General features: G+C 45.0%; 2 protein-coding genes across 3 annotated transcripts; one reads left to right on the forward strand and one right to left on the reverse strand.

Moving 5' to 3' along the window:
• Nucleotides 1–9,967: 9,967 nt before the first annotated feature.
• Nucleotides 9,968–95,969, reverse strand: LOC309889557 (ubiquitin-associated protein 1-like). 2 transcript variants are annotated; one of them, XM_082782419.1, is made up of 8 exons: nt 95,849–95,969; nt 69,891–69,931; nt 43,736–43,860; nt 31,543–32,472; nt 15,313–15,348; nt 14,659–14,856; nt 13,772–13,873; nt 9,968–12,045 (listed from the first exon to the last, which is right to left on the reverse strand). In XM_082782419.1, exons 2-8 carry the CDS (start codon nt 69,922–69,924, stop codon nt 11,905–11,907), a joined length of 1,566 nt encoding a protein of 521 aa, XP_082638545.1. In that variant the 5' UTR covers nt 69,925–69,931; nt 95,849–95,969; the 3' UTR covers nt 9,968–11,904. The 2 variants fall into 2 exon arrangements, with proteins under 2 accessions (XP_082638545.1, XP_082638546.1); XM_082782420.1 differs by lacking the exon at nt 95,849–95,969 and adding an exon at nt 72,784–72,853.
• A 30,994-nt stretch (nt 95,970–126,963) lies between these two features.
• Nucleotides 126,964–131,861, forward strand: LOC309889559 (ubiquitin-associated protein 1-like). The gene is made up of 4 exons (XM_082782423.1): nt 126,964–126,980; nt 127,437–127,634; nt 128,420–128,521; nt 130,248–131,861. Exons 1-4 carry the CDS (start codon nt 126,972–126,974, stop codon nt 130,386–130,388), a joined length of 450 nt encoding a protein of 149 aa, XP_082638549.1. The 5' UTR covers nt 126,964–126,971; the 3' UTR covers nt 130,389–131,861.
• The last annotated feature ends 12,318 nt before the right edge of the window (nt 131,862–144,179 follow it).

Below are 144,179 nucleotides of genomic sequence, written 5' to 3' on the forward strand. Positions count from 1 at the left end.
TTATGTCATCAGTAAAGAAGCAGGAAAAAAAAAAAAGTGAAGAGGAACAGGCTGGTAAAACGTAGACCAGGACAGGAACAGGCATTTTGATTGCCTCATGAAGATAGGTTCAGCCAGACTCAGCAAACTGCTCAGAGAAGCTCGTACAGAAAGTCGCTGGAAATAGGCGCACTGGAGCTGGAGAGAAGCTTGAGCTGAGAGAAGCGGACCCGTGCACACAACTGCCTCTCGCTGGTAAGCAGTTGCGCATTATGGGGAATCATACGTCCTTAGGAACAAAGACTGTCCTGGTAGCCTTACAGCTTATTCTCCTTATTAACAATCAGTTTATGATCCTGAAATATGGGACCAAATTGAGGTCAAGGTGTGGGACTCTGCAACTAAAAATGACAAGGTTGCAGCGGGATTGGTCGGCACCTGGCGAGCAGTCTCTGAGGCCTTAAAGAGCCATGTGGAGCCACAATCACAAATGTGTGGTTTGCCAGATAGTGAGGGAGCTGTGGGCTCCTTTACTGATCCGACTGCTACGCCATCGGCCCCTCTGCTGCTACAGCCATTGAAGGCTTTTGCTGTTACGCCCCCTGGTGACCTGGACGTGCCTTTTGACCCAGGCCTATTGGCCTTGAAAAGGAGATGGTATCCTGGTTTCAGTTAGAACAGAGTTAATTTTCTTCCTAGTAGCTGGTAGAATGCTATGTTTTGGCTTAGGATGAGAAGAGTGCTGATAACACCCCGATGTTTTAATTGTTGCAGAGCAGTGCTTATACCAAGCCAAGGACATAGCTTCTCGCTCTGTCCTGCCAACGGGCAGGCTGGGGGTGCAGTAAGAGCTGGGAGGGGACAGACCCAGGACAGGTGACCCAAACTAGCCAAAGGAGTATTCCATACCATCTGACGTCATGCTAAACAATATATATGGGTGGCTAGCCAGAGGAGGGGGCCGGACTGCTCGGGGTTAGGCTGGGCATCGGTCAGCGGGTGGTGAGCAATTGCATTGTGCATCACTTGTTTGTACATATTATTAGTAGTATTACTATTATAATCATTGTATTATTATTATTATTATTGTTATTATTGTTATTATTGTTATTATTATTTTCCTGTCTTATTAAACTGTCTTTATCTCAGCTCACGGGCTTCACTTTCCATTTCTCTCCCCCGTCCCAGAGAGGGAGGGGGAGGGTGAGCGAACGGCTGCGTGGTGTGTAGCTGCCGGCCGGGTTAAACCACGACAGATGGATATGCTTTTCTTCGATCTGGGAAGAACGGGATACATAAGGCCTGAAGGCCGAGTTGCTTGACAACTTTAAGCAAGACATATTGTTCACAGGAAATGGAAAATGGAGACTGTTAAGTCATGGAACTTAAAGGATTGTTTGTTACCATTTCTGATTGTGAATATGTATAGGCGTACTCAATTTTAGTAAGTTATGGAACTTAAAGGATTATTTGTTACCTTTCCTGATTGTACGTATATATAGGCATGCTTGCGTTTCGTATGTAAAGCAATGTTCTGTATATTTAGAATGTTTGATGTTCGTGCGTGCTTGTTGGTGGAGTATAGACTCCCCGCACACCCAGCGCTGTTTACTTGCCTTTTATACCTTTTATAGCTTTTATACCTTTTAGAAATACTTGTTTTATAAATATTACAAAATTCAGATTGAGTTGAGACCTCATTTATAACATTACCCACCAGAACAGTGGCTCAAACCCTGCAGCAATTTGATTTCTGGCTTTATGTTCATCAGGAACTCCTCTAGGTACCCCAATAGAACCTATGTATACGCTATCATCAAATCATATTCCTAAGCCTCTTCTACTTCTTCTGGGTATTTGTGATGTTTCTCTTTCAAATGCCAGGGTGAAGGATAAAGCTAATTGAACAAGTGCACAAGTGCCTCCCCAATTAGATGGTAGGGTGGACTGTAAGGTCTTCCCTCCACAGTACCAGCAGAGATCTGCGCTGGGGATCTCAAGCCTTGAGTAATTTCCCATCAAGTCCTTGGTGGCATTCAAGGTTATCATGCACAAGGCAAATTCTCCCAGGTGACGGGTAGCACTCACACCCTGCCGTGAGAGGCAAGCTGTATGGTTACCTATAGCTGTAGAGAATGCAGGGGGAACCGTGATAATGTTATCATGCAAGAAACAGCAAAGAGAGACTTACAGGCCTCATTTCCCCAGGCAGTCTTCTCTTGGTACAATGCAATCATACATCGCATCCCTTGGGAGTCTTTGGTCCACCCCCATGGGAAGGGCACTATCTGGGCAATCGGTCATCCCGAGTCACAAGCATGGCAGTAGCTACGGTTGAGATTCTGGACGGTATATTTGACCCATTCTATCCAGGCATTCACATCCCCATACCCTGTTTGAATCTCAAATGTTTGAACTGCCACATTTCAAAGGGGGCCTCCTGTTTTCTCTCCTGTTTTCTCCTTGAGTTTCTCCCTTTCTCTGATGGCAAGAGAGGATTGTTTCCATACAGCTATTCTCAAACTGGCTCTTAGGTCTCTCCCAGTTATTTGTTCTCTCTGCTCGATTGTCATTGGGCATTTAAATCTCCCCAAGCTAACACCTCACAAGCATCAAACGTGACGGCTTGTGGTACATAACCCTCTGTCACAGTCACCCATATTTTGATGGGGTATCCCATTTTTGCTATTATCTGGTCATGCCTTTTCCAGGTTGCCAATTGACCGAGGCCTTCTCTGAGGCCTCGGTCAATTGAATCACTAAAAACAAAATTAGTAATCAGTTTTTCACTATCATTATTTTTAACCCTTAGTTTTCCAAATAATTATCAATACAAAGAATAAGATATACACTACTACTATAACAACCCCCCCCCCTTGGGAGCACTGCAATTCGCTATAGGTCTGTCCTTTCTCTCAATCACAAGTCACACTCGTTAGTTACCTGTGAAAATAAAAGGTTAGTTTACAGTTGTAAGCTTTTATCCCACTCAGAATCCACTATGAGATTTTTCTCTTTGATTTCAACTTCCAACAAGTCTTCTGTAGGAACAGCTTCCCAGGTACTAGGGTGGATGGATGCCTTCACTCAAGTATAGTGAGTCCAACCTTTTTCCGCAGTTCTTACAGCTGTTTCAGTGGTTAGTAATGGTCCTTCCCATTCAGGACAGAGTTAACTCTTTCCAGCTGTGAATGAGACCCAATTTCCTGGGTGTTGGTGGTAAATGGGGAATTCCAAAGGTGGGGTTTGAGCCAACAACCCACAGGTCCTGAGAGATGACAAAGAAGAGGACAACCCCAGAATACAGTTCGTAAGAAAACTCTCTCGATTTGAATTGTGGTATCTCATCCCTTCTGCCCAGATAGGGCAATCTGAACAGCGTCTCATATGCTGAAATTCCTATATCCTTTCTTGGTGCTGTTTAAACCTGTAGGAGTAAGCATTTTACCCAAGGAAGTTGGGTTTCTAACACTAATTTAGTTAATTGCTTCTTTAATGTCTGATTCATTCGCTCCACCTTCCCAGAAGGGGAGGGGTGTCAGGGGCTGTGAAAATCCCACTCAGTCTCTAAGGCCTGCTTTAATCCTTGCAGTAAAGCTTTACACCCATCCAGTCACGTGGTCAATTAGGACAAACAAGTAACTCAGTAAAGTCTACCTGTATACTTTGGAAAGGTCAAATCCCTGGCTCCTGCCCCCCTCTAGATGGGCTACAGAAGACCTTTTTATTTACGTTTTGACAGGTATATCCTGGTACATCCTCTGCATATGTGCTTCGCTAAAGTGTATATTCCTACACAGACATACTTTCTTAGCACAACATCACACATTGCTTACACCTTCTAATGACTCTTTTGATGTAAAACAATTAATATTTGCCTCATTATCACTTTATTCAGCATTTCTCTCCCATCAGGGAGTATCCATTTTCCTTCAGACTTTGTGGCTCCTGATTCCTTAAAAAAATATTTCTTTTAAAACTTTTTAGTTCTTTCTTAATTTTCAACAATTCCCTGAATCCTCTCTGCATTTATTCTTTGTTTTCCTTCAGACATTAGATGCCTTAAATACCTGACTTCTCTTTCTCCATATTGTAATTTGTTTTTCAATACTCCCAAGCCCTGCTTTCCCAGAAAGTTGGATAGCTTGTTAGTAGCTTCCTTCACAACTGTTTTCTCCTGTCCTGACAATAAAAGATCATCCACATATTTGTAACAGTAATACCTCCTCAGGAGCGTGGAATTGCTCCAAAATCTGTTTTAGAACTTGCCCAAATAAATAGGTGGCCCTGTAAACCCCTGAGGTAAAACCGTCCATCTGTATTGTTGCTTCCGCCCCCATTTCAGGGTCTTTCCAGTTAGAGGTGAGTATATGTTTGCTCTCAGGGCCTGAGAGCACTCCATTAATAATTACTCCATTAACTGTTATTCCAGTCTAACAATTTCTAGTTGAATGCCCAATTTCATCATCAAATCCCTTCCCAACAAGTTAGTCCCTGCCTCGGGTGCATACAATAATTGCCCAGTGATCATTTTATCCCCTAGTCTCAGCTTGGTATCCCCCAAAAGCGCCACTGTTATCCCAGGCCCGTCTACCCCTCATCACTTTTTAGGGTTTCATTAGTTAATTTAATCCCTGATATCTTGCCAGGCTTTAATCACACAATGAACTTTCAAGAGCCCTTGGGATACTGGGTCCTCAGGTCTGTGAGGAATGTTTTAACAATTCGTGTCCATAAAGAACAGTCCTGTCTGCCTCTGGGTCCTGCACTGGCAATTCAATTCTTGAACCACAGATGCAGTGTGTCCCAGTCTCCCCCTCATTCTAGTCAATTTATCAAGTCTTCAGAAAATACTCCTCAAATTTATGAACCTGTTTGCTTTTGTTATTCCGGACTTCTATTTCTAACAGTTACAGGCTTTTTTTTTGTCTTCTTTGAGATTAACTTAACACTGCTATAGGTGTGACTGTCCCTGTGAATGGCTGGTGAGGAATGTTTTAATTACTCGTGAAGTGTCAATAAGAAAGCTATTTGTGTTTGATGTCTGGGAGTTTCAGAACAACTGATAACAACTAGTGACTGTTATGGGATACTATGCAGGCCTCTGATATCTGGCCAGGTGGCCAAGAGATTAAGAAGAAAAAAAAAAAGAAGCTGCAGGAAGGCTAGGAGACAAGACCTGCAGGGGATGCTGTGTAAACTTGACACGCTGACAAGGAGTACAAAGGGGAAGGACAAGAAAAAAACTTGGAGAGGAAGACTACGAGCCTTCAGCATGAAAGACCCCTAGAGACCTCCAGAGGGACCACCGGAGACTGATGTGCATGCTCCAGTAGGAGGGACTGGACCCCGAAAGCTAATTATAATAACCATTTTTTTTTTTATAAGTAGTAATGAATATGTATTAGTCTAGGAGTATAAAAATCAGCTACTTGATGTGGCTGGTGTGCATCCTGGTGGAGTGGAGACTCCCAGTGCACCCAGCGCTGTTTGTTTACCTCTATTCTTTTAATAAATCCTATTTTTTTTTATTTAATACTATTTTGAAGACTGAGCCATTTATAACAGGTCTCATCCCCGAGTACTTTCTCATTCTGACCCCAAGTCTCTCATATGATTTCTGTGTTGCACACTATTATTATTCCAGCCAGGATTGGCAAGTGGGTATTTCTGCCCTGCCGGTATTACCCCTGGTCCTGGAAGATGAGCTCTTTCCCATTCTTGTATAGCAGCTCTCCTCCTGATCATTCCCATTTCTTTCCCTGTAAACAACATACTTATAGACATAATTCCCTCCCCCAAGAGTATAAATCAGGTCGTAGGAACTGGTCTAATTGTTCAACTAGGCTGTTGGGGTCCTCGAATAAAGACTTCCTCTCCTTCTTAAAAAGTCCTAACCTCTCTGCTGGTAAGGAGGGGGGGTAGTTCACCTAAGAGGATACACAGTTAGTGTTAGTACTGTTAGTATCAGGGAAGGCAAAATTCTCAATATATCTTCTACCTTGTTCTAATTCTTGCCAGAGCCTAGAGTACGATCCTTCTTTAGGGACAGTGTTAATTACAGTCCCTGTCTCCCTTCCTGGAGTGACTGCTGCTGCCACGGGTACAATATTAGGATTATAGGGAGCATAATTTGGCTCCTTCTCTGAAAAAGGAATCTTATTGTTTACACATAAATTTAAAGCCTGAATTTTCATCAGACCCGTATTTTGGCCAAAATACTGCTGTTTCCTTAATTGGTTCTTTTGTCCAGACTGATACACAATATTTAACCTTTTTTTAATTATTTTTCTTTAACAATCCCTCTAATTTTGGGATTATGTTTCCAATTTCTTATCATTCTTCAGGAAGAACTCTTGGTAGGCACTCCCCCAAGGGATATCTCCCTGTCCCCTGGAACTCATATTTCCCATTTTTTCTAGCCCTCGTCAGTATGTTGCTACAGAAATTTCCCTTCTGCAGTGTACCACACACTAATGTTCCGATTCTGGAAAATGGGGGTGTACTTCCAAGCACTTCCCCGTGCAAGGATTACCGTACACCAGATTCCCCTGGTGTAGTGCCAGCACTTCCCCGTGCGAGGGCTTACCATACACCAAAATTCCTGCGACTCTTCCTTTCTTTCCTTTATCTCACGCTTTGTCTGTCTCCAGCCACACCCCTCGCGGAGCTACGGAACCGTGGATCAGGACTCCACACTCGCTTCGTACAGAAGTACGTCTCACTCACACATCACACAGAGTCTCACCCAACACCCAAGGCAATACTTAATATTTCTTACCTTGGTCTGTGCACAGAGTTACCGGATCGATTCTTAAAAACCTGGAGTGCCTACCTTCTTCCCTTCCCCACTACTTCACGGATCCTGCCTCTTTAACCAGTCTTGGGCCCTTTGTCAGCTTTCCACAGAACCGCCACCGTCGATGCACAGGACCGCTGAAATCAGAGGGGCATGCCTTCCTGCTGCTGCGGCGGCGGGGCTCCCCAGTAGGTGACTGGATCCCGGACGAGCCCCCAAATTGTGAGAAACACTCCGTAGCCAATAACTTAGGCTCAGGCGAGGATCTCAGTGAAGTAGTAATTTATTCGCGATTGCAATGGCGGGCGCCCCACAAGCAGGAGAGAGTGCATCTACTAGTTCCAAAACACAGTTTATATACCTTTTGATGGCAGGACCCTCCCCTGTTTCCCCACTGAGTGGGTAATCCAGGTTCACAATCTATCTGATGCTTCACAAACAATGCATGGCCTTCAGTTGCCGGCCTGTTAAATTTCAAATTTCTTTTGTCATTTTTACTTCTTGCAGTGGTAATGCTTCTTCACTTATCTGACTTGACTTGACACCGTGATTTTCACCTAATTGTCCTAAGGAGTCTGATTGTCTGCATTTTACATGGTCGCCTGCTAAGCTTTCTTATCACTGTAAGCATATCTCAGTACCACATTCCTTCCTTCTAAACAATGTAACACTGCAAAAACAATATTTATATTCCCACACTTGGAAGTCCTGATCCATCCATTCCGAACAGGAGATTGGGATCTGATGGAGAGAATTGAAACTGCAACCTGAGTGGGACAGACTGTTCCAAGTGCTCCTGACTACTGAGACGGCAGTAAGAACGGCTGAGAGAGGGTGAACTCATTCCTGGGTAAAAGCATCAGTTAACCCCGATACCTGAGAGACTGCATTAACAAAGACTTTTAAGGTTAAAACTGTTGAAAGTATCTATTGTAAACCTTTAACTTCTCCTTAGAAGAATTCTTAATGAATTAATGAGTAAAAGGGATTGAATTACACAGAATTGGAGTGTTTCCAGGGAACACTCCCTGGAAGTGGGAGAAAAAGAAAGGGGGATATTCGATCCCCACCAGAAGAATCCTTATCAGTTTGTGATTTTTATTGTTTCTTAATTATTATTTCTTAATTATTATAGGGGTGTATATATACATATAGAAATGATGTATTTTAAGTTCATCTTAGTAATACCTGTTCTCAGTGGATTAGTGATAGGATGGAGGGAAAGTTCGGCATTTCCAATTAATCCAGAACATCTCTCAAGTGAAATAATTGTTGGATTTGTACCCAGATGCCTAGAAAGACTGAAAACGCCTTGTCCCTGATTGCTATTTCCAGCAGCAACTCTGTCTGGATTCTCTAGATTTCTAAAAATGACAGATCTTACTCAGTCCCGGGAAGGAATAGATTTTGAAGTTGAGCTCCCTACGCATAGTCCTGGCTACAACATACTGTGTTATCAAAGGTGCCTTTTAAACAATGATAGAAAACTCAGGAGGCAATATTACTGACCCTGGGTGTGGAAATATCCATGAAGTAGGGAATAATCTATACTGTATACCGAATATGGCAGCTACGGGAACGCTAATATACATAATGCACACCAGATACAACATGAGAATCCTGTAACCAGATGGTCTGTCCCAAATGGCAAGGGGTGGTACTGGCTATGTGGCAATAAATCCAGGAAGGTGTTGCCCCTAGGATGGAAGGGAGATTGCACCCTGGAGGCAATCATTCCAAATGTATCTATTATTGAACACCCACAAAGCCGAAGCCCCCTTGAGACCACACGTGGAATTAAGCGGATTCCAGATAATCCTTTAGTAAAATTCTCTAGCATTTCACAGTTTTGCAAAGTGTTTTTTATCTTGTTTAGGGGTGAGTGAATTAGAAAAAGACGTTGTAAATATCTCCAAATACAAAAGTATTGTAAATATATTGAAGAACTAGAAAATAAGTTTGATAAGTTTGCAAAAATAGTACTCTAGAATCAAATAGCATTAGATTTATTAATAACCTCATAAGGAGGAGTGTGCACTGTAATTAATACTAGTTGCTGTATATATGTAGATCAAATGGGACAGATTTGACTGATCTCAAAAATATTCGGGGGGAAAAAAAGCAAAACAAGATCCTACGTAGAGTGGCTCAAGATGACACTTTCTGGGGATTTAGAAACATTTGGGAGAAACTAACATCGTGGTTATCTGAACAGAATTGGCTCAGACAACTATTTGTTGGTATTGTAATAATAATGGCATTGTATATCTATCATCTCCCGTGACATCCGAAGAAGAATATTGCACCTCAATGTTGGAAAAGCTCAAGAGTGCGGTATGTGAAGAGGTACAAAAACAACAAGAGGAGTAAGAAAAGAAGAGGGGGGAATTGTGAGAAACTAAGTTGGTTTTTTTTGCAGTAGAACATGTTTTTGAAGTAGAGTGTGTTTTTGCAGTAGAAAAATAACCTTCTGTATTCAAAGGTAGTTGTGTAGTCATAACAAGGAGAAATGTAGAAAAGTAGATAAGTGGACAGCAGGAGGCCTCACTGTTCCAAAATAAGGCAGAAGCTTGAGAAAAACAGGATGAGCAGTTTGAGAACAGTAAAACAAAGATCACAAGTTCTCAAAGCATAAGAAAGGAGAAATTAAAGGGAAAAAGGAGAAATTAAAGGGTTGAGCAAAAATATTGTGCATATATGGTATAGAGGAGCGTCGAGTAGCTTGTGAACCTGTAGTACTCAGCCAATGAGGAAACAGGGGACGTGATCAGGTGTCGGGTAGTATGGAATAAAAGGTTATGATTTGTTTACTAAAATGCGCTCCTAATTGCCAGGACGCCCACCATTGCAATCGCGAATAAAATAGCTTCACAGAAGATCCTGTCTGAAGAAAATTATTGAGATTTTTCTTACACAGCTGCATGCGCTGTATTACCAGATAACACACAAGTTCATAAAGCAGCATAAGAGCCATAAGCTGTAGTAGTTTTGTGGCAGAGAATGCAATGATACAAAGCAACCTTTATTATTATTATTATTATTATTATTATTATTATTATTATTATTATTATTATTTTATTGTATTTGAGATTTTTTCTTGCTAATTGTTGGTCACACCCTGCCATTATTTGCCCCTTGTAGCAGGCAATCATTTTCTGGCTAGCAGAATTCTGACAATCATGGCAGGCCTCCCAGCGGTGGGTGAATAACTTAACACTACGGAGTATATTTCACAGCATGACCTTGCTTAGAGCAATGCAATTAGCTTGGACTTCCCATATCAGTTTCTCTCCTACTTTCAGACGGTTGCAACTTCTCCAGACATGAAACTGTGGCTGCAGGAGAGATTCCTGCCAAGCCACACACTGAACCACACAGTGTTTAAAGCGCTTAAGAAACATAAGCTAGGGCAGCTGAGCTAATCTTCATTAGTGCTGATGTCCGTGCAGGACAAAGATACAATGCACAAGATAGCTGGAGTTCTGCCAAATTAGCTTGTGAATGATTCGTTTTTCTGTGGTAGTAGTTGTAGCCCCTAGCCCCAAGGATACCGACACTTCCCAACTTCTTAGATACTGACCTGGGAATAAATGCAGCAAGCTCTGCTCTCAGGTGGAGAACAATTATTAATACAAGAAGGTGAGGTTCCACTTGGCCTGGGCTACACACTGCTGCTGTTTCTCATGTACAACCTGGCAGACTTGTAGCCAGGCAGAAGTTGGACAAGCCCTATGACCTGATGTGAAATAATCCCTTCCCTCTCGTTTCTCTGTAAAATGGGCTATTATGTCTGATCAATGAGGTGCCCAGCTCACTATTTATCTTCATGACTGTTAAATGCAACACAAGAAGTGTCTGGAACACAGCTCAGTACATTGTAAAACTGTACATCAGATCACCAGTCTCTATACCTAACCCTTAAAAAGCTAACCTGTGTAGAAAGGTGATAGCAGGAATCTTATACATTTTTATTTTCTGAAACCAGGAGATAGCAGCACCTGGGCTTGCAGGATCTAGCAAGTTCTTCATCTGCTGAAGCCAAAGAGCATGAGAGATGGGAACCATGCCATTGGGAGCTACATTTGAGTGTTTTATTAGTTGTTCTTCTGCAGAATCAAAATATTTAGCAAATTACTTTAAAGATTCCTCAAGACTGATGATATTTTATGTATTTAGAACTTGAACAATGTATAACATAATACTCGGTACTATCAAAAACAACTCAAAACCTGATTTCTAGTACTAGATGTTATTATGTAATTCTACAGCAATGTGGAAAATGGAACTAATGCAGTGAGTATATTTGTTTTAAAGAAAGTGCTTGAAAGAAACCTCCTGCATCACACTGAGTATTATTTAAAACAAAAGATGATTGATTTCCTAGCAGAACATTTTCTTAAATATTCTACAAGCCTGGGGGATTAAGAATACTGAGCCCCAGCTCTCTGCCTTCGGGTTCAAGAACCAACAGCAGTTGCAGGGCCAGGCCGAGTTCATGGTTTACCTGTTCCAAGTGAACGTATACACCGCTCAGCATTGGACACTCATGTCTGGCAGAAGTGTTGGATGCATGGGTTAAAAACAATCACAAGAGGAACAGCTTCTCTTTATGCATAGTGACAGTTTCTGAACCAGTGTTTTTACTAAGTTATAGGCTAACTTTCAACCAAAAAATTAAATTCCATTGCACTGAAGGTCAAATTTAACCAGTTAATTTGGACTGTGACACAGTCAAGTAATTCAGTACAAGCAGACACCATGAAAGCAGCTTCAAAGAACCAAAGCATCCTAGGTTTCAGAACCAACTTCATATTCTTCTGTCCAACTCCACTGCAACAGTGGGAGGAACCACTCCAGTCTCTGCCTATGTACAATTCCAGTAGAGGCTGGGCAGTTTAAACTCTCCATGGCCAAGCTGGAAAAAAAGGAAACTTAGGAAAGGACACTTTAAAAATTTAAAGTAAGAAAGAAAGTTGTCTCCCAGTGGAAAGAGAAATGCTGGAGTGATGCACGCAGGTAGGCTTGCCCAGTAACGCTCCCATGTGTGTGAAAAGCTGGACTCCTTCCTGCCGAGACCAAGTCACATTGGATGTGAAGTTGGCATGCGAGATCCCAGGAATGTGTTTTCAGCTGGCTCCTGCACGGGCCATTAGATCTTCCAAAGCATTGTGTTGGTCACTGTTATGTAATAATAAGACCTCCTTAATGTCTTTTAGTTCAAAGCCCATTTCTTTAAATTGACTCATTAGTTGGAGAAGTTCTGTGATCTGAAAGAGACAGACGATTATTTGCAAGAGAAAAGATCAGGGCTCAGTCTTACTCAGAGCTGGGGTTTAGCACAGAGATGGTCTTCAGCGACTGGGCACCCCATGGGGACAATCCCACTCCCATGCACAGCCCATACACGCTCAGTTTGAAGCAAATCCACTCCAACAAGAGTTGGCAGGGCTCTGCATGCAGCAGCCCTCTGGGCCTCACTTTCAGTTCCCAGCATTTGCAGTCCTGCATCTCCCAAACCCTCTTCAGTAAACACACCAAAGCCTAGTCTGGGGTAGTCTCTCTCAGTAGAAATTAATCAGCCTGTCCCAATTCAGACTCCCAGAAAGGTTGATTAATATCACTTTGCTCCCCCATCCAGCAGCTCCAGCTGCATACGAAGTTTTTTCAAGTTACTTTGACTTTGAGAAGAACAGTACAACAGCCCTCACTATAAAATGACTCTTCAGATCTAGGGCAAAATGGGGCTATTATGAAAAATCCTACTGGACACTTGTACTTGGTCTGTCTGGGATGGAGTTAACTTTCCCTGCAGCAGCCCATACAGTGCTGTGCTCTGCACTTGTAGCTAGAACAGCACTGGTATCACACCAGTGTTGTGTCTATTGCTGCACAATACTGGCACTGCATCAGGACTTCCTCCAAGGCCCCCAGAGCCAGCAAGCTGGGGGTGGGCAAGAGGTGGGGAGGGGACATCACATAGCTGATCTAAACCAAACAAAGGGATGTTCTATAGCATGTGATGTCACACAGCAATAAGAGCTGGGAAAGGGGAAGGATACTTTCTTCTCCCCCTCTTCTTTTGAGGAGGGCGAGTAAGAGTGCTGTTGTGATGGAGTTCAGCTGCCCAGCGGGGTAAAGCCACCACAACACCATGTGCTATACTACCAACACCAAACAAATCCTTCCCAAGCTCTTAAAACAGTGACAACTAGTAAATCAACTCAAATGTTTATGAACCCTCTGCTACTTACAGTGCCTCCACTCCAGAGGGGAAAACCAGGTTAAAACAGACAACCAGGAGAGCAGTCATTTCCAATTTGGGGGTTAAGCCACTAGCAAATGTGTTTCCGAAACACTGTCACTTCCCTTATCTTCACACTGTTGCTTCTCTGTTTGCAAGCTCATCACTAGCTGTATGTATATGTCGGGGGGAAGGTGGGTGAATTGCACCTCCAAAGAATTCCCATTATAACTCAGCACACAACAGGCACTAAAAAGCAGTTCTGCTGTCCTCTGTACCTTTGGTGCTGGCAAAGCAGCCACACCATAAACCACAAAAACTGTTTTTTTCCAGCTTCTTTCAGACAGAGTCCTAACCCAATTTGTACAGTGGAGAACATTTACAGCCAGGGTAAGCTGGAAGGGTTTTGATGATAATTTGCTGCTTCTGAAGTTAACTCTCTCTGTACCGAGCACCTTGCTCAAAAGACAACACTGTGTTTGGAACATTGCCATCAAAATAAGCGGGGTCTTTAAAAAGAGCTTGTCCTCATAAAAATGCATGTGAGTAAGGGTAATAAACCAATAAACCAATGCAGAAGAAATCTAATGTTTTAACATATTCCCTTCATCACCACAAGAATGTTCTTTGGCAGCCAGTTTTGACAACAAGGCAACATTACCATGGAGATAGAATTACACCAACCACTTCATAGTGCTGGAATTTCCCTTTGTGGTGCATTCTCACTATTGCAGAGCACACGGCACTCTCACCTTCTCCTCTGAACACTGATGCATTTCCAAAGCTGCTTCAACAAGAAGTGGATCAAAGCCCTTCTCACAAAGCTGTCCGTGTACAAACAGGTAATCCAAAACCTGCAGGGAACAAAACAAAGAAGTTTGCAGAGCTGCATTCACAGCACAGAGTCGTACACCTTGGTACGTGCAGAGGAACTGAGCACAACTCTATCCCAGACCAGGGGGACCAGCACAACTCTATCACCGGGAACCGAGACAAAGCTCTTCTTACTCTATCTTGAGACGCTCTTTGTGCAAGAGCTTGTTCAAAAAAACAGCAAACAAGTCCTTCTGTCTTTGTGCTCTCCCATCAACTTCATCTTTCACTCCAGTCAAACAGCCTTCCTTCTCTAGCCTTCCATTCTGAATCACTCAGAGCAGAAAAGCTCCGTGACATGGTTTTAGCAAGCGTTTGAGGCAACACATGGCAAGAAACACCACAGTCAGAGCACACAAAAAGTCAGTCACTGGTGCCTCACGAGGCTTTCATGGCTGTAGTAAGCCTGCAGGGGCCCGTCTCTCTACAGGGAGAGGCATCATCAGAGTAACCCCTTGTGCTCCAAAAAGGGAAGGTGCTTTGCTTTTTGGTCACGCAGCACTAAAGGCATGGATCCATACCGAGCTTCCCAAGGATTGTTCTGTGACTCGAGGAAGACTGTGCTGACTGAAGCAGATTAACAGAAACTTATGCAGATGTTCTTTGGTTTGGGAAGCCTTTTCTGCCAGGTGAAAACTTCTGGGGCAGTTCTGCAATCCACTGTTAGAATAAAGTGCCCTCCCTCTCCATTTTGCAAAGCTAAGGCTGTTTCTCAGCAGAATCAGCACCCACTCAAAGGTTTCTCTCTTCCTGCAAAAACTCTTACCTGGTCTATGTTCTGTCCCTTCTTCTTCATGGCTTTCAGGACGTTCTCAGGCGAGTACCCCATGTTGACGATGGTCTCTATGCACTGCCTCTCGCTAGCGGAGAGGGCCTGCTGTATGTCAGGAGCAGGGCCACCTGACCGCTTTGCGCAGCTGGTGTTATTGGGCACTTGAGACACTGGGAAGTTTTGGTGCATTACCTACAAGGGAAAACCCAGAGGCTTAGGTGATGGTCATCTTTTGCATCCATGTCCCCATTCCTGGCTACTTCAGGACTAGGACACCCCACAAAATTAGGTAACCAAGGCTGTGCTGGGGAAGTTGCTCATTGGTAGGATGAAACCAAGCATTTTATGTAGTCTGACTCCTACCACACCCTTTTTACCCTCAAAAAGACATTTGATTACCTAGATTTCTTGTTACATACATACTGCCAGGACTGAAACTTTCTCACACCCAACCTTTCCAACAGTAAAGGTCCTTATGATATGGGAAAGCCCTTTACCCTGGAAGAAGCAAGGGATTGCTTCCCTCACCCTGCAGTTCACTCATCACCTATGATTTTCTGTACTCAGAGGAATGTTACCTCTGGAAACGCCCCAGCAGCATTTTACAAATACCACGCAATGCAAGCACACAGGAAGGTGGGAACTTACCATAGGCATTTCTGTTTCCTTGTTGTCTGGGTGTACCTGTTGGACAACACATGAACAAGGTGATGAACATTACACACAAGCAGAGTTTGCTACAGCTGGAGAAAAAGGTTTCAGGGAAGAGACTGCGGACTGTGTCTACCGTACTGGAGAGACCTGTGGCCTGATCAGTAATCCACAGAGGCTATGCAGTAGTGGTTATGCAGTAGAGGTTATGCAGTTGTGTGTAGTTATAAGATAATCATAAGGATTGTTTGTTCTGCTCTCAAAGCAATGCACTTTGCATGCTGTATATGAGCAAAATGGCACAATGGCTAAACACACGTGGTTTCTCACCAGCATCCAATACTGTCCCATGCCCAGCACTGGGCTAACAACACCTATCTCTGACAGTAAAAATTGGTCATGGTTTCAGCTGGGATAGAGTTAGGATAGAGTTAGGATAGAGTTAATTTTTCAGGTTCAGGGTCCTGACAGACCAGTGAAGACTGAGACAAAGCACTTATTGAGTACCTCAGCTTTTTCCATGTCTGAGGAAGCCAGTTCTCCCGTCTCGTTTATCAGAGGGGGAACACTCTCCTTGGCCTGTCTCCTCCTGCCTATGTATCTGTAGAACCCCTTCTTGTCATTCTTCACATCCCTTGCCAAGTTCAGCTCCATATTGACAAGTTCAGCTCCATCTGTGCCTTGGCTTTCCTGATCCTATCTCTACACATCCGGATGACACCCCTGTGTTCCTCCCAGGCTACACAACCCTGCTTCCACTTCCTGTACATTTCCCTCTTTTCCCTCAGTTAAAGCTGCAGGTCCTTGCTAAGCCACACCGGTAGCCCGTCTCTCACCGGGTGGTGAGCAATTGCATTGTGCATCACTTGTTTTGCACACATTATTAGTAGTCTCTATCTCAACCCATAGGCTCCATTTTCCTGATTCTCTCCCCCATCCCAGAGAGGGAGGGGGGAGGGTGTACTAATGGCTGTGTGGTGCTTAGCTACCGGCCGGGTTAAACCACAACAGTCCTTTTGGCACCTAACGTGGGGCATGAGGGATTGAGATAACAACAGATCTGACTAGAGCGTGTTAAAACAAGATTCTTATAAGCATTACATCAGTTTAATAGTTGCTAATCACAATGCCGATTTTTGTGATCTCAAGTCTGCCGTGCCTGCTTTCCAAACTGAGTTATATAGCACATTACTTAGTGTATGTGTTCCCTGTTGTGTTGCTTATCACTTCTGGGGGTTGGTATAGGGTTATTATTTTGATGTGCTGTGTAACACTGGCTTACGATATGATAAAATTACCGGCCATGAGACTAATCCGGTATTTATACTCAGCATTGCCGTCAACTCCATACTTTGGGAACCCTACCTCAGAAACTATTACTAATTACACCTTTCACGCTTTTTCTTCAGGGAGCCAATCATAGAATCATAGAATGGCCTGGGTTGAAAAGGACCTTAAAGATCATCTAGCTTCAACCCCCCTGCTCTGGGCAGGGTTGCCAACCACTAGAGTAGGCTGCCCAGAGCTGCATCCATCCTGGCCTTGAATGCCTCCAGGGATGGGGCATCCACAACCTCTCTGGGCAACCTGTTCCAGTGCCTCACCACCCTCTGAGTGAAAAACTTCCTAATATCTAACCTAGATCTCCCCTGTCTTAATTTAAAACCATTCCCCTTGTCCTATCACTACCAACACATGTAAACAGGCGTTCCCCCTCCTGTTTATACGCTCCCTTCAAGTACTGGAAGGCCGCAATGAGGTCTCCCTGGAGCCTTCTCTTCTCCAAGCTAAACAAGCCCAGTTCCCTCAACCTTTCTGCATGGGAGAGGTGCTCCAGCCCTCTGATCATTTTAGTGGCCCTCCTCTGGACTGTTCCAAGAGCTCCACATCCTTCTTGTGCTGGGGGCCCCAGGCCTGCACGCAGTATTCCAGGTGGGGTCTCACAAGAGCAGAGTAGAGGGGGACAATCACCTCCCTCTCCCTGCTGGCCACCCCTTTTTTGATGCAGCCCAGGACATAGTTGGCCTTCTGGGCTGCAAGCACGCACTGCCGGCTCATGTCCAGCTTCTCGTCCATCGGGACCCCCAAGTCCTTCTCCACAGGGCTGCTCTCAAGTTCTTCTTCGCCCAGTCTATATAAATACCTGGGATTGCCCCAGCCCAAGTGCAACACCTTGCACTTGGCCTTGTTGAACCTCATTAGGTTCTCATGGGCCCACCTCTCCAGCCTGTCCAGGTCCCTCTGGATGGCAACCCTTCCCTCTACTGTATCGACTGCACTGCTCAGCTTGGTGTCATCTGCAAAGTTGCTGAGGGTGCACTTGATTCCATCTATGTCATTGATAAAAATGTTGAAGAGCACTGGTCCCAAGACTGACCCCTGAGGGACAGACACCACTTGTGACCGGCCTCCACCCAGACATAGAACTGTTGACCACAACCCTTTGGCTGCGACCAGCCAACCAATTCTTTATCCACCTAACAGTCCATCCTTCAAATCCATACCTCTCCAATTTAGAGAGAAGATTGTGGTGAGGGACAATATCAAAGTCTTTGCTCAAGTCCAGGTAGATGATATCCATCGCCCTTCCTTTGTCCACCGATGCTGTCACTCCATCATAGAAGGCCACCAGATTGGTTAGGCAAGATCTGCCTTTGGTGAAGCTGTGCTGGCTGTCTCGGATCACCTCTTTAGCTCGTGCATGCCTTAACATGTCTTCCAGGAGGATCTGCTCCATGATCTTCCCAGGCACAGAGGTGAGGCTCACCGGCCTGTAGTTCCCCGTGTCTTCCTTTCTCCCTTTCTTAAAAACGAGAGTAATGTTTCCCTTTTTCCAGTCACCAGGGACTTCACCCGACAGCCATGATTTTTCAAATATGATGGAGAGCGGCTCGGCAACCACATCAGCCATCTCTCTCAGCACCCTGGGATGTATACCATCTGGACCCACGGACTTATACGCATCCAATTTCCTTATGTGGTCCCGGACTTGTTCCACTGTCACAGTAGGATGGAATCTGCTCCTCTCAACCTCTCCTTGAGGTTCAGGGTCCTGACAGACCAGTGAAGACTGAGACAAAGCACTTATTGAGTACCTCAGCTTTTTCCATGTCTGAGGAAGCCAGTTCTCCCGTCTCGTTTATCAGAGAGGGAACACTCTCCTTGGCCTGTCTCCTCCTGCCTATGTATCTGTAGAACCCCTTCTTGTCATTCTTCACATCCCTTGCCAAGTTCAGCTCCATCTGTGCCTTGGCTTTCCTGATCCTATCTCTACACATCCGGATGACACCCCTGTGTTCCTCCCAGGCTACACAACCCTGCTTCCACTTCCTGTACATTTCCCTCTTTTCCCTCAGTTAAAGCTGCAGGTCCTTGCTAAGCCACACCGGTAGCCCGTCTCCTCTGCTCGATTTCTTCTGCTGGGGGATGGAGAGCTCTTGCGCTCTCAGAAGGGTGTCCTGAAACTCTGTTCCATTCCTATGCCCTCAAGGACAGTTTCCCAGGGGATCCCAGCCAGTAATTCCTTGAGCAGCCAGAAGTTTGCTCTCCTCAAGTTCAGGGTCCTGACTCTGCTTTTTTGCCAGACCCATATTCCTCAAGATCACAAACTCCACCAGGGCACGGTCGCTACAGCCCAGGCAGCCTCCAATCTTAACCTCTCTAATGCTCTCTTCCACATTGGTGAGCACCAGGTCTAGTAAGGCTTCACCTCGGGTCGGTCCGTCTATTACCTGGACCAGGAAGTTATCCTCAACAGACTCCAGGAATCTCTTGGATTGCCTGGAACCCACAGTGCCACTACCCCAGCAGATACCCGGATGGTTGAAATCCCCCATCAGGACAAGAGCTTGTGAGTGCAACAGTTCTTGCAGCTGAAGCAAGAAGGCCTCGTCAACAGACTCCCCCTGATCAGGTGGCCTGTAGCAGACCCCAACCACTAGATGTCCTCTACTGGACCGATCCTTGATTTTCACCCACAAGCTCTCAACCTGGTCATGGCTGTTTCTCAGGCACAGCTCTTCACAATCTATCCACTTCCTAACATAGAGGGCAACTCCTCTTCCCCTCATTCCTCCCCTATCCCTTTGTGGTGTAATTGCCTGAAGTAACTAGGAAAATAAGACTAACATTCACATTTTTTAAGGAAAATGTACAGCATTGAAGAGGCTTTCAGGGTAGGGCATAGCTGCATTACCTGAGTGTTCCCTAGGCTCCCAACCTTAGATGCTATCGCGCTGGGGAAACTTGGTGTGCTAGCCCTAAGGACTCTATTGTTCTTGTGCACACCGAGACCGATAAGCTGTACTTTTTGCCACCCTGAGCCAAGGACCTGTCATGTTTTGACAAATGCTGTACCCTAGTGTACTTTTTGCTCATTATATTATTATCATTATAATACCAAAACACACCTCCATCCCAAAAGCTACCTGCCTCCAAGGTGCGACCACCCCTCACTGAGCATGCACTCTGAATTTCTCGGAGCCTATTACTTTAAACGGAGACAGGAAAACTTTTCACCAATCATAACTAAGATATGCTTGACTAGAGTCACTCAAGCTCCACCTAAAAGATAGAAAATAATATAAATTGGCCCGAGAGAGGGGATGTTAGGGAAGATACCACCATCAGGGGAGATACCATCCCGAGGAAATACAACATACTTAGGACCTCCTGACTCCTGGGATCAGTCGACGGGCTGAGCCTCTCTTCCCCCTCCATTGGGACGCCTTTGGGTGAGATCTGAATACTTGCTTATAAATCTCTCTAGAGTCTTTGATCTTTTTAACGTGTTTATTTCTAGGCTGTGCACCTGTAACACCTGTAACACCTGTGTATTTCATGCATGCTAGCTTGCTTTTGCAGACAGTCACTATCGACGGCAATCCAAAAGAACCTGGTTATCTGTTGCTGTAATAAACCATACTTGATTGCATTGTGATAGCTCTCATTAAATGCAACTAGGGTAAGGGTGGTTATCCGTGATAGTTCAGGGTCCTGAATCCAACCAGACCCCCAGACGGTTAATGCATTGTTGGTGAATGTCTGAACGGACCCCCAGACGGTTAACGCGTTGTTGGTGAATGTCCGACTGGTTCAGTACCCTGAATCCGACCGGGCCCGTAACGGTTAATCAGCTACACCCCTTAACGCGACACCCTTCTGAACAGTTTGTAGCCATCAACGGCCACACTCCAGTCGTGGGAATCATCCCACCAGGTTTCCATGATAGCAACTACATCATAGTTTCCTACTAGCACGGTGGCCTCTAGCTCCTTCTGTTTGTTACCTATACTGCATGCATTAGTGTCAATGCACCTCAGCTGGGTCACCTTTTGGGAGGGAGAAGCCCTAATACCCTCTTGACCATACTCAGGTGTTTCCATAGTTACGAACCTCTCACCAACCCTTGTGTCCTTCCTGAAAAATGTTCTGTCATCCTCATCCTTCACAAAGGCACAAGACTGAGAGGTCTTGCTAGCACATTCCTCACCCAGAAGAACTGGCATGTCACATTCAGGCTCCTTTCTAGTGTCCCCGGTTCCGCCCCCACCCCCCTTCATAAATCAGTCTATGGAGGGGTCAGGGGAAGATGTTTTTTTCCCACGTGTTCACGATCTCTTTCTCCTCTACCCCTTTCTTCTCCTCCAGGCAAGTTATGGTAGCTTTCCAAAACTTCAAATATCCTTGGGATATTCTGACCAGCATGTTCTTTATTGTTATGCCTCCTGAATGCACTTCAGGTTTTGTCTAAGGTTAAATAAATACTTAAGAGTGTCATCCAGAGATCTGCCCTGAGGCAGGATAGTTATGAGTGGCAGGGAGAGTGGGAGGATATGGTCAGGCATCTAGAGCAGTGGGCACCTTCAAGTGCTTTGGAAATGTATCCCCGAACAACTGCAAAATCCTAAAAAACTGGTAGAGTGCTTGAAAAAGGTGTGTCATCGCCCTGGCAGTACCAGACACACACAAATCACTGTAATGTGCTGGGGCTTGGCCTATGCTTACCGAGCTGCATTCAATACCAATATAACCCCAGTGACAGACCCTGCGGCCACTTCAACCCCTGAGACAAGCCCAGCAGCCACTCCAAGCCCTACAATGGGCCCCAATGCTGAGCCAGGGAAACAAACTGTACCAGTGTCAGGGCATGAAGATGAAGATGTCACAAAAACAACAGTAACTACCTGAAACCTATACCAACGTGAGCTACAAGATGTGCGAAAAGATTTTGGTTGCTGTATAGGTGAGCAGGTTGTCACCTGGCTGCTCCGGTACTAGGACACCAGAGCCAATAGTCTGGAATTAGAGGGCAGGGAAGCCAGGCAGAAGGGATCCCTTGCTAGAGGTGCAGGCATTGACAAAGCAATTGGAGATGGAGCACCAGGCTACAGCCTCTGGAGGTGTCTCCTGTCAGCTGTGAAGGAAAGGTATCCCTTCAAGGAAGAACTTGAATGACTACCAGGCAAGTGGGCCACTATGGAGAAGGGAATCCAGTACCTGAGGGAATTAGCCATACGGGAGGTGATTTATGAGGACCCAGACCTCAGACAAACATCCAAAGATCCAGATGAAGTCAGGTGTACACGACCCACGTGGCGGAAGTTTGTACGGAGTACACCATCATCATATGCCAGCTCATTGGCAATAATGGCCTGGAAAGAGGATGAGGAACCCACAGTGGATGAAGTGGCTAAACAACTCCGGCAGTGTGAAGGAAGTCTCTCCTCTTCCCTACATGCCTGCATGTCAGCTGTGGAGAAACATTCTGAAGCGGTCTACCATCTTTAAGAGAATTTATCTTCCTCCCCACCTGTACAAACTGGTGTCTCAGCTATCAGGGGTTAAGTGTCGTTCCGTGCGAGGAAGACGATATGGTGGGTACTCACCCCATGCCACCCTGTGGTTTTACCTACGTGACGACGGAGAGGACATGAGAAAATGGGATGGAAAATCTACCTTGACCCTAGAGGCACAGGTGTGTGAGTTGCAAAAGAAAACATTTGGAAAAAAGGGGTTCTCTGAAAAGTTTGCTGCTCCAACTTCCAGCAGACAGTCCTTCAAACACAGAAGCGAAGAAGGTTCTGGCCAGGACTAGAGGGGCCCTGCCTCCAGCCAGGGGGAGGAAAGGCACAATCGAGTTTATTGGACTGTGTGGATTCGATGGCCTGGCACGTCAGACACACAGAAGTATAAGGCTTTAGTAGACACTGGTGCACAATGTACTCACTCTAATGCCATCAAGCTATAAAGGGCCAGAGCCCATCTGTATTTATGGAGTGACGGGGGGATCCCAGCAGTTGACTGTATTGGAGGCTGAAGTGAGTCTAACCGGGACTGAGTGGCAAAAGCACCGCATTGTGACTGGCCCGGATGCTCTGTGCATCTTTGGCATAGACTATCTTAGAAGAGGATATTTCAAGGACCCAAAAGGGTTCCGGTGGGCTTTTGGCATAGCTGCCTTAGAGACAGAGGACATTAAACACTGACTGCCACCCCAACGACACCCCGACTGCCAGTACTAGGCTGGATGTTCAAAGGAAGTGTCTCCTCTACACACCATGCAACTGATGCGACATGGAGCAAGTGTGTTGCACTGATTACTCAGTGGGCTCTAATATGAAAACCCAGTCACCCAGGAATACTGGAAGTGATTGTAGACTGGCCAGAAGGCAAATATTTTGGGATATCACCAGAGGAGGAGGTGGGTCGTGCTGAAGAAGCCCCACTGTACAACAAGCTACCAGAAAATGAGAATAATCCCTGTTCACTGATGGGTCCTGTCCTATTGTGGGGAAGCATCGGAGATGGAAGGCTGCTGTATGGAGTCCTACACGACGAGTTGCAGAAGCTGCTGAGGGAGAAGGTGAATCGAGTCAGTTTGCAGAAGTGAAAGCCATGCAGCTGGCTTAAGATATTGCTGAACGAGAAAAATGGCCAGTTCTCTACCTCTACATGGATTCATGGATGGTAACAAATGCCCTGTGGGGGTGGTTACAGCAATGGAAGCAGAACAACTGGCAGCACAGGGGCAAAGCCATCTGGGCTGCTGCACTGTGGCAAGATATTGCTGCCCGGGTAGAGAACCTGGTTGTAAAGGTACACCACATAGATGCTCATGTGCCCAAGAATCAGGCTACTGAAGAACATGAAAACAACCAGCAGGTGGATCAGGCTGCTAAGATTGAAGTGGCTTAGGTGGACCTGGACTGGCAACATAAAGGTGAATTATTAATAGCCCGATGGGCCCATGACTCCTCGGGCCATCAAGGTAGAGATGCAACATACAGATGGGCTCGTGATCGAGGGGTGGACCTGACCATGGACGCTATAGCACAGGTTATTCATGATTGTGAAACATGTGCTGCAACCAAGCAAGCCAAACAGTCAAAGCCTCTTTGGTATGGAGGACGATGGCTGAAATATAAATATGGAGAGGCCTGGCAGATTGATTGCATCACGCTCCCTCAAACCCGCAACGGCAAGCGCCACATACTTACAGTGGTGGAAGCAACCACCGGATGGCTGGAAACATAGCCTGTGCCCCATGCCACCGCCCGGAACACTATCCTGGGCCTTGAAAAGCAAGTCCTATGGCTACATGGCACCCCAGAAAGAATAGAGTCAGACAATGGGACTCATTTCCAAAACAACCTTATAGACACTTGGGCCAAAGAACATGGTATTGAGTGGGTGTATCACATCCCCTATCATGCACCAGCCTCTGGGAAAGTGGAGCAATACAATGGACTGTTAAAGACTACACTGAAGGCAATGGATGCTGGGACATTCAAAAATTGGGATACGCATTTGGCAAAGGCCACCTGGTTAGTCAACACTAGGGGATCTGCCAACCGAGCAGGACCTGCCTAATCAAACCTGCTACGTACTCTAGAAGGGGATAAAGTTCCTGTACTGCACATCAGAAACATGCTGGGGAAAACAGTCTGGGCTACTCCTGCCTCAGGAAAAGGCAAACCCATTTGTGGGATTGCTTTTGCCCAGGGACCTGGATGCACTTGGTGGGTAATGCAAAAGAATGGGGAGGTCCGGTGTGTACCTCAAGGGGATTTAATACTGGGTGAGAATAGCCCATGAGTTGAATTGTATTATGTTAATTATTATATAATACTGCATGCCATCACCGTTGTGATTGCTATATGTCAATGTCCCGTTAATGGTATCACAGTAACAGGCACGCAGGCAATGATGAATGAATTTTGATAGAATTGGACAAGCACAGTGGTGTGATGGATCGAGAACGGGCTTCAGTGTGCAACAATCCAACATCACACACCATCTCTTCTGCTCTAAAAAGACTGCTGTGACAGATGGAGCCCGAAGTCAGTCATGGGCTACACAAACTGAGTTGGACATTGTATATACATATCATTATTATTTTCCTTTCTTTTCCGTCCTAATAAACTGTCTCTATCTCAACTCACAGGCTTCATTTTCCTGATTCTCTCTCCCATCCCAGAGAGGGAGGGGGGAGGGTGAGTGAACAGCTGTGTGGTGCTTAGCTGCTGGCCGGGTTAAACCACAACATTTCCCTTAGTAAACTTTTTGCTGGGTTGAAAAGGAGCTAAATGCTCTTACTTCAAGAGGAACCTTAAAGTAGCCACCTTGAAGTGCTGTTTCACATCACTCATATCAAACTTCTCATATCCAACTTGGGCTGTTAATTGCTAATTAAACAGCTGGCAGAAGAAAAGTAAGCAATGGGGAGCAGGCCCTTCTTTGAGAAGTTCCAGCCAGCCAGCACAGAAATTACCCATTTTCAGTAGCACATCTAGTTCAGAGAAGCCTCCTCTGTCCTGCCTGTTCAGTTTCCAAATCAGCCTGGCAAGGAAACCCACCTGTGTCAGGGCTGTACACCTGCTCCATTTCTGCAGAACTGGTCTGCCAAGGGGGACAACCAACCAACAGCTCTATTTTACTTTGCCCAAGGTCTGCACATTTAAAATGCAGGAAGACTTAAATAGAATCAAATAAATAGAATTAGAAGAAGCTGCAATAAATCACTTTGCCAAAACCCTCAGTATATGGCCTTTCTTAATATTTTTCAGCCAACATCAATTGCTTGAAAACTTGCCCACTTCTTTCAAAGTCCTTCTTTGGGCCCCAAGAAGGACTGGGGGAGGCAAGGGGGTTTGTTCTACATTGTCACTCAATTTCTCTTCCAGGAGACAAAGCACAAGAAATCACATGCAGTCTGATAGACTGGTTTACCTAAGAACCTGGTCCTGATGGTCATAAGAGGGGTTTGAAAGCTCTTCAAATTACACCCTTCTCCAGACTCTTTTGGCAGAGCATAAAGCACTAGAATATGGGATACAGTGAAAAAGGAGTCTGGAATAGCCCTAAAATCAGCTGGTTATCAAATACTCCAAATGAACGATGTTCTGTTATTAATGCAACAGCGAGAAGAACCCAAACTGTTTCTGACACCAGGGATTCAAGTCGCAGAAAAGCAGCTCCTTGATCTACTTGAGCTTGATAACCTGTGCTCATGATCAAAGGACTTCCAGTGGAGGACAGAATCACCTAAAGGAACTGCAGGAGACAAAGCCAGAGCTGGCCACTCAGAAGCTGTGCTCCCTTAAGACTCAAGCCTGCATTTCAGTGCCTTTCAAGAAGGCATGCAGTGCTTTCAGCCCATGCTTGCACACTGTTCCTACTTTTAGGGACTTTGTACATGTAGTGGGTTTACGTGGCAAGGTATCTGGAAAACAATGGGGCCCTTCCCAAACATGGGGCAGCTTCTAGATCTTTCTCACAGAAACCACCCCTATAGCCCCCTGCTACCAAAACCTTGCCACGTAAACCCACTACAGTACACCATCTGGGAGCATGTCCATTCTGAATCGGGAGTGTCCATAACCAAATATTTCCACAAATAAGACATTCCATACAAATTCAGGTCTCTAAACAATTGTTTAATTTCAACTGGTTGTCTTCTCTAGTCATTTCTTCCTCTGCCAAAGTTGCAAAAAGTAAACCTGTGAGCTTCAAGAAATACTGTGAGGAAAAAGGGAACCACCCAGGCCAGAATCAGTGCAGCAGAGAAATCACAAGTTTATTTGCATCCAAAAAAACCTTAGATCCAATTTACTGGTAAAACATGCTCCAGTGGTAACTCCAAATCCAAAGTTATGATTTCTGAACTTGTGAGGGAAAATGTGTATGTAAACAGCACTGTGCAACACACTGGGACAGAAGTGTATTGAAGCTTTATAAAATCACCAGGCTTCTTCTCATGCAATCTTGCAGTAGGAGGATTGTGTCCTCCTTCTGTCGGCCACATGGGTTACTCTGATTTCCTTCTCTATCCTTTTCATACTCTGAGGATTTTTGTTACGGTCCTTGCCTATACTTCAACTTCTTGCAACTCTGCTGTCCTTTTCCAGCCACTGGGACCTTTATTGTGGAAATAGGAAACAAGCATATTCAAAAGCCTTGGAAATTCAATAGAAAGAACTAGTTCTGTCAACATACCCATTTCTTGGCTTGCTACTTCCAAAACACACAGTTTCAAGTGATGATTTTTATTACGTCTCCTAGTAAGTCTATTTATTAATTTACAGAATCACAGAATTGAAGGGATTGGAAGGGACCTCGAAAGATCATCGGGTCCAACCCCCCTGCCAAAGCAGGTTCCTTAGAGCAGGTTGCCCAGGAAGGCATACAGACAGGCCTTAAATATCTCCAGAGAAGGAGACTCCACAGCCTCCTTGGGCAGCCTGTTCCAATGCTCCGTCACCCTCACTGTGAAGAAGGTCTCTCGCATGTTGATGCGGAACTTCCTGTGCTCTATCTCGTGACCATTACTCCTTGTCCTGGCCCCACAAACCACTGAGAAGAGGTTGGCCAAATCCCTCTGTCTCCCACACCTCAGGTATTTATACACATTGATGAGATCCCCTCTCAGTCTTCTTTTCTCCAGGCTGAACAGACCCAGGTCTCTCAGCCTTTCCTCATAAGGAAGATGCTCCAGGCCCCGTATCATCTTTGTGGCCCTCCGCTGGACTCTTTCCAGGAGATCCCTGTCTTTCTTGTACCGGGGAGCCCAGAACTGGACACAGTACCCCAGGTGAGGCCTGCCCAGGGCAGAGTAGAGGGGGAGGATCACCTCCCTTGACCTGCTGGCCACACTCCTTTTAATGCATGCCAGGATCCCATTGGCCCTCTTGGCCATGAGGGCACACTGCTGGCTCATGGTCAACCTGTCGTCCACCAGGACCCCCAGGTCCTTCTCCTCAGAGTTCCTCTCCAGCAGGTTGTCCCCCAGCCTGTACTGATAGATGCGGTTGTTCCTTCCCAGGTGCAGGACTCTACACTTGCTCTTGTTAAACCTCATTTGGTTTCTTCCTGACCAGCTCTCCAGCCTGTCCAGGTCTTGCTGAATGGCAGCACAGCCTTCTGGCGTGTCAGCCACTCCTCCCAGCTTTGTGTCATCGGCGTACTTGCTGAGGGCGGACGCTATTCCCTCATCAAGGTCGTCGATGAAGATGTTGAACAAGACTGGACCCAGCACCGACCCCTGGGGAAAACTGCTAGTCACAGGCCTCCAGCCGGACTCCACGCTATCGATCACCACCCTCTGAGCTCGGCCAGTCAGCCAGTTCTCAACCCACCTCACTGTCCACTCCTCTATCCCACACTTTCTCAGCTTTGCTAGCAGGATGTCATGGGAGACAGTATCAAAAGCCTTGCTAAAGTCAAGGTACATCCACTGCTCTCCCCCCATCTACCCAGCTGGTGATGCCACCATAGAAGGCAACGAGGTTGGTTGAGCACAACTTCCCCTTGGTGAATCCATGCTGACTATGCCTCATAACCTTCTTCTCTTCCAATTGCTTGGAGATGGCATCCAGAACAAGCTGTTCCAACACCTTTCCAGGAACAGAGGTGAGACTGACTGGCCTGTAGTTTCCCGGATCCTCCTTCTTGCCCTTCTGGAAGACCGGAGTGACATTGGCTATCCGCCAGTCTTCAGGCACCTCTCCTGTTCTCCAGGACCTTTCAAAGATGATAGAGAGCGATTCGGCAATCACCTCTCCCAACTCCCTCAGCACACGTGGATGCATCCCATCGGGACCCATGGATTTGTGTGCTTTGAGCCCACTCAGACGCTCCCGAACCACTCCCTTGTCAACAAGGGGGGAGATCTCCACTTCCCAGACTCTTTCTCCTCCCTCCAGGGTCGAGGAGTCCCGGGGGAGAGTCCTTGAAGCAAAGACTGAAGCAAAGAAAGCACTCAGTATCTCTCTGCCTTCTCAGTGTCTCCCATTACCAGGACACCCCCCTTGTTCAGCAAGGGACCCACATTATCCCTAGTCTTCCTTTTACTGTTTACGTACTTAAAAAAAAAAACCTTCTTATTATCCTTTATCTCTTTTGTAAGCCTCATCTCTAGGTGGGCTTTAGCCTTCCTCGTTGCGTCCCTGCAGGCCCTGACAACACTTCTGTACTCCTCCCAAGAGGACAGGTGCTTTTTCCACATTTCATAGACCTTCCTCTTCCTTTTGATCCTGATTCCTTTGGATCCTTTTGAGCTCCTTGCTCATCCATGCAGTTTTCCTGCCCTCCTTCCCCGATTTCCTACTCTTAGGGATGCACTGATCCTGAGCTTGGAAGAAGTGCTGTTTAAATGTTGCCCAGCTCTCACATGCACCCTTGCCTTCTAGCAACCTAGCCCATGAGATACTCCCAAGCAGGTCCCAGAAGAGGTCGAAGTTGGCTCTCCGAAGCTCCAGGGTAGCAAACCTGCTTTTAGCCTTCTTCCACCAAGTTCCATCTTGAACTCCACCATCTCATGGTCGCTGCATCCCAAGCTTCCCCCAACCTTCACATCCCTAACAAGCCCATCCCTGTTGGTAAGGACAAGGTCCAGAAGCACCCCCCTCCTCATCGGCTCCTCCACCACCTGTGTCAGAAAATTGTCTTCAACGCATTGTAGGAACCGTTTGGACTGCGCGTGCCTGGCCAAGTTGCTTACCCAACAGATGTCTGGATAATTGAAGTCCCCCATGAGAACCAGTGCCCAGGATCGTGAGGCTACTACCAGCTGCTTGTAGAAGGCCTCGTCGACATCCTCCTCCTGATCTGGTGACCTGTAGTATACCCCCACAACAGTGTCCCCCATACCATCCCACCCCTTAATTCTCACCCACAAGCTCTCCACTTGTTCTTCACCCTCCCCCAGGTGGAGCTGGGTACTCTCTAATCCTGAGCTTGGAAGAAGTGCTGTTTAAATGTAGCCCAGCTCTCACATGCACCCTTGCCTTCTAGCAACCTAGCCCATGAAATTCCTTTTTTAGTTTTTAAAACCTTTTGTACCTTCCCTTACAGCATTGTCGAGAACACACCTCCTCTATCAGTCTTCACTAGGATTTAATCTAGCACAGAGATTTAAGTACTTGCAGTGAGAATTTGGTTATCTTAAGGCCTATCTACCTAGTGGTAAGTGATCTTTCACGTTAATCCCTAGAGACATCATGCTTCAAGGCTTCACCTCTGAGCCTCATACAATGAGGCAATCTCCCCTCAAACCTGTGATTTGTAGCAGCAAGCACTTGCTCAGCACACCGCTGCTCCTGACAAAGCTTACAGCATTGAATTTGCTCTAGTGATCCATAAGCACCTATTCTGAGGGATACACTAGTTGCCAGAATACTGCATTTCTCAAATAATACTGCATTTACTTAAGCCTTAAGAGAGATGAAAGAACAGTGGGAAGAGAAGGACTGTCACCAGTTTTAGAGCACATGGTGTCACAAAAACCTACAGTACACCAGCAAGAACGCAGAACCACCGTGCACAGGACAGAAGCCGCCTTCCAAATCTCACATTTTAGAGCTAATTAGAAGATTTGGCTATACAGTTTCCATTAGAATTCATAAGTATTGGTGTCCAGATCTTAGGTTCTTTGGAAAAAAGTGCCCAAGTTCACTCAAATCTGAACTCCCACTCATAAAGCCACAACAGATGGCATCAAGTTAGGTGTCCCTTGTACTGGGTCTGGCTGGAATGTTAACTTTCCCTGCAGCAGCCCATACAGTGCCGTACTCTGTACTTGTAGCTGGAACAGCAGTGTAATCACACCAGTGTTGTGTCTACTGCTGAGCAGCAGTGGCACAGCGTTGGGCCTTTCTCTAACCCTCCTAGGGGGTGGGCAAAAAGTGAGGAGAGAAACATCACTAGGGCAGCTGACCTAAACCAATCAAAGGGATATTCCATACCATGTGATGTCACACTCAGCAATAAAAGGTGGAAACAGGAAGAAGAGGGGAGGGGTGGGCTCTCGTTGGGAAAACATCAGTCCTCCTCTCGAACACCGGCTGTGTGCGTTGAGGCCTTGCTTCAAGGACGTGGTCAATCATCGCTCATTTGTGGGAAGTAGAGAGTAATTTCTTTCCTCTGCACTTCCACATAGCCTTCATTTATTTTGTTTGTTTGTTTTCCTCCCTTCTTTTTATTTTTTTCCTTTTCCCCTCCCTTTTCCCCTTTCCCTTTTTATTTCCCCTTAGTTAAATTGTTTAGTTCATGGTAGTCTTTATTTAATTATTATAATTATTTCCCTTTAATTAAATTATCCTTATCTCAACCCGTGAGTTGTTCTTTGCTTTACTTCTCCCCCTCCTCATCTAAAGGAGGGGGAGTGAGAGAGCGGTTGTGGGGTTTAGCTGCCCAGCACGGTAAAACCACCACACCCTGAAGTACTCTCAGAACTTGCTATAAGTTAGAAGCAACAAAGCTTCAAACTCCTGTCTCAGAGCTGTACAGCAACCAAAATCTGTAAATCTGAGATGGTCTTCAAAACTGCTTTTGGTATCCAAAAAGCAATCCTCCCACCCTCACAGGTAAGAAACCACGGAAGAAATCTTACAGTTACCTCAAAAGGCATGCAGCTATGTATAACTATGAACAACAAGAGCTGAGAAGCTGAAAAAAGTCACCAGAATTGGTTTCAAATTCAGAGATGGGAGGGGAGCAGGGAGAAGAAGCCTGTGAGCAGTAGTCTGAGGTTCACAACTGTCAGCATGAAGACCTGTTGAGCTGATGATTTTGCCACATAAAAGAATTACTGTACATGATCTGTCCTATCTACACACCACACATTAAATGAAACTAAATACAAAGCCACGGGACATTTTAGAATCAACATTTGCCTCCACACCTCCACATCTCCCCCACGAACTCAATTTTAATCCACCGTGTGTTTACCGTGGTCACTGTGCTTTGAGACAATTCTTCTTCCGTACAAACTGTTGACACAGCCAGGGAAGGCAGCCTGGTTGGAGAGGATAACGTTGATGTCTCCATGCCACTGTCCTCATTTAAAGCAGACAGACCAACCACATGGTGTCCGTTCAGTTCGCTAGCTTTAGCCTGAGCACAGGCCTGCAAAGAGCTGAGAAAAGTGCTGTTGTGGAGACAGGTAGTGCTGTGAAAAGTGCTCATGAGCTTTGGTGATTTTTGATCACTCTCATCGGAGTCAAGTTTAGGAAAGGATAGGGATTTGATATTGCTCACTGAAGTGATAGGGGACAGGGACACTTTGGAAGACAAGGACATCTTTTCACAGTTTCCCAACTGCGGTAAAGTGATAAAGCCATTGGGTTTGTGAAGGGGCTTGAAGTCCAACGTGGCCCTTTCTATGGATGCCAGAACCTCCTGATCTTGCAACACAGACTCAGACCCTCCTTTGGGCAAACTGCTATCTAACAGCTGGGCAACAATCGGCCCAGTAGTACCGACATGGATTTCCAGAATGTTTTTTAACTCCTCCTTATCATCGATAGTTTTTAATTCCAGTTTGTCAAATGGGTCTTCTTCACTTTCAAAATCAGCTGGGTTGAAGTCTGCTTTGGGGCGAGGTGGACTAAGAACTTTTTGCTTCACAGCACTGCTGTCGGCTGGCATGGGAGTAAGAATGTTATTGTGCTGCAGACCAGCGAGGATGGGGTTAATAGGAGGAGGCATGGCCTCAGGGCAAGGTCCCTCTGAGAACCCCAGTCTGTTGCTGTCCTCTGGGGCTGCTTTTGAGTTTCCTATTGCTTCTTCTGCCTTTCGTTCAGCTCCTTTCTGGGCAGCTTGAATTTTTTTGATATCTTCAGCCCACTCGATTGTTTTCTTTTCCAGGGAGAAGTCATACTGACCAGTGGTAGAGAGGGAAAGAGGGAAAAAATAAAGACAAGTTATAAGAATCACAGCTACTACTTTACAGCAGAAGTAACACAAGTAACACAGAGCAAGAACTACATGAATCATCACAGACAGACAATTTTTCCCCAGCATCTCTTACAACCTATAGAATGGCAAAACCAGGAGACACCAGCAGTAGTTCGTTTTACCTCTTGCAGCAAAACCTGGCTATAGTCTGGATCAGAATCTCGTATTTTGTGTCCATCCTACACTTAGTTTTGTTTAGAGCTACTGATGATCACAAGATCAGTTTCACAACTCTCTCCCCCTCTTCCAACAAGAAAATAGATGCAGTCAGAGTGTGAGAAACAAAGTTGTGTTTTTGCAGTAGAAAACTAATTTTCTGTATTCCAAGGTAGATGTGTAGTCATAATAAGGAGAAATGCTAAGTAGATAAGTGGACAGTAGGAGGCCTCACTGTTCCAAAATAAGACAGAAGCTTGAGAAAAACAGGATGAGCAGTGTGAGAACAGTAAAAAAAAAAAAAAAAAAAAAAAAAAAGATCACAAGTTCTCAAAGCATAAGAAAGGAGAAATTAAAGGGTTGAAAAACAGAAAAAATGTACATATATGGTATAGAGGAGCATCGAGTAGGTTTTCAACCTGTAGTACTCAGCCAATGAGGAAACAGGGGACGTGATCAGGTGTCGGGTAGTATGGAATAAAAGGTTATGATTTGTTTACTAAAATGCACTCCTAATTGGCAGGACGCCCGCCATTGCAATCGCGAATAAAATAGCTTCACAGAAGATCCTGTCTGAAGAAAATTATTGAGATTTTTCTCACAATTAGGGGGCTCGTCCGGGATCTTGTCGCCTACCGAAGAGTTCTTGCTACCACAGACAGGAAGGTGCACCCCGCTGATTTCAGCGGTCCCGTTGGGGGTGGTGGGTTGTCTCGGTATGGCCAGCAAAGGACCGAGACTGTTAGTCTGAAGACAGGCTCTGCGAAGCTCTGGGGAGAAGGGAGGCAAGCACAAACATACACAGACACAGCCCAGAGATAGTCCAGCCCAGATCGGGAACAGGCACAGGGATTACTACTGCTGATAACCTGGACCAGGAAGCCGTGCATGGACCGAGATAAGGGAAACTTTACCGTATCTTGCCTCGAGTTGGGTTTGGAGAGACTCTGGTATGAATGAGTGTGAGTGTGAATGAGACATACTTTTAGTGTGGAGCGAACGTGAAGTCCCGATCCGTGAGGCTCGGTGGTCCTGCAAGGGGACGAACGAAGTCCCCTCGGCTGGAGAGGGACAAAGCGAAAGAGAGAGGAGAGGAGTGAAAGAGAGTCTCGGGGGTTTGGGCCCTTAGGTGTACGGTACCTCGAGCACGGTGAAGTGAGGTGCTTGGTAGTACACCCCACCTCTGTCCTAATCCTAGGTGAAGGCGTGTGGTACCCTGTGGGTGGTAAAGTCCACAGCAGCACGTCAGGAAGAGCTGGGGATTAAGGGTTCCAAGAGTCAGCAGGGTGGGGTTGGAGACCCTGGGATTGTGCCTAAAGACAGTCCTTTGGAGAGAATGATAAAGATTTGGAAAAACAACCCAAAAACTAAGGAAAAAGATTTAAAAATATATATATAATTTAAAAATGGTTTGATATTGCGTAATTGTCTGGCCTAAAAAGCCAATAAAAGGAACTTCAGTATTTTGGCCAAAATACAGGTCTGATGAAAATTCAGGCTTGAAAATTATATATAAACAATAAGGTTCTGTTTTCAGAGGAGGAATCAAGTTATGCTCTCTATAATCCTAATATTGCACCAGAGGCAGTGGCAGCTGCTCCAGGAGGGGACACAAGGACTGCAATTGACGCTGTCCCTGGAAAAGGAGCGCACTCTAGTCTCTGGCAAGAATTAGAACAAGGTAGAAGATATACTGAGAGTTTTGCCTTCCCTGATACTAACAGTACTAACACTAACTGTGTATCCTCTTAGGGAGGTTCCAGTGGGACAAGGACAAATACATTATGTGAACTCCCCCTGCTGTGGTTTAACCCAGTCTGCAGCTAAGCAGCAGGGACTGCAATTGATGCTGTGCCTGGAGAAGTCGCACCAGGGAGTGCCGATGCGGGGCCAGTGCCACTCCTCCCTTACCAGGAGAGAGGTTAGGAGTTTTAAGAAGGAAATGAAGTCTTTAACTGAGGGCCTAGCAGAACAGTCAAATCCGTTTATAAGGCCTAGGCTTACACCAAGCCAAGGACGTCTCAGCTTCTTGCTCTGTCCTGCCAGCAGGCAGGCTATGGGTGCAGCAGGAGCTGGGAGGGGACAGACCTAGGACAGATGACCCAAACTGGCCAAAGGGATATTCCATACCATCTGACGTCATGCTGAACAATATATAGGGGTAGCTGGCCAGGGCTGGGGGGGCCGGGCTGCTCGGGGATAGGCTGGGCATCGGTCAGCGGGTGGTGAGCAACTGCACTGTGCATCACTTGTTTCGTACACATTATTAGTAGTAGTACTATTATTATTATTGTTGTTATTATTATTTTTTCTATCTTAATAAACTGTCTTTATCTCAACTCACAGACTTCACTTTCCTGTTTCTCTCCCCCATCCCAGAGAGGGAGGGGGGAGGGTGAGCGAACAGCTGTGTGGTGTTTAGCTGCTGGCCAGGTTAAACCACAACAGATAATAACAACCCACAACACAGAAATCATATGAGAGACTCGGGGTCAGAATGAGAAAGTACTTGGAGATGAATCTTGAGGACCCAGTAGCCCAAAGGCTCTTGAAAGTTTGTTTTGTGATTAAAGCCTGGCCAGATATACAGAAAAAGCTCTAGAAGATGGGAGGATGGAGTAAACAGCGTAGGTAGTATGAAGGTGTATGCCAGGAGGGGAGATGAGAAGGAAAAGCAGAGAGCGAACACAGCATACCGGGTAGTGAGGCAGAGTTGGAGATAGAGGGACTTTTGGGAGAAATCAGGCTCAGGATGGAAAGGAGAGGAAGAGAGAAGAAGGAATGGCAGATGAGGAAAGCTACCTGTGTTGCAGCCTTAATCCTAGCAAGGACAGGCTTTTTGAGAAGATGTTTTAAGTGTGGCCAGGCCGGTGTGGTGGTTTTACCATGCTAGGCAGCTAAACACCACAACCACTCTCTCATTCCCCCCTCCTTAGATGAGGAGGGGAAGAAGTAAATTAAAGAACAACTCACGGGTTGAGATAAGGATAATTTAATTAAAGGGAAAAAATTATTAAGGAAATATTATTATTAACTAAACAATTTAACTAAAGGGGAAAAAAAAGGAAAAGTGGAAAATGGAGGGCAAAAGGGAAAAAAAAATAAATAAAGGCTATATGGAAGAGCAGAGGAAAGAAATTACTCTCTACTTCCCACAAATGAGCGATGCTTGACCACGTCCTTGAATCAGGGCCTCAACGCACGTAGCTGGTGTTCAGGAGGAGGACCGACGATTTCACAACGAGAGCCCACCCCTCCCCTCTTCTTCCTGTTTCCACCTTTTATTGCTGAGTGTGACATCACATGGTATGGAATATCCCTTTGGTTGGTTTAGGTCAGCTGCCCTGGAGATGTTTCTCTTCTCACTTTTTTGTCCACCCCCTAGAAGGGTTAGAGAGAGTCCTGATGTGCCAGCACTGCTCAGCAGCAGACACAACCCTGGTGTGATACCACTGCTGTTCTAGCTACAAGTGCAGAGCACAGCACTGTATGGGCTGCTGCAGGGAAAGTTAACATCCCAGCCAGACCCAGTACAGCCGGCAACTTCAAGTAGGAGTATCTGGAGTGGAAGAAGGAGGAAAGACTGCTGTTCTAAATTCAGAATAGGGGAGTCGGGGCTTCTCAGAAAGCTAGTTCCCTGATAAAGGAAAAAGTATACCTCAAGGGTTCCTCAAAGTGTACCTCAATGGGGATTACTCTACAATTATCATTGTGGGCAAAACAGACTTAGCATAGGAAGATAAATAAAATTTATTACCTATTGCTGATGGGCTGGAGCGGTAAGAAACAGAAACAAGCTGGGGGCACCTTCCCCCCATCCACTCTCTTCCACCTCTTCCTTGCCCTGAGTGGCACAGGGGGCCAGGAGTGGGGGCTGCAGTCGGCCCATGGTGCTTCGTTTCCACCACTCCGTCCCCCTTGCTCTGGTGTGGGGTTCCTCTCGTGGTGTGCTGACCTTCCTGGGCTGGTCCTGCGTGAGTTTCTCCATGGGCAGCGAGAAATGGGCTCTTTGGGAGCTGCTCCAGGTGTGGGTCTGTGCCGTGGGGTCTATTTGTCAGGAGTGAGTAGGTCCACCTTGGGACCCCCTGGGGTCCACCCCCCCACCCCACCCCCATCACCTGCTCCTGGATGGGCTCCTTTCCACAGGCTGCTGCATGGACATCTGCTCTGCCGTGGTACACCATGGGCTGTGGGAGGGGGTCATCCTTCCCCACTAGGGGCCTCTCTGTGGGCCGCGGTGGGGGCTTCGGCTCTGGCACCTGGAGCACCTTTGCACTGCACTCCCCCCTCCTCTGCACTGACCTTGGTGTCTGCTGGGAGGTTCCTCACTCTCCCAGCTGCTGTTGTGCAGCAGTTTTCTTTTCCTTTACTTTGATGTGCTCTCATAGAGATTTAAACTGCATTGCTCATGGCTTGGCTCTGGGCAGCGGTGGGCCTCTTTGGAGCCAGCTGAAACTGGCCCTTATCTAACCTGGGGCAGCTGCTGGATTCTTCTCACAGGGGCTACCACTGCAGCCCCCCCAGTACCAGAACCTTGTCATGCAAACCCAATACACTGGGGCAGCTAGGTCATTATTGGCCTGTAAAGTATCAAGGGTTAAATTAACTAATGAAACCCTAAATGTGATAGGGGTAGACGGGACTGGGATAACAGTGCCACTTTTTGGGGACACCAAGCTGGAGAAGTCGTGCCAGGGAGTGCGGAGCAGCGGGAGCAGAGGGGGGGGGGTGTCCCGGTGGGGCCTCTGGCCATGCAGGGCCAGTGCCACTCCTCCCTTACCAGCAGAGAGGTTAGGAGTTTTATGAAGGAAATTAAGTCTTTAATTGAGGGCCTAGCAGAACAGTCAAATGCGTCTATAAGGCCTAGTTTGTATTCCTGGGGGGAAAAATGTCAATCTTGAGTATGTTATTCACTGGAGAAGAATGTTTAGGAGGGGAATGATTTGCCAGGCAGCTATGGAAGAATGGGAAAGAACTAACACCACCCCCACTCCCCCACCCCCTCTGACCAAGAGTAATTCCAATAGAGCAGAAATATCCGCTTACCCATCTGAAATAATAACAATGCATGACATAGAAATCATATGAGAGACTCTGGGACAGAATTAGAAAGTACTCGGGGATGAAACCTGAGGACCCAGTAGCCTAAGGACTCTTGAAAGTTCATTTTGTCATTAAAGCCTGGCCAGATACACAGAAAAAGCTCCAGAAGGTGGGAGGATGGAGTGAACAGTGCAGGTAGTATGAAGGTGTACACCAAGAGGGGAGAAGAGAAGGAAAAGCCGAGAGCGAAACTAATGGTATTCACAGCGTACTGGGTAGTGAGGCAGAGGGCTAGAGATAGAGGGCCAGGATGGAAAGGAGAGGAAGAGAGACGAAGGAATGGCAGACAAGGAAAGCTACCTGTGTTGCAGCCTGAATCCTAGCAAGGACAGGCTTTGAGAAGATGTTTTAACTGCGGCCAGGCTAGCCACTTCAAATAGGTGTATCTGGAGTGGAAGAAGGAGGCCGCGGTGGGGGCTTCGGCTCTGGCACCTGGAGCACCTCTGCACTGCACTCCCCCCTCCTCTGCACTGACCTTGGTGTCTGCTGGGAGGTTTCTCACTCCTCACTCTCCCAGCTGCTGTTGTGCAGCAGTTCTCCTTTTCTTGGATGCGCTCTCACAGAGGCACAAACTGCATTGCTCATGGCTTGGCTCTGGGCAGTGGTGGGCCCCTTTGGAGCCAGCTGAAACTGGCCCTTATCTAACCTGGGGCAGCTGCTGGATTCTTCCCACTGCAGCCCCCCCACTACCAGAACCTTGCCATGCAAACCCAATACACTGGGGCAGCTAGGTCATTACTGGCCTGTAAAGTATCAAGGGTTAAATTAACTAATGAAACCCTAAATGTGATAGGGGTAGAAGGGGCTGGAATAACAGTGCCACTTTTTGGGGACACCAAGCTGAGACTAGGGGATAAAAAGATCATTGGGCAATTATTGTATGCACCCGAGGCAGGGACTAACTTGTTGGGAAAGGATTTAATAATGAAAATGGGCATTCAAATAGCAAATTGTCAGGCTGGAATAACGGTGTTATTAATGGGGTGCTCTCAGACCCTGGGAGCAAAGATATATTTGCCTTTGAGTGGAAAGACCCTGAAATGGGGCGGAAGCAGCAATGCAGATGGACAATTTCACCTCAGGGCTTTACAGGGCCACCAATTTATTTGGGCACGTTCTAGAAGAAATTTTGGAGCAATTCCAACCTCCAAAGGAAGTGTTAATGTTACAATATGTGGATGATCTTTTATTGTCAGGACAAGAGAAAACAATCATGAAAGACGACACTAACAAACTATTCAACTTTCTGGGAAAACAAGGCTTGGGAGTATTGGAAAAAAAATTACAATATATAGAAGGAGAAGTCAAGTACTTAGGGCATCTACTGTCTGGGGGGGAATGAAGAGAAAATCCAGAGAAGATTGAGGGAATTGTTGAGCTACCCCTACCCAAAACTAAAAAGAAGTAAAAAGTTTTAAGAGAAAGAGGTTTTTAAGGAATTAGGAGTCACAAAATCTGAACTAAAATAGATACTCCCTGAGGGGAGAAAAATGATGAATAAAGTGCTAATGAGGCAAATATTAACAGTTTTACATCAAGAGGGTCATTGGGGAACTCAAGCAATATGTGACGCTGTGCTATGGAAATATGTATGCGTAGGAATATATATATACTGTGGCTGAACAAGTATGCAGCAGTTACATAATATGTCAAAAGGTAAATAGGAAAATTATCCACAGTCAGCCCAAGGGGGGGGGGGGGGGGGGGAGAATCATGAATTCAATGCTTCCAAAATGTACAGGTAGATTTTACAGAGCTCCTTAGAGTAGGTAGATGTAAATACTTATTAGTCTTGGTCGATCATTTGTCAGGGTGAGTGGAAGCTTTCCCTTCAGTATCTGCTACTGTGAACATAGTAACTAAAGTAATTCTAAGAACTCCCAGGTATGGAATTGTTGAAAATATTGACTCTGATCAAGGAAATCACTTTATGTCAGAAATATTGCAAGGGCTCTAGGAATGAAGTGGAAATTTCATACTCCTTGGCATCCTTCCTCTTCTGGAAGGGTGGAGCAGACAGAAAAGAAGCAATTGACTAAGTTCTGGAAACTCAGCTTCCCCAAACAAAGTGCTTACCTTTGGCACTTCTCCGAATTCAAACTGCACCAAGAAAAGATGTGGGAGTTTCACCATATGAAATACTATTTGGATTGCTGTACCTGGACAAAGGGAATGGATTACCTCAAATTGAGACAAAAGATGCTTTTCTTAAGAACTATATACTCGGGCTGTCATCCTTTTTGTCATCTCTCAGGACCCGTGGAGACTGGGATCTGATGCAAACTGCAGAATCGAAGCTGCAACCTGAGTGGAACGGACTGTTCCAAGTGCTCCTGACTACTGAGACAACAGTAAGAACAGCTGAGAAAGGGTGGACTCATTCCTAGATAAAAGCATCAGTTAACCCTGATACCTGAGAGACTGCATTAACAAAGACTTTTAAGGTTAAAACTGTTGAAAGTATCTATTGTAAACCTTTAACTTCTCCTTAGAAGAATTCTTAATGAATTATTGAGCAAAAGGGATTGAATTACACAGAATTGGAGTGTTTCCAGGGAACACTCCCTGGAAGTGGGAGAAAAAGAAAGGGGGATATTCGATCCCCACCAGAAGAATCCTTATCAGTTTGTGATTTTTATTGTTTCTTAATTATTATTTCTTAATTATTATAGGGGTGTATATATACATATAGAAATGATGTATTTTAAGTTCATCTTAGTAATACCTGTTCTCAGTGGATTAGTGATAGGATGGAGGGAAAGTTCGGCATTTCCAATTAATCCAGAACATCTCTCAAGTGAAATAATTGTTGGATTTGTACCCAGATGCCTAGAAAGACTGAAAACGCCTTGCCCCTGATTGCTATTTCCAGCAGCAACTCTGTCTGGATTCTCTAGATTTCTAAAAATGACAGATCTTACTCAGTCCCGGGAAGGAATAGATTTTGAAGTTGAGCTCCCTACGCATAGTCCTGGCTACAACATACTGTGTTATCAAAGGTGCCTTTTAAACAATGATAGAAAACTCAGGAGGCAATATTACTGACCCTGGGTGTGGAAATATCCATGAAGTAGGGAATAATCTATACTGTATACCGAATATGGCAGCTACGGGAACGCTAATATACATAGTGCACACCAGATACAACATGAGAATCCTGTAACCAGAAGGCCTGTTCCAAATATCAAGGGGTGGTACTGGCTATGTGGCAATAAATCCAGGAAGGTGTTGCCCCTAGGATGGAAGGGAGATTGCACCCTGGAGGCAATAATTCCAAATGTAACTATTATTGAACACCCACAAAGCCGAAGCCCCCTTGAGACCACACGTGGAATTAAGCGGATTCCAGATAATCCTTTAGTAAAATTCTCTAGCATTTCACAGTTTTGCAAAGTGTTTTTTATCTTGTTTAGGGGTGATTGAATTAGAAAAAAACATTGTAAATATCTCCAAATACAAAAATATTGTAAATATATTGAAGAACTAGAAAATAAGTTTGATAAGTTTGCAAAAATAGTACTCTAGAATCAAATAGCATTAGATTTATTAATAACCTCAAAAGGAGGAGTGTGCACTATAATTAATACTAGTTGCTGTATATATGTAGATCAAATGGGACGGATTTGACTGATCTCAAAAATATTCGGGGGGAAAAAAAGCAAAACAAGATCCTACGTAGAGTGGCTCAAGATGACACTTTCTGGGGATTTAGAAACATTTGGGAGAAGCTAATTTCGCAGTTACCTGAATAGAATTGGATCAAACAACTGTTTGTTTGTATTGTAATAATAATGGCATTGTATATCTATCATCTCCCGTGACATCCGAAGAAGAATATTGCACCTCAATGTTGGAAAAACTCAAGAGTGCGGTATGTGAAGAGGTACAAAAACAACAAGAGGAGTAAGAAAAGAAGAGGGGGGAATTGTGAGGAACAAAGTTGTGTTTTTGCAGTAGAAAACTAACCTTCTGTATTCAAAGGTAGTTGTGTAGTCATAATAAGGAGAAATGTAGAAAAGTAGATAAGTGGACAGCAGGAGGCCTCACTGTTCCAAAATAAGGCAGAAGCTTGAGAAAAACAGGATGAGCAGTTTGAGAACAGTAAAACAAAGATCACAAGTTCTCAAAGCATAAGAAAGGAGAAATTAAAGGGTTGAAAAAAAGAAAAATTGTACATATATGGTATAGAGGAGCGTCGAGTAGCTTGTGAACCTGTAGTACTCAGCCAATGAGGAAACATCGGAGGTGATCAGGTGTTGGATAATGGGGAATAAAAGGTTATGATTTGTTTACTAAAATGCACTCCTGATTGACAGGACGCCAACCATTGCAATCACAAATGAAATAGCTTCACAGAAGATCCTGTCTGAAGAAAATTATTTGAGATGTTTCTCATAAGTGGAAGCCTGAAGTGTTAGTGACAGCGATGTCATGCGTGATAGACAGTCACACCCAGATCTGGCGCCACTGAACAAGGCATTCAATACTACAGCAGAGTAACTTTTGCCTCCAAAGAGCATTAATGTATTTATCAGTTCCCCCTAAAAGATTCCTAAGGGACCTGACACTAACTTTAGACCCACTGGTTGGAGAGGTATCAGCATTCTCATACCTGTGCTAAGGACTCACCAGCCAAAGGGGATGTGCTGGCTACTCTGAGAACAACTTTCAATAGTAGCAGATTTTGCCACTGTTCTTGGCATGACTGGATCCCACAAGCTTTTCTCATTTGACATCAGCTCCTTCAGAGTTGGGTTAGCACATAAGACATTTAGATAAGCTACTCACTACCAGCGCACAGGCCATTCTGGTAGCCTGACTGAGAGGACAAAATTCTGAACACACTAAATATATGTGAAGCTTTAATATCTTACAGAGACCAAACACCCTTAGTGCCCTCCATATCATGACAAAACATTCAGAGAACACAGCCTACAAAGCTAAGTCCAGGGTGTAACCTACCTGTGACTCACAAGAATTACAGCCTGCTTGCCAGGATGATGTCACATAACCGAAGGGGTAATAAGACATCCTATCCTAGCTCTGAAGAGCAACAAGTCGGAAGGTTTGCTACGCCTCTGCTGGGCTTTTCTGGGACTCACACTGTGCTATCCATCCCATAGCAGGCTCCAGAGAGAACCTGGAGACCTATCTCAACTCTATACTAAGTAGTTTTCCCTTCCCTTAGCTCTAAGAGATGGGACATGCAATTTATCAACAAGGTGATTTTGAAACACAACTCACTGGCAGAAGTGCTGGGCACTATTCATTCCACACTTTGCCATCTGAGCAGAGCTATCATAGCTGTATACTTACAAACACACATGTTTAGACGCATGAAATACTAGGTACATGGCTTTGGTCAATTTAGCCTCCATGCACTTTTACTATTTTGAATAGCTCCCACCAGAACTGTAAAAAAAGCCAAGTAGTTCTGTGCAAGGCATAGCCTACATGATCACATCATTTTATTTGAGGCATTGCAATCCAACCAGGCGTACTGTATTTGAACCCCAGCTTGGCTGGAAAACAGAGATAGCACAGAATATGTTCATACTTGTAGAACCCTGTTTGAGGGTATGCCATAGCATTGGTGTTTCAATTCTTACCATCTTTCCTCTTAAAAATACAACTTAGTTTAGCAATGTCAGGGTAGCATTTAAACCTTTATCTGTTACACAAGAACACTGTGTTTTTTTTTGGAGTAGATACATTAAAATAAATGCCATCAGACTTTTTATAGTGATAAGTAGTACAAACTTTTTGCATGGCTTACAATATTATCTTCCTCTACATTCTAGCAGACTATGAAATAACAGTATAGCACGGTGAAGACTAACACCTGAACAAAATATAGTTCACAGCATCACATGTTGAAGACCTAGGGTCACAGAGGAAAGAGCAGAAGTGCACAAACCATCCTTACCTGGGCTTCTCTGACAAGCTGAGAAGAATCAGGCAGGCAGAAACCAATGGGTAATCCAACCTTCGAAGAGGTTTTAAATTTGTCTCCTATCTTAAATGGGACGTCGTCGAGATAACTGAAAGGCCCTAAGATCACAAGAAGAAATTGTATCAAGAACCTTACAAATTTGATGCATTCAGTTAAATCTCATGTTTCTGTATGTGGCAGCTACTCTTTCTCTGCTACCCCAACCACACAATTTGACTCAATACAAAGGAAGTTGCGTGATAAGAAACACACTGAATATGCCTAGACTTCATTGCTTCAGTTTTATTATTTTTAAAAGAATATTCTAGTCCATAACTATATTTTAAAACATTCCAATTGCTAAGCAGATCTTGAAGTTAATATTCCAGCATCTTAGCTTCCCTCATGACAACACTGCCTACACAACCAGAAATTGAAGCTCTCCTGAATGTTGCGTTCTGTTATGCCTCTATAGAAGGAGCCATCAGTTTTTGTTATATTCAAAGCAAGTTTTAAAATGACCCAGCTCTAGAGCAGCTAAGAAACAAAAAAAGTTTTGACATACAAGTGAAAAGTAACATTTGGACAGAAGTGGTCACAAGGACAAAGCGGTCCAGGTGATCCGCTTTAAACAAAACACAGTGAAATAGCTCAAGAATATTGAGTGTAGCAATTCTGACTTTTCAAACAAGGCAATCTAACTGGATCCAGTCTGATTTGTGATCACTCCAGTGAGGGGCCACAAACTTATTCCATGGTCCTCCATCTGTACTTTACATCTGTCACTTACGTGTAGCATTTATAGTGTTTTAGGACAAAAACTTTTCAAGCACCCTGCAAGCTCACTAGGCAGAATCACCAACAACTCAAGCTCCTCCAAGAAGCCAGACTAAAGTTGTTGTTTTTTCCATGAGCTGCTGTGAAGAAGTGTGAGAAAACCCATAACGTAAATTGTAGCCAGTTTCTAGATTAACTGGTCTAACCTTTTGGAATTATAGGCAAGGTTTTTGACTGTATATTACTAGACAAAAACTTCAAATTGTTGTTATCATTTGGAACTTCGCTCTGAATGCTACAGATCCGACAAGACATTAGTGACAACGTGAGATGTTTAGTGACTAACCTCTTGCTAAGTGAGCTGTGACTTGCCATTTTTATCTGACCCATTTTCATACTTGGATGACAGTTTAAGTACTATTTGTGCTCCTTCACTGTTGACTAATTTACAATAACACAGCCACAAGCTCCAAGAGGACAAGCAGCTTTTGAGAACAGGAATATCCTGTTAATTTGGAATCAAATGTTTATGTGCTGTCATCAGTTGACCTCTCATGCTATAAACTGCATTGGCTGGTCCCAGAGCCCTGTTGGGACACAGAGGGCATTTCCCCTAGCCCTGACACCCTCAGGCTGAACAACCTACATGGCACCCATACTACTGTGAGATATGTTCATCTGATTTGTGTCAGTATGGAACAGTGCTAGGGCAACATGGTATGATGAATGTGACCTTCTGTCTTACATACCCTTGTATAACCACAAGTCTAAGAAAAACAGAGTGGTTAATGTATATAGTTCTTGTATCTTGCAAAGGAATGTTTTAGCAATTCGTGTCAATAGAGAGCTTGAAGGGAAATGTATTTGTAGGTTTTTCCTTGAAGTCTCTGATATCTGGGGAGTCAGCACGAGAGACCCCCAGAGGGACCACCGGAGACTGATACGCATGCTCCAGTAGGAGGGTTTGGATTCCGGAAACTAATTATAATAACCCTGGTTTTTTTTTAGAAGTAGTAATGAATATGTATCAGCCTAGGAGCATAAAAAACAGCTGCTTGATATAACTGGTGTGCATCTTGGTGGAGCAGAGACTCCCGGCGCACCCAGCACTGTTTGCTTACCTCTATTCCTTTAATAAATTGTAAACTTTGATTATAGTCCTATTTTGAAGACTGAGCCATTTATTACAAATGGGGGATCGTCCGGGATGGCTTTGGTTCCTGTATTCTGATTTGATCTAGGAGAGGCACCCCACCATTTAGTGGCTCCTGTTTGAGTCAGGTCGGGACTAATGCCATCTTGAACCTGAATAAAGGTAAGCAAATAATTTGATTTTTTTATGAGCTCCCTTGCTGGCTGCAGCACTGTATTTTGCCCGTAATTCTGCGCGCAAAGATCCGAACGAAGACGACGGAGTCATAAGTGTTTAAGGAGTATACCGTTTGGTTGGGTGGGATTCGGTTGCCTGTGTGTAAGAGTGTAACTTAGACTTCCGAAGTCAGTGTGGAGGTCTTCTAACCGCGGTTCCAATCTCCCGTGAGGGACTTGGCCAGTGAAGGAAGTGATTCCTATAGGATTCGTGGATGGGTGATAGGTCCTAAACCCCCTGCAAGACACTCTTACTAAGGTAACCAAGGGCTGTGGGAATTGCCATAGTAAAATTCCTAGATGGGTCAGACAGAATTGAAGACCAAGGACCAGAGAAAGGGAGCAAATTACCAGAAAGTCCATTAGGAATAATGATTAGAAATTGGAACAATAGGGGCCCCAGAAAATGAAAGAGTAAATTAAAAATGGTCCAGTATTATATGATAGAAACACCAAAAGAACCTTTAAGACCCCATGTATTTTGGTTGATATTTGGGTCCATGGTGGACAGGGTCTGTCAGGCTTTGAACATTAATGTTAATAGTAGAATACCCGTGGATCCGGAAGAGAGCAAGTATGCTGCAGCTGAAACATTGGAATTAGAAATTAGAGAGCAATTGATTAAGAATGAGTATGTGCTACATTTGTGATGTACTGTGCCTGTGCTGCGCTTAGACCTCCAAATAACAGGAGCCTCTTGGACCCCGAGAACCAGATCAAAACAACCTCATGGTTTGGACTTTAACCAAGGGGTCTGAGATAAGGAGGACTGTTCACAAAGGGACAGGTTATGCATATGTATAGGAGTGTTGGGAAACTTCATGTATATGTAACTCTTTACTAGATATAACCAAAGCAAGTTGTCACATTAGGCGTGCACAACTTTGGCAGGACTACCCCCACGTGCCGCCCAGAACTGAGTAAACATACCTACTTTACAATCTTACTGATTGTGGAGTCAGTTTTCTGTGAGTCATTTTGGTGAGCCAGGCAGGAGACACTCTGCTCAGCTGCAGGATCGGCTGCAGAGCAGATGCCCCTAGGTGCACCCTGAGCGTTTTGCTTGGAGGGGACTCCACTCTCAGCCGCTCACCGCAGGAGCAGACAAAGATCTCCTGAGGCTGCGGACAAACGGTATGTTTTCAGCTGCTGGAGGGATACTAACTGGAGTGTTAATAATTGTATGTCTTATTCTTAAATGTCCAGGTATTTTGTGTTGAAAGTATTTGTGTAAGTGGAAGGGTTTGAAACAAAGTGGAATAAGTCACTCCATGAAGAACACAGTCAGAGACAATACTTGTTTGGTTGGTTATCATTCTAAATTATATTCTTGTGGTATGTGATTAAGGAGGCATTGGGGAGGCATTGGGGAGGCAAGGACAATCCCCAGACATGGACTGTATATCTCGAAACAAGACACTGAAACTCATGATAAGGAAGCGGCAGACGGACAGAGAAACAAATGTAAGGACTATAAATCTCAAAACTGGACATTGGAATTCATTATAAAGATACAACAAACGGAAGAATTGGCAACAACCAGCTCTCGCAATTAAGAAACCTGCCAATTCAGCAGATTCCTGACCAAAGGTGAAAAGTACACTGTGAGGAAGACTCGGGGTCTTCCTCCCAAAGACCCCTGCCCACGTCCCAAAGACCCCTGCCCACAATTCTTGGAAGGCTCTGCGCAGGCGCAAGGTGCCAAAAGACTAATTAGCATGAGAAGCGAGGGAAGGCGGGGATAGGTAATGCATATGTATAGGTGCTTGTAGAATATTGATAGATTGATTGTATAAATTCAAGACTGCTTTCTGCTTTGAGTATGCACGATAGGTGGAGAGATCCCCCGTGCATCCAGCGCTGCAATAAAGAATATACCACTTAAAGGAATTTCGGCTTCGATCTTTGAATCAATCTGGCACCCCAGATGGGACGACCTCTCTGCCGGACCGCAGGACCCGCTGGGGACAGGACTCCCTAGGGTACCCCCGGGATTTCCCGGAGGGACTCCTCGACTCACCGGATCACTGCGGAGGCAGACAAGGACCCCATCATTGTAAGTGAGTATATTCTTTATTCTGGTTTGGTTTTCTGGTAGACCGGTCATCTGGGACTGTCCAGTAAGTCGGAAGGTGACTTCTGCAGGACAGTATTTGGTATATACTTTGTGGTTAGTACCACAAGTATATCTGGGGACCTTGGGGTCCATCTGTATCTGGAACTGTCTGTAAGTCAGAAGGTGATCTTCTGCGAGGCAGTGTTTGGTATATACTTTGTGGTAAGCACCATAAGTATATTTGGGGACCTTAAGGAAAGAGCTCGCTTTAAGGTCCATCTGGAATTGTGTTGTCTATTTCGGTTTTCTGACTCATGGAGTATGGTATTTAACTTTGGTTATTGTTACTGTGATTTTGGCTATTTTTCTGGTGGTAATAGTAGGTTCGTGGCATTGTTATAAGAGAGATATCGTTACGGTGTTACACAGTTCGGTTTTCTGACTTATCGCATGTGGAATTTGACTCTGACTATTGTTATTGTGATTTTAGCAATATTGCTGGTAATAAGTAGTTTTGTGACATTGCTACTGAAAGATAATGCGTGCCTGTATTTTGTGAGTGATACGTTTTGTGATATGCTTTTGCAAGTAACATGTGTATTCTGAAAGTGTAAACTGGAAAATGGGGGGGCAAACAAGCAGTGAAATTTTAAAGAAAAGTGTGTTAGGATGTGTTTTAAGTCACTGGAAGGATATTGGAGGATCTGCCGGTGGAAGTGTGAACAGGAAAACATTGATAAAATATCGTAATCAGTGGTGGCCGCTTTATAAGCTGGAATGTGGAGAAAAGTGGCCCCTAAATGGAACTTTAAACTATAATATTTTGCTACAGTTAATGTTGTTTTTTGAGAAGCAGAACAGGATGAAATGTTGTATACTGATGTTTCAGCATCTTGGTGGGAAAAGGTACTGAATTAAGTTGGCCCCTGACTGAGCCTTTGATGATGGCATTAGAGAAGTACAGGCTGGAGAAAGATAAAGGAAGTGTTAAAAGGGTTGTTGAAAGTGTTAAAGGTGTTTGAAGTTGAATGAGCAGGGAAAGAGGATGTAGGAATGTTAATAGTTCTGCCTCTGCCCGAGGCAGAGATCTTAAAATCCCGGGTGTTAGCCCTTTAGGGCAAAGGGACCATGATGGGTCTGAGAGAGTTGTCACAGAAACAGAAAACCAGTTAACTCTTAAAACAACCTGAGTTCATGTGCGAGCTCAGATTGCCGATGGGACCGCTCAGGGAACTGTGGACAATTGCATTCCCCTGACCGACCCCCACTAAGACCCGAATCATCCTGAAAATTATGAACGGTTAAGTAAATACTAAAATCTGGATGAATTGGGAATTGAGAATATGCTTCCAACAAGGTCTAAAAGAAACCCCTATGGAATTTTTGGACCAACTCTGAAATGTAATGAAAATAAATAAATAAATAAATAAATAAATAAATAAATAAAACAAAACGGTTTGGACCTGGCTTCGGAGGACAAATTGACTAGCCTTTTCCTAGGATAATAGACCCCTGATTTCAACAGGAATAACGGGGACCTGGGGAATCTACCCTAGTACCTCCGCTGGTTATAATGAAGCTAGGGGAGGAATGGAAGTGAAATTTCTTATTGATATGGGGCAACGTATTCAGTTCTAAATCAAGCATTAATGCCTTCACAGAATTATTATGTTAGGGTAAAAGATGTGTCGTGGTTTAACCCGGCCGGCAGCTAAACACCACGCAGCCGTTTGCTCACCCTCCCCCTCCCTCTCTGGTACGGGGGAGAGAGGTGGAAAGTGAGGCCCGTGAGTTGAGATAAAGACAGTTTAATAAGACAAAATAATAATAATAATAATAATACAATGATGATAATAGTACCACTACTAATAATGTGTACAAACAAGTGGTGCACAGTGCGGTTGCTCACCACCCGCTGACCGATGCCCGGCCTGGCCCCGAGTGGTCCGGCCCCCTCCCCCCGGCTGGCCACCCCTATGTATTGTTTGGCCTGATGTCAGATGGTATGGAATACCCCTTTGGCTAGTTTGGGTCACCTGTCCTGGGTCTGTCCCCTCCCAGCTCTTACTGCACCCCCAGCCTGCCTGTTGGCAGGACAGAGCAAGAAGCTGAGATGTCCTTGGCTTGGTATAAGCACTGCTCTTTAACAATTAACACATCGGGGTGTTATCAGCACTCTTCTCATCCTAAGCCAAAACACAGAATTCTACCAGCTACTAGGAAGAAAATTAACTCTGTTCTAACTGAAACAAGGACAAGGTGTAACCGAAAAGGCTTATTTTTGTGAACCTTTGAAGTACAAGTTACGGAAAAAATGGGGCATACACAGATTTTTATATATGCCTAGCTCCTCATGGGCACTCTTAGGTAGAGATTTATTAGAGCAAGTAGGAGCAGAAATTGTTTTTGAAAAAAGGGAAAATGGAATTAAGTATAGGAGAAGAACAACTAACAAATGTGTTAAGCTTGGCACTAATACAAACTGACCCTAAAAGTGAAATACCTTTAGAGATCACAGATCAAGTATGTCCAGGAGTTTGGGCTACTGAAACCCCTGAAAGAGGTAAAAATGTGACCTTAATAATTATTACATTAAAGCCAGGAGAGAAACCCGTTAAGGTTAAGTAATATCCTTTGAGGATAGAAGATAGGAAAGGAATTAAAGAGATAATAAATTTTTACAGTATGGATTATTGATTGAATGCGAATCAGAATAAAATACACCCATATTGCCAATTAAAAAGGCAGATGAAAAAGCTATAGGCTAGTTCAGGATTTGAGGGCCATAAATAAAATCACTGAGGATATACATCCAGTAGTGGCAAACCCTTATACTTTGCTGACTAAATTAAAGAATAGTCAAGTCTGGTTTACCGTACTGGATTTAAAAGACGCCTTCTTCTGCCTAGGCTTAGCCACAGAAAGCCAAAACCTATTCGCCTTTGAATGGGAAAATCCCGATTCAGGCAGAAAGACGCAGCTTACGTAGACATTACTACCTCAAGGATTCAAGAATAGCCCCACTATTTTTGGAAACCAATTAGCAAGGGAACTCGAAACATGGATGCCTCCGGACACTGAAGGTGCTTTGTTACAATATGTACATGATCTCTTAATAGCTACTGAGACTAAAGGGAGTTGTATTCAATGGACTATAAGTCGTCTTAATTTTCTGGGTTTAAATGGATATCAAGTCTCTTGACAGAAAGTCCAGCTGGCTCAACAAAGTGTGACCTATCTGGGATTTGAAATTTCGGAAGGACAACGAGAACTAGGAACTGAACATAAGGAAGTCATTTGCCAGACTCCAGAACCTCAAATGGTAAAGGAGCTACAAACCTTTTTAAGAATGACAGGTTGGTGTCGCCTTTGGATTTATAATTATGGACTATTGGTAAAGCCTCTATGTGAATTGATAAAGATTAACCAGTCAAAGTTAGTCTGGACTGGAGAAGCACAAAAAGTCTTTAAACAACTTAAACAAGAATTGATGATTTTGAAATATCAAGCAATATTGGTAGAACAGGACAACGTGGAAATTGTGATAACTAATATTGTGAATCTAGCCTCTTTTCTTAGTGATGCTCCAGCACAACCTGTGATTCACGATTGTTTAGAAACTATAGAGACTGTGTATTCCAGCCGACCAGACCTTAAGGAGGAGCCCATGGAAGATGCGGAAGAAACTTGGTTCACGGATGGGAGCAGTTTTGTTATGCAAAGACAACATAAAGCTGGATATGCTATAACAACTACTCAGCAGGTAATCGAGTCTAAGCCTTTACCCCCTGGAACATCAGCTCAAAAGGCGGAGATAGTTGCTCTCATGAGAGCATTGGAACTGGCAGCGGGAAAAAGGGTAAATATTTGGACAGATTCTAAATATACATTCGGCGTGGTACATGCTCATGGAGCAATTTGGAAAGAACATGGATTGCTGACCGCTCAGTGAAAACACAAAGTATGCTGAAGAAATTTTAAAATTGTTAGAGGCTGTAAAACAACCAGAAAAGGTAGCTATCATGCATTGTCAGGGACACCAAAAGGGGAACACCGATTTTGAAATTGGAAATCGATTGGCAGAGGCTAAGCAGGCAGCTGAAATAACTGAGGTGAAGGCATTGTCTTTGATACCAGACGGTAAAATCCAAACTATATCCAAATTATACAAAAGAAGACTTAAAATTAATTGAAGATTTGAAAGGTAAAATGAAACCAGATGGATGAGTATATTTAAAAGATAACCACATAGTAATACCCTCTAGTTTGACATGGCCCATAGTTCTTACAGAACACAATAAAACGTATTGGGGAGCTGGCACACTGCATAAGAGCCTGCGTCAGACATTAGTGGGACGATATGATAAAACAAGTAACTCAACAATGTAGCATTTGTTTATACAATAACCCCAATACCAAGAATAGAATAAAGTTTGGAATAATCGGTAAAGGAAATTATTCGGGGCAACAGTGGCAAATTGATTTTTCAGAACTCCCTAGAAAAGGGGGGTATCATTATTTACTGGTTCTGACTGACACGTTTTCAGGAAGGCCTGAAGCCTTTCCCTGTCGAACAAACAAAGCAAGAGAAGTGGTTAAAGTCTTGTTAAATGAAATAATACCATGCTTTGGGATTCTAGTAGCAATGTCTTCTGATAGAGGTTCACATTTTTGTGCTCAAGTGGTAGAACAGATAAGTAAGATTCTAAAGATAGATTGGCAACTGCATACTCCTTATAGACCACAGGCAAGTGGACAGGTAGAAAAAATGAACCATTTAATTAAACAATAAATAGCTAAAATTGGATAAGAAGCTAATTTGTCATGGCCTCAATCCCTCCCTTTAGCATTACTTGGAATTAAGAGTTAAACCTAGAATAAAAGGGAATTTGAGTCCCTTCAAAATCTTATATGGAAGGCCATAGCAATTTCTATTTAGTGGAGAGGACCTAACGCAGTTAGGATCAGAATATTTATATGCTTATATAACTGAACTTCAGAAACAATTAAATAAAGTACATAAATTTGTTTTAGGGACCAGGGCTAGAGGGTTGGATCAACCAATCCACCCCTTTAAGCTCGGGAATTATATATATATATAAAGACTTTTTCAGGACAACCCCTACAGGAAAAATGGAAGGAAAGTGGATGGGACCATACCAAGTATTACTGACAACACACACCGCCATTAAGCAAGCCACAATTCAAGGGTGAAGAAGGTCCCGGCGAGGATATAGACCACCACTCCAATTGGACCAACAAAATTACGGTTTTCCAGATCCTAATGATTGCAGGGGTGCGGTTCTCGGATTCGGGGTGGGCAACTTGGTATGAGAACTTACACCTGACCTTAATACAAACAATTTCTCAAGTAACTAATAAGACGAACTGTTGGGTATGCACCCATCTGCCACAGCATGGGAATAAGGGTGTATCGTTAATCGGGATTCCCTCGCCTGCAAACTTATCTTGGACTAATTTGTGGGAAAACACATCTTGGGGTCGAAAATATTAAGAAGTTTTGGAACTAGAAGTTAGTAGCTTCGTGCCGTTGGAATCTTACTATGTATGTGTACAAAGGTGTAACCTGCCTAAGGGTATGGGAAAACAGCATTGTATAAATACGGATACTACTTATGTGGGAAATCAGACATCTTGTAATTGAACAATTGATATTAGTACGACTAGCGGCTGGGCAAATTCAACCAGCTGGACGGTTCCAGAAGGAAAAGGGTGGTATTGGCTATGCAATGATACAGCCTGTAAGGTCTTGCCCGAGAATTGGAAGGGAACTGGCACTCTTGGAGTGGTAGTCCCCAATATGACAGTACATGATGTAGTGCCTCGAGCCTACTTGAGAAATCATATGCGGAGAATCAGATGAAAAATTAACAATACAATGGTAGAGAGACACACCCCTTTTCATAGTTTTGTGTGATGGTTTATCACATGGTTAGGAGTGAGTGAATTGGAAAAGGCAATAGTTAATATTTCTGCAATTATAGAGAAGTTAGAAAACAAAACTCTGGATGCTGTAAAGGCTCAACAAGAAGAGATATCTAGTTTATCACAGGTAGTATTACAAAATTGGATGGCCCTAGACTTGTTACTGGCCGCTCAAGGGGGAGTCTGTACAGTAATAAACACAAGTTGTTGTGTGTATGTAGATCAGAGTGGAAGGATCTCTACTGACCTGGAAGAAATATGGAAGCAGACAAGGATCCTACATGATATCAGTAAAGATGATCTTTCGTGGAGTTTTAGTGAAATATGGAATAAGTTAACCTCCTGGTTGCCCAATTTTCAATGGTTGAAACAAGTGTTCATTGCTCTAATCGCATTAGTAGTATTAGGAATATTTGTGTGCATGTTGTTTAGATGCCTGCTTTGTTGTGTTACTGTAAATAATGAAAGTATCTGATGCAAAAGAATTTGCATGGGAAAAGAAAAGGGGGGATTGATTAAGGAGGCATTGGGGAGGCATTGGGGAGGCAAGGACAATCCCCAGACATGGACTGTATATCTCGAAACAAGACACTGAAACTCATGATAAGGAAGCGGCAGACGGACAGAGAAACAAACGTAAGGACTATAAATCTCAAAACTGGACATTGGAATTCATTATAAAGATACAACAAACGGAAGAATTGGCAACAACCAGCTCTCGCAATTAAGAAACCTGCCAATTCAGCAGATTCCTGACCAAAGGTGAAAAGTACACTGTGAGGAAGACTCGGGGTCTTCCTCCCAAAGACCCCTGCCCACGTCCCAAAGACCCCTGCCCACAATTCTTGGAAGGCTCTGCGCAGGCGCAAGGTGCCAAAAGACTAATTAGCATGAGAAGCGAGGGAAGGCGGGGATAGGTAATGCATATGTATAGGTGCTTGTAGAATATTGATAGATTGATTGTATAAATTCAAGACTGCTTTCTGCTTTGAGTATGCACGATAGGTGGAGAGATCCCCCGTGCATCCAGCGCTGCAATAAAGAATATACCACTTAAAGGAATTTCGGCTTCGATCTTTGAATCATATGAATGAGATGTGCTAGAGGCCTCTCTGTGTGATTGTGCTGTGTGAGTGAGACGCAGCGTCGCTGCAAAACGAGTGCGGAGTCCCGATCCACAGTTCCGTGTTCTCCGCGAGGGGAGTGGGCGGAGACGAACAAAGTACGTGACAGACTGAAAAGAAGTGCTGTTTTATTAAAGTTTTGAGTGGTGGTGCCTAATATATGGGCCTGGCGGTGTATCTTGTGATCCTATTTTTGCTCTTAAATGCTTTGAGTGTGACAAGAAAAAGGCGGGAGCATTATCTAAGTAACTAACAGTTGAGAAGTGTTGGTATATTTGCTGTGGTGTTTGGTCAGTTTCCCAAGTACTGGCGGGGGGGGGAAGGGGGTTGACTGATTATCAAAGCAGAACTGAGAGATTCATTTCTTTGGTGGTTCGGGCTTGAGCCCTGGGAATTTGGTAAGAAGGGGGGGGAGCGAATTTATTTAGGCCTCAATACCTTTTAAACCCCCATATTGACGGATACACAGGAGTGATTCCTTGTTTTGTATGGGCTTACTAAAAAAGTGCATGAGAAAAATTGGCATTTGGCTTGAAATTCGGTCCTGTTGAAATGTAAATTTTTGTGGAGAAGGTGGTAATGTTTGTCTAGAAGACTGAAGGCTGCGTGCTTCAGCTGTTTTCCTGAAGTTCCGTGGATTTATGATTGAAACGGGGCTCGTTAATAATTTGAAATAGTGAAGTTTGTATGTGGGAAAAAGAGTTTAATCCCAGAGAATTGGGACATTTGGGAAGGAGATTAGGAAAAGATAGTAAAAACCTGCAGTAAAAAGGATTGCGTGGAAATTGAAACAAAGTGTGGGAATAGAAATGTTGTTTTTGCAGAGTTACATTGTTTAGAAGGAGGGAATGTGGTACTGAGATATGCTTACAGTGATAAGAAAGTTTAGCAGGCGACCTTGTAAAATGCAGACAATCAGACTCCTTAGGACAATTAGGTGAAAATCACGGTGTCAAGTCAGATAAGTGAAGAAACATTACCACTTCAAGCAGTAAAAATGTCAAAAGAAATTTGAAATTTAACAGGCCGGCGACTGAAGGCCATGCATTGTTTGTGAAGCATCAGATAGATTGTGAATCTGGATTACCCACTCAGTGGGGAAACAGGGGAGGGTCCTGCCATCAAAAGGTATATAAACTGTGTTTTGGAACTAGTAGATGCACTCTCTCCTGCTTGTGGGGCGCCCGCCATTGCAATCGCGAATAAATTACTACTTCACTGAGATCCTCGCCTGAGCCTAAGTTATTGGCTACGGAGTGTTTCTCACAATTTGGGGGCTCGTCCGGGATCCAGTCACCTACTGGGGAGCCCCACCGCCGCAGCAGCAGGAAGGCATGCCCCGCTGATTTCAGCGGTCCTGTGCATCGACGGTGGCGGTTCTGCGGAAAGCTGACAGAGGGCCCGAGACTGGTTAAAGAGGCAGGATCCGTGAAGTAGTGGGGAAAGGAAGAAGGTAGGCAGTCCGGGTTTTTAAGAATCGATCCGGTAACTCTGTGCACAGACCAAGGTAAGAAATATTAAGTATTGCCTTGGGGGTCGGGTGATCTGGTGTATGGTAAGCCCTTGCACGGGGAAGTGCTGGCACTACACCAGGGGAATCTGGTGTACGGTAATCCTTGCACGGGGAAGTGCTTGGAAGTACACCAGGGAATCTGGTAAACTCAGGTGTGCGGTAACGCTGGCACGGGGAAGTGCTTGGCGGTACACCCCCATTTTTCAGTACGTTGGTGTGTGGTACACTGCAGAAGGGAAAATTCTGTAGCACATACTGGCGAGGGTTAGGAAAAATGGGAAAATATGAGTTCCAGGGGACAGGGAGATATCCCTGGGGGAGTGCCTACCAATAGTTCTTCCTGAAGAATGATAAGAAATTGGAAACATAATCCCAAAATTAGAGGGATTGTAAAAGAAAAATAATTAAAAAAAAAAAAAAAAAAAAGGTTAAACATTTTGTATCAGTCTGGACAAAAGAATCAATTAAGGAAACAGCAGTATTTTGGCCAAAATACGGGTCTGATGAAAATTCAGGCTTTAAATTTATGTGTAAACAATAAGATTCCTTTTTCAGAGAAGGAGCCAAATTATGCTCCCTATAATCCTAATATTGTACCCGTGGCAGCAGCAGTCACTCCAGGAAGGGAGACAGGGACTGTAATTAACACTGTCCCTAAAGAAGGATTGTACTCTAGGCTCTGGCAAGAATTAGAACAAGGTAGAAGATATGTTGAGAATTTTGCCTTCCCTGATACTAACAGTACTAACACTAACTGTGTATCCTCTTAGGTGAACTACCTCCCCTCCTTACCAGCAGAGAGGTTAGGACTTTTTAAGAAGGAGAGGAAGTCTTTATTCGAGGACCCCAACAGCCTAGTTGAACAATTAGACCAGTTCCTACGACCTGATTTATACTCTTGGGGGAGGGAATTATGTCTATAAGTATGTTGTTTACAGGGAAAGAAATGGGAATGATCAGGAGGAGAGCTGCTATACAAGAATGGGAAAGAGCTCATCCTCCAGGACCAGGGGTAATACCGGCAGGGCAGAAATACCCACTTGCCAATCCTGGCTGGAATAATAATAGTGTGCAACACAGAAATTATATGAGAGACTTAGTGTCAGAATGAGAAAGTACTTGGGGATGAGACCTGAGGACCCAGTATCCCAAGGGCTCTTGAAAGTTCATTGTGTGATTAAAGCCTGGCAAAATACGCAGAAAATGCTTCAGAAGGTGGGGGGAATGTAGTGAACAGTCACTGGGGGACCCTCCTGCGGGAGGCCCTGGAGGGGTGTGTCTGGAGGGGAGATAAGAAGGGAAAAAAAAAAAAAAAAAAAAAAAAAGAGATCGAAACTAATGGTATTGACAGTGCAGCGGGTAGTGAGGCAGAGGGTTGGAGAAAGATGAAGAAAATCTTCAGGGGGAGTCAGGGCCAGGATGGAAAGGAGAGGAAGAGAGATGAAGGAATGGCAGGCAAAGAAGGCTGCCTGTGTTGTGGCCCGAGTCCTAGCAGAGACAGGCTTTGATAAGATGTTTTAAGTGTGGCCAGGCTGGCCACTTCGAATAGGAATATCTGGAGTGGAAGAAGGAGGAAAGAAGGAATATGGGATGAAATATGCTATATTGATATGTTGTTTCAGTATCTTGGAGGGAAAAGGTATGGAATTAAGTTGGACCCTGACTGAGCCTTTGGTGCTGGTATTAGAAAAGTACAGGCTGGAAAAAGATAAAGGAAGGGTTAAAAGAGTTGCTGAAGGTGTTAAAGGTGTGGCATGTAGTATTTAACAGAGCTGTTTGAAGTTGAATGAGCAGGGAAAGAGGATGTAGGCATTATCTAAGTAATAGTCTAGAAGTTATGGTATATTTGCATATTTGCTGTGGTGTTTGGTCAGTTTCCCAAGCATCGGGGAGGGGGGAACAGCCTGCTCCACCAGGGGCCTCTCCAGCGGCCGCAGGGGGGCTTCGGCTCCAGCGCCTGGAGCGCCTCCTCCCCCTCCTTCTGCACTGACTTTGGTGTCTGCGGGGGGGTTTCTCGCTCTCCCAACTGCTGTTGAGAAGCAGGTTTTTGTTTGTTTCTTTGTTTGTTTGTTTTCGTGGATGTGCTCTCACAGAGGCACAGACTGTATTGCTCATGGCTTGGCTCTGGGCAGCAGTGGGCCCCTTAGGGCCAGATGAAATTGTCCCTTATCTACCACGGGGAGGCTTCCGGGTTTTTTTCTCACGGGGGCTGCCACTGCAGTTTCCCACCCCCCTACTCTCAGCCCCCGAACCTTGCCATCAAACCCAATACACTGGGGAACAGCTAGGTCATTACTGACCTGTAAAGTATCAGGGATTAAATTAACTAATGAAACCCTAAAAAGTGATGGGGGTAGAAGGGGCTGGGATAACAGTGCCAGTTTTGGGGGATACCAAGCTGAGACTAGGGGATAAAATGTTCACTGGTTAATTATTGTATGTACCCAAGGCAGGGACTAACTTGTTGGGAAGGGATTTGATGATGAAATTGGGCATTCAACTAGTAAATTGTTAGACTGGAATAACAGTGTTATGAATGGAGTGCTCTCTGGCCTTGAGAGCAAACATACATGTATATTCACCTCTGACTGGAAAGACCCTGAAATGGGGGCGGAAGCAACAATATAGGTGGACAATTTTACCTTGGGGGGTTTACAGGGCCACCTATCTATTTGGGTCAGTTTAAATAACAAAAGATTTTGGAGCAATTACAACCTCCCAAGGAGGTATTAATGTTAACAAATATGTGGATCGTTTTCTATTGTCAGGACAGGAGAAAAGAGTTGTGAAGAAAGCTACTAACAAGCTATTCAACTTTCTGGGAAAGCAGGGCTTGGGAGTATTAATAAATAAATAAATAAATAAATTACAATATGGAGAAAGAGAAGTCAGGTATTTAAGGCATCTAATGTCTGAAGGAAAACAGAATAAATGCAGAGAGGATTCAGGGAATTGTTGAAAATTAAGAAAGAACTAAAAAGTTTTAAAAGAAATATTTTTTTAAGGAATCAGGAGCCATGAAGTCTGAAGGAAAATCGATACTCCCTGATGGGAGAGAAATGCTGAATAAAGTGATAATGAGGCAAATATTAACTGTTTTACATCAGAAGAGTCATTAGGAGGTGCAAGCAATGTGTGATGTTGTGCTAAGAAAGTATGTCTGTGTAGGAATATACACTTTAGGGAAGCACGTATGTAGAGGATGTACCATATGTCAAAAGGTAAATAAAAAGGTGTTCTGTAACCCATCTAGAGGGGGACGGGAGCCAGGGGTTTGACCTTTCCAAAGTATACAGGTAAACTTTACCGAGTTACTTGTTTGTCCTAATTGACCACGTGACTGGATGGGTGTAAGCTTTACTGCAAGGGTTAAAGCAGGCCTTAGAGATTGAGTGGGATTTTCACAGCCCCTGGCACCCCTCCTCTGCTGGGAAGGTGGAGCGAATGAATCAGACATTAAAGAAGCAATTAACTAAACTAGTGTTAGAAACCCAACTTCCTTTGGTAAAAGGCTTACTCCTACAGGTTTAAACAGCACCAAGAAAGGATATAGGAATTTCACCATATGAGATGCTGTTCAGATTGCCCTATCTGGGCAGAAGGGATGAGATACCACAATTCAAAATAAGAGAGTTTCCTTAAGAACTGTATTCTGGGGTTGTCTTCTTCTTTGTCATCTCTCAGGACCTGTGGGTTGTTGGCTCAAACCCCACCTTTGGAATTCCCCATTCACCACCATCATCCAGGAAACTGGGTCCTGATTCGGACCTGGAAAGAGTCAACTCCGGCCTGAATGGGAAGGACCATTACTGACCACTGAAACAGCTGTAAGAACTGCGGAAAAAGGTTGGACTCACTATACTCGAGTGAAGGGATCTGTCGACGCTAGTACCTGGGAAGCTGTTCCTACAAAAGACTTGTTGGAAGTTGAAATTGAAGAGAAAAATCTCATAATGGACTCTGAGCAGGATAAGAGCTTACAATTGTAAACTAACCTTTTATTTTCACAGGTAACTAACGAGTGTGACTTGTGATTGAGAGAAAGGACAGACCTATAGCGAATTGCAGTGCTCCCAAGGGGGGGGGTTGTTATAGTAGTAGTGTATATCTTATTTTTGTATCGATAATTATTTGGAAACCTAAGGTTTAAAAATAATGACGGAAAAATTGATTACTAATTTTGTTTTTAGTGATTCTAGGCCTCAGAGAAGGCCTTGGTCAATTGGTAACTTGGAAAAGGCATGACCAGATAATAGCAAAAACGGGATACCCCATCAAAATATGGGTGACTGTGACAGAGGGTTATGTACCACAAGCCGTCACGTTTGATGCTTGTGAGGTGTTAGCTTGTGGAGATTTAAATGCCCAATAACAATTGAGCAGAAAGAACAAATAACTGGGAGAGACACAACAGTCAGATTGAGAATAGCTGTATGGAAACAATCCTCTCTTGCCATCAGAGAAAGGGAGAAACTCAAGGAGAAAACAGGAGAGTAAACAGGAGGCCCTCTGAAATGTGGCAGTTCAAACATTTGAGATTCAAACAGGGTATGGGGACGTGAATGCCTGGATAGAATGGTTCAAATATACTGTCCAGAGTCTCAAGCGTAGCTACTGCTATGCTTGTGCCTCGGGATGACCGATTGCCCAGATAGTGCCCTTCCCATGGGGGTGGACCAAAGACTCCCAAGGGATGCGATGTATGATTGCATTGTACCAAGAGAAGACTGCCTGGGGAAATGAGGCCTGTACGTCTCTCTTTGCTGTTTCTTGCATGATAACAATATCACGGTTCCCCCTGCATTCTCTACAGCTATAGGTAACCATACAGCTTGCCTCTCACGGCAGGGTGTGAGTGCTACCCGTCACCTGGGAGAATTTGCCTTGTGCTACCAAGGACTTGATGGGAAACTGCTCAAGACTAGAGATCCCCAGGGCAGATCTCTGGTAGTACGGTGGAGGGAAGATCTTACGGTCCACCCTACCATCTAATTGGGAAGGCACTTGTGCACTTGTTCAATCAGCTATACCCTTCACCCTGGCATTTGAAAGAGAAACATCACAAATACCCAGAAGAAGTAAAGGAGGCTTAGGAATATCATTTGATGATAGAGTATACATAGATTCTATTGGGGTACCTAGAGGAGTTCTGGATGAACATAAAGCCAGAAATTAAATTGCTGCAGGGTTTGAGTTACTGTTCTGGTGGGTAACAATCAATAAAAATGTGGATTGGATTAATTATTTCTATTATAATCAGCAGAGATTCATCAATTATACCAAGGATGCGATGAGAGGAATCGCTGAACAACTAGATGCCATCAGCAAAATGGCTTGGGAAAACAGGATAGCATTAGATATGATGCTTGTGGAGAAGGGTGGTGTATGCGTGATGCTGGGCAACCGTTGTACTTTTATCCGTAACAATACTGCCCCGGATGGCACAGTAACAAGAGCATTGCAAGTGCTTACCACCCTTGCCAATGAATTGGCAGAAAATTCGGAACAGACACTTCCATCACAGGATGGTTGAAATCTTGGTTTGGTAAATGGAAAGGGATGGTAATGTCCATATTTACATCCTTGATTATAGTAGCAGGAGTTTTGACAGCTATTGGCTGTTGCGTTATCCCCTGTGTAAGGGGACTTGTCCAGCGGTTAATTGAAACCACATTATTGAAACAAATGACCATAGATCCACCACCCTACTCAGATAAAATGATATTAGAGGAAATGGAGAGCAAAGAAAGTGAAGAAGAGGAAGATATTTACCAAATTACACTTAAAATAAATAAATAAATAAAAATAAAAAGAGTTTTTGCAAAAATCAACAGTTTATAAAAAAAAAGAAAAGGGGGGAATTGTGGGAATAGAAATGTTGTTTTTGCAGAGTTACATTGTTTAGAAGGAGGGAATGTGGTACTGAGATATGCTTACAGTGATAAGAAAGTTTAGCAGGCGACTTTGTAAAATGCAGACAATCAGACTCCTTAGGACAATTAGGTGAAAATCACGGTGTCAAGTCAAGTCAGATAAGTGAAGAAACACTACCACTTCAAGCAGTAAAAATGTCAAAAGAAATTTGAAATTTAACAGGCCGGCGACTGAAGGTCATGCATTGTTTGTGAAGCATCAGATAGATTGTGAATCTGGATTACCCACTCAGTGGGGAAACAGGGGAGGGTCCTGCCATCAAAAGGTATATAAACTGTGTTTTGGAACTAGTAGATGCGCTCTCTCCTGCTTGTGGGGCGCCGCCATTGCAATCGCGAATAAATTACTACTTCACTGAGATCCTCCCCTGAGCCTAAGTTATTGGCTACGGAGTGTTTCTCACAAAAGGACAGTAACTAGTAAGGAATAATAATAAATAAATAAATAAATAAACAAATAAAAGGGAATGGGAAATCAAGGAAATGGGTAATATCCAAAACAAAGATGTTTTAAAGAAAGCCTCCTTGGGTGCATATTGGCACATTGGAAGGATATTGTTAGAACTGGGGGCACAGAAAGCAAGAGGACTTTCATTAAGCATTGCAATCAGTGGTGGCCACTATATAAAGTGAATGACCACTTTATAGATCAATCGACTATAACACTATCTTGCAATTAATGTTGTTTCTGAGGAGAGAAGAAAAATAGGATGAAATGTAGTATACTGATATGTTGTTTCAGCATCTTAGAGGGAAAAGGAGTGGAATTACATGCAAGTTGGCCCCTGACTTAGCCTTTGGTGTTGGCATGAGAAAAGTACAGGCTGGAGAAAGATAAAGGAAGGGTTAAAAGAGTTGTTGAAGGTGTTAAAGGTGTGGCATGTAGTATTTAACAGAGCTGTTTGAAGTTGAATGAGCAGGGGAAGAGGATGTAGGAATGTTAATAGTTCTGCCTCAATAGGAGGCTGTGATCTCAAAATCACCAGTGTGAGCCCTTTGGGGCAGAGGGACCATGATGGGTCCCAGAGAGTTGTCATGGAAACAGAAAAGCAGTTAACTCTTAAAACAATCTGAGTTTATGAGTGAGCTCAGATTGCCAATGGGACCACTCAGGGAACTGTTGACAATTGCATTCCCCTGACCGACCCCAGGCTGAGACTATTGTCACCCCGGAAATAATGAACGGTAAATACCAAAATCTGGTTACATTGGGAATTGAGAATCTGTTCCAACAAAATACAAAAGAAACCCCTATGGAATTTTTGGACCGACTATGAAATGCAATGGAAAACAAAACAAAACAAACAAACGAAACTGGAGAAAATAGGGGCTAAATTAGAACAAGGAAAATGGACACTGCCAGACAGGCGAGAGATATTGCCAAAAACTTATGCGAAGCAAATATTGGGACGTTTGCATGCACAAACACATTGGGGTACAAAGGTGTTAAGTGATCATTTACTAAAACAATTTGGTTGCATTGTTTTTTTTTTGAAATAGCAAAGCAAATTACATAACTGTTGCTTAACTTGTCAGAAGATAAATAATAATAAATAAAATAAATAAATAAATGTGTTTCAACAAGCAGCCACGGGAGGGAGAAACAAAACAAAACAGTTTATAGGCCTTTTGAGAAAGTACAAGTTGATTTCACTGAATTGCCCAAAGTAGAGAGGATAAAATATCTATTGGTAATAGTAGATCATTTAACACAATGGGTAGAAGCTTATCCTGTAGCATGAGCTACAGCACAAATGGTGGTAAAAATTCTATTAGAACACCTGATACCTAGATTTGGGATAATCCAGTACATTGATTCTGACCAGGGCACACACTTTACTTCTAAAATAATAAAATTATTATGGCAATCATTAGGTATTCAGTGGGAATACCATACTCCGTGGCACCCACAAAGCTCAGGGAAAGTAGAAAGACTGAATCAAACAATAAAACAACAATTGGCTAAGTTAATGATCAAGACACAAATGCCCTGGACGAAATGCTTACCATTGGCACTTTTAAACATAAGAACTAAACCACACAGTGAGACTGGATTATCACCATATGAAATGTTATATGATATGCCTTATTCTCAAGGGATGCCTCTAGGGAACAATGTAGTTGAGGATCGTAGCATCCAGAAATATATAATTACTATTGGAAGGAGATTACAAGAGCTAAGAGAAATTGGAATGATGGCTCAAACACCATCTTTAGGATTTGCTATTCATAAGACACAACCAGGAGACAAGGTCTTAATAAATAAACCTGGAGGGAAGAATCTTTGAACCCCCAATGGGAGGGACTGTACCTTGCTTTACTTACTAGTGAAACAGCTGTGAGAACCGCAGAAAAGGGTTGGACCCACGCATCCAGAATAAAAGGACCAGTAACTACCGAAACCTGGAGGGTTGAGTCCGCTTCTGAAACTCAAGCTAAAGAAGAACTAATATTCTGGCAACGAGACTCTGCATGAATTAAGGATGCCAAATAAAAGGGACAACCCTGAAGGGAGGAAAGGGAGAAGGCAAGACCGGGGCAGGACCCTCCACTGAGGTGTGTATGGTCTACCGAGGGAGGCAACCCCTATGGGTATTGACTGCCGAGTGAGAGGGCCTCGACCGGACTTCTCCCACACTAAGGTCGGGTTGTCCCGAGAAAATAACATAAGAACCTCTTTTTTTAAACCCATATAAAATTGTGATTCGTTTTCCAGGAGCTGGATCACCCTGACAGGCTGAATGGTAACACAAGCCCAAATGGACCCTGAAAGCGGGCCCAACCCCTTGATTGAAGGTGTTTGCCTATTATGATCCAGCTACGTGGGCAGAAGATGGATCCTGGGGCTATAGGACCCCAATATATATACTTAATAGAATAATTAGGTTACAAGCTGTAATAGAAATAGTTATAAATAAAACCAGAGATGCACTTGGATTAATTGCAAAGCAAAATACCAAGATGAGAAATGCTTTGTATCAAAATCGCCCAGCTTTGGATTATTTACTAGCACAAGAAGGAGAAGTCTGTGGAAAAATTAACTTTAGTAATTGCTGTTTAAAGATTGATGATAAGGGTGTTTCTTCCTAGTAGCTGGTAGAATGCTATGTTCTGGCTTAGGATGAGAAGAGTGCTGATAATATGCTGATGTTCTAATTGTTGCCGAGCAGTGCTTACAGCGAGCCAAGGATGTTTCAGCTTCTCACTCTGTCCTGCCAGTGGCCAGGCTGGGGGTGCAAGAGCTGGGAGGAGGGCCGGACTGCTCGGGGTTAGGCTGGGTATCAGACAGCAGGTGGTGAGCAATCGCATTGTGCATCACTTGTTTCGTACACATTATTACTAGAAGTACTATTATCATAATTATTGTCATTATTATTATTGTTATTAATATTTTCTTGTCTTTATCTCAACTCACAGGCTTCACTTTCCCATTTCTCTCTCCCATCCCAGAGGAGGAGGGGGGGAGGTGAGCGAGCGGCCGTGTGTTGTTTAGCTGCCCACTGGGTTAAACCACAACAGAAAGAAATGCTGTAAATGAACTTGTAAAGGAAATGAAGAAAATTGCACATGTCCCAGTTCAAATTTGGAATGGAATCGATCTAAGAGGATTATGGAAGGGGGTTTATGGGTGGTTATTGGTTTGCTAAAATAAGGGTGGTTGTATTGGGGATATGTGGAGGATTGTTAATAATTCCATGTTTAATACCCTGTATTACCAGACTAATACACTCGGTTATACAAGGAATGCAAATATCTATGGTACCTGTTGACCCAGCAACAGGGAAAGAGAAAACCCATTCTCTGATGATAATAAAAACAAATAAAGATCCAGAATTGGTATCAATTGTCATCAATTTGGCAAGTATTAACTTGATTAGAAAGGAAAACACGAATCAATGCCATGAAAAAGGAGATGGGGGATTGTGAGATATGTTCATCTGATTTGTGTCAGTATGGAACAGTGCTAGGGCAACATGGTATGATGAATGTGACCTTCTGTCTTACATACCCTTGTATAACCACAAGTCTAAGAAAAACAGAGTGGTTAATGTATATAGTTCTTGTATCTTGCAAAGGAATGTTTTAGCAATTCGTGTCAATAGAGAGCTTGAAGGGAAATGTATTTGTAGGCTTTTCCTTGAAGTCTCTGATATCTGGGGAGTTTCAGAATAACTGCTAACTATTATGACTATTGCATGGGACACTATGCAAGTCTCTGATATCTGGCCAGGAGATTAAGGAGACGGGGAGAGCTGAAGAACAACTAAAAGACAAAGCTTGCAGGGGATGTTGCTCAAGTCTCTGACATACAGCCAAGTTGGACAAAGGAGAAGGACAAGAGGGAGGAAGACTATGAGCCTTCAGCACAAGAGACCCCCAGAGGGACCACCAGAGACTGATACGCATGCTCCAGTAGGAGGGTTTGGATTCCGGAAACTAATTATAATAACCCTGTGGGTTTTTTTTAGAAGTAGTAATGAATATGTATCAGCCTAGGAGCATAAAAAACAGCTGCTTGATATAACTGGTGTGCGTCTTGGTGGAGCAGAGACTCCCGGCGCACCCAGCGCTGTTTGCTTACCTCTATTCCTTTAATAAATTGTAAACTTTGATTATAGTCCTATTTTGAAGACTGAGACATTTATTACACTACCAAAACAAAAGAGCGCTCCAGGCAGAATATAATAGTATTTTCACTGGTCCTTACTGAGAAGCAGTACACAGCACAGCATCCAAACTGCACCTCGCTAGCCACCACCACAACACCCAAACAGTATTTGAGCTGGCAGTGTGAGAACTTGGATATAACCGTGTGTGTTTATGCAGAAGTAGCAATTGTGGCAGCCTTTGCACTTATACTTACATCATGGCCAGGTCAGAGACAGCCTTATCCCCTCCTAAACGCTCAGAGTCAAGCTAGCCTGCTGCTACCATGCCCTTGTTAGTCCCGCTGCTACAAGTCCTGCTCTAACTGGGATGATCCAAGCACACAAGCCAAGCACGATTACCTCTTTACACCAATCTCACAGCCCAAATTGCTCAGTATGCAAATACTTGTCTTATTAGACCTATTGACACAGTAAGTAGGAGACACCTCCCCTTCCACAGCCCTCTTGTTTGCCTGAAATACACACTAGCCATAGAGCACATGCTGTGGTATTTACAGAGCAACATCCCTTTTTTTGGGATAGTAAAAAAACTAAGTGCACCCAGACTAGATGAGCTGAACTGACGGCTGTCAGTTTAACCTCAGCACCTAGACTAAGGAATAAAAACTTTCTTGTTTCTTCCCAGTATGTTAATTTTCTAATACACTGCTATAACCTTCTCTTGAATACAATCCTGCTACAAAAACATCAAGCGTGCTGAGACACCAACTGTTTTAGGACAGTTCATAGAATAAAAAAGTGTTTCTGAAGCAAAAACACTGATGCTCATAGCATTCAGCCCAATCACAACAGTACTAGTCTAGGAAAACTTGAAAACTGACCCAGAAAGTAAAGAATCCTTCACCTTTTTTTTTTTTTTAAATAGATGACCTTACTACCTGAATACACAATATGTCTTCTAACAGTAAATTCAATACAAAAAGCAAAACCAACATATACAAAGTAACACCCAAGCCACTGTTTCGATGGTAACGTGGTGGTTTTACTCAGGTGGGAGGCTGAGCTCCACCTCAGACACTCTCACTCCCTCCTTCCTCTTTGAGGAGGAGGAGAAAATACAACACAAAGGGCTCAAGGGTTTGAGATAAGGACGGGGGATCGCTCAACAGTTATCATGACGGGCAAAACAGACTCAGAGTAGGGAGACAGTAAGATTTATTGCCTATTACTAACAAGCTAGAGAAGTGAGGAACAAAGGAAAGAAACCAAAACCACCTTCCCCCAAATCCGCCCTCTTCCACCTCCTTCACGCGAGCAGCACAGAGGAATGGGGGTTATGGTCAGTCTATAGAGTGGTGGAGATGAAGAGCTGTCTCGGTCACTCTCTTCCCCTACTCCACATGGGGTTCCTCCCATGGGATGCTGTCTTTCCCAAACTGATCCTGCATGGGCTTCCCACAGGCAGCAGCTCTTCCAGAACTTCCAGATATGGGTCCGTACCACGGGGTCCATCCCTCAGGAGCAAACTGCTCCAACCTGGGTCCCCCACGGGCAACAGCTCCTGCCAGGTCACCTGCTCTTGTGTGGTCTCCTCTCCACGGGCCACAGCTCCCGCCCAGAATCTGCTCCAGCAGGGGTCCTCCACAGGTGGCAGCCTCCATCGGTGCAGGTCCACCTGCTCCACCGTGCTCTCCTCCACGGGCTACAGCGTGGAACCCTGCTCCATCATGGTACTCCATGGGCTGCAGGGGGACAGCCTGCTTCACCATGGTCCTCACCACAGGCCGCCGGAGGCTTCTGCTCCGGCACCTGGAGCACCTCTCCCCCGCCTTCTTCATTGACCTTGGTGCCTGCAAGGCTGTTCCTCACTCCTCTCACTCTCCCAGCTGCTGTGTAGCAGCGTGTTTTGTTGTTGTTTTTTTCTCCCTTTCTTAAATATGCTCTCACAGAGGTGCAAACACCATTGCTTATTGGCTCAGCTCTGGTCAGCATCAGGGCCCTTATCTAACATAAGCTAATAGCTTCTAGATTCTTCTCACAAAAGCCACACCTATGGCCCCCTGCTACAAAAACCTTGCCACATAAACCCACTACATTAAGCAAAGCAATTAAAGATTTTCTAACTGTTATTTAATAGGCTGATTTTTAGAAATTTCATTTGAACCACCCAGCATGGCTTTAATTGATTACTCATTTTAATAATCTACGTTACACATACAAAAAATGAGCTTCAGGGAAATGAGTCCTCTCAATCTGATACCCCATTTTCTAAAAGAAACACACATTGCAGCGCAAAATTCTTATGACACTAATCATCTGCATGACATTACACATCTCAGATGTAGGAAAGATCACTCACCCAACTGCAGGCTACTAAGCCAGATGAGTCCAATTTAGGAATAAATTAATTGCTGAGCAAAAAACATCACAATGATATATTAAAAGCTTGACTTGCAATCCAGCTTCTCACTTTACTTTCATAGTAAGAGGCTGCAGATCTAGCATCTGCTTCAGCGAGCATCACATGAGCACCAAAACTACAGTTCAGCTTTGATTTTGAAGGGGATTTCTCAGGAGGTATTATTCGGCCATAAGAGAGGGGCAGGGATAATGGGGGATAGTCATATGTTGAACTTCAGTTTAACTAGAGAATGGGCACAGCATTAGCAAGCAGCTATGCAAGAAGGAAGCCAAGGCACTTAATTCCTAACAAAAAAGCCAGTCGGGGGATGAACAGATTAGCCTTGATGGCCAGGACATTACTCAGCAGCAACAGTAAAATTCATCCTACTGATAGGACAAGGATATCAAATTCCACTTACCATGAGAGTCAGACCCCAACTTCTTAGAAGCCATTTAGAACCTGAAAAACATTTTAAAATTGATTTAGCAACTTAATACATATAGCACTGCATAAGCCTACAATCTTATCTCTGTAGTATTGGACAAGCTGCTGACACTTGCTATGTTAGACAGCAAAACGTATTTTATAGCACCGAGAACTGACCGAGTGAATAAATAACTTTGCTCAGAGTCTGACAATCCAAATAGCCAAGAAGCAGCCAGGTTGATTAGGAAGGCCAGGCTATAGATTATAGCACTCCGAGACTGCTCCTTCCCAGCCTCACCGAGCACATCCTGCCTCCCGAAGCATTAATAACCCTTCCCACTGGAAATACCACACTGATCCTCTTCAGTTTAATCCCTGTTGCTCTAAAAAGGGATACTATGATATTGGGTATGCACAGCAAGCATGGCACTTGTCTAGATATGCTGGGTAGTACACCAATAACAATACACAATGCTGGTACACAGTAACTGGTAGGAAGATCTCAAGTTTTTGGATATGCACAAGGAAACAATGCTAACCAGAGTCTTCATCCAGCAACCACAGAATTTAATCAACAACATCTGTGTGTATGTTTTTTGTTTGTTTGTTTTTAATTTGAGAAGTCAATGTAAATCCTACATGGCTATGTGAGAAACACTCCGTAGCCAATAACTTAGGCTCAGGCGAGGATCTCAGTGAAGTAGTAATTTATTCGCAATTGCAATGGCGGGCGCCCCACAAGCAGGAGAGAGTGCATCTACTAGTTCCAAAACACAGTTTATATACCTTTTGATGGCAGGACCCTCCCCTGTTTCCCCACTGAGTGGGTAATCCAGGTTCACAATCTATCTGATGCTTCACAAACAATGCATGGCCTTCAGTTGCCGGCCTGTTAAATTTCAAATTTCTTTTGACATTTTTACTTCTTGAAGTGGTAGTGTTTCTTCACTTATCTGACTTGACTTGACACCGCGATTTTCACCTAATTGTCCTAAGGAGTCTGGTTGTCTGCATTTTACAAGGTCACCTGCTAAGCTTTCTTATCACTGTAAGCATATCTCAGTACCACATTCCCTCCTTCTAAACAATGTAACTCTGCAAAAACAACATTTCTATTCCCACAATTCCCCCCTTTTCTTTTTTTATAAACTGTTGATTTTTGCAAAATCCTTCTCTAAGGCGTAATTTGGTAGATTTCTTCTTCTTCTTTGCTTTCTATCTCCTCATTATCACCTTATCTGAGTAAGGTGGTAGCTCCATGGTCATTTGTTTCAATAGTGTGGTTTCAGTTAACCACTGTACTAGTCCTCTTACACAGGGGATAATGCAGCAACCAATGGCTGTCAAAACTCCTACAACTACAATCAAGGATGTAAATATACCTACTTTTTCTGCCAATTCACTGGCAAGGGTGGTAAGCCCTTGCAATGCTCTAGTTACTGAGCCATCTGGGACAGTATTGTTGGGTGTAAAAGTGCAACAATGGTTGCTCAGTATCACACACACACCTCCTTCCTCTGCGAGCATCATATCTAATGCTATCCTGTTTTCCCAAGCCATTTTGCTGATGGCATCTAGTTGTTCAGCGATTCCTCTCATCGCATCCCTGGTATAATTGATGAATCTCTGCTGATTATAATAGAAATAATTAATCCAATCCAATCCACATTTTTATTTATTGTTACCCACCAGAACAGTGACTCAAACCCTGCAGCAATTTCATTTCTGGTTTTATGTTCATCCGGAACTCCTCTAGGTACCCCAATAGAATCTATGCATACTCTATCATCAAATGATATTCCTAAGCCTCTTCTACTTCTTCTGGGTATTTGTGATGTTTCTCTTTCAAATGCCAGGGTGAAGGGTATAGCTAATTGAACAAGTGCACAAGTGCCTTCCCAATTAGATGGTAGGGTGGACCGTAAGATCTTCCCTCTACCGTACTACCAGAGATCTGCCCTGGGGATCTCAAGTCTTGAGCAGTTTCCCATCAAGTCCTTGGTAGCACAAGGCAAATTCTCCCAGATGCCAGGTAGCACTCACACCCTGCCGTGAGAGGCAAGCTGTATGGTTACCTATAGCTGTAGAGAATGCAGGGGGAACCGTGATATTGTTATCATGCAAGAAACAGCAAAGAGAGACTTACAGGCCTCATTTCCCCAGGCAGTCTTCTCTTGGTACAATGCAATCATACATCGCATCCCTTGGGAGTCTTTGGTCCACCCCCATGGGAAGGGCACTATCTGGGCAATCGGTCATCCCGAGTCACAAGCATAGCAGTAGCTATGGTTGAGATTCTGGACAGTATATTTGACCCATTCTATCCAGGCATTCACGTCCCCATACCCTGTTTAAATCTCAAATGTTTGAACTGCCACATTTCAGAGGGCCTCCTGTTTACTCTCCTGTTTTCTCCTTGAGTTTCTCCCTTTCTCTGATGGCAATAGAGGATTGTTTCCATACAGCTATTCTCAATCCGACTGTTGGGTCTCTCCCAGTTATTTGTTCTTTCTGCTCAATTGTCGTTGGGCATTTAAATCTCCACAAGCTAACACCTCACAAGCATCAAACGTGATGGATTGTGGTACATAACCCTCTGTCACAGTCACCTATATTTCGATGGGGTATCCCATTTTTGCTATTATCTGGTCATGCCTTTTCCAGGTTACCAATTGACCGAGGCCTTCTCTGAGGCCTAGAATCACTAAAAACAAAATTAGTAATCAGTTTTTAACTGTCATTATTTTTAACCCTTAGTTTTCCAAATAATTATCAATGCAAAGAATAAGATGTACACTACGACTATAACAACCCCCCCTTGGGAGCACTGCAATTCGCTATAGGTCTGTCCTTTCTCTCAATCACAAGTCACACTCGTTAGTTACCTGTGAAAATAAAAGGTTAGTTTACAGTTGTAAGCTTTTATCCCGCTCAGAGTCCATTATGAGATTTTTCTCTTCGATTTCAACTTCCAACAAGTCTTCTGTAGGAACAGCTTCCCAGGTACTAGCGTCGATGGATGCCTTCACTCGAGTATAGTGAGTCCAACCTTTTTCCGCAGTTCTTACAGCTGTTTCAGTGGTTAGTAATTGTCCTTCCCATTCAGGCCAGAGTTGAATCTTTCCAGGTCCGAATCAGGACCCAGTTTCCTGGGTGATGGTCGTGAATGGGGAATTCCAAAGGTGGGGTTTGAGCCAACAACCCACAGGTCCTGAGAGATGACAAAGAAGAGGACAACCCCAGCATACAGTTCGTAAGAAAACTCTCTCGTTTTGAATTGTGGTATCTCATCCCTTCTGCCCAGATAGGGCAATCCAAACAGCATCTCATATGGTGAAATTCCTATATCCTTTCTTGGTGCTGTTTGAACCTGTAGGAGTAAGCATTTTACCCAAGGAAGTTGGGTTTCTAACACCAGTTTAGTTAATTGCTTCTTTAATGTCTGGTTCATTCGCTCCACCTTCCCAGAAGGGGAGGGGTGTCAGGGGGTGTGAAAATCCCACTCAATCTCTAAGGCCTGCTTTAACCCTTGCAGTAAAGCTTACACCCATCCAGTCACGTGGTCAATTAGGACAAACAAGTAACTCGGTAAAGTTTACCTGTATACTTTGGAAAGGTCAACGCCCTGGCTCCCGTCCCCCTCTAGATGGGTTACAGAACACCTTTTTATTTACCTTTTGACATATGGTACATCCTCTGCATATGTGCTTCACTAAAGTGTATATTCCTACACAGACATACTTCCTTAGCACAACATCACACATTGCTTGCACCTCCCGATGACTCTTCTGATGTAAAACAGTTAATATTTGCCTCATTATCACTTTATTCAGCATTTCTCTCCCATCAGGGAGTATCCATTTTCCTTCAGACTTTGTGGCTCCTGATTCCTTAAAAAAAATATTTCTTTTAAAACTTTTTAGTTCTTTCTTAATTTTCAACAATTCCCTGAATCCTCTCTGCATTTATTCTTTGTTTTCCTTCAGACATTAGATGCCTTAAATACCTGACTTCTCTTTCTGTGGGATTATTCTGGGTTGTGCCTGCGCGCACGAAGGGAGGGGTTTGTGGGTGCCTGCAAGCACAGTGGTTGGGGTCCTGGGTTCCTGGGTGGGACGCTTTGACACTATATAAGATACTGTCACGCAGCAATAAATTGGCTTACGGCACAGAACGCTGGTCCTTGTGTCCGTTTGTCCCGGGGCTTTCGGTCGGGTTATCCGACACTTTCTCCATATAGTGATTTATTTTTCAATACTCCCAAGCCCTGCTTTCCCAGAAAGTTGAATAGCTTGTTAGTAGCTTTCTTCACAACTCTTTTCTCCTGTCCTGACAATAGAAAACGATCCACATATTTGTTAACATTAATACCTCCTTGGGAGGTTGTAATTGCTCCAAAATCTTTTGTTATTTAAACTGACCCAAATAGATAGGTGGCCCTGTAAACCCCCCAAGGTAAAATTGTCCACCTATATTGTTGCTTCCGCCCCCATTTCAGGGTCTTTCCAGTCAGAGGTGAATGGATACATGTATGTTTGCTCTCAAGGCCAGAGAGCACTCCATTAATAACACTGTTATTCCAGTCTAACAATTTACTAGTTGAATGCCCAATTTCATCATCAAATCCCTTCCCAACAAGTTAGTCCCTGCCTTGGGTACATACAATAATTAACCAGTGAACATTTTATCCCCTAGTCTCAGTTTGGTATCCCCCAAAAGTGGCACTGTTATCCCAGCCCCTTCTACCCCCATCACTTTTTAGGGTTTCATTAGTTAATTTAATCCCTGATACTTTACAAGTCAGTAATGGCCTAGCTGTTCCCCACTGTATTGGGTTTGATGGCAAGGTTTGGGGGCTGTGAGTGGGGGGGTGGGAAACTGCAGTGGCAGCCCCCGTGAGAAAAACCCAGAAGACTCCCCGTGGCAGATAAGGGACAATTTCATCTGGCCCCAAAGGGGCCCACTACTGCCCAGAGCCAAGCCATGAGCAATACAGTCTGTGCCTCTGTGAGAGTGTGGGAATAGAAATGTTGTTTTTGCAGAGTTACATTGTTTAGAAGGAGGGAATGTGGTACTGAGATATGCTTACAGTGATAAGAAAGTTTAGCAGGCGACCTTGTAAAATGCAGACAATCAGACTCCTTAGGACAATTAGGTGAAAATCATGGTGTCAAGTCAAGTCAGATAAGTGAAGAAACATTACCACTTCAAGCAGTAAAAATGTCAAAAGAAATTTGAAATTTAACAGGCCGGCAACTGAAGGCCATGCATTGTTTGTGAAGCATCAGATAGATTGTGAATCTGGATTACCCACTCAGTGGGGAAACAGGGGAGGGTCCTGCCATCAAAAGGTATATAAACTGTGTTTTGGAACTAGTAGATGCGCTCTCTCCTGCTTGTGGGGTGCCCGCCATTGCAATCGCGAATAAATTACTACTTCACTGAGATCCTTGCCTGAGCCTAAGTTATTGGCTACGGAGTGTTTCTCAGAGAGCACATCCATGAAAACAAACAAACAAAGAAACAAACAAAAACCTGCTGCTCAACAGCGGCTGGGAGAGCGAGAAACCCCCCCGCAGACACCAAAGTCAGTGCAGAAGGAGGGGGAGGAGGAGCTCCAGGCCCTGGAGCCGAAGCCCCCCTGCGGCCGCTGGAGAGGCCCCTGGTGGAGCAGGCTGTTACCCCACCATCCCCCTCCCGGATGTTTGGGAAACTGACCAAACACCACAGGAAATATACCAAAACTTCTTAGACTGTTACTTAGATAATGCCTACATCCCCTTTCCCTGCTCATTCAACTTCAAACAGCTCTGTTAAATACTACATGCCACACCTTTAACACCTTCAGCAACCCTTTTAACACTTCCTTCATCTTTCTCCAGACTGTACTTTTCTAATACCAGCACCAAAGGCTCAGTCAGGGTCCAACTTAATTCCATACCTTTTCCCTCCAAGATACTGAAACAACATATCAATATAGCATATTTCATCCCATTTTCCTTCTTTCCTCCTTCTTCCACTCCAGATATTCCTATTCGAAGTGGCCAGCCTGGCCACACTTAAAACATCTTATCAAAGCCTGTCTCTGCTAGGACTCGGGCCACAACACAGGCAGCCTTCTTTGCCTGCCATTCCTTCATCTCTCTTCCTCTCCTTTCCATCCTGGCCCTGACTCCCCCTGAAGATTTTCTTCATCTTTCTCCAACCCTCTGCCTCACTACCCGCTGCACTGTCAATACCATTAGTTTCACTCTCTGCTTTTCCTTCTCATCTCCCCTCCGGACACACACCTCCAGGGCCTCCCGCAGGAGGGTCCCCCAGTGACTGTTCACTACATCCCCCCACCTTCTGAAGCATTTTCTGCATATTTTGCCAGGCTTTAATCACACAATGAACTTTCAAGAGCCCTTTGGGATACTGGGTCCTCAGGTCTCATCCCCAAGTACTTTCTCATTCTGACCCCAAGTCTCTCATATGATTTCTGTGTTGCACACTATTATTATTCCAGCCAGGATTGGCAAGTGGGTATTTCTGCCCTGCCGGTATTACCCCTGGTCCTGGAGGATGAGCTCTTTCCCATTCTTGTATAGCAGCTCTCCTCCTGATCATTCCCATTTCTTTCCCTGTAAACAACATACTTATAGACATAATTCCCTCCCCCAAGAGTATAAATCAGGTAGTAGGAACTGGTCTAATTGTTCAACTAGGCTGTTGGGGTCCTCGAATAAAGACTTCCTCTCCTTCTTAAAAGTCCTAACCTCTCTGCTGGCAAGGAGGAGGGGGTAGTTCACCTAAGAGGATACACAGTTAGTGTTAGTACTGTTAGTATCAGGGAAGGCAAAATTCTCAATATATCTTCTACCTTGTTCTAATTCTTGCCAGAGCCTAGAGTACGATCCTTCTTTAGGGACAGTGTTAATTACAGTCCCTGTCTCCCTTCCTGGAGTGACTGCTGCTGCCACCAGTTCAATATTAAGATTATAGGGAGCATAACTTGGCTCCTTCTCTGAAAAAGGTGATTCAAAGATCGAAGCCGAAATTCCTTTAAGTGGTATATTCTTTATTGCAGCGCTGGATGCACAGGGGATCTCTCCACCTATCGTGCATACCCAAAGCAAAAAGCAGTCTTGAATTTATACAATCAATCTATCAATATTCTACAAGCACCTATACATATGCATTACCTATCCCCGCCTTCCCTCGCTTCTCATGCTAATTAGCCTTTTGGCACCTTGCGCCTGCGTAGAGCCTTCCAAGAATTGTGGGCAGGGGTCTTTGGGACGTGGGCAGGGGTCTTTGGGAGGAAGACCCCGAGTCTTCCTCACAGTGTACTTTTCACCTTTGGTCAGGAATCTGCTGAATTGGCAGGTTTATTAATTGCAAGAGCTGGTTGTTGCTAATTCTTCCCTTTGTTGTACCTTTATAATGAATTCCAATGTCCAGTTTCGAGATTTATAGTCCTTACATTCGTTTCTCTGTCCGTCTGCCGCTTCCTTATCATGAGTTCCAGTGTCTTGTTTCGAGATATACAGTCCATGTCTGGGGATTGTCCTTGCCTCCCCAATGCCTCCCCAATACCTCCTTAATCAATCCCCCCTTTTCTTTTCCCATGCAAATTCTTTTGCATCAGATACTTTCATTATTTACAGTAACACAACAAAGCAGGCATCTAAACAACATGCACACAAATATTCCTAATACTACTAATGCGATTAGAGCAATGAACACTTGTTTCAACCATTGAAAATTGGGCAACCAGGAGGTTAACTTATTCCATATTTCACTAAAACTCCACGAAAGATCATCTTTACTGATATCATGTAGGATCCTTGTCTGCTTCCATATTTCTTCCAGGTCGGTAGAGATCCTTCCACTCTGATCTACATACATACAACAACTTGTGTTTATTACTGTACAGACTCCCCCTTGAGTGGCCAGTAACAAGTCTAGGGTCATCCGCTTTTGTAATACTACCTGTGATAAACTAGATATCTCTTCTTGTTGAGCTTTTATAGCATCCAGAATTTTGTTTTCTAACTTCTCTATAATTGCAGAAATATTAACTATTGCCTTTTCCAATTCACTCACTCCTAACCATGTGATAAACCATCACACAAAACTATGAAAAGGGGTGTGTCTCTCTACCATTGTATTGTTAATTTTTCATCTGATTCTCCGGATATGATTTCTCAAGTAACCTCGAGGCACTACATCATGTACTGTCATATTGGGGACTACCGCTCCAAGAGTGCAAGTTCCCTTCCAATTCTCAGGCAAGACCTTACAGGCTGTATCATTGCATAGCCAATACCACCCTTTTCCTTCTGGAACCGTCCAGCTGGTTGAATTTGCCCAGCCGCTAGTCGTACTAATATCAATTGTTCGATTACAAGATGTCTGATTTCCCACATAAGTAGTATCCGTATTTATACAATCCTATTTCCCCATACCCCTAGGTGGGTTACACCTTTGTACACATACATAGTAAGATTCCAACAGCACAAAGCTATTCACTTCTAGTTCCAAAACTTCTTAATATTTTCGACCCCAAGATGTGTTTTCCCACAAATTAGTCCAAGATAAGTTTGCAGGCAAGGGAATCCCGATTAACGATACACCCTTATTCCCATGCTGTGGCAGATGGGTGCATACCCAACAGTTCGTCTTATTAGTTACTTGAGAAATTGTTTGTATTAAGGTCAGGTGTAAGTTCTCATCCCAAGTTGCCCACCCCGAATCCGAGAACCGCACCCCTGCAATCATTAGGATCTGGAAAACTGTAATTTTGTTGGTCCAATTGGAGTGGTGGTCTATATCCTCGCCGGGACCTTCTTCACCCTTGAATTGTGGATCCAAGCTGCTTGCTTCTTAATCTTAATGGCAGTGTGTGTTGTCAATAATACTTGGTATGGTTCCGTCCACTTTCCTTCCATTTTTCCTGTAGGGGTTGTCCTGAAAAAGTCTTTATATATATATAATCCCCGAGCTTAAAGGGGTGGATTGGTTGATCCAACCCTCTAGCCCTGGTCCCTAAAACAAATTTATGTACTTTATTTAATTGTTTCTGAAGTTCAGTTATATAAGCATATAAATATTCTGATCCTAACTGCATTAGGTCCTCTCCACTAAATAGAAATTGCTATGGCCTTCCATATAAGATTTTGAAGGGACTCAAATTCCCTTTTATTCTAGGTTTAACTCTAATTCCAAGTAATGCTAAAGGGAGGGATTGAGGCCATGACAAATTAGCTTCTTATCCAATTTTAGCTATTTATTGTTTAATTAAATGGTTCATTTTTTCTACCTGTCCACTTGCCTGTGGTCTATAAGGAGTATGCAGTTGCCAATCTATCTTTAGAATCTTACTTATCTGTTCTACCACTTGTGCACAAAAATGTGAAACTCTATCAGAAGACATTGCTACTAGAATCCCAAAGCATGGTATTATTTCATTTAACAAGACTTTAACCACTTCTCTTGCTTTGTTTGTTCGACAGGGAAAGGCTTCAGGCCTTCCTGAAAACGTGTCAGTCAGAACCAGTAATAATGATATCCCCCTTTTCTAGGGAGTTCTGAAAAATCAATTTGCCACTGTTGCCCCGAATAATTTCCTTTACCGATTATTCCAAATTTTATTCTATTCTTGGTATTGGGGTTATTGTGTAAGCAAATGCTACATTGTTGAGTTACTTGTTTTATCATATCGTCCCACTAATGTCTGACTCAGGCTCTTATGCAGTGTGCCAGCTCCCCAATGCGTTTTATTGTGTTCTGTAAGAACTATGGGCCATGTCAAACTAGAGGGTATTACTATGTGGTTATCTTTTAAATATACTCATCCATCTGGTTTCATTTTACCTTTCAAATCTTCAATTAATTTTAAGTCTTCTTTTGTATAATTTGGATATAGTTTGGATTTTACCGTCTGGTATCTAAGACAATGCCTTCACCTCAGTTATTTCAGCTGCCTGCTTAGCCTCTGCCAATCGATTTCCAATTTCAAAATCGGTGTTCCCCTTTTGGTGTCCCTGACAATGCATGATAGCTACCTTTTCTGGTTGTTTTACAGCCTCTAACAATTTTAAAATTTCTTCAGCATACTTTGTGTTTTCACTGAGCGGTCAGCAATCCATGTTCTTTCCAAATTGCTCCATGAGCATGTACCACGCCGAATGTATATTTAGAATCTGTCCAAATATTTACCCTTTTTCCCGCTGCCAGTTCCAATGCTCTCATGAGAGCAACTATCTCCGCCTTTTGAGCTGATGTTCCAGGGGGTAAAGGCTTAGACTCGATTACCTGCTGAGTAGTTGTTATAGCATATCCAGCTTTATGTTGTCTTTGCATAACAAAACTGCTCCCATCCGTGAACCAAGTTTCTTCCGCATCTTCCATGGGCTCCTCCTTAAGGTCTGGTCGGCTGGAATACACAGTCTCTATAGTTTCTAAACAATCGTGAATCACAGGTTGTGCTGGAGCATCACTAAGAAAAGAGGCTAGATTCACAATATTAGTTATCACAATTTCCACGTTGTCCTGTTCTACCAATATTGCTTGATATTTCAAAATCATCAATTCTTGTTTAAGTTGTTTAAAGACTTTTTGTGCTTCTCCAGTCCAGACTAACTTTGACTGGTTAATCTTTATCAATTCACATAGAGGCTTTACCAATAGTCCATAATTATAAATCCAAAGGCGACACCAACCTGTCATTCTTAAAAAGGTTTGTAGCTCCTTTACCATTTGAGGTTCTGGAGTCTGGCAAATGACTTCCTTATGTTCAGTTCCTAGTTCTCGTTGTCCTTCCGAAATTTCAAATCCCAGATAGGTCACACTTTGTTGAGCCAGCTGGACTTTCTGTCAAGAGACTTGATATCCGTTTAAACCCAGAAAATTAAGACGACTTATAGTCCATTGAATACAACTCCCTTTAGTCTCAGTAGATATTAAGAGATCATGTACATATTGTAACAAAGCACCTTCAGTGTCCGGAGGCATCCATGTTTCGAGTTTCCTTGCTAATTGGTTTCCAAAAATAGTGGGGCTATTCTTGAATCCTTGAGGTAGTAATGTCTACGTAAGCTGCGTCTTTCTGCCTGAATCGGGATTTTCCCATTCAAAGGCGAATAGGTTTTGGCTTTCTGTGGCTAAGCCTAGGCAGAAGAAGGCGTCTTTTAAATCCAGTACGGTAAACCAGACTTGACTATTCTTTAATTTAGTCAGCAAAGTATAAGGGTTTGCCACTAGGATGTATATCCTCAGTGATTTTATTTATGGCCCTCAAATCCTGAACTAGCCTATAGCTTTTTCATCTGCCTTTTTAATTGGCAATATGGGTGTATTGTATTCTGATTCGCATTCAATCAATAATCCATACTGTAAAAATTTATTAATTATCTCTTTAATTCCTTTCCTATCTTCTATCCTCAAGGGATATTACTTAACCTTAATGGGTTTCTCTCCTGGCTTTAATTTAATAATTATTAAGGTCACAGTTTTACCTCTTTCAGGGGTTTCAGTAGCCCAAACTCCTGGACATACTTGATCTGTGATCTCTAAAGGTATTTCACTTTTAGGGTCAGTTTGTATTAGTGCCAAGCTTAACACATTTGTTAGTTGTTCTTCTCCTATACTTAATTCTATTTTCCCTTTTTCAAAGACAATTTCTGCTCCTACTTGCTCTAATAAATCTCTACCTAAGAGTGCCCATGAGGAGCTAGGCATATATAAAAATCTGTGTATGCCCCATTGTTTCCCTAACTTGTACTTCAAAGGTTCACAAAAACAAGCCTTTTCGGTTACACCTTGTCCTGGTTTCAGTTAGAACAGAGTTAATTTTCTTCCTAGTAGCTGGTGGAATGCTGTATTTTGGCTTAGGATGAGAAGAGTGCTGATAACACCCCGATGTTTTAATTGTTGCAGAGCAGTGCTTATACCAAGCCAAGGACATCTCAGCTTCTTGCTCTGTCCTGCCAACAGGCAGGCTGGGGGTGCAGTAAGAGCTGGGAGGGGACAGACCCAGGACAGGTGACCCAAACCAGCCAGAGGGGTATTCCATAGCATCTGACATCATGCTAAACAATATATAGGGGTGGCTAGCCGGGGGGAGGGGGCCGGACTGCTCGGGGTTAGGCTGGGCATCGGTCAGCAGGTGGTGAGCAATTGCATTGTGCATCACTTGTTTGTACACATTATTAGTAGTGGTACTATTATCATCATTGTATTATTATTATTATTATTATTATTATTATTATTATTATTATTGTTATTATTATTATTATTATTATTATTATTATTATTATTATTATTTTGTCTTATTAAACTGTCTTTATCTCAACTCACGGGCTTCACTTTCCATTTCTCTCCCCCGTACCAGAGAGGGAGGGGGAGGGTGAGCAAACGGCTGCGTGGTGTTTAGCTGCCGGCCGGGTTAAACCACGACACATCTTTTACCCTAACATAATAATTCTGTGAAGGCATTAATGCTTGATTTAGAACTGAATACGTTGCCCCATATCAATAAGAAATTTCACTTCCATTCCTCCCCTAGCTTCATTATAACCAGCGGAGGTACTAGGGTAGATTCCCCAGGTCCCCGTTATTCCTGTTGAAATCAGGGGTCTATTATCCTAGGAAAAGGCTAGTCAATTTGTCCTCCGAAGCCAGGTCCAAACCGTTTTGTTTTATTTATTTATTTATTTATTTATTTATTTATTTATTTTCATTACATTTCAGAGTTGGTCCAAAAATTCCATAGGGGTTTCTTTTAGACCTTGTTGGAAGCATATTCTCAATTCCCAATTCATCCAGATTTTAGTATTTACTTAACCGTTCATAATTTTCAGGATGATTCGGGTCTTAGTGGGGGTCGGTCAGGGGAATGCAATTGTCCACAGTTCCCTGAGCGGTCCCATCGGCAATCTGAGCTCGCACATGAACTCAGGTTGTTTTAAGAGTTAACTGGTTTTCTGTTTCTGTGACAACTCTCTCGGACCCATCATGGTCCCTTTGCCCTGAAGGGCTAACACCCGGGATTTTAAGATCTCTGCCTCGGGCAGAGGCAGAACTATTAACATTCCTACATCCTCTTTCCCTGCTCATTCAACTTCAAACACCTTTAACACTTTCAACAACCCTTTTAACACTTCCTTTATCTTTCTCCAGCCTGTACTTCTCTAATGCCATCATCAAAGGCTCAGTCAGGGGCCAACTTAATTCCGTACCTTTTCCCACCGAGATGCTGAAACATCAGTATACAACATTTCATCCTGTTCTGCTTCTCAAAAAACAACATTAACTGTAGCAAAATATTATAGTTTAAAGTTCCATTTAGGGGCCACTTTTCTCCACATTCCAGCTTATAAAGCGGCCACCACTGATTACGATATTTTATCAATGTTTTCCTGTTCACACTTCCACCGGCAGATCCTCCAATATCCTTCCAGTGACTTAAAACACATCCTAACACACTTTTCTTTAAAATTTCACTGCTTGTTTGCCCCCCCAGTTTCCAGTTTACACTTTCAGAATACACATGTTACTTACAAAAGCGTATCACAAAACGTATCACTCACAAAAATACGGGCACGCAATATCTTTCAGTAGAGATGTCACAAAACTACTATTACCAGCAATATTGCCAAAATCACAATAACAATAGTCAGAGTCAAATTCCACATGCGATAAGTCAGAAAACCAAACTGTGTAACACCGTAACGATATCTTTCTTACAACAATGCCACGAACCTACTACTACCACCAGGAAAATAGCCAAAATCGCAGTAACAATAACCAGAGTTAAATACCATACTCCATGAGTCAGAAAACCGAAATAGACAACACAATTCCAGATGGACCTTAAAGCGAGCTCTTTCCTTAAGGTCCCCAAATATACTTTTGGTGCTTACCACAAAGTATATACCAAACACTGCCTCGCAGAAGATCACCTTCTGACTTACAGACAGTTCCAGATACAGATGGACCCCAAGGTCCCCAGATATACTTGTGGTACTAACCACAAAGTATATACCAAATACTGTCCTGCAGAAGTCACCTTCCGACTTACTGGACAGTCCCAGATGACCGGTCTACCAGAAAACCAAACCAGAATAAAGAATATACTCACTTACAATGATGGGGTCCTTGTCTGCCTCCGCAGTGATCCGGTGAGTCGAGGAGTCCCTCCGGGAAATCCCGGGGGTACCCTAGGGAGTCCTGTCCCCAGCGGGTCCTGCGGTCCGGCAGAGAGGTCGTCCCATCTGGGGTGCCAGATTGATTCAAAGATCGAAGCCGAAATTCCTTTAAGTGGTATATTCTTTATTGCAGCGCTGGATGCACAGGGGATCTCTCCACCTATCGTGCATACCCAAAGCAAAAAGCAGTCTTGAATTTATACAATCAATCTATCAATATTCTACAAGCACCTATACATATGCATTACCTATCCCCGCCTTCCCTCGCTTCTCATGCTAATTAGCCTTTTGGCACCTTGCGCCTGCGTAGAGCCTTCCAAGAATTGTGGGCAGGGGTCTTTGGGACGTGGGCAGGGGTCTTTGGGAGGAAGACCCCGAGTCTTCCTCACAGTGTACTTTTCACCTTTGGTCAGGAATCTGCTGAATTGGCAGGTTTATTAATTGCAAGAGCTGGTTGTTGCTAATTCTTCCCTTTGTTGTACCTTTATAATGAATTCCAATGTCCAGTTTCGAGATTTATAGTCCTTACATTCGTTTCTCTGTCCGTCTGCCGCTTCCTTATCATGAGTTCCAGTGTCTTGTTTCGAGATATACAGTCCATGTCTGGGGATTGTCCTTGCCTCCCCAATGCCTCCCCAATACCTCCTTAATCAAAGGAATCTTATTGTTTACACATAAATTTAAAGCCTGAATTTTCATCAGACCCGTATTTTGGCCAAAATACTGCTGTTTCCTTAATTGGTTCTTTTGTCCAGACTGATACACAATATTTAACCTTTTTTTAATTATTTTTCTTTTACAATCCCTCTAATTTTGGGATTATGTTTCCAATTTCTTATCATTCTTCAGGAAGAACTATTGGTAGGCACTCCCCAAGGGATATCTCCCTGTCCCCTGTAACTCATATTTTCCCATTTTTCCTAACCCTTGCCAGTATGTGCTACAGAAATTTCCCTTCTGCAGTGTACCACACACCAACGTACTGAAAGATGGGGGTGTACTTCCAAGCACTTCCCCGTGCAAGGATTACTGTACAACAGATTCCCCTGGTGTAGTGCCAGCACTTCCCCGTGCAAGGGCTTACCATACACCAGATCACCCGACCCCCAAGGCAATACTTAATATTTCTTACCTAGGTCTGTGCACAGAGTTACCGGATCGATTCTTAAAAACCCGGAGTGCCTACCTTCTTCCTTTCCCCACTACTTCACGGATCCTGCCTCTTTAACCAGTCTCGGGACTTCTGTCAGCTCTCTGCAGAAACTCCACCGTCGATGCACAGGACCGCTGAAATCAGCAGGGCATGCCTTCCTGCTGCTGCAGCGGTGGGGCTCCCCAGTAGGTGACTGGATCCCGGACGAGCCCCCAAATTGTGAGAAACACTCCGTAGCCAATAACTTAGGCTCAGGGGAGGATCTTAGTGAAGTAGTAATTTATTCATGATTGCAATGGCGGCGCCCCACAAGCAGGAGAGAGCGCATCTACTAGTTCCAAAACACAGTTTATATACCTTTTGATGGCAGGACCCTCCCCTGTTTCCCCACTGAGTGGGTAATCCAGGTTCACAGTCTATCTGATGCTTCACAAACAATGCATGGCCTTCAGTTGCCGGCCTGTTAAATTTCAAATTTCTTTTGACATTTTTACTGCTTGAAGTGGTAATGTTTCTTCACTTATCTGACTTGACACCGCGATTTTCACCTAATTGTCCTAAGGAGTCTGGTTGTCTGCATTTTACATGGTCGCCTGCTAAGCTTTCTTATCACTGTAAGCATATCTCAGTACCGCATTCCCTCCTTCTAAACAATGTAACTCTGCACAAAAACAACATTTTTGTTCCCATACACTTTACACAGAAGAGCTGCACATCACTCTGCTTGGTGTGTGTCAGGTTCCTCGCTGCATGTCTCACCCTTGTTATAAATGAAGATACAACTCAATCTGAATTTAGTAATATTTATAAAAGGCAAGTAAACAGCGCTTGGTGCGTGGGGAGTCTATGCTCTACTAACATGCACACCCAACCATCGAACTTTCTAAATATATATAGAACATTGCTTTTACATATGCATAAGAAACTCAATTATGCCTATACATATGTATAACCTATCCCCGCTTTGTATTATAATTCTCTTTGTGGTGGTCATTGGGGGTCATGGGGATGAAGGCTCAGGGTTTCCCCCCATCACCTCTAGCAACCTTTTGTTCCTGGATCTTGGCAGCTTTGACTGCCTCCCTCTTCTTCTGCACATGCTCTGCCCTCCACAAGGTTCCGAAAAAGCAACAAAACGTGATTGCTTTTCCCGCGTTTCGTTAACCCTTGAAACCACACTAATAATATAATTATCATATAACATTAAACAACAAATTTTAACAGTTCCAACCAGCAAACCCCCCAGCAACTTCCATGCCTTAATGGCTGGAGAACAAGCAACCCCAGACAGCAAGGGGGTCACCCTTCTTTGTTCCCTCTAAACTCTTTACATTCCTGATGGCCTCATCGTTAAGAGTCTGATGTCATCACCTACCATGGGGCTTGCCGACCCCCACGGCCACACTCCCACATCTACCCCTTCTTTATTAACATCAACCACCTTCTTGACACAAAATATTATTCCATATATCACAACCTCTCTCTAGGCATTGGACGTATGCCCCAAAGCGCTCCTCTCGGCCACTGAGCTAGCTTCGGCACCAGCCGACAGCTGCTTCTCAGAAGGAAACAACACATGGAGATTTCAAAGAGGGAAGGAGATGGAACAGTGCTGAGCTTGCCTCTCAGAGGGCATTCGGGAAGGCTGAGGGCAAAGCCACAAAACCAGACAGTACAGTTGTACATGAACTACTGGTGTTGAAAGGGCTTTACTGGTCACAGCACCACAGAGGAGGAGATCAGACTGCAGAGCATGAAGCCAGCTACACCTTTTGGGCCCAGATCACAGGGTCAGACAACCTGCTACTTTGCTAGATCTCTGTGGGAGTAGCAATTAAGATGTCAATTTGATCTGCTGTTACTAAGACAGCCAGGCCACCTGCAAAGTCACAGTTTTCACATACTACAAGCATGTGCTGCAGCCACTTGTCCACGATGAACTGGGGCAGGGTCTCTACACACTTCAGTGCATTTCTCTCAACCCTGCTTTCTTCTAGCTACTACCACAGACTGAAAGCCAAGTGCTCCTCTCCTAAAGGATTTTAAAACCTGTGATTCACATAGCTGTAGCTTCTGTGGGAATAAAAGTGTTGTTTTTGCAGAGCTACATTGTTTAAAGGTAAGGACAATGTGGTATTGAGATATGCTTGATATGAAAGTACTCAAGGATGAATCCTGAGGAGCCAGTATCCCAAGGGCTCTTGAAAGTTCATTGTGTGATTAATGCCTGGCAAGATACAAGGAAAATGCTCCGGAGGGTGGGGGGATGTTGTGAACAGTCACTGGGGGGTCCTCCTGCGGGAGGCCCTGAAGGTGTGTGTCCGGAGGGGAGATGAGAAGGAAAAGCAGAGAGTGAAACTAATGGTATTGACAGTGTAGCAGGTAGTCAGGGCCAGGATGGAAAGGAGAGGAAGAGAGATGAAGGAATGGCAGGCAAGGAAAGCCACCTGTGTTGCAGCCTGAATCTTAGCAGGGACAAGCTTTAAGATATTTTAACTGCAGCCAGGCTGGCCGCTTCAAATAGGGTGAGAATAAAAATGTTGTTTTTGCAGAGTTACATTGTTTAAATGTAAAAAATGTGGTATTGAGATATGCTTGCAGTGATAAGAAAGCTTAGCAGGCAACCTTGTAAAATGCAGACAACCAGACTCCTTAGGACAATTAGGTGAAAATCATGGTGTCAAGTCAGATAACTGAAGAAACATTACCCCTTCAAAAGAGGTAATTACCACTTTAAACAGTAAAAAACTCAAAATAAATTTGAAATTTAACAGGCCGGGAATTGAAGGACATACATGGTCTGTGAAGCATCAGACAGACTGTGAACCTGGATTACCCACTCAGTGGGGAAACAGGGGAGGGTCCTGTCATCAAAAAGTATATAAACTGTGTTTTGGAACTAGTAGATGCGCTCTCCTGCTTGTGGGGTGCCTGCCATTGCAATCGCAAATAAATTACTACTTCACTAAGATCCTCCCCTGAGCCTAAGTTATTGGCTACGGAGCGTTTCTCACAATAGGAATATCCGGAGTGGAAGAAGGAGAGAAGGAAAATGGGATGGGATACGATATACTGATATGGTGTTTCAGCATCCTGGAGGGAAAAGAGGTATGGAATTAAGTTGGCCGATGACTGAGATTTTGGTCAAAGTACAGGCTGGAGAAGGATCAAAAGAAGTGTTAAAAAGGGTTACTGAAGGTGTAAAAGGTGTGGTATGTAGTGATTGACAGAGCTGTTTGAAGTTGAAGCTCTGTCCTGCCAACGGGCAGGCTGGGGGTGCAGCAAGAGCTGGGAGGGGACAGACCCAGGACAGGTGACCCAAACTAGCCAAAGGGGTATTCCATACCATCTGACGTCATGCTAAACAATATATAGGGGTGGCTAGCTGGGGGAGGGGGGCCGGACTGCTCGGGGTTAGGCTGGGCATCGGTCAGTGAGTGGTGAGCAATTGCATTGTGCATCACTTGTTTGTACACATTATTATTATTATTACTATTATCACCATTGTATTATTATTGTTATTATTATTATTATTATTTTTCTGTCTTATTAAACTGTCTTTACCTCAACTCATGGGCTTCACTTTCCATTTCTCTCCCCCGTCCCAGAGAGGGAGGGGGGAGGGTGAGCAAACAGCTGTGTGGTGTTAAGCTGCCGGCCAGATTAAACCATGACTGAAGCTCATACTGAAAGTCACTGGAAATGGGCACACTGGAGCTGGGAAGAAGCTCAAGCTGAGAGAAGCAGACACGCGCACACAACTGCCCCTTGCTGGTAAGCAGTTGTGCATTATGGGGAATCACACGTCCTTAGGAACAAAGACTGTCCTGGTAACCTTACAGCTTATTCTCCTTATTAACAATCAGACAGTTTATGAGCCTGAAATATGGGACCAAACTGAGGTCAAGGTGTGGGACTCTGCAACTAAAAATGACAAGGTTGCGGTGGGATTGCTCGGCACCTGGCGAGCAATCTCTGAGGCCTTGAAGAGCCATGTGGGACCACAGTCAGACACGTGTGGTTTGCCAGTGAGGGAGCTGTGGGCTCCTTTACTGATCCGACTGCTACGCCATGGGCCCCTCTGCTGCTACAGCCATCGAAGGCTTTTGCTGTTTCGCCCCCTGGTGACCTGGACGTGCCTTTTGACCCAGGCCCTATTGGCCTTGAAAAGGAGATGGATATGCTTTTCTTCGATCTGGGAAGAACGGGATACATAAGGCCTGAAGACCAAGTTGCTTGACAACTTAAAGTGAGACATATTGTTCAAAGGGAATGGAAAATGGAGACTAGTATGTAATCAAGAAAAGGAATGGAAAATGGAGACTGTTGAGTCGTGGAACTTGGAGGATTGTTTGTTACCTTTTCTGATCGTGAATATGTATAGGCGTACTCGATTTTAGTAAGTTATGGAACTTAAAGGATTGTTTGTTACCTTTCCTGATTGTACGTATGTATAGGCATACTCGGGTTTAGTACGTAAAGCAATGTTCTGTATATTTAGAATGTTTGATGTTCGTGTGTGCGTGTTGGTGGAGCGTAGACTCCCCACACACCCAGCGCTGTTTACTTGCCTTTTATACCTTTTAGAAATATTTGTTTTTATAAATATTACAAAATTCAGATTGAGTTGAGACTTCATTTATAACAGGCTCAAGGAAATTGAAATAAGGGTGACAGTCAAGAGAAGTAACAGGCAAAACATGGAATGGATTTTTTTTATGAACATATTAGTTGTGCAGAATTTAAGAAAGCAGCAATTGTGAGGAATATGTTTCATATTAGTGTGGTGAAGGGACGAGGGGTGGGGTGTGTGTAAATTGTCCACCTCGTCGGTGTTGTAATGATGTTATTTTCATTTTGGTGTGGGGAATTCCTTTTCGTTTTGATGGAAGTGAAGTTTGTGATAACTGTAGAGAGTATATTGTGATTATTCTAAATATGCTTTTCAGAAAGGCGAGGGGTGGAATGTAGTGGGTTTACGTGGCAAGCTTTTAGTAACAGGGGGCCATAGGTGTGTCTTCTGTGAGAAGAATCTAGAAGCTGCTTCATGTTAGGTAAGGACCCTGGTGCTGACCAGAGCCGAGCCAGTAAGTGATGTTGCTTGCGCCTCTGTAAGAGCATATTTAAGAAAGGGAGAGAAAGCAACAATAACAACAAAAGTGCTGCACTTCATAGCAGCTGGGAGAGCAAGAGGAGTGAGGAACAGCATTGTAGGTGCCAAGGTCAGTGAAGGAGGGGGAGAGGTGCTCCAAGCGCCGGAGCAGAAGTCCCCTGTGGCCTTTGATGAGAACCATGGTGAAGCAGGCTGTCCCCCTGCAGCCCATGGGGTAAGATTCCATGCTGCAGCCCTGCTGCCACGGTTACCACCGTGGACACCCTCTCAGCAAGAACCAGAGGGAGTGCTGGAGTGGATGTCTCCACAGTAACAGACACCACTTTGTGGGGTACTCGCATTCATAAAGTTCCATTGAATGTCAAAGGACCAATTGGGAATGACTGTAGTGTATTGCTGTTAGGTCGATCAAGTACAACTTTAACCGGATTGTTCATTTTGCAGAGGATAATTGATTCTGAATATAATGGACAAAAAAAAAAAGTGAGACGCGGGACGCAGAGAGACGCATCAAAAGAAAAAGAAAAACCTAGTACCTTTGAATATTGTATCACTCGCAGTATGCTATAGACATTGCTCGGCGCATTGAGAGGGCGCATTTGAGACATATCCCAAAGGAAAACTTGTTTCTAAAATTTAAGGAGCTGTTATTTTCGGTAGAGCAGCGAGTGCACCTGTATTGTATTATTCACATGCAGAGCCACAGGAATTAGATATCCTGGGAAGCGTAACAGCAACAACATGTGTAAGGTTCAATTGCTTGCGAAAAAAAACAAACCATGAAACAAATCGTCAAAGCCACAGTTGCTCCCTATTGCAATGTATCTCTTTGGTGCAATTATACAAAACTATAATAGCATCATTCCTTGCGCCAGGAGCCGCTCTGCTCAGCTGCGGGATCGACTGTGGAGCGGATGCCCCTATGTGCACCCCCAGCATTTTCTTCGGAGGGGTCTCCACTCTCAGCCGCTCACCAAGGCAGTAGACAAGGACCTCCTGAAGCCGTGGACAAATCATTTTAAGCGATATTTTCTTGTGGTATGAATGAGAAGTGCAAGAGGCCTCTTTGTGTGACTGTGTGATTGTGCTATGCAGTGAGATGCTGAACAGAGACGCGGATAGACGCGGGACGCAATATTGTATCAGACTCACAGTATGCTGAGCAGGACCAGTTTGGGTAACAAGCCAATTTTTGAAGGCCATCCCAAGATGTCTCAAGGGATGGGGAAGTTGCTGATGGTGATTCTAATACCGCCAGCAGTGCTTGCGCTCGTGACCAAGATTGAGCCGCAACAAAATCTCTGGGTGACATGGGCTGATCAGACTGGTATATCAGAATTTCATCTGTCCATGGCATTGTCCACAGATCCATTCAGGACTTGCCTCATAGGTATACCTGTGTATGACACTTCTGATTTTGGCCAGTATGCTACCAACAATTGCTGCAGTGCCTCATCTGTAGCTGTGTGCTCAATTAAATTAATAAATTCGCTTACTGTCCCGCTGCCTTGGGATCCACAAGAGTTACAGTTGGGTCTCAGAGGATCAGAAACACATCACAGAATTGGACTCAAACATATTTTGTGTTTGGAAATTTACAGCAAAGATTAAATTCTGTCAAAAAACACAATCCAACAAGATGGACAAATGCGACTTTAGAAGGGCCATACGGGTACAGAAATACAAGTAACACCTGTGGTTACAATGACACTGCTAGGCAGGGTTTGGGGGCCTATGGCACAGAGACAAGGGGTAACAACTATAGCATTTGGAACAATCGTACAGCTATAGCTGATGTTTTGAAAAACCTCCTGATGTTTTTCTGATTTGTGGGGATAGGGCCTGGCAAGGTATCCCTGCGAATGCTATCGGAGGTCCATGTTACTTAGGTAAACTTACTATGTTTGCTCCTAGCTTGTCGCAGTTACGTGAGATCACCAGACATAAATGGGCATTGCTCACACCAGATTGCAATGATAATGTTGAGTTGCTTGGTGTTGCAGCTAGAGCAGCATTGGCAATTTTCATTCCAGGAGCAGCAGCTGTGGCCGCACTTAATAATTTAGAAAAATTGGTATGCTGGGCCAAGAAGCAAGCCCATGCCACGACAGAAATACTTGAGGAGATGTTACTAGATCAAAATAGTCTGCGACATGCGCTTTTACAGGATCAAACTGCTATTGACTTCTTGCTTTTGGCTCAAGGGCATGGGTGTGAGGACTTTGAGGGAATGTGCTGTTTAAACCTTTCTGATCACAGTGAGTAAATTCATAAATCCATTACTTTCCTGAAAGAGCGCATGAGAAAGATTCAATATGATATTAATCCTTTCAACCAATGGCTCACTGATTTGCTTGAAACGATGCCTAGTTGGTTACTGGAATTAATCAAAGACAGATTAAGGATTCTGTTTGTTGTGGTGTTAATCATTGCGTGTTGTATTGTAATAAATGTGGTTAAAGGGTTACTTGCAAAACTGTTATGTCAGGCTTGGTTTGCTCAAAAAGAAAAAGGGGGAATTGTTGAGAGATTTTTGAAACAGCAAGGAGGCCATGACTTGCTGCAGCTGAGCAAACCCAAGCTACCAGGACTACAAGGAGTTCCCATGATGATGTTCCTTTATCGCCCGATTGAGGAATTAAAAATATTGTTGCCAGCAGCTGGCTTCAAGGACAAGATCTACGTGACTGCTAATCACAAGGGGGTTGTCTTCTTGCAGGTGGGGTTGTTTTCTTGTAGTTGTTTGTCTGAGTGCTTTTGACCAATAATCTTGTGTGAAACACCATCTGCCCCTTTTAAGTTCACTATAAAAGTTAGGCTTTTCGGGCAATAAAATGGAGCATGATCTGACCGTACTGGTGTCTGTTGTGCTTTCGGCCCTGCCTCCTGCAACAATCAAGAGTCATCGGGAGGTGCAAGCAATGTGTGATGTTGCGCTAAGAAAGTATGTCTGTGTAGGAATATACACTTCAGTGAAGCACATATGCAGAGGATGTACCATATGTCAAAAGGTAAATAAAAAGGTCATCCGTAACCCACCCAGAGGGGGACGGGAGCCAGGGATTCGACTTTTTCCAAAGTATACAGGTAGACTTCACTGAGTTAGTTTTGTCCTAACTGACCGCATGACTGGATGGGTGTAAGCTTTACTGCAAGGGTTAAAGCAGGCCTTAGAGACTGAGTGGGATTTTCACACCCCCCTGACACCCCTCCCCTTCTGGGAAGGTGGAGCGAATGAACCAGACATTAAAGAAGCAATTAACTAAATTAGTGTTAGAAACCCAACTTCCTTGGGTAAAATGCTTACTCCTACAGGTTCAAACAGCACTAAGAAAGGATATAGGAATTTCACCATATGAGATGCTGTTTGGATTGCCCTATCTGGGCAGAAGGGATGAGATACCACAATTCAAATCGAGAGAGTTTTCTTACGAACTGTATTCTGGGGATGTCCTCTTCTTTGTCATCTCTCAGGACCCATGGGCTGTTGGTAAACCCCACCTTTGGAATTCCCCATTCACCACCATCACCCAGGAAACTGGGTCCTGATTCGGACCTGGAAAGAGTCAACTCTGGCCTGAATGGGAAGGACCGTTACTAACCACAATAATTTTGCCTACCAGGGAGGGCAAAGTTCTCAGTATCTCTTCTACCTTGTGCTAATTCTTGCCAGAGCCTAGAGCGCACTCTTCTCTAGAGACAGTGTTAATTGCAGTTCCCGTCTCCCTTCCTGGAGCGACTGCTGCTGCCACCGGTGCAATACTAGGATTATAGGGAGCATAACTTGACTCCTTCTCCGAAAAAGGAATCTTATTGTTTACATATAAATTTAAAGCCTGAATTTTCATCAGACCCATACTTTGGCCAAAATACTGCTGTTTCCTTAATTGGAAATTTTGTCCAGACTGATACACAATATTTGACTAATTTTTTCTTTTATCATCTCCTCTAATTTTGAGATTATGTTTCCAATTTCTTATCATTCTTCAGGAAGAACTGTCAGTAGGCACTCCCCCAGGGATACCTCCCTGTTCCCTGGAACTCATATTTCCCATTTTTCCTAGCCCTTGTTGGTGTGCTGCTACAGAAATTTCCCTCCTGCAGGGTACCACACACTAACGTTCTGATTCTGGAAAATGGGGGTGTACTGCCAAACACTTCCCCGTGCAAGGGCTTACCGTACACCAAATTTCCCAAGACTCTTCCTTTCTCTCCCTTATCTCACACTTCGTCCATCTCCAGCCGCACCCCTCGCAGAGCTACAGAATTGCGGATCAGGACTCCACACTCGCTTCATACAAAAGTACGTCTCACTCACGCATCACACAGAGTCTCACGCAACCCCCAAGGCAATACTTAGTATTTCTTACCTTGGTCTGTGCACAGAGTTACTGGGTCAATTCTTAAACCCCAAAGTGCCTACCTTCTTACTTCCCCCACTACTTCACGGATCCTGCCTCTTTAACCGCTCTCGGGCCCTCTGTCAGCTCTCTGCAGAGACTCCACTGTCGATGCACAGGACCGCTGAAATCAGCGGGGCATGCCTTCCTGCTGCTGCGGCAATGGGGCTCCCCAGTAGGTGACTGGATCCCGGACGAGCCCCCAAATTGTGAGAAACACTCCGTAGCCAATAACTTAGGCTCAGGCGAGGATCTCAGTGAAATAGTAATTTATTCATGATTGCAATGGCGGGTGCCCCACAAGCAGGAGAGAGCGCCTACTAATTCCAAAACACAGTTCATATACCTTTTGATGACAGAACCCTCCCCTGTTTCCCCATTGAGTGGGTAATCCAGGTTCACAATCTATCTGATGCTTCACAGACCATGCATGGCCTTCAGTTCCCGGCCTGTTAAATTTCAAATTTATTTTGACGTTTTTACAGTTTGAAGTGGTAATGTTTCTTCATGTATCTGACTTAACACCGTGATTTTTCACCTAATTGTCCTAAGGATTCTGGTTGTCTGCATTTTACAAGGTTGCCTGCTAAGCTTTCTTATCCCTTCAAGCATATCTCAATACCACATTCCTTTACTCTAAGGAATGTAACTCCGCAAAAACACTTCTATTCCCACAGAGGACTACCACCTATAAAGAAGACTTTAACTCTTCAGCGTATAAAGATTCAAGATAATACAGTGGAAATATAAAATCAGGAGCGGCATAGGGAAGAGGAAGCCAAACACTTGACCCCCAAACCCCCAAAACAGAAGCTGGGAGCTCTCCAACAAGGATTTCGGTACTGGAGGAAAGAAGATTGCTTCTGTTCACTTGTATTTCATAGCTTCCGGAAAGGCGAACTCCCCAGGGGTTGAGCACACGCACTGCCTCGCCCCGGGCCAGGCAGCACTGCCGTCCCGCTCCCCTCCAACGCATGTTCCCAAGAGCCCCCCCAAGCAAGCAATCGGCACCCCCCCCCCCGCCTCCGGCCCCATATCGGCGACGGACCCCCACACACACACCCTTCCCCTTCCCTCAACCTTAACCGTTACCTTGCGGCCCCCAGACGGCCGGCCGCCCACCGCTGGCCCCTAGGCTCGTCGCTGGCCGCTAGGCTAGGCTCGCCGCACCCCTCCGCCGCCGGCCCCACCACCGAGCGCTGCCATCTTATCTGTCTGCCTGACCGCCGCCTCCGCCCCGGTGACTCGCTAGCGTCACACTGCCGGTGACGCCACGAGGCGGGGTGGGAAGAGGGATGGCGGCGGTGAAATAGCGGCGGGGCGGGGCGGGGTGGGAGGGAGCGGAGGCCGGGCTCTCTTGAGCGGCGTGGGGGACTACTAGGTTTTCTTGCTAGAGGCACAGACGCTAAAAGCACACATAATAAAAAGTACAGCCACCTCGGGTTTAATAAAGGAATAAATAACCGTAAATACCTCCATCTGCCCTTTGGTTGCCCTGAAATGCGGAAGTTTGGTGATACAACAGGGCACCTTGTCCCCGAGGCTGAGTTGACTTGCAGAAAATCAGTAAAATTGTAAAGTAGGTATGTTTATTCAGCGCTGGGCAGCACGGGGGAGTAGTCCCACCAAAGTCGTGCGCACCTGACGAGGCAACTTGCCTTGGTTATATGCAGCAAAGAGTTACATATGCATGAAGTTTCACAATACGCCTATACATATGCATAACCCGCTTCGTATTAAAATTAGTTCCAAGGAGTCATTTCCATAAACTCCCATCTGCGCTTGCACAATGTATCCTGGTGGTGATCATCGGCGGTCGTGGGGATGAAGGTTGATGACTCTTCCTCGTCACCGCTAGCTGACCTCTTGTCTTTGCGCAGACTCAGTTGCTCCTTGGCTCTTGTCCATCGGCAGGACCAGTTTCTGCCAGTTTCTTAAGACAGTGTGAAATATGTTCATCTGATTCGTGTCAATATGGAACAATGCTAGGGCCGCATGATGAAATGTGACCTTCTGTCTTACATACCCTTGTATAACCACAAGTCTAAGAAAAACAGAGTGGTTAATGTATATAGTTCTTGTGTCTTGCAAAGGAATGGTCTAGCAGTTTGTTATATATGGAATAATATTTCGTGTCAAGAAAATGGTTGATATTAATAAAGAAGGGGGAGATGTGGGAGTGTGGCCATGGGGGTCGGAAAGCCCCATGGTTGATGATAACATCAGACTCTTAACGATGATGCCATCAGGAATGTAAAAGAGTTTAGAGGGAACAAAGAAGGGTGATTCAAAAGACTCCATGCGGTCTCCGGTTTCTTGTTCTCCAGCTGGTTTCTTGTTCTCCAGCCATTAAGGCATGGAAGTTTCTGGGTGTTTCCTGTTGCTGTTACATGCAAAGTTGTTTGACCAATGAAAAGTTGTTTTGAAAAGAACTGCTGTGGAGAGAAGGGTATAAGAAAGGAGCCTGTCCTCAAGATAAAAGGCAACACGATGAAGTTATGTCATCAATAAAGAAGCAGGAAAAAGGAGTGAAGAGGAACAGGCCAGCAGAACGGAGACCAGGACGGGAACAGGCACTTTGATCGCCTCATGAAGATAGGTTCGGCCAAACTCAGCAAACCGCTCAAAGAAGCTCATACTGAAAGTCGCTGGAAATAGGCACACCGGAGCTGGGAAGAAGCTCAAGCTGAGAGAAGCGGACCCGCGCACACAACTGCCCCTTGCTGGTAAGCAGCTGTGCATTATGGGGAATCATACATCCTTAGGAACAAAGACTGTCCTGGTAATCTTACAGCTTATTCTCCTTATTAACAATCGAACAGTTTATAATCCTGAAATATGGGACCAAATTGAGGTCAAGGTGTGGGACTCTGCAACTAAAAATGACAAGGTAGCGGTGGGATTGCTCAGCACCTGGCGAGCAGTCTCTGAGGTCTTGAAGAGCCATGTGGGACCACAGTCAGACACAGTGTGGTTTGCCAGACAGTGAGGGAGCTGCGGGCTCCTTTACTGATCCGACTGCTATGCCATGGGCCCCTCTGCTGCTACAGCTATCGCAAGCCTTTGGTATTTCGCCCCCTGGTGACCTGGACGTGCCTTTTGACCCAGGCCCTATTGGCCTTGAAAGGGAAATGGATATGTTTTTCTTCGGTCAAGGAAGATTAGGATACATAAGGCCCGAAGGATGAGTTGCTTGACAACTTAAAGCGAGACATATTGTTCCCACGACTAGCCCTGGAATTCTCCGGTGTTTGTAATCAAGGAAGTGAATGGAAAATGGAGACTGTTATAAGTCATGGAAGATATGGGAGCACTTCAACCAGGCCAACTATGCTCCCCCAGTCATGGACATTGATAGTAATTGACTTAAAGGATTGTTTGTTGCCTTTTCTGATTGTACTTATGTATATATTTAGAATGTTCGATGTTCGTGTGTGCCTGTTGGTAGAGCATAGACTCCCCGTGCACCCCTCGCTGTTAACTTCTCTTTTATAAATATTACTAAATTCAGCTTGAGTTGAGACTTCATTTATAACAAAATTGTCCCTTATCTGCCACAGGGTGGCTTCTGGATTCTTCTCGCGTGTTAGAAATGGCTCAGGATTCAAATTAGGATTAAATAAAAAAATAGGATTTATTAAAAGAATATAAAGGAATAGAGGTAAGCAAACAGTGCTGGGTGCACCGGGAGTCTCCGCTCCACCAGGACACACACCAGTTACATCAAGCAGCTGATTTTTATGCTCCTAGACTAATACATGTTCATTACTACTTCAAAAAAAACCAGGTTATTAGCTTCCGGGGTCCAGTCCCTCCTACTGGAGCATGCGCATCAGTCTCCTCTGGGAGTCTCTAGGGGTCTTTCATGCTGAAGGCTCGTAGTCTTCCTCTCCAAGTTTTTTTCTCGTCCTTCCCCTTTGTACTCCTTTGGCACCGTACCAAGTTTATAGAACATTTTCTGCAGGTCTTGTCTCCTAGCCTTCCTGCAGCTTCTTTTTTTTCTTCTTCTTAATCTTTTGGCCACCTGGCCAGATATCAGAGGCCTGCATAGTATCCCATAACAGTCACTAGTTGTTATCAGTTGTTCTGAAACCCCCAGACATCAAAGACTTCATACAAACACAAATAGCTTTCTTATTGACACTTCACCAGTAATTAAAACATTCTTCACCAGCCATTCACAGGGACAGTCACACCTATAGCAGTGTTAAGTTAATCTTGAAGAAGATTAATTCTTGCCATGGACCCCAATACACTGGGGCAGCTAGGTTTTTTTATTCCTGGCCTGTAAAGTATCAAGGATTAAATTAACTAATGAAACCCTAAAAATGATGGGGGTAGAAGGGGCCGGGAAAACAATGTCACTTTTGGGGGATACCAAGCTGATATTAGGGGATAAAATGATCACTCGGCAATTATTGTATGTACCCAAGGCAGGGACTAACTTCTTGGGAAGGGATTTGATGATGAAATTGGGCATTCAACTAGTAAATTGTTAGACTGGAATAACAGTGTTATTAATGGAGTGCTCTCAGGCCCTGAGAGCAAAGATATATTCACCTCTGACTGGAAAGACCCTGAAATGGGGGCGGAAGCAACAATACAGGTGGACAATTCTACCTCAGGGGTTTACAGGGTCACAAATTTATTTGGGCAAGTTCTAGAACAGATTTTGGAGCATTTCCAAGCTCCTGAGGAGGTATTACTGTTACAAATATGTGGATGATCTTTTATTGTCAGGACAGGAGAAAACAGTTGTGAAGGAAGCCACTAACAAGCTATATGCAACTAACAAGTTAATTCAGGCCTTAGAGACTGAGTGGGATTTTCTGCCCCTGGCACCCCTCCTCTTCTGGGAAGGTGGAACGAATGAACCAGACATTAAAGAAGCAATTAACTAAATTAGTGTTAGAAACCCAACTTCCTTGGGTAAAATGCTTACTCCTACAGGTTCAAACAGAACCAAGAAAGGATATAGGAATTTCACCATATGAGATGCTGTTTGGATTGCCCTATCTGGGCAGAAGGGATGAGATACCACAATTCAAATCGAGAGAGTTTTCTTACGAACTGTATTCTGGGGATGTCCTCTTCTTTGTCATCTCTCAGGACCCATGGGCCACGGGTCCTGACATGTCCTAGTACATGGGTAAACCCCACCTTTGGAATTCCCCATTCACCACCATCACCCAGGAAATTGAGTCCTCATTCGGACCTGGAAAGAATCAACTCTGTCCTGAATGGGAAGGACTGTTACTAACCACTGAAACAGCTGTAAGAACTGCGGAAGAAGGTTGGACTCACTATACTTGAGTGAAGGCATCCATCCACCCTAGTACCTGGGAAGCTGTTCCTACAGAAGACGGACTTGTTGTAAGTTGAAATCAAAGAGAAAAATCTCGTAGTGGACTCTGAGTGGGATAAAAGCTTACAACTGTAAACTAACCTTTTATTTTCACAGGTAACTAATGAATGACTTGTGACTGAGAGAAAGGACAGACCTATAGCAAATCAAAGTGCTCCCAAGAGGAGTTTGTTATAGTAGTAGTGTACATCTTATTCTTTGCATTGATAACTATTTGGAAACCTAAGGTTTAAAAATAATGACAGTGAAAAAATCAACTATTAATTTTGTTTCTAGTGATTGTAGGCCTCAGAGAAGGCCTCGGTCAATTGGTAACCTGGAAAAGGCATGACCAGATAATAGCAAAAATGGGATACCCCATCAAAATATGGGTGAATGTGACAGAGGGTTATGTACCACAGTCCATCATGTTTGATGCTTGTGAGGTGTTAGCTTGGGGAGATTTAAATGCCCAACGACAATCGAGCAGGGAGAACAAATAACTGGGAGAGACCCAACAGTCAGATTGAGAATAGCTGTATGGAAACAATCCTCTATTGCCATCAGAGAAAGGGAGAAACTCAAGGAGAAAACAGGAGAGAAAACAGGAGGCCCTCTTTGAAATGCGGCAGTTCAAACATTTGAGATTCAAACAGGGTATGGGGATGTGAATGCCTGGATAGAATGGGTCAAATATACTGTCCAGAGTCTCAACCATAGCAATTGCTATGCTTGTGCCTCGGGACGACCGACTGCCCAGATAGTGCCCTTCCCAGTGGGGTGGACCAAGGATTCCCAGGGGATGCGATGTATGATTGCATTGTACCAAGAAAAGACTGCCTGGGGAAATGAGGCCTGTAAGTCTCTCCCTTTGCTGTTCCCTTCCTTGCGTGATAGCAACATCAGGGATCCCCCTGCATTCTCTACAGCTATAGGTAACCATACAGCTTGCCTCTCACGGCAGGGTGTGAGTGCTACCCGTCACCTGGGAGAATTTGCCTTGTGCACAAGGACCTTGAATGCTACCAAGGACTTGATGGGAAACTGTGCAAGACTTGGGATCCCCAGGGTAGATCTCTGGTGGTACTGTGGAGGGAAGACCTTACGGTCCACCGTACCACCTAACTGGGGGGGCATTTGTGCACAAGTTCAATTAGCGATATCCTTCACCCTGGCATTAGAAATATCAGAAATACCCAGAAGAAGTCAAAGAAGCTTAGGAATATCATTCGATGACAGAGTATGCATAGATTCTATAGGGGTGCCTAGGGGAGTTCCTGATGAACAGAAAGCCAGGAATCAAATTGCTGCAGGGTTTGAGTCACTGTTCTGGTGGGTAACAATCAATAAAAATGTGGATTGGATTAACTATATCTATCATAATCAGAAGAGATTCATAAACTATACAAGGGATGTCATAAGAAGAATCGCTGAACAACTAGATGCCACCAGCAAAATGGCTTGGGAAAACAGGATAGCATTAGATATGATGCTCGCGGAGAAGGATGGTGTATGCTTGATGCTGGGCAACCGTTGTTGTACTTTCATCCCTAACAATACTGCCCCGGATGGCACAGTAACAAGAGCATTGCAAGGGCTTGCCACCCTTGCCAATGAATTGGCAGAAAATTCGGGAGCAGACGCTTCCATCACAGGATGGTTGGAATCTTGGTTTGGTAAATGGAAAGGGATGGTAGTGTCCATATTTACATCCTTGATCATATTAGCAGGAGTTTTGACAGCCATTGGTTGTTGCACTATGCCCTGTGTAAGAGGACTAGTACAGTGGCTAATTGAAACTGCACTATTGAAACAAATGACCATGGAGCCACCACCTTACTCAGATAAGACGATGATATTAGAGGAGATGGAAAGCAAAGAATGTGAAGAAGAAGAAGATATCTACGAATTTAGACCTTAGAGAAAAGTTTTGCAAAAATCAACAATTTGTAAAGAAGAAAAGGGGGGAATCGTGGGAATAAAAATGTTTTTGCTGTTACACTTCTTATAAATGGCTCAGGATTCAAATTAGGATTAAATAAAAAATAGGATTTATTGAAAGAATATAAAGGAATAGAGGTAAGCAAACAGCACTGGGTGCACTGGGAGTCTCCGCTCCACCAGGATGCACACCAGTTACATCAAGCAGCTGATTTTTATGCTCCTAGACTAATACATATTCATTACTACTTCTAAAAAAAATAGATTATTATAATTATCTTCCGGGGTCCAGTCCCTCCTACTGGAGCATGCGCATCAGTCTCCTCTGGGAGTCTCTAGGGGTCTTTCATGCTGAAGGCTCGTAGTCTTCCTCTCCCCTTTGTACTCCTTTGGCACCGTACCAAGTTTATAGAACATTTTCTGCAGGTCTTGTCTCCCAGCTGTCCTTCAGCTTCTTTTTTTCTTCTTCTTAATCTCTTGGCCCCCTGGCCAGATACCAGAGGTTTGCATAGTATCCCATAACAGTCACTAGTTGTTATCAGTTGTTCTGAAACTCCCAGACATCAAACACAAATAGCTTTCTTATTGACACTTCACCAGTAATTAAAACATTCTTCCCCAGCCATTCACAGGGACAGTCACTATAGCAGTGTTAAGTTAATCTCGAAGAAGACAGGAAAAAAAAAAAAAAGGCTGTAACTGTTAGAAATAGAAGTCTGGAATAACAAAAGCAAACAGGTTCATAAATTTAAGGAGTATTTTCTGAAGACTTGATAAATTGACTAGAATGAGGGGGAGACTGGGACACACTGCATCTGTGGTTCAAGAATTAAATTGCCAGTGCACGGCCCAGAGGCAGACAGGATTCAAACAGAATTGTTCTTTATGGACACGAATTGCTAAAACATTCCTCACACACTGTTTAAAGGTAAGGAATGTGGTATTGAGATATGCTTGCAGAGATAAGAAAACTTAGCAGGTGACCTTGTACAATGCAGACAACCAGAATCCTTAGAGCAATTAGGCAGAAATCACTGTGTAAGAAATATTACCACCTCAAAGAGTATAAAAGTCAAAAGAAATTTGACTTATAACAGGACGGCAACTGAAAGCCATGTATTGCCTTTGAAGCACTAGATAGGTTGTGAACCTGGATTATCCAGTCAATGGGGAAACAGTGGAGGGTCCCGGTCGTCAAGAAAAAAAGTATATAAACTGTGTTTTGGAACGAGTAGGCGCGATCTTGCTTGTGGGATGCCCGCCATTGCAATAGCGAAAAAAAATGCCATTCACTGAGATCCTCGCCTGAGCCTGTGGCTCTTATTGGATACAGAGTGTTTCTCACAATATTGCACCGGTGGCAGCAGCAGCTGTTCCAGGAAGGGAGACAGGGACTGCAATTAATGCTGTCCCTAGAGAAGGAGTGTACTCAAGTCTCTAATAAGAATTAGAACAAGGTAGAAGAGATATTGAGAATTTCACCTTCCCTGATACTAACAGCACTAACACTGTGTATCCTCTTAGGTGAACTCCCCCCCTCCCTACAGCAGAGAGCTTAGGAGTTTTAAGAAGGAGATGAAGTCTTTAATTGTGGACCCCATAAGGCTAGCTGAACAATTAGACCAATTCCTAGGACCTAACTTATACTCTTGGGGGGAAATGATGTGTATACTAATTATGTTGTTTACAGGGGAAGAAATGAGAATGATCAGGAGGAGAGCTGCTATACAAGAATGGGAAGGAGCTCATCCTCCAAGACCAGGGGTGTAGGTAGTTAGGGTCTGGCGGCCGGAAGATATCGCACTGTATGGAAAGATAGAGCCCCTCCCTTGATGGGCAGTAGTGCGTGGTCTGTGATGTAAGCAAGCGGAAGTGACGTTGTGGGCCTAGGCTATATAACACCGTGTAACTTGGCAATAAACGCCATTTGCCATCCACCACATTGGTGTCTGTGAGCTGATGGACCAAGCGGCCTGGGATTGGTCGCCGTGCCATTCCTGAACCAGGTCGCCACTGCCCCCTGAAGGCAACAAGGGGTGCCGAAATCCGGGAAAGTCCTGGATACGGGTGAACGGCAGCTGGAGCGGCGGGACCAGCCTGGCGGGGAGGACACTCCCGGACCAACAAGGAAGGTGGAATCCCTTGTGAAGGTCGTATCAAAATTACATAAGCAATGGGGTGGGTTAGCTGAGGAAGCCAGGGGCACCTCTGGGGAACCAGGGTCTGAGGAAATCTGGGCAAGACCACCGCCATATGTGCCCCAAGATGGCGCCGAACTAGAAGACGAAGGGTGGGGCGAAGATGCCTCTGGTGGGAGCAGGGAGGAAGTGCTAGATTTAACTAACACGTGCAAATGGGAAGAGGAGAACAAGAAAGAGAAGGGTTGTGGGGGCGACCGGGAAGGAGGTAGAAGCGCGAGCGAGGGGCAGAGAGCTGATCGGAACATCCATCTGAAGAGATGCTGTTGTGGGGCAAACACCTTCCTGAGAAGAAGGCAGGACGAGCCATGAGAGAGAAAACGGCCTGCCCGCAAGGGTGGTGGGCAGGGCCGGAACTCGACAGAAGGGTACCGGAACTCGGAGGTGACTAGTCAGTCGAGTTCTGACTCCGGATCAGATACTGATTCAAATTCGGAGGAGGAGGAAATGGGGACAGATAGAGTCAAAAGCAAAAATATCCCCATCCAAAATAAAGCAGCACCGTGAGGGGGAGAAATTCCTCTCACGGATTGGAAGAAAATTAAGATTGCGTGTGCCGACTGGGCCCCATTGGCCACGCTAGCGTTCCCAGTCCAGGTGACGGACGGGGGACAGAGGGTCCACTCGCCAATAAACCCTAAGGATGTACAAGTGATTGTTAAGGCCATCACAGATAAAGGGCTTAATTCTGCAATGGTCTCCACCCTCATAGATGGTGTTTTCGGGGGAGACGATATGCTCCCGTTTGATATAAAACAAACTTGTAGACTGATCTTTGATGGGGCGGGGATGATCGTTTTTAAACAAGAATGGGAGGACAACTGTAAGAGACAACTGGCCCAAGTAACTGGGGTGGATCACCCACTATATGGCTCTAGCCTGCAGCAGCTAATGGGTACGGACCCAACAATGATCACCCTCCAGGCACAAGCCCAGGGCCTGCGGGCCCATGAAGTTATGGCAACTACTCGTGCAGCCAGAGAAGCTATTCGTACAGCCCCTAGAGTTATTGCCAAACCATCGCCATGGTCAACAATAAAACAAAGTGAAAGTGAGAGCTTTACGCAATTTGTAGATCGTCTCCAGGCAGCGGTCGACTCTTCGTCACTGCCCGTGGAGGCAAAAGGCCCAGTTGTAGCAGAATGCCTACGCCAGCAGTGTAATTCGGCAACCAAAGAAATCTTGTGATCACTGCCGGCGGGGTCTAGCATCGTGGACATGATTAAACATGTCACGAAAGAGCACCTAACCCTGATCCAGGTAGCTGTTCGCACCGCAATAGCTAACGTGATGGCATGTTTTAAATGTGGCCAGGCAGGCCACGTCACGGCAAATTGCCCTCAGTTGGGGGGTCCGCCAACAGCGCTCCCCCCATGCCAAAACCAACTCAGAGGACCGTGTTGGGCCTGTGGAAAGAAAGGGCACTTCGCCAAGGAATGCAGATCTAAAACCCAGGGAAATGGGAGGGGGAGAGGGCAATTGGGCCGTGCACAGCCCTCTCCCACTTGGAACATGAGGAGATCCAACTATGCCAACCCTGGATGGGGCACGGTGCCCCCGAACCCACTGCCCCCTCAAGAGGCAACCAATTGTATGGCTCAACTGACGGTCCAGCCGAACCTGTCCTTATCTCAGGGACAGCAAGGACCACCCTCTGGGGGCGAGACCCCAGGGTAGCCCTGGAAGTAAAGTGTGATAACCCGCCAGTGGTGTGGGGGATCTGTTCCCTTTATGATACCTTAAATGACACCACCGTTAGTGTCTCCTTTTTGATTGATACTGGAGCAGACGTTACAGTTATCCCTGAGATGAGCTGGCCTCCGAGTTGGAAATTGGAAGATGCCCCCATGGTGGGTGGAGTTGGGGGATTAACCCGAGCTCGGAAGAGCGCTCAATTGGTTGCAATCACGCTCCACACTGAAAAGGGACTGGAGAAAACCATTACTCTCTTCCCATATGTCATGTCAGGAGTCCCTCCCCTGTTGGGAAGGGGCGCTTTAGCCCTATTAAAAGCCAGGGTGACAAATTTACCGTAAGGGCCACTGCCGCATACCCACTTCCACCGATTAAACTGACGTGGAAATCGTCCGACCCAGTGTGGGTTGAGCAGTGGCCCCTGTCGAAGCCTCAAATGGATGCTCTTCTCAAGCTAGTTGACCGTGAACTACAACGAGGTCATATAGAGCCTTCTACTAGCCCATGGAACACTCCAGTTTTTGTAATACCCAAGTGAACCAGTGAAGGATTTCGCCTCCTCCATGACCTGCGTGAAGTAAACAAGATAATTCAACCAATGGGTCCTGTCCAAACGTTGTTGCCTATGAACTCTGATACCGGAAGGGCAACCTTGTGCTGTCCTTGATATTAAGGACTGTTTTTTCTTGATACCTCTACATGAAGAAGACAAGGAGCGGTTTGCTTTCTCTGTCGTGTTTCCAAACAGCCAACGCCCCAACTTACGCTTCCAGTGGAAAGTGCTGCCTCAAGGAATGATCAACTCGCCTACTATCTGCCAGATCACAGTGGATCGGGTGCTGGCACCAGTTCGGTGCAGTGACCCGACCGCGACTATCATCCAATACATGGACGATATCCTGATCGCTGCACTGTCAGGAAGTCAAGTGGACCAGCTAGTGTTAACAGTCTCAGAAACTCTAAAAACAAACGGGTTTGAAATCGCGAGTGCAAAAATTAAAAAAGGACCATGTGTAAGTTTTTTGGGAGTGGGGATCACAAGTTCTTACATAACCCCCCCTCAGATAAAAATCCGTCGGGACATCAAAACGCTCCATGATATGCAACAATTAGTGGGATCCTTACAATGGCTCCGCAATATTGTCCTGATTCCTCCCGAGGCCATGGCTCCCCTGTATGATCTTTTAAAAGGAAAAAACCCATGGGAGCAAAAGACTCTGACGACAGAAGCAATGAACTCTCGATTTTATCGAGCGACAAGTATCATCAAGCACGCTCGCCAGGTGGAACCCGAATGAACCACTTGATCTGTATGTATACTTCACGGAAAGGGGGGGAGTAGGGGCACTAGCCCAGGGCCCCCCTCAAAAAGTTCAACCAATACAGTGGATAGTCCTAGGAAAACCGTCACACGCATTCTCTCCAGGAGTCGAGTGCCTTGGTAACCTCATCATGAAAGGCTGAAAACTCACCCTAAGACACCTAGGTATCGAACCCGCCACGATATATCTACCCTTTTGTAAACAGCTGCTACCACAATCAGTAGCGATGTCAGAATCTCTAGCCATAGCCCTTGCCGGATTTCGCGGAGAAGTTCAATACGCTTTTAAGCCCCCTTGGGCTCAAATGCTGAAAATTGTCAACATCGACCTCCCACGGAAGATCATGGACCGGCCCCAACGGGGACCAACGGTCTTCACAGATGCATCCTCAGCAACCTCAACTGCGGCGGCAGTATGGCAATTGGGAGGAGAATGGCACAGCATTAAAATGACCGATCGTGCGCTTTCAGTCCAGCAATTAGAAGCGACGGCCGTAGTATTAGCCTGTGGACTGTTCCCAATGGAACACTTCAACATAGTGACCGATTCAATGTTCGTAGCCAAACTTTGCTTGGCCATGTCGGGGCCCGGCATGTCAACATCCACGGTTGCTCTAATGCTAGAAGAAGCACTTTTCTCCTGAAAAGGCACCGTATCGGTCATCCACGTCAACAGCCACAACCCAATCAAAGAGTTTTACCAAATCGGTAACGACAAAGCAGACGCCGCTGCAAAAGGATTATGGACACTAAGAGATGCCTGCCAGCTACATGAGTCCCTCCACATTGGAGCTAAAGCGCTAGCTAAGAGATGTGGGATTTCGACCACCGACGTGAAACACATAGTAGCTACATGTCCCCACTGTCAAAAAGCACCACTATGGTCCAGTGGAGTCAACCCCAGAGGTCTCAAAGCCTCTGAGGTGTGGCAGACGGATTTTACGCTCTGTCAGTTGCTGAGACCTCGAGCGTGGCTAGCGGTAACCATAGACACATATAGCGGAGTGATCGTAGCCACACAACACCTTAAGGCCGACTCCAAAGCAACCATCCAACATTGGCTGACAGCCATGGCGTGGCTTGGCGTCACTAATCAGATCAAAACGGACAATGGTTTGAATTTTGTGTCCAAATCAGCCCAGGCATTCGCTCAGAAATGGGGTATTACTCTAATATACGGCATCCCATATAATAGTACAGGACAAGCCATAGTCGAACGAGCGAATCAAACTCTGAAATCTAAGTTAGAGGTATTATCAAAAACAGAAGGTCTTACCACCACCGTTCCCTCAGGAGACCAAGCACGCTTGCTAGCGACCGCTTTGTTAGCACTAAGTCAATTCCCCAGGGGAGAGGAGGTGAATAGCCCCGTCCAAAAACATTGGGCCACTCGAGCGCTAGAAGAAGGCCCGTCAGTTATAGTTAGAAATGATCTGGGAGAATGGGAACAAGGGTGGAAATTAGTTCTGACAGGGCGAGGGTATGCTGCAGTCAAAAAAAGATGGCAGAGTCAAATGGTGTCCGATTAAGTCCATCAAACTGGACCTTCAGAATAAAACTAATGAAAACTGTGAGTTTCTGTTCACAGGAACGGATCATCAGACACCCCCGTAATCCGTATACCCCGGTGACAAGTGAAGCCAATAAGTCAGCAAGCATCCTGTCTAAGCCTGAGAGTTCCACACTGGCAGAATCCAGACAACAGTGAAGCGGCCTCCGTGGGCGGGGGGCTGCGATGCCTTTGTGTGATCTTATCTTTGGACCTTGTATACTAAATAAGCTTGTGTCGTTTGTTAAAAGTCGGTTAGATAAAGTTAACATTATGTTAGTAGAACACCAACAACTACTTTAAGAGTGTATTTACCCAGTTATCCCCAGTTATCCCAAGTTACACCCCATTATTACCAGTTACCTCCTAGTTTTCTCCTGGTTATTGTGCCTTATGTTTCTTATTCAAGTTATGATGTCTACCTCTTAAGATTGTTAAGATTGTTCAGAATTGTTTTTTAGATTGTTATATTTTAGCTAATTTGGTTGTGCATAGGGAGGGGGGAAATGTGGGTAGTTAGGGTCTGGTGGCCGGAAGATATCGCACTGTACGGAAAGATAGAGCCCCTCCCTTGATGGGCAGTAGCGCGTGGTCTGTGATGTAAGCAAGCAGAAGTGACGTTGTGGGCCTAGGCTATATAACACCGTGTAACTCGGCAATAAACGCCATTTGCCATCCACCACATTGGTGTCTGTGAGCAGATGGACCGAGTGGCCTGGGGTTGGTCGCCGTGTCATTCCTGAACCAGGTCGCCACTGCCCTCTGAAGGCAACACAGGGGTAATACCGGCAGAGCAGGGGTGCCCACTTGCCGATCCTGGCTGGAGTGGTGGTAGTGTGCAGCACAGGGGTCATGTGGGAGACTTGGGGTCGGGGTGGGGGAGTGCTCGGGGGTGAGTCCCAGGGACCCGGTGTCCTGGGGGCTCTTGAAAGTTCATTTGGTGGTTGGAGCCTGGCCATATACATGGCTGGGGAAGGCTCTGCAGGGTGGGAGGATGTAGTGAACAGTCACTGGGGGACCCTCCTGCGGGAGGCCCTGGAGGTGTATGCCAGGAAGGGAGATGAGAAGGAAAAGCAGAGAGCAAAACTAATGGCATTGACAGTGCAACAGGTAATGAGGCAGAGGGTTGGAGAAAGAGGAAGAAAATCTTCAGGGGGAGTCAGGGCCAGGATGGAAAGGAGAGGAAGAGAGATGAAGGAATGGCAGGCAAGGAAGGCTGCCTGTGTTGCAGCCTGAATCCTAGCAGGGACAGGCTTTGAGAAGATGTTTTAACTGCAGCCAGGCTGGCCACTTCTTGTAGGAATATCCGGAGTGGAAGAAGGAGGAGAGAAGGAAAATGGGATGAAAAATGTTATACTAATATGTTGTTTCAGCATCCAGGAGGGAAAAAGGTATGGAAGGACGTAAGGTATGTAAGGTGGACAACCAATCATAAAGGGTGGTCGCATATGCCCATGTTGTGGTTTAATGCAGCCGGCAGCGAAGCACCACACAGCCATTCGCTCACCCTCCCCCCTCCCTCTCTGGGACGGGGGAGACAATCAGGAAAATGAAGCCTGTGGGTTGAGATAGAGACAGTTTATTAGGACAGAAAATATAATAATAATAATAATAATAGTACTAATAATAATATGTACAAAACAAGTGATGCACAGTGCAGTTGCTCACCACCCGCTGACCGATGCCCAGCCTATCCCCAAGCAGCCGGTCCCCCAGCCCTGGCCAGCCACCCCTATATATTGTTCAGCATGACGTCAGATGGTATGGAATACCCCTTTGGCCAGTTTGGGTCAGCTGTCCTGGGTCTGTCCCCTCCCAGCTCCTGCTGCACCCATAGCCTGCCCGCTGGCAGGACAGAGCAAGAAGCTGAAACGTCCTCAGCTTGGTGTAAGCACTGCTCTGCAACAATTAAAACATCAGCATGTTATCGACACGCTTCTCATCCTAAATTCAAAACATAGCACCCTACCATCTACTAGGAGGAAAATTAACTCTGTCCTAGCTGAAATGAGGACATATATCCACCCCTTATTCCATACCATTTATGTCAAGCTCAGGTTACACCCTTTCCGATACACTCCAATTAATCACCATTTTCATTTATGATATATAGAATGTCCACTGAGTTTTCATATTTTGTGACTGACTTCGTGCTCCATCTGTCGCACCAGTCTTTCAGGGCAGAAGAAATGGTACTTGATGTTGGATCATCACACGTTGAGGCCTTTTCTCGTTCCATCACACCACTGTGCTTGTCCAATTCTATCAAAATTCATTCTTCATTGTCTGCATGGCTGTTACTCTGATACCATTAATAGGACATTGACATGTTATTAGCACTCTTCTCATCCTAAGTCAAAACATAGCATTCTACCAGCTACTAGGAAGAAAATTAACTCTGTCCTAACTGAAACCAGGACAGATATCCACCCCTTATTCCATACCATTTATGTCATGCTCAAGTTACACTCTTTCCCATACATTCTAATTAATATTCATCTAGGGTATATAGCAATCATGGTAGTGATGACATGCAGTATTATATAATAATTAACATAATATAATGTAACTCATGGGCTATTCTCTCCCAGTATTAAATCCCCTTGAGGTACACACCGGACCTCCCCATTCTTTTGCATCACCCACCAAATACATCCAGGTCTCTGAGCAAAAGCAATCCCACAAATGGATTTGCCTTTCCTGAGGCAGGAGTAGCCCAGACTGTCTTCCCCAGCATGATTCTGACGTGCACTACAGGACCTTTATTCCCTTCTAGAGTACATACCAGGCTTGATTGGGCAGGTCCTGCTCGGTTGGCAGATCCCCTAGTACTGACTAAACAGGTGGCCTTTGCCAAATGCGTATCCCAATTTTTGAATGTCCCAGCATCCATTGCCTTCAGTGTAGTCTTTAACAGTCCATTGTAACGCTTGATTTTCCCAGAGGCTGATGCATGATGGGGGATGTGATACACCCACTCAATACCATGTTCTTTGGCCCAAGTGTCTAAAAGGTTGTTTCGGAAATGAATCCCATTGTCTGACTCTATTCTTTCTGGGGTGCCATGTAGCCATAGGACTTGCTTTTCAAGGCCCAGGATAGTGTTCCGGGCGGTGGCATGGGGCACAGGCTATGTTTCCAGCCATCCGGTGGTTGCTTCCACCACTGTAAGCATGTGGTGCTTGCCGTTGCGGGTTTGAGGGAGCATGATATAATCAATCTGCCAGGCCTCTCCATATTTATATTTCAGCCATCGTCCTCCATACCAAAGAGGGTTTGACTGTTTGGCTTGCTTGGTTGCAGCACGTTTCACAATCATGAATAACCTGTGCAATAGTGTCCATGGTCAGGTCCACCCCTCGATCACGAGCCCATCTGTATGTTGCATCTCTACCTTGATGGCCTGAGGTGTCATGGGCCCATCGGGCTATAAATAATTCACCTTTATGCTGCCAATCCAGGTCCACCTGAGCTACTTCAATCTTAGCAGCCTGATCCACCTGCTGGTTGTTTTGATGTTCTTCAGTAGCCTGATTCTTGGGCACATGAGCATCTATGTGGTGTACTTTCACAGCCAGGTTCTCTACCAGAGCAGCAATATCTTGCCACAATGCAGCAGCCCAGATGGGTTTGCCCCTGCGCTGCCAGTTGTTTTGCTTCCATTGCTGTAACCATCCCCACAGGGCATTTGCTACCATCCATGAATCGGTGTAGAGATAGAGAACTGGCCACTTGTCTCGTTCAGCAATGTCTAAAGCCATCTGCATGGTTTTCACTTCTGCAAACTGACTCGATTCACCTTCTCCCTCAGCAGCTTCTGCAACTAATCATGTAGAACCCCATACAGCAGCCTTCCATCTCCGATGCTTCCCCACAATAGGACAGGACCCATCAGTGAACAGGGATTATTCTCATTTTCTGGTAGCTTGTTGTACAGTGGGGCTTCTTCAGCACGGGCCACCTCCTCCTCTGGTGATATCCCAAAATATTTGCCTTCTGGCCATTCCATAATCACTTCCAAGATTCCTGGGTGACTGGGGTTTCCTATTCGAGCCCGCTGAGTAATCAGTGCAACCCACTTACTCCATGTAGCATCAGTTGCATTATGCGTAGAGGGGACCCTTCCCTTGAACATCCAGCCTAGTACCAGCAGTTGGGGTGCTAGGAGAAGCTTCGCTTCAGTACCGACCACCTCCGAAGCAGATCAAAATCCTTCATATGCTGCCAATATCTCCTTTTCAGTTGGAGTATAGCGGGCCTCAGATCCTCTGTATCCCCGACTCCAAAACCCCAGGGGCCGACCTCGAGTTTCCCCAGGTTCTTTCTGCCAGAGGCTCCAGGTGGGGCCATTCTCCCCGGCTACAGTGTAGAGCACATTCTTTACATCTGGTCCTGTTCGAACTGGCCCAAGGGCTACTGCATGGACTATTTCCTGCTTGATTTGTTCAAAGGCTTGTCGTTGTTCAGGGCCCCATTCAAACTCATTCTTCTTACAGGTTACTTGGTAGAGCGGGTTTACAATCAGACTGTAATTTGGGATGTGCATTCTCCAAAACCCCACAACACCTAGGAAAGTCTGTGTTTCTTTTTTGTTAGTTGGTGGAGACATAGCTGTTATTTTGTTGATCACATCCATTGGGATTTGACGACGTCCATCTTGCCATTTTATTCCTAAAAACTGGATCTCTCGTGCAGGTCCTTTGACTTTATTTTGTTTTATGGCAAAACCGGCTTTCAGAAGGATTTGGACTATTTTCTTCCCTTTCTCAAAAACTTCCTCTGCTGTTTCACCCCACACAATAATGTCATCGATGTATTGCAGGTGTTCAGGAGCTTCCCCCTGCTCTAGCGCAGACTGGATCAGTCCATGGCAAATAGTAGGGCTGTGTTTCCACCCCTGGGGCAGCTGATTCCAAGTATATTGGACTCCCCTCCAAGTGAAAGCAAATTGTGGCCTGCACTCTGCTGCTAGAGGGATGGAGAAAAATGCATTAGCGATATCAATTGTGGCGTACCACTTGGCTGCCTTCGATTCAAGTTCGTACTGAAGTTCCAGCATGTCCGGCACTGCAGCACTCAGTGGTGGCGTCACTTCGTTCAGGCCACGATAGTCCACTGTTAGTCTCCACTCGCCATTAGACTTTCGCACTGGCCATATGGGACTAATGAAAGGTGAATGAGTCTTGCTGATCACTCCTTGGCTCTCTAATTGACGAATTAGCTTATGGATGGGAATCAGGGAGTCTCGGTTAGTGCGATATTGCCGCCGGTGCACAGTTGTGGTAGCGATTGGCACTTGCTGTTCTTCGACCCTCAGCAACCCCACAACAGAGGGGTCCTCTGAGAGACCAGGCAAGGTAGATAATTGTTTAATGCCCTCTGTCTCTAAGGCAGCTGTACCAAAAGCCCACCGGAACCCTTTTGGGTCCTTGCAGTATCCTCTTCTAAGATAGTCTATGCCAAGGATACATGGAGCATCCGGACCAGTCACAATGCGGTGCTTTTCCCACTCATTCCCAGTCAGACTCACTTCAGCCTCCAATACAGTCAACTGCTGAGATCCCCCTGTCACTCCACAAATATAGATGGGCTCTGGTCCCTTATAGCTCGATGGCATTATAGTGCATTGTGCACCAGTGTCTACTAAAGCCTTATACTTCTGTGCGTCTGACGTGCCAGGCCATCGAATCCACACAGTCCAATAAACTCGATTGTCCCTTTCCTCCCCCTGGCTGGAGGCAGGGCCCCCCTAACCCTGGTCAGAATCTTCTTCGTTTCTGTGTTTGAAGGACTGTCTGCTGGAAGTTGGAGCAGCAAACTTTTCAGAGAATCCCTTTTTCCTGATTGTTTTCTTTTGCAACTCACGTACCCGTGCCTCTAGGATCGCGGTAGATTTTCCATCCCATTTTCTCATGTCCTCTCCATGGTCTCGTAAGTAAAACCACAGGGTGGCATGGGGTGAGTACCCACCATATCGTCTTCCTTGTGTGGATGAACGCCTACCCCTGATAGCTGAGACACTGCTCTGTACAGGTGCGGAGGAGATTAATCTCTCTTCAAGTAGGTGAATGTCCTGGTTTCAGTTAGCACAGAATTAATTTTCTTCCTAGTAGCTGGTGGAATGCTGTGTTTTGGCTTAGAATGAGAAGAGTGCTGATAACACCCCGATGCTTTAATTGTTGCAGAGCAGTGCTTATACTAAGCCAAGGACATCTCAGCCTTTGCTCTGTCCTGCCAACGGGCAGGCTGGGGGGTGCAGTAAGAGCTGGGAGGGGACAGACCCAGGACAGGTGACCCAAACTAGCCAAAGGGGTATTCCATACCATCTGACGTCATGCTAAACAATATATAGGGGTGGCTAGCCGGGGGGAGGGGGCCGGACTGCTCGGGGTTAGGCTGGGCATCGGTCAGCGGGTGGTGAGCAATTGCATTGTGCATCACTTGTTTGTACATACTATTATTACTTTCGTATTATCACCATTGTATCATCATCATTATTATTATTATTATTATTTTCCTGTCTTATTAAACTGTCTTTATCTCAACTCACGGGCTTCACTTTCCATTTCTCTCCCCCGTCCCAGAGAGGGAGGGGGGAGGGTGAGCGAACGGCTGCGTGGTGTTTAGCTGCCAGCCGGGTTAAACCACGACAGTCTTTTTGGCGCCCAACGTGGGGCACGAAAGGTTGAGATAACGGCAGATCTGACCAGAGTGTGTTAAACTAAAATTGGTATAAGTATTAGACCTGCTTAATAGTCACTTGTCATAATGCTGATTGCTTTAATCTCAACTGTGCTGCGCCTGCTTTCCAAATTGAGTATTATAGCACGTTATTTTCCGTATGTGCTCTCTGTCATGTTGTTTATCCTCTCCGGGCCCTGGTTTCAGACCATTATGGTACTGTGTGTTGTATCAGTGGCTTATGAGATGATGAAATATCTGGCCATGACTCTAACCTGGTATTTGTACTCAGTAACATCTTCGATTCTATACTTTGGAAACTGTATTTTGGAAACTATTAGCAATTGTATCTGTTGCCTTTTTTCATTAGGGAGTCAATCTGTGGAGGGGAAAGGGGAAGATAATTTTTCTTACTTGATCACTCTCCCTTTCTCCTTCACCACCCCTGTACCCTCCTTGATCACTCTCCCTTCCTCCTTCACCACCCTCTTATCCTCCGAGTTTATTACAATAGCTCTCCAAGATATTGAATATCCTTGGGATACTCAGACCAGCATAGTCCTGTTGTTCTGCCTCCTGAATGCACTTCAGGTTCTGCTTAAAGTTAAACAACTACTTAGGAAGCTCATCCGGAGATCTGCCCGGAGGCAGTATAGTTGTGGGTGGCAGGGAGTATGGGAGGATATGGGCAGGCATCTAGACCAGTTGGCACCCCCAGTGTTTTGGAAATTCACCCCTGAACAACTGCAAAATCCTCAAAAACTGGCAGAATGCTTGAATAAAAGGTGTCGCGATTCGGGAAGTTCCAAAGTAACACAAATCATTGTAACATGCTGGGGCCTGGCTTACGCCTATCGAGCTGCCATGGATACTGCTATCAACTTAGTGACAGACCCTGCGGCCACTCCAAGTCCCGTGACAGATCCAACGGCCACTGTGACCCCTACGGTGGACCCTGCAGCCGCTCCAGCTCCAGCTCCTGCAGCTGCTCCAGTCCCAGTTCCTGCAGTCGCTCCAGTTCCAGCTCCGGCCGCTACTCCAGTCCCAGTTCCTGCAACTGCTCCAGTCCCAGCTCCTGAAGTCGCTCCAGCTCCAGCTCCTACTGCTGCTCCAGTCCCAGCTCCTGCAACTGCTCCAGCTCCAACTCCAGCTCCTGTAGCCGCTACAGCTCCGGTTCCTGCAACTGCTCCAGCTCCTGTAGCCGCTCCAGCTCCTGTGGCCGTGTCAGAGAAACGAGCTGTAGCAGTGCAAGTTGACCCTGCAGAGGGCATTCCAACCCCTGTGGCAGACCCTGTAACAAAGTCAGAGAAACGAGCAGTAGCAGTGCAAGCTGCCCCTGTAGAGAAGGTGAAAATATGGTATAGAAATTCAAGTCGTTTAGAACGCAGAGAGTCTTCTGCCAATCCAGGTAAGGCTTCTGCCAAAACTAAGTATAGAGATGACGAAGATGATGACGACGCTGGGCCGTCAAGGATTCAGGAGGAGGAAGATGAGGATGCCGAAAGAGCAACAGTAACTACCCGAAGCCTAAACGAGCGCGAGCTACGAGATGTGCGAAAAGATTTTGGTCGCTGTATAGGTGAGCAGCTTGTCACCTGGCTGCTCCGGTGCTGGGACTCTGGAGCCAATTGTGTGGAATTAGACGGCAGGGAAGCCAAGCGGCTGGGATCCCTTGCTCGAGACGCCGGCATTGACAAAGCAATTGCAGATGGAGCACGACCCACCAGCCTCTGGAGGCGTCTCCTCTCAGCTGTGAGGGAAAGGTATCCCTTCAAGGAAGATATTTTATGTCTACCAGGCAAGTGGACCACTATGGAGAAGGGAATCCAGTACCTGAGGGAATTAGCCGTACGGGAAGTGATTTATGAGGATCCAGACCTCAAACAAACATCCACAGATCCAGATGAAGTCAAGTGTACACGACCCATGTGGCGGAAGTTTGTACGGAGTGCACCATCATCATATGCCAGCTCATTGGCAATAATGGCCTGGAAAGAGGATGAGGAACCCACAGTGGGTGAAGCGGCTAAACAACTCCGGCAGTACGAAGAAAGTCTCTCCTCTTCCTTACAGGCCTGCGTCTCAGCTGTGGAGAAACTTTCTGAAAAGGTTCACCAACTTGAAGAGAATCTATTGTCCTCCCCACCTGAACCAACCAGTGCCCACCGACCAAAGGAGAACACTTGGGAGAAACTTTCTGAAAAGGTTCACCAACTTGAAGAGAGATTATTCTCCTTCGCACCTGTACAAAGCAGTGTCTCAGCTGTCAGGGGTAGGCGTTCACCCACACAAGGAAGACGATATGGTGGGTACTCACCCCGTGCCACCCTGTGGTTTTACTTACGAGACCATGGAGAGGACATGAGAAAGTGGGATGGAAAATCTACCGCGACCCTAGAGGCACGGGTACGTGAGTTGCAAAAGAAAACAATCAGGAAAAAGGGATTCTCCGAAAAGTTTGCTGCTCCAACTTCCAGCAGACAGTCCTTCAAACACAGAAACGAGGAAGATTCTGACCAGGATTAGGGGGGCCCTGCCTCCAGCCAGGGGGAGGAAAGGGACAATCGAGTTTATTGGACTGTGTGGATTCGATGGCCTGGCACATCACGCGCACAGAAGTATAAGGCTTTAGTAGACACCGGTGCACAATGTACTATAATGCCATCGAGCTATAAAGGACCAGAGCCCATCTATATTTGTGGAGTGACAGGGGGATCTCAGCAGTTGACTGTATTGGAGGCTGAAGTGAGTCTGACTGGGAATGAGTGGGAAAAGCACCGCATTGTGACTGGTCCGGATGCTCCATGTATCCTTGGCATAGACTATCTTAGAAGAGGATACTGCAAGGACCCAAAAGGGTTCCGGTGGGCTTTTGGTATTGCTGCCTTAGAGACAGAGGGCATTAAACAATTATCTACCTTGCCTGGTCTCTCAGAGGACCCCTCTGTTGTGGGGTTGCTGAGGGTCGAAAAACAGCAAGTGCCAATTGCTACCACAACTGTGCACCGGCGGCAATATCGCACCAACCGAGACTCCCTGATTCCCATCCATAAGCTAATTCGTCAATTGGAGAGCCAAGGAGTGATCAGCAAGACTCATTCACCTTTCAATAGTCCCATATGGCCAGTGCGAAAGTCTAATGGCGAGTGGAGACTAACAGTGGACTATCGCGGCCTGAACGAAGTCACGCCACCACTGAGTGCTGCAGTGCCGGACATGCTGGAACTTCAGTATGAACTTGAATCGAAGGCAGCCAAGTGGTACGCCACAATTGATATCGCTAATGCATTTTTCTCCATCCCTCTAGCAGCAGAGTGCAGGCCACAATTTGCCTTCACTTGGAGGGGAGTCCAATATACTTGGAATAGGCTGCCCCAGGGGTGGAAACACAGCCCTACCATTTGCCATGGGCTGATCCAGTCTGCACTAGAGCAGGGGGAAGCTCCTGAACACCTGCAGTACATCGATGACATTATTGTGTGGGGTGACACAGCAGAGGAAGTTTTCGAGAAAGGGAAGAAAATAGTCCAAATCCTTCTGAAAGCCGGTTTTGCCATAAAACAAAATAAAGTCAAAGGACCTGCACGGGAGATCCAGTTTTTAGGAATAAAATGGCAAGATGGACGTCGTCAAATCCCAATGGATGTGATCAACAAAATAACAGCTATGTCTCCACCAACTAACAAAAAAGAAACACAGACTTTCCTAGGTGTTGTGGGGTTTTGGAGAATGCACATCCCAAATTACAGTGTGATTGTAAACCCACTCTACCAAGTAACTCGTAAGAAGAATGAGTTTGAATGGGGCCCTGAACAACGACAAGCCTTTGAACAAATCAAGCAGGAAATAGTCCATGCAGTAGCCCTTGGGCCAGTTCGAACAGGACCAGATGTAAAGAATGTGCTCTACACTGCAGCCGGGGAGAACGGCCCCACCTGGAGCCTCTGGCAGAAAGAACCTGGGGAAACTCGAGGTCGGCCTCTGGGGTTTTGGAGTCGGGGATACAGAGGATCTGAGGCCCGCTATACTCCAACTGAAAAGGAGATATTGGCAGCATATGAAGGAGTTCGATCTGCTTCGGAGGTGGTCGGTACTGAAGCGCAGCTCCTCCTAGCACCCCGATTACCGGTACTAGGCTGGATGTTCAAGGGAAGGGTCCCCTCTACGCATCATGCAACTGATGCTACATGGAGCAAGTGGGTTGCACTGATTACTCAGCGGGCTCGAATAGGAAACCCCAGTCGCCCAGGAATATTGGAAGTGATCATGGACTGGCCAGAAGGCAAATACTTTGGGATATCATCCGAGGAGGAGGTGGGTCGTGCTGAAGAAGCCCCACTGTACAACCAGTTGCCAGAGAATGAAAAGAAATATGCCCTGTTCACTGATGGGTCCTGTCGTATTGTGGGGAAGCATCGGAGATGGAAGGCTGCTGTATGGAGTCCTACGCGACGAGTTGCAGAAGCTGCTGAGGGAGAAGGTGAATCGAGTCAGTTTGCAGAAGTGAAAGCCATTCAGCTGGCTTTAGACATTGCTGAACGAGAAAAATGGCCAGTTCTCTATCTCTACACCGATTCATGGATGGTAGCAAATGCCCTGTGGGGATGGTTACAGCAATGGAAGCAAAACAACTGGCAGCGTAGGGGCAAACCTATCTGGGCTGCTGCATTGTGGCAAGATATTGCTGCTCGGGTAGAGAACCTGGCTGTGAAAGTACGCCACGTAGATGCTCATGTGCCCAAGAATCGGGCTACTGAAGAACATCAAAACAACCAGCAGGTGGATCAGGCTGCTAAGATTGAAGTAGCTCAGGTGGACCTGGATTGGCAGCATAAAGGTGAATTATTTATAGCCCGATGGGCCCATGACACCTCAGGCCATCAAGGTAGAGATGCAACATACAGATGGGCTCGTGATCGAGGGGTGGACTTGACCATGGACGCTATAGCACAGGTTATTCATGACTGTGAAACATGTGCTGCAATCAAGCAAGCCAAACGGTCAAAGCCTCTTTGGTATGGAGGACGATGGCTGAAATATAAATATGGAGAGGCCTGGCAGATTGATTACATCACACTCCCTCAAACTCGCAATGGCAAGCGCCACGTACTTACAATGGTGGAAGCAACCACCGGATGGCTGGAAACATATCCTGTGCCTCATGCTACCGCCCGGAACACCATCCTGGGCCTTGAAAAGCAAGTCCTATGGCGACATGGCACCCCAGAAAGAATAGAATCAGACAATGGGACTCACTTCCGAAACAACCTTATAGACACTTGGGCCAAAGAACATGGTATTGAATGGGTGTATCACATCCCCTATCATGCACCAGCCTCCGGGAAAGTTGAACGATACAATGGCCTGTTAAAGACTACCTTGAAAGCAATGGGCGCTGGGACGTTCAAAAACTGGGATACGCATTTGGCAAAGGCCACCTGGTTAGTCAATACTAGGGGATCTACCAACCGAGCTGGACCTGCCCAATCAAACCTGTTACGTACTGTAGATGGGGATAAAGTTCCTGTAGTGCATGTAAAAAATATGCTGGGTAAAACAGTCTGGGCTACTCCTGCCTCAGGAAAAGGCAAACCTATTCGTGGAATTGTTTTCGCTCAGGGACCTGGATATACTTGGTGGGTAATGCAAAAGAACGGAGAGGTCCGGTGTGTACCTCAAGGAGATTTAATACTGGGTGAGAATAGCCCATGAACTGAATTGCACCATGTTAAATAGTATATTATACTGTATATTATCACTACCATGATTACTATAGGTGACTAATTAGAATGTATGGAAAAGAGTGTAACCTGAGCATGACATAAATGGTATGGAATAAGGGGTGGATAGATGTCCTGGTTTCAGTTAGCACAGAATTAATTTTCTTCCTAGTAGCTGGTGGAATGCTGTGTTTTGGCTTAGAATGAGAAGAGTGCTGATAACACCCCGATGCTTTAATTGTTGCAGAGCAGTGCTTATACTAAGCCAAGGACATCTCAGCCTTTGCTCTGTCCTGCCAACGGGCAGGCTGGGGGGTGCAGTAAGAGCTGGGAGGGGACAGACCCAGGACAGGTGACCCAAACTAGCCAAAGGGGTATTCCATACCATCTGACGTCATGCTAAACAATATATAGGGGTGGCTAGCCGGGGGGAGGGGGCCGGACTGCTCGGGGTTAGGCTGGGCATCGGTCAGCGGGTGGTGAGCAATTGCATTGTGCATCACTTGTTTGTACATACTATTATTACTTTCGTATTATCACCATTGTATCATCATCATTATTATTATTATTATTATTTTCCTGTCTTATTAAACTGTCTTTATCTCAACTCACGGGCTTCACTTTCCATTTCTCTCCCCCGTCCCAGAGAGGGAGGGGGGAGGGTGAGCGAACGGCTGCGTGGTGTTTAGCTGCCAGCCGGGTTAAACCACGACAGTGAACCTTTTCAGAAAGTTTCTCCACAGCTGAGATGCAGGCCTGTAAGGAAGAGGAGAGACTTCCTTCACACTGCCGGAGTTGTTTAGCCACTTCATCCACTGTGGGTTCCTCATCCTCTTTCCAGGCCATGATTGCCAATGAGCTGGCATATGATGATGGTGTACTCCGTACAAACTTCCGCCACATGGGTCGTGTACACCTGACTTCATCTGGATCTGTGGATGTTTGTCTGATGTCTGGGTCCTCATAAATCACTTCCCATACGGCTAATTCCCTCAGGTACTGGATTCCCTTCTCCATAGTGGCCCACTTACCTGGTAGACATACAAGTTCTTCCTTGAAGGGATACCTTTCCCTCACAGCTGACAGGAGACGCCTCCAGAGGCTGTTAGATTGTGCTCCATCTGCAATTGCTTTGTCAATGCCAGCGTCTCGAGCAAGGGATCCCTTCTGCCTGGCTTCCCTGCCCTCTAATTCCACACAATTGGCTCCAGAGTCCCAGCATCGGAGCAGCCAGGTGACAAGCTGCTCACCTATACAACGACCAAAATCTTTTCACACATCTCCTAGCTCACGCTCGTTTAGGCTTCGGGTAGTTACTGTTGATTTTTCGGCATCCTCATCTTCCTCCTCCTGAATCCTTGATGGCCCAGCGTCGTCGTCATCTCCGTTGTCTCTATACCTAGATTTGGCAGAAGACTCTCTGCATTCTAAACGACCTGAATCTCTATACCATTTTTTCACCTTCTCTACAGGGGCAGCTTGCACTGCTACTGCTCGTTTCTCTGACCTTGTTACAGGGTCTGCCACAGAGGTTGGAATACCCTCTGCAGGGTCAACTTGCACTGCTACAGCTCGTTTCTCTGACCTTGTTACAGGGTCTGCCACAGAGGTTGGAATACCCTCTGCAGGGTCAACTTGCACTGCTACAGTTCTTTTCTCTGACCCAGCCACAGGAGCTGGAGCGGCTGCAGGAGCTGGGACTGGAGCAGCTGCAGGAGCTGGAACTGGAGCGGCTGCAGAGTCCACCGTAGGGGTCACAGTGGCCATTGGATCTGTCACAGGGCTTGGAGTGGCCGCAGGGTCTGTCACTAAGTTGATAGCAGTATCAATGGCAGCTCAATAGGCATGAGCCAGGCCCCAGCATGTTACAATGATTTGTGTCACTTTGGAACTGCCAGAATCATGACACCTTTTTCTCAAGCATTCTGCCAGTTTTTGAGGATTTTGCAGTTGTTCAGGGGTGAATTTCCAAAACACTGGGGGTGCCAACTGCTCTAGATGCCTGCCCATATCCTCCCATACTCCCTGCCACCCACAACTATACTGCCTCCGGGCAGATCTCCGGATGAGCTTCCTAAGTAGTTGTTTAACTTTAAGCAGAACCTGAAGCGCATTCAGGAGGCAGAACAACGAGACTATGCTGGTCTGAGTATCCCAAGGATATTCAATATCTTGGAGAACTATTGTAACAAGCTCGGAGGATAAGAGGGTGGTGAAGGAGAAAGGGAGAGTAATCAAGTAAGAAAAAATATCTTTCCCTTTCCCCTCCACAGATTGACTCCCTAATGGAGAAAAACAATAGGTATAATTGCTAATAGTTTCCAAGATACAGTTTCCAAAGTACAGAGTTGATGATGTTACTGAGTACAAATACCAAGTTAGAGTCATGACCAGATATTTCATCGTCTCATAAGCCATTGCTACAACACACAGTACTGTTATAAATGGCTCAGGATTCAAATTAGGATTAAATAAAAAAATAGGATTTATTGAAAGACTATAAAGGAATAGAGGTAAGCAAACAGCGCTGGGTGCACCGGGAGTCTCCGCTCCACCAGGACGCACACCAGTTACATCAAGCAGCTGATTTTTATGCTCCTAGACTAATACATATTCATTACTACTTCTAAAAAAAATAGATTATTAAAATTAGTTTCTGGGGTGCAGTCCCTCCTACTGGAGCATGCGCAGTCTCCTCTGGGGTCTCTTCTGGGGGTCTCTAGGGGTCTTTCATGCTGAAGGCTCGTAGTCTTCCTCTCCCCCTTTGTACTTACTGGGCACCATACCAAGTTTACAGAACATCCTCTTCAAGTCTTGTCTCCCAGACGTCCTTCAGCTTCTTTCTCCTTCCTCTTTATCTCTCGGCCCCCCCTAACCAGATACCAAAGATCCACATAGTATCCCATAACAGTCACTAGTTGTTATCAGTTGTTCTGAAACTCCCAGACACACGAGTAATTAAAACATTCTTCCCCAGCCATTCACAGACACATCTATAGCAATGTTAGAAATAGAAGTCCGGAATAACAAAAGCAAACAGGTTCATAAATTTAAGAAGTGATAAATTGACTACAATGAGGGGGAGACTGGGACACACTGCATCTGTGGTTCAAGAATTAAATTGCCAGTGCAGGGCCCAGAGGCAGACAGGATTCAAACATAATTGTTCTTTATGGACACGAATTGTTAAAACATTCCTCACAGTACCATAATGATCTGAAACCAGGGCCCGGAGAGGATAAACAACATGACAGAGAGCAAATACGGAAAATAATGTACTATAATACTCAATTTGGAAAACAGGCGCAGCAGAGTTGAGATTAAAGCAATCAGCATTATGACAAGTGACTATTAAGCAGGTCTAATACTTACACCAATTTTAGTTTAACACACTCTGGTCAGATCTGCCGTTATCTCAACCTTTCGAGCCCCACGTTGGGCGCCAAGAAGACTGTCGTGGTTTAACCCGGCCGGCAGCTAAACACCACGCAGCCGTTCGCTCACCCTCCCCCTCCCTCTCTGGGACGGGGGAGAGAAATGGAAAGTGAAGCCCGTGAGTTGAGATAAAGACAGTTTAATAAGTCAGGAAAATAATAATAACAATAATAATAAAATAATAAAATAATAAAATAATATTAATATTAATATTAATATTAATATTAATATTAATATTACTACTACTACTACTACTACTACTACTACTACTACTACTAATAATAATAATAATAATAATAATACAATGGTGATAATAATACTACTACTAATAATATGTACAAACAAGTGATGCACAATGCAATTGCTCACCACCCGCTGACTGATGCCCAGCCTAACCCCGAGCAGTCCAGCCCCCTCCCCCGGCTAGCCACCCCTATATATTGTTTAGCATGACGTCAGATGGTATGGAATACCCCTTTGGCTAGTTTGGGTCACCTGTCCTGGGTCTGTCCCCTCCCAGCTCTTACTGCACCCCCAGCCTGCCTGTTGGCAGGACAGAGCAAAAGGCTGAGGTGTCCTTGGCTTGGTATAAGCACTGCTCTGCAACAATTAAAACATCGGGGTGTTATCAGCACTCTTCTCATCCTAAGCCAAAACACAGAATTCCACCAGCTACTAGGAAGAAAATTAATTCTGTTCTAACTGAAACCAGGACACTCAATCCCTCGTGCCCCACGTTAGGTGCCAAAAGGACTGTTGTGGTTTAACCCGGCCGGTAACTAAGCACCACACAGCCATTAATACACCCTCCCCCCTCCCTCTCTGGGATGGGGGAGAGAATCAGGAAAATGGAGCCTGTGGGTTGAGATAGAGACTACTAATAATGTGTGCAAAACAAGTGATGCACAATGCAATTGCTCACCACCCGGTGAGAGACGGGCTACCGGTGTGGCTTAGCAAGGACCTGCAGCTTTAACTGAGGGAAAAGAGGGAAATGTACAGGAAGTGGAAGCAGGGTTGTGTAGCCTGGGAGGAACACAGGGGTGTCATCCAGATGTGTAGAGATAGGATCAGGAAAGCCAAGGCACAGATGGAGCTGAACTTGTCAATATGGAGCTGAACTTGGCAAGGGATGTGAAGAATGACAAGAAGGGGTTCTACAGATACATAGGCAGGAGGAGACAGGCCAAGGAGAGTGTTCCCCCTCTGATAAACGAGACGGGAGAACTGGCTTCCTCAGTGTCCTGGTTTCAGTTAGAACAGAATTAATTTTCTTCCTAGTAGCTGGTGGAATGCTGTGTTTTGGCTTAGGATGAGAAGAGTGCTGATAACACCCCGATGTTTTAATTGTTGCAGAGCAGTGCTTATACCAAGCCAAGGACATCTCAGCCTTTTGCTCTGTCCTGCCAACAGGCAGGCTGGGGGTGCAGTAAGAGCTGGGAGGGGACAGACCCAGGACAGGTGACCCGAACTAGCCAAAGGGGTATTCCATACCATCTGATGTCATGCTAAACAATATATAGGGGTGGCTAGCCGGGGGAGGGGGCCGGACTGCTCGGGGTTAAGCTGGGCATCGGTCAGCGGGTGGTGAGCAATTGCATTGTGCATCACTTGTTTGTACATATTATTATTAGTAGTATTATTATCATCATTGTATTATTATTATTATTTTCCTGTCTTATTAAACTGTCTTTATCTCAACTCACGGGCTTCACTTTCCATTTCTCTCCCCCGTCCCAGAGAGGGAGGGGGGAGGGTGAGCGAACGGCTGCGTGGTGTTTAGCTGCCAGCCGGGTTAAACCACGACACTCAGACATGGAAAAAGCTGAGGTACTCAATAAGTGCTTTGTCTCAGTCTTCACTGGTCTGTCAGGACCCTGAACCTGAAAAATTAACTCTATCCTAACTCTATCCTAACTCTATCCCAGCTGAAACCATGACCAATTTTTACTGTCAGAGATAGGTGTTGTTAGCCCAGTGCTGGGCATGGGACAGTATTGGATGCTGGTGAGAAACCACGTGTGTTTAGCCATTGTGCCATTTTGCTCATATACAGCATGCAAAGTGCATTGCTTTGAGAGCAGAACAAACAATCCTTATGATTATCTTATAACTACACACAACTGCATAACCTCTACTGCATAACCACTACTGCATAGCCTCTGTGGATTACTGATCAGGCCACAGGTCTCTCCAGTACGGTAGACACAGTCCGCAGTCTCTTCCCTGAAACCTTTTTCTCCAGCTGTAGCAAACTCTGCTTGTGTGTAATGTTCATCACCTTGTTCATGTGTTGTCCAACAGGTACACCCAGACAACAAGGAAACAGAAATGCCTATGGTAAGTTCCCACCTTCCTGTGTGCTTGCATTGCGTGGTATTTGTAAAATGCTGCTGGGGCGTTTCCAGAGGTAACATTCCTCTGAGTACAGAAAATCATAGGTGATGAGTGAACTGCAGGGTGAGGGAAGCAATCCCTTGCTTCTTCCAGGGTAAAGGGCTTTCCCATATCATAAGGACCTTTACTGTTGGAAAGGTTGGGTGTGAGAAAGTTTCAGTCCTGGCAGTATGTATGTAACAAGAAATCTAGGTAATCAAATGTCTTTTTGAGGGTAAAAAGGGTGTGGTAGGAGTCAGACTACATAAAATGCTTGGTTTCATCCTACCAATGAGCAACTTCCCCAGCACAGCCTTGGTTACCTAATTTTGTGGGGTGTCCTAGTCCTGAAGTAGCCAGGAATGGGGACATGGATGCAAAAGATGACCATCACCTAAGCCTCTGGGTTTTCCCTTGTAGGTAATGCACCAAAACTTCCCAGTGTCTCAAGTGCCCAATAACACCAGCTGCGCAAAGCGGTCAGGTGGCCCTGCTCCTGACATACAGCAGGCCCTCTCCGCTAGCGAGAGGCAGTGCATAGAGACCATCGTCAACATGGGGTACTCGCCTGAGAACGTCCTGAAAGCCATGAAGAAGAAGGGACAGAACATAGACCAGGTAAGAGTTTTTGCAGGAAGAGAGAAACCTTTGAGTGGGTGCTGATTCTGCTGAGAAACAGCCTTAGCTTTGCAAAATGGAGAGGGAGGGCACTTTATTCTAACAGTGGATTGCAGAACTGCCCCAGAAGTTTTCACCTGGCAGAAAAGGCTTCCCAAACCAAAGAACATCTGCATAAGTTTCTGTTAATCTGCTTCAGTCAGCACAGTCTTCCTCGAGTCACAGAACAATCCTTGGGAAGCTCGGTATGGATCCATGCCTTTAGTGCTGCGTGACCAAAAAGCAAAGCACCTTCCCTTTTTGGAGCACAAGGGGTTACTCTGATGATGCCTCTCCCTGTAGAGAGACGGGCCCCTGCAGGCTTACTACAGCCATGAAAGCCTCGTGAGGCACCAGTGACTGACTTTTTGTGTGCTCTGACTGTGGTGTTTCTTGCCATGTGTTGCCTCAAACGCTTGCTAAAACCATGTCACGGAGCTTTTCTGCTCTGAGTGATTCAGAATGGAAGGCTAGAGAAGGAAGGCTGTTTGACTGGAGTGAAAGATGAAGTTGATGGGAGAGCACAAAGACAGAAGGACTTGTTTGCTGTTTTTTTGAACAAGCTCTTGCACAAAGAGCGTCTCAAGATAGAGTAAGAAGAGCTTTGTCTCGGTTCCCGGTGATAGAGTTGTGCTGGTCCCCCTGGTCTGGGATAGAGTTGTGCTCAGTTCCTCTGCACGTACCAAGGTGTACGACTCTGTGCTGTGAATGCAGCTCTGCAAACTTCTTTGTTTTGTTCCCTGCAGGTTTTGGATTACCTGTTTGTACACGGACAGCTTTGTGAGAAGGGCTTTGATCCACTTCTTGTTGAAGCAGCTTTGGAAATGCATCAGTGTTCAGAGGAGAAGGTGAGAGTGCCGTGTGCTCTGCAATAGTGAGAATGCACCACAAAGGGAAATTCCAGCACTATGAAGTGGTTGGTGTAATTCTATCTCCATGGTAATGTTGCCTTGTTGTCAAAACTGGCTGCCAAAGAACATTCTTGTGGTGATGAAGGGAATATGTTAAAACATTAGATTTCTTCTGCATTGGTTTATTGGTTTATTACCCTTACTCACATGCATTTTTATGAGGACAAGCTCTTTTTAAAGACCCCGCTTATTTTGATGGCAATGTTCCAAACACAGTGTTGTCTTTTGAGCAAGGTGCTCGGTACAGAGAGAGTTAACTTCAGAAGCAGCAAATTATCATCAAAACCCTTCCAGCTTACCCTGGCTGTAAATGTTCTCCACTGTACAAATTGGGTTAGGACTCTGTCTGAAAGAAGCTGGAAAAAAACAGTTTTTGTGGTTTATGGTGTGGCTGCTTTGCCAGCACCAAAGGTACAGAGGACAGCAGAACTGCTTTTTAGTGCCTGTTGTGTGCTGAGTTATAATGGGAATTCTTTGGAGGTGCAATTCACCCACCTTCCCCCCGACATATACATACAGCTAGTGATGAGCTTGCAAACAGAGAAGCAACAGTGTGAAGATAAGGGAAGTGACAGTGTTTCGGAAACACATTTGCTAGTGGCTTAACCCCCAAATTGGAAATGACTGCTCTCCTGGTTGTCTGTTTTAACCTGGTTTTCCCCTCTGGAGTGGAGGCACTGTAAGTAGCAGAGGGTTCATAAACATTTGAGTTGATTTACTAGTTGTCACTGTTTTAAGAGCTTGGGAAGGATTTGTTTGGTGTTGGTAGTATAGCACATGGTGTTGTGGTGGCTTTACCCCGCTGGGCAGCTGAACTCCATCACAACAGCACTCTTACTCGCCCTCCTCAAAAGAAGAGGGGGAGAAGAAAGTATCCTTCCCCTTTCCCAGCTCTTATTGCTGTGTGACATCACATGCTATAGAACATCCCTTTGTTTGGTTTAGATCAGCTATGTGATGTCCCCTCCCCACCTCTTGCCCACCCCCAGCTTGCTGGCTCTGGGGGCCTTGGAGGAAGTCCTGATGCAGTGCCAGTATTGTGCAGCAATAGACACAACACTGGTGTGATACCAGTGCTGTTCTAGCTACAAGTGCAGAGCACAGCACTGTATGGGCTGCTGCAGGGAAAGTTAACTCCATCCCAGACAGACCAAGTACAAGTGTCCAGTAGGATTTTTCATAATAGCCCCATTTTGCCCTAGATCTGAAGAGTCATTTTATAGTGAGGGCTGTTGTACTGTTCTTCTCAAAGTCAAAGTAACTTGAAAAAACTTCGTATGCAGCTGGAGCTGCTGGATGGGGGAGCAAAGTGATATTAATCAACCTTTCTGGGAGTCTGAATTGGGACAGGCTGATTAATTTCTACTGAGAGAGACTACCCCAGACTAGGCTTTGGTGTGTTTACTGAAGAGGGTTTGGGAGATGCAGGACTGCAAATGCTGGGAACTGAAAGTGAGGCCCAGAGGGCTGCTGCATGCAGAGCCCTGCCAACTCTTGTTGGAGTGGATTTGCTTCAAACTGAGCGTGTATGGGCTGTGCATGGGAGTGGGATTGTCCCCATGGGGTGCCCAGTCGCTGAAGACCATCTCTGTGCTAAACCCCAGCTCTGAGTAAGACTGAGCCCTGATCTTTTCTCTTGCAAATAATCGTCTGTCTCTTTCAGATCACAGAACTTCTCCAACTAATGAGTCAATTTAAAGAAATGGGCTTTGAACTAAAAGACATTAAGGAGGTCTTATTATTACATAACAGTGACCAACACAATGCTTTGGAAGATCTAATGGCCCGTGCAGGAGCCAGCTGAAAACACATTCCTGGGATCTCGCATGCCAACTTCACATCCAATGTGACTTGGTCTCGGCAGGAAGGAGTCCAGCTTTTCACACACATGGGAGCGTTACTGGGCAAGCCTACCTGCGTGCATCACTCCAGCATTTCTCTTTCCACTGGGAGACAACTTTCTTTCTTACTTTAAATTTTTAAAGTGTCCTTTCCTAAGTTTCCTTTTTTTCCAGCTTGGCCATGGAGAGTTTAAACTGCCCAGCCTCTACTGGAATTGTACATAGGCAGAGACTGGAGTGGTTCCTCCCACTGTTGCAGTGGAGTTGGACAGAAGAATATGAAGTTGGTTCTGAAACCTAGGATGCTTTGGTTCTTTGAAGCTGCTTTCATGGTGTCTGCTTGTACTGAATTACTTGACTGTGTCACAGTCCAAATTAACTGGTTAAATTTGACCTTCAGTGCAATGGAATTTAATTTTTTGGTTGAAAGTTAGCCTATAACTTAGTAAAAACACTGGTTCAGAAACTGTCACTATGCATAAAGAGAAGCTGTTCCTCTTGTGATTGTTTTTAACCCATGCATCCAACACTTCTGCCAGACATGAGTGTCCAATGCTGAGCGGTGTATACGTTCACTTGGAACAGGTAAACCATGAACTCGGCCTGGCCCTGCAACTGCTGTTGGTTCTTGAACCCGAAGGCAGAGAGCTGGGGCTCAGTATTCTTAATCCCCCAGGCTTGTAGAATATTTAAGAAAATGTTCTGCTAGGAAATCAATCATCTTTTGTTTTAAATAATACTCAGTGTGATGCAGGAGGTTTCTTTCAAGCACTTTCTTTAAAACAAATATACTCACTGCATTAGTTCCATTTTCCACATTGCTGTAGAATTACATAATAACATCTAGTACTAGAAATCAGGTTTTGAGTTGTTTTTGATAGTACCGAGTATTATGTTATACATTGTTCAAGTTCTAAATACATAAAATATCATCAGTCTTGAGGAATCTTTAAAGTAATTTGCTAAATATTTTGATTCTGCAGAAGAACAACTAATAAAACACTCAAATGTAGCTCCCAATGGCATGGTTCCCATCTCTCATGCTCTTTGGCTTCAGCAGATGAAGAACTTGCTAGATCCTGCAAGCCCAGGTGCTGCTATCTCCTGGTTTCAGAAAATAAAAATGTATAAGATTCCTGCTATCACCTTTCTACACAGGTTAGCTTTTTAAGGGTTAGGTATAGAGACTGGTGATCTGATGTACAGTTTTACAATGTACTGAGCTGTGTTCCAGACACTTCTTGTGTTGCATTTAACAGTCATGAAGATAAATAGTGAGCTGGGCACCTCATTGATCAGACATAATAGCCCATTTTACAGAGAAACGAGAGGGAAGGGATTATTTCACATCAGGTCATAGGGCTTGTCCAACTTCTGCCTGGCTACAAGTCTGCCAGGTTGTACATGAGAAACAGCAGCAGTGTGTAGCCCAGGCCAAGTGGAACCTCACCTTCTTGTATTAATAATTGTTCTCCACCTGAGAGCAGAGCTTGCTGCATTTATTCCCAGGTCAGTATCTAAGAAGTTGGGAAGTGTCGGTATCCTTGGGGTTAGGGGCTACAACTACTACCACAGAAAAACGAATCATTCACAAGCTAATTTGGCAGAACTCCAGCTATCTTGTGCATTGTATCTTTGTCCTGCACGGACATCAGCACTAATGAAGATTAGCTCAGCTGCCCTAGCTTATGTTTCTTAAGCGCTTTAAACACTGTGTGGTTCAGTGTGTGGCTTGGCAGGAATCTCTCCTGCAGCCACAGTTTCATGTCTGGAGAAGTTGCAACCGTCTGAAAGTAGGAGAGAAACTGATATGGGAAGTCCAAGCTAATTGCATTGCTCTAAGCAAGGTCATGCTGTGAAATATACTCCGTAGTGTTAAGTTATTCACCCACCGCTGGGAGGCCTGCCATGATTGTCAGAATTCTGCTAGCCAGAAAATGATTGCCTGCTACAAGGGGCAAATAATGGCAGGGTGTGACCAACAATTAGCAAGAAAAAATCTCAAATACAATAAAATAATAATAATAATAATAATAATAATAATAATAATAATAATAAAGGTTGCTTTGTATCATTGCATTCTCTGCCACAAAACTACTACAGCTTATGGCTCTTATGCTGCTTTATGAACTTGTGTGTTATCTGGTAATACAGCGCATGCAGCTGTGTAAGAAAAATCCCAATAATTTTCTTCAGACAGGATCTTCTGTGAAGCTATTTTATTCGCGATTGCAATGGTGGGCGTCCTGGCAATTAGGAGCGCATTTTAGTAAACAAATCATAACCTTTTATTCCATACTACCCGACACCTGATCACGTCCCCTGTTTCCTCATTGGCTGAGTACTACAGGTTCACAAGCTACTCGACGCTCCTCTATACCATATATGCACAATATTTTTGCTCAACCCTTTAATTTCTCCTTTTTCCCTTTAATTTCTCCTTTCTTATGCTTTGAGAACTTGTGATCTTTGTTTTACTGTTCTCAAACTGCTCATCCTGTTTTTCTCAAGCTTCTGCCTTATTTTGGAACAGTGAGGCCTCCTGCTGTCCACTTATCTACTTTTCTACATTTCTCCTTGTTATGACTACACAACTACCTTTGAATACAGAAGGTTATTTTTCTACTGCAAAAACACACTCTACTTCAAAACCATGTTCTACTGCAAAAAAAACCAACTTAGTTTCTCACAATTCCCCCCTCTTCTTTTCTTACTCCTCTTGTTGTTTTTGTACCTCTTCACATACCGCACTCTTGAGCTTTTCCAACATTGAGGTGCAATATTCTTCTTCGGATGTCACGGGAGATGATAGATATACAATGCCATTATTATTACAATACCAACAAATAGTTGTCTGAGCCAATTCTGTTCAGATAACCACGATGTTAGTTTCTCCCAAATGTTTCTAAATCCCCAGAAAGTGTCATCTTGAGCCACTCTACGTAGGATCTTGTTTTGCTTTTTTTCCCCCCGAATATTTTTGAGATCAGTCAAATCTGTCCCATTTGATCTACATATATACAGCAACTAGTATTAATTACAGTGCACACTCCTCCTTATGAGGTTATTAATAAATCTAATGCTATTTGATTCTAGAGTACTATTTTTGCAAACTTATCAAACTTATTTTCTAGTTCTTCAATATATTTACAATACTTTTGTATTTGGAGATATTTACAACGTCTTTTTCTAATTCACTCACCCCTAAACAAGATAAAAAACACTTTGCAAAACTGTGAAATGCTAGAGAATTTTACTAAAGGATTATCTGGAATCCGCTTAATTCCACGTGTGGTCTCAAGGGGGCTTCGGCTTTGTGGGTGTTCAATAATAGATACATTTGGAATGATTGCCTCCAGGGTGCAATCTCCCTTCCATCCTAGGGGCAACACCTTCCTGGATTTATTGCCACATAGCCAGTACCACCCCTTGCCATTTGGGACAGACCATCTGGTTACAGGATTCTCATGTTGTATCTGGTGTGCACTATGTATATTAGCGTTCCCGTAGCTGCCATATTCGGTATACAGTATAGATTATTCCCTACTTCATGGATATTTCCACACCCAGGGTCAGTAATATTGCCTCCTGAGTTTTCTATCATTGTTTAAAAGGCACCTTTGATAACACAGTATGTTGTAGCCAGGACTATGCGTAGGGAGCTCAACTTCAAAATCTATTCCTTCCCGGGACTGAGTAAGATCTGTCATTTTTAGAAATCTAGAGAATCCAGACAGAGTTGCTGCTGGAAATAGCAATCAGGGACAAGGCGTTTTCAGTCTTTCTAGGCATCTGGGTACAAATCCAACAATTATTTCACTTGAGAGATGTTCTGGATTAATTGGAAATGCCGAACTTTCCCTCCATCCTATCACTAATCCACTGAGAACAGGTATTACTAAGATGAACTTAAAATACATCATTTCTATATGTATATATACACCCCTATAATAATTAAGAAATAATAATTAAGAAACAATAAAAATCACAAACTGATAAGGATTCTTCTGGTGGGGATCGAATATCCCCCTTTCTTTTTCTCCCACTTCCAGGGAGTGTTCCCTGGAAACACTCCAATTCTGTGTAATTCAATCCCTTTTACTCATTAATTCATTAAGAATTCTTCTAAGGAGAAGTTAAAGGTTTACAATAGATACTTTCAACAGTTTTAACCTTAAAAGTCTTTGTTAATGCAGTCTCTCAGGTATCGGGGTTAACTGATGCTTTTACCCAGGAATGAGTTCACCCTCTCTCAGCCGTTCTTACTGCCGTCTCAGTAGTCAGGAGCACTTGGAACAGTCTGTCCCACTCAGGTTGCAGTTTCAATTCTCTCCATGTTTGCATCAGATCCCAATCTCCTGTTCGGAATGGGTGGATCAGGACTTCCAAGCGTGCGGTTTGAGCTAATGATCAACGTATAAGTATATAAGTAATAAGTACATAGTTCTTAAGAAAAGAATCTTTTGTCTCAATTTGAGGTAATTCATTCCCTTTGTCCAGGTACAGCAATATAAATAGTATTTCATATGGTGAAACTCCCACATCTTTTCTTGGTGCAGTTTGAATTCGGAGAAGTGCCAAAGGTAAGCACTTTGTTTGGGGAAGCTGAGTTTCCAGAACTTAGTCAATATTTTCAACAATTCCATACCTGGGAATTATTTGTAGTTACTTTAGTTACTATGTTCACATTAGCAGATACTGAAGGGAAAGCGTCCACCCACCCTGACAAATGATAAGGGCCAGTTTCAGCTGGCTCCAAAGGGGCTCACCGCTGCCCAGAGTTAAGCCATGAGCAATGCAGTTTGTGCCTCTGTGAGAGCGCATCCAAGAAAAGGAGAACTGCTGCACAACAGCAGCTGGGAGAGTGAGGAGTGAGAAACCTCCCAGCAGACACCAAGGTCAGTGCAGAGGAGGGGGGAGTGCAGTGCAGAGGTGCTCCAGGTGCCGGAGCTGAGGCCCCTGGTGGGGAAGGCAGCTCATGGTGTACCACAGCGGAGCAGATGTTTATGCTGCAGCCCATTTAGGAACAGCCCAGGAAGGTTGGCACCCTACGAGAGGGACCCCACACCCGAGCAGGGGAAAAGCGACTGTGAAGGAGCAGTGGAAACGAAGCACCATGGACTGACAGCAGCCCCCTCTTCCGGCCCTCCCACCCCGAGCCCCCCAGGGCAGGGAAGAGGTGGAAGAGAGTGGATGGGGGAAGGTGCCCCCAGATTGTTTCTCTGTTTCTCACTGCTCCAGCCCGTCAGCAATAGATAATAAATTTTATTAATCTTCCTCTGCAAAGTGTGTTTTGCCTGTAATGATAATTGTAGAGTGATCCCCATTGAGGTACACTTGAGGAGCCCTTGAGGTACACTTTTTCCTTTATCAGGGAACTAGCTTTCCGAGAAGCCCCGATTCCCCTATTCTGAATTTATAACAGCAGTCTTTCCTCCTTCTTCCACTCCAGATACTCCTATTTGAAGTGGCTAGTCTGGCCGCAGTTAAAACATCTTCTCAAAGCCTGTCCTTGCTAGGATTCAGGCTGCAACACAGGTAGCTTTCCTTGTCTGCCATTCCTTCGTCTCTCTTCCTCTCCTTTCCATCCTGGGCCCTCTATCTCTAGCCCTCTGCCTCACTACCCACTACACTGTGAATACCATTAGTTTCGCTCTCTGCTTTTCCTTCTCTTCTCCCCTCTTGGTGTACACCTTCATACTACCTGCACTGTTCATTCCATCCTCCCACCTTCTGGAGCTTTTTCTGTGTATCTGGCCAGGCCAGTAAGAAATGCAAGATTTCCTAGGCCTTGTGGGATTCTGAAGAATGCATGTTCCAGGCTATAGTCAGCTTGTGAGTCCTCTATAAAACTATTATCTATCTATAAACTATTTTGAGTGGGGCCCCGAGCAACAGGCCTTTGAACAAATCAAACAAGAAATACCTTGTGCAGTAGCCCTTGGGCCTGTCCGTACCAGACCAGCTGTGCAAAACATACTTTACACTGCAGGAGCATGGACTCACCTGAAGCCTCTGGCAGAAAACCCCAGAAGAAACTCAAGTTCGACCTCTGCATTTCTGGAGCCGCGGTTATTGAGGATCAGAGGCCAATTACACCCCAACTGAAAAAGAGATACTCACAGCATACGAGGGTGTTCGAGCTGCTTCAGAAGTTGTGGGTACAGAAGCACAGCTTCTCTTGGCACCACAGCTACCTGTGTTACACTAGATCTCTCTTCCTCTCCTTTCCATCCTGGCCCTGACTCCCCCTGAAGATTTTCTTCCTCTTTCTCCAACCCTCTGCCTCATTACCTGCTGCACTGTCAATGCCATTAGTTTCGCTCTCTGCTTTTCCTTCTCATCTCCCTTCCTGGCATACACCTCCAGGGCCTCCCGCAGTAGGGCCCCCAGTGACTGTTCACTACATCCTCCCACCCTGCAGAGCCTTCCCCCGCCATGTATATGGCCAGGCTCCAACCACAAAATGAACTTTCAAGAGCCCCCAGGACACCGGGTCCCTGGGACTCACCCCCGAGCACTCCCCCACCCCGACCCCAAGTCTCCCACATGACCCCTGTGCTGCACACTACCACCACTCCAGCCAGGATCGGCAAGTGGGCACTGTTGGGAATTGGCATAATTGTTCGATCTAAGCTTGCTTTAAGCAACCAGGGTAGGCCTTAGAAATCTCAGGGCCTGCTGTAACTGAGCAAACCAGGCTGCCAGAGTAACTGTGAGAAGCTCCCACGGCAATGACTCCCACATCACCCAATTAAGGAACTCAGAAAATATTGTTATCAGCAGCTGGCCTCAAGGACTAGGCCTACGTGACCGTTAAGCACAAAGGGGGTTGTTTTCCTAACTTCTAATCAAAAAGGGGGGCTCTTTTCTTGCAGGTGGTGTTATTTTCTTATAACTGTTTGTCTGAGTGCTTTTGACCAATAATCTTGTGTGAAACACTGTCCACCCCTGTAAAATTCACTATAAAAGTTGGGCTATTCGGGCAATAAAAGGGTGAAGCATGATCTGACTCTGCTGGTGTCTGTCGTGCTTTCGTCCGTGCTTCGCAACAAATGGCACCCGAACAGGCTGAGACCTGAACTGGACCTGAACAGGACATCGCAGCGGGAGACCTGAACAGGACCTGAACAGGACATCGCAGCGGGAGACCTGAACAGGGCCTGAACAGGACATCGCAGCGGGACAGACATCGCACCGGAGCAGGACATCGCAGCACCGGAGCGGACATCGCAGCGGCGCCGGGGCGAACATCGCAGCGCAGCGGAACACCAGCGCAGCGGGACACCGGCGGCACCGGCACATCTGAACGCAGGTAAAGCGGGAGACCAGGTACATCGTGAACCAGCGGCGCCGGGTGCCGGGACATCGGTGCGGCGCGGGTACCAGCGGCGCCGGGACATCGGGGATCAGCACTGCCGCGCGCCGGGACCAGCGGCGCCGCGACCTCACAGCGCTGAGCCTGACCCCAAGGCTGAGACATCGGAGCGGCGTGGGACATCGGAGTGCCGCCGGAACATCGGACCGGACATCGGAGCGGACATCGGACCGGCGCCGTAGCCAGACACCGAGCTGCAAACGCTGTACACAGGACTTACGGTGAGACGCGCTACTCCCGGTCAGAGACGCGGAAAACGCGGTACTCCCGGTGAGAGACGCGAAACACGGTGGGCCGCGGGGACTCACGGTAACAAACGCGGGACACGCGGGGACGCGGGGACTCACGGTGAGAGACGCGGGGTACAGTACCGCGCAGGACATTGAAGTAATCGCGACACACTGTAGTAATTGCGGTAGAGGTAAAAGGGACGATAATCCCCGCACCTGCACTCTGACAGGTGAACGGGACGTAAACGCATAATCCCCGCACCCGGGAACGCCTGGGAGCACCTATAGACGGTCCCTGCCAGTCACTTGTCTTGCAAAGGTTGTAACAGTATAAACGAAGGGATGGAGAGACAAGCGGCCTATGATTTGCTCAAATGTTTCTTAGAAAAGCGAGGCACGCAGGGAATAAACTGCAAAAAGGAGTTACCAGGATTGTTAACATATGGTGTGGCACAGGGTTGTTTTATCAATCCGGATACAATTTTTGAACAATCAGAATGGCGCAAATACGGGGACAAATTGTTTCATGAAGTTATTAATGACAATAAGACTGCTAAAAAATTATTGAAGCCTTGGAAAGCAGTCACTTATGCCTTAGCTGCACATCAGGCTGAGCAAAAAATCGCTGCTGCTGCTACAGAGCGACTGGGTTTACCGGGAAAAGCTGGTAGTGTTAACCCTCAACTGGGAGAGATGCAGGGAGCTGAGGATTGCCCATTGCCCCCTTCAGTAAGAACGATAACGCTGCCATCCTCTGAACCGTTATCCGTGCCCCCGCCACCGACAGCACCACCACTGACTCCTACTCATGAAAGTGGGGAGATAGACGACGAAATAACACAGCAAAAACTAGACAGTAAACATACGAACCCGTTTACAGACGGTGTTCAACAGAGGCAGAGGATGTGGAACCAAATAGTAAATGAGGCCCTATGCGAGGGGGAACACGAGATAGCTGCACAATTGACTCCTGAGGCCTTCCCGGTAATATATTCACCACCGGACGCCCAGGGTAATGTTACAATTGATCTAGTGAATTTGGACTGGAAATTGTTAACTCAGCTGCGGTCCACAGTAAATGACTCAGGTCTGAAAGGTGAACCTACGAGACAGATGCTGGACTACATTTGGGGAACAAATATCTTGCTTCCAGGAGACATACGCAGTATAATGAAGCTAATTCTGACCCAACACCAGCAGCTTTTATTTAATGCCCATTGGCATGCTGCTTGTCAAGAATCAGTCGCAGTGATAAGACCACCGGGAGACCCTTTACATGGGGTCACGCTGGAAGAATTGATGGGAATAGGACCGTATTTTAGGACAGAAGCACAGGCATTGCTGGGACCTGATAAAGCCAAGGAATCAATGAAAATGGCCAGAAAAGCATTGGATCGGATAAAGGAGCCAGGGGGAATACCTTCCTACATGGGAATCAAACAGGGTAGAGAGGAACCATTTGGGCTTTTTATTGATCGCGTTGCAAATGCCATACAGGCGGCAGGGGTGCCCGATTATCTCAAGGGCATGATATTAAAACAGTGTGCAATTCAGAATAGCAACCCCTCCACTCGCAATATACTAGCTTCCCTACCCGGGACATGGACAATTGAGGAAGGGTTGGAAAGAATGGCTCAGGTACCAGCAGGTCCACAGGCTATGTTAATAGAAGCAGTAAAGCAATTAGGTGACAGCATGAGAGAACAGGCACAGGCTGTGAAACAGCATGTTCAGTCTACACAGAGTCAGGTCTTTGCAGCTCTTGCTCCTTTGAAAACCGCCGGTTCACGCTCTGGTGGCCGGGTACCACCCTCTAGTGATCAATCACCACATCGCTGCCGATGTTATCGTTGTGGTGCTTTTGGACACGTGAGACGAAACTGCAGAGCTGGGGCAGTATGGTGCCCAAATTGTCAGTCGACTAATCACAATGAAGTGGCATGTAGACGCAACGTGCCGGGAAACGGCCGAAACAGCGGGAAGAGTCGCCCCGCTACGACACAAAATGCGGCCGCATACACAGCAACACCGAGGGGGAACCCGTTCCTCTCCGACCAGCCACAAGAGGAAGCCTCGGCCTGGACCTGGCAACAGCAGTAGATTGCACGTTGATGGATTCAAAACCTGTTCGCATTCCTACAGGTGTCAAGGGACCAATTCGTATTAATGGACAAGCTGTGGGTGCATTACTTATAGGGAGGTCATCAGCAACTATGCTGGGACTTCAAGTATTAGTGGGACTTATTGATAAAGACTGTCAAGGAGAAATTCAAATAATGGTTCAGACGTTGTTTCCACCGTTATTTGTGCCTAAGGGCACCAAGATAGCACAATTAGTTCCGTTATCACATCTTGCGGAAGGCATTTTGCCCATGCAGGAGCAACCGCGAGGGCAAGGAGCATTTGGCTCCACGGGAAAGGTGGCTTTGTTAACTGTGGGGTTACAGCAAAGACCACGACATATGGTCACAGTGCAGTATAAAGAAGAAACCATAAGAATCAATGCCTTACTTGACACAGGAGCCGATGTATCTATAATTAGCACACAAAACTGGCCGCAGCACTGGCCAACATTTGAAACTAATACCACGGTAGCCGGGGTCGGAGGCCTGACACTTGCCCGTCAGTCACCACCCCTGCAGTGGACAATAGGGGACAAAGTGGTGAAATGTTGTGTCTCTGTTATTCCGTTGCCTGATGGGGTGCACGCACTAATAGGGCGAGACATCCTTGCTCAAGTGGGGATGGTTCTTACCTCAGAACACCCTTTATAGATATGGCCATTGTTTGGACTTTCCCGATCCCACTCCGGTGGAAGAACGATAATCCAGTGTGGGTCGAGCAATGGCCTTTAAAAAGGGAAAGTCTGGTACAAGCACATATGCTGGTTAAAGAACAATTTCAACAGGGGCACTTAAGGTTGTCAACAAGCCCGTGGAATACACCTATCTTTGTGATTAAAAAGAAATCGGGAAAGTATCGGCTGCTCCACGATCTGCGTGCAGTTAATAAGCAGATGTACGATATGGGAGCGGTGCAGCCAGGGTTACCTAATCCTGCGATGATACCTGAGGGATGGTATTTACTCATAGTGGACTTAAAGGACTGTTTTTTCACGATTGCTCTTCATGAAAATGATAGGCACAGGTTTGCTTTTACACTTCCTGCAATAAACCGAGAAGGGCCGGACCAGAGGTTTGAGTGGACGGTCCTGCCGCAGGGAATGAGAAATTCGCCGACTCTATGTCAGCTCTATGTCGACGATGCATTACAGCCGTTGCGACGGAAATGGTCAGGAACAATAATCTATCATTATATGGACGATATTCTATTCGCACAGTCAACACCATTTTCTTCACAACAAAAGGATGAACTGACGGAGCAACTTAAACAGAGAGGATTAGTAGTTGCCCCCGAGAAGGTACAGGAGACAAGCCCATGGAAATATCTTGGGTGGCATATCACTGATGCTACGATTCAACCGCAAAAATTGACAATACAATCAGACCTTAAGACTCTTAATGATGCTCAGAAGTTGATGGGTGATTTGCAATGGATTCGACCAGTGGTTGGTATTCCCAACGAACTGTTAAATCAACTACGACCTTTGCTACGAGGGACAGACCCCGCAGCACCAATTCAGCTTACAGACCAACAAAAGCAAGTATTACGACTAATAGCCTCAATGATTACAACTCGGGCTACACATCGGCGTATAGAGGGTGCGCCTCTTGATCTAACAATAATGTGTGGCCCCCAATATTTGATGGGTGCAATAACACAGACAAAAATAAAAACGGGGGAGAAGCAGGGAGAGACGGTGGTATTAGAATGGTTAGCTCCTCCCTTGCAGCCACGACGGACAATTCAAGAAAAAATCACCACATTAGCAGAATTAATTAAAAAGGGACGAAGCAGAATTTTGCAAATAGACGGGGTCCCTCCTAACACCATATGGCTACCTATAAGATCAAGTGATCTGGAATGGTATATACAAAATTCTGAAGAACTGCAAACTGCTCTATTGCAGGATGGAGCCACATTAATAGCAAAATCGTTACAATCTCCTGTCTTGTCCTGGATGAAAAGCCAGGGCTGGATAAGCAGACCAAAGCGATCACCCCAACCAATTGCAGATGCAGTAACAGTCTTTACAGATGCTGGTAAGCGCTCCAGAACTGCTGCAGTGACATGGAAGGATGAGCAGGGCTGGCAGCATCAGATTTTGCAAGCTCAGAAAGAGGATTCATTACAGACACTAGAACTGTTCGCAGTAGTATGGGCGTTTGTAAAATGGAAAGATGTTCCGTTGAATGTTGTATCTGACTCTCTTTATGTAGTAGGCATAGCCAATCGCATTGAGGATTCAAGTTTGCGAGAAGTGCAGAATGGGCGACTGATCCAACTATTGATAAGCTTGCGGCTTGCCATCGCACAGAGGAGTGAACCGTATGCAGTGATTCATATTCGCAGTCATCAGTGGGAACAAGGACTCGGAGAAGGGAATGCCCGAGCCGACCGATTAGTTGCTGCTACAATTACTGAAGCTCCACTATCACCATTTTGCCGAGCACGAGAAGCTCATTCCATCTTTCACCAGAATGCGAAGGGACTAGCTCGAGCCTATAATTTGTCTAATGCTGATGCTCAAGCAATTGTAAAGGCTTGTCCTATATGTAGTCATCATAATTTAGGAATTGGACTCGGGTGTGGTGTTAACCCAAGAGGGTTGAAAGCTAATGAAGTGTGGCAGATGGATGTCACACACGTTGCAGCCTTAGGACGGTTAAAATACTTGCATGTAACAATAGATACCTATAGCCACATGATATGGGCTACTGCACAGCCCGGAGAAAAAGCTCGGGATGTGCGGCGTCACCTCACTAGCTGTTTTGCAGTGTTAGGGGTACCTAGTACTATTAAAACTGACAATGGTCCAGCTTATAATAGTAGGCCACTGAAGCAGTTTATGCAATTATGGAATATCAATCATGTTACTGGTACCCCACACTCCTCCACAGGACAGGCGATAGTGGAAAGGGCAAATGGGACAGTGAAACGATACTTAGAAAAGTTCAGAGACATTAAAGACATAAAAGAAAGAATAGGGAAGGCTCTTTTTGTACTTAACCATCTATGTGTGTTTGGCGACAGCACTGAGCCTCCTATAGTACATCACCATGCTGGGGCAGAAACTTTTAAGCCACCACGCATGAAGGTGTTATACAGAGACATGAAAACAGGGCAATGGCTAGGCCCTGCTGAAGTGATTTACCTGGGGCGTGGTTACGTTTGTGTTTCTTCCCCTACAGGTACAATCTGGGTGCCTAGCCGATGCATAAAACCAGCCGTTGAAAACAAAAAGTGACTGTCGTCAGAGGTAGAATATTGAAGAGTAAACAGCAGATAGAGTCAACAGCCAAACTGCACGAATGAGATTGTGGTATGATTGAGAGTGAGATGTGTCAGAGGCCTCTGTATGTACGATTGTGCTCTGTATGTATGTGATTGTGCTGTGTATGTGTGATTGTGCTGTGTGAGTGAGAGTGTATGTAACCATAGTTCAGGTTATCGTTGCCATAGCGCAGGATTCCGGAATGTAACAATAGTTCAGGTTATTGTCACCATGGTGCAGGATTTTGGGATACAGCAATAGTACAGGTTATCGTTGCCTTAGTGCAGGATTCCGAAATATAGCCATAATACAGGCTATCGTTGCCTTAGTGCAGGATTCCGGAATATAGCCATAATACCGGTTATCGTTGCCAAAGTGCAGGATTCTGGAATATAGCCATAATACAGGTTGTCTTTGCCAAAGTGCAGGCTTCTGGAATATAGCCATAATACAGGTTGTCTTTGCCAAAGTGCAGGATTCTGGAATATAGCCTTAGTACAGGTCATTGTAACCACAGTGCAGGCCGGCAAAAAATTATAAAAAGACTCAATATGATATCAATCCTTTTAATCAATAGTTCACTGATTTGTTTGAAACAATGCACAGATGGTTACTGGGATTAGTCAAGGGGGATTAGGTTTAAGTGTGTCACTATTAAGTTGTGTTACTTACTATTAGATTGTGTTACCATTAAGTGCTTACCGTAATTATAGTATCACTAGGGTTAATTTGCATAGTTGTGTTGATCACC

Source organism: Aythya marila (genome assembly GCF_965140915.1).
Source record: "Aythya marila genome assembly, chromosome: W".
Lineage (NCBI taxonomy): Eukaryota > Metazoa > Chordata > Aves > Anseriformes > Anatidae > Aythya > Aythya marila.

Bases quoted from the DNA above. Each gene is read 5' to 3' on its own strand.
- LOC309889557 (XM_082782419.1), bottom strand. From the start codon at position 69,924: ATGGCTTCTAAGAAGTTGGGGTCTGACTCTCATG. The intron at 32,473-43,735 runs GTAAGGATGGTT...ACCACTGGTCAG, and splicing joins AGCTTGTCAGAGAAGCCCAG to TATGACTTCTCCCTGGAAAA. The intron at 12,046-13,771 runs GTGAGAGTGCCG...TGTCTCTTTCAG, and splicing joins ATCAGTGTTCAGAGGAGAAG to ATCACAGAACTTCTCCAACT.
- LOC309889559 (XM_082782423.1), top strand. The intron at 127,635-128,419 runs GTAAGAGTTTTT...TGTTCCCTGCAG, and splicing joins AGGGACAGAACATAGACCAG to GTTTTGGATTACCTGTTTGT. The intron at 128,522-130,247 runs GTGAGAGTGCCG...TGTCTCTTTCAG, and splicing joins ATCAGTGTTCAGAGGAGAAG to ATCACAGAACTTCTCCAACT.